General features: G+C 37.6%; 1 protein-coding gene and 1 pseudogene across 1 annotated transcript; one reads left to right on the top strand and one right to left on the bottom strand.

Annotated features, from left to right (window-relative positions):
- Positions 1-14,722: 14,722 nt before the first annotated feature.
- KIF5B (kinesin family member 5B) lies at positions 14,723-63,869 on the bottom strand. Its single transcript, XM_077152262.1, has 26 exons — positions 63,267-63,869; positions 55,085-55,172; positions 45,964-46,037; positions 44,876-44,980; positions 44,341-44,389; positions 43,713-43,768; positions 43,535-43,622; positions 43,266-43,390; positions 37,242-37,346; positions 36,938-37,083; positions 35,929-36,077; positions 35,368-35,561; positions 34,400-34,468; positions 32,540-32,746; positions 31,119-31,262; positions 27,247-27,435; positions 26,524-26,641; positions 25,958-26,019; positions 25,753-25,862; positions 24,886-24,987; positions 23,901-23,961; positions 23,713-23,784; positions 22,869-22,973; positions 21,675-21,891; positions 21,065-21,215; positions 14,723-17,209 (listed from the first exon to the last, which is right to left on the bottom strand). The coding sequence occupies exons 1-25, from the start codon at positions 63,390-63,392 to the stop codon at positions 21,085-21,087; spliced, it is 2,892 nt and encodes a 963-aa protein (XP_077008377.1). The 5' UTR covers positions 63,393-63,869; the 3' UTR covers positions 14,723-17,209; positions 21,065-21,084.
- On the top strand, positions 63,467-92,614 carry LOC143682755 (large ribosomal subunit protein uL18 pseudogene; annotated as a pseudogene).
- Positions 92,615-136,360: the final 43,746 nt, after the last annotated feature.

Genomic DNA, 136,360 nt, shown 5'->3' with positions numbered 1-136,360 from the left:
AGGATACCTCCACTCAAGAACGGTCCATCACATCCAGCTGGGAAGGCACATTCTGGCATCTCCTGGTCCTTTGCTCCTGGATTGTGTTGCTTTCAGCTTCTAATCCCAGTGGCTTTCAGTTTGGCTCTCCAAGCATCTGCAAATGTCGGTCTCTGCGTCTGCTCTCTGTGTCGGCTCTTTAAAGGACTCTAGTAAACTAATTAAGACCTACCTTAAATGGGGGGGGTCACATCTCGATTGTAATAATCTAATCAAAAGGTCCCACCCAAACAGTGGATCTGCCCCACAAGATTGGATTATGATTAAGAGAACATTGCTTTCCTGGGGTACTTAACAGTTTCAAACCAATACACATGGTTTTCATTAAATGTATTTTGGTTTTGGAAAATATAGCTATTTTTCATAAGAATATATTAATTAACATGTAATATGTTTAGTGTTATTTTTACATGAATTGTTGTTCAAAATTTTTAGTGTTAGCTATACCCCATATAAGCAAGAGCTCTTTGAGATCCTCCATATTTTTTTAAAATTTTATTTTTATTATTTATTTATTTTGCATGGGCAGGCACCTGGAACCGCCATAATTTTTAAGAGTCCAAATGGAGGACTTGAGATAAAAAAAAGTTTGAGAACCACTGATCTAGAGTAACCCCATTTCCCTTGCCAGGGGTTGGTTTGGTAATGGTTGTGCACCCCATTTTGGTCCAGGGAGATAGGAGGGGAAATCTGCAGAGGAGCATCTGGGAAAAGTTTTTCCTTGGCCAAGAAAGAACCACAGGAAGAGATACTTTCTCTTCTCCCCTGGATACTGAGGTCTGAATGGGATGCCTGGAATAGCTGCAGCAGTTGGCTACGGCCTGAGGAGAGAGGCAATGCCAAGGACGGTACTGTTGTTTCCCAATTTTATTATAGTGATGATCTGGCAACATCTTTATGCACAATATATCTTTGCATATTTGTGTGAGTATTTTGGAAGAATAAATTCTTAGAATTGGAAATGAATTTAACGCTTTAACTGATATAGATATTGATAAGCTGTCCTCCCATAAGCTTGTACCAATATAAACTTCCATCTATATTTTAATAAGCATTTATATAAAGCTTATTGTGTGCTTACTAATCAATTGTTGCAAACTTTTTATAAATATTAACTCAGTATATATGAATGCCTATTTCTCTATATCTCAGCTGACATTTATTATTAGGAAATTGTAGGTTTACAGAAAAACCATGCAGAAAGTAAAGTACTCATATACTCCCCCCTCACACACACAGTTTTCCTTATCAACCCTTTGCATTAGTGTGGTGCCTTTGTTACAACTGATGAAACAATATTATTATAATTATACTATTTGCTATAGTCAATATTGTATATTAGAGTTTACTGTGTTATACAGTTCTATGGTTTTTAAAAATTTTTTTTCTGGTAAGATATATATAACTTAAATGTCCATCAAGTCTTTTGCCCATTTTTTAATTGGGCTGTTTGTCTTTTTGTTGTTGATGTTTTTATATATTCTGGATATTGAACTCTTATCAGAATGTAGTTTCCAAATTTTTTCTCCCATTCTGTAGTTTGCCTTTTTACTTTCATGATAAAGTCTCTTAAGGTACAAAGGTTTTAATTTTAGTGAAGTCCATTGATCTACTCTTTCTTTTGTTATTTGGGCTTTTGGTGTTGTCTAAGAAACCACTTCCTAACACAAGGTTCTGAAGATGCTTCCCTATGTTTTCTCCCAGGAGTTCTATGGTTTTGGTTCTTATGCTTGGGTCTTTGTTAGAAAACTTATTTTTTTAAATCTCTGTTCATCTGACAAGAAGAAAATTCCTAACTATTTCATGTTGCACTTTTTAAGTTTGAATATTTAAAAAAACTATCTTTAAATGATCTATTCGTGTTCTTTGCCCATTTTCGTTTTGGGTTTTCATCTTTCTCTTTTAATTTGTAAGAACTCCTTGTATATTAGGGATACTAACTCTTTAATGTGTGACAGATACAGTTTAACAACCACTTATCCATAACTCCAATATCTAAAAATCTCCGAAAAACAAATTAAAAAAAAAATTTGGTGCAAATACATTTGACAACAAGACATGACATCCTTTGACAAGAGGCTATTTATAGCCTTTATACATTCTACTTAGCTTTGCTAAAGGCAAAACTGTGTTTGATTACAAGAGTATAATATAGGATGAAAGACTCTGGAGGTGTTATTTATATTCTACATACCACCTTTTCTGAACTCTGAAAATTAAAAAAAAAAAAAAAACTTTCCCCAAGGGTTTTGGGTAAGAGATTGTGGAAATTAATGTGTGTAATTTTGTCTCTTTTGGTTCACTTTTGGACATGTTGAATTTCAGGTGCCTGTGGAACCTTCAAACAGATATGGCCAACAGGCAGTGGGAGATATGAATTGGAAACTTCTGTGGCAAGTTAGGATTGAAATGCAGATTTTGGATTTATCAGCATATAGATGATCATTAAATTAAAATCATGAGCGTATACATCAGAAAGCATGCACTGCCAGAAAGCAACTGGGACATCAATGTTTCAGGGATGGATAAAGGAGCCCATGAAGAGAGAAGTGAGCATGAAGGTATGGAGTAAGGAGGAGAAAGCATGAATCAGAAGTTCTGTGCTGTGACCAGTGACTGCAGCCATGGAAGACACAGTGGAGTTTGAGGCTGCAAGTTTCTCAACGGAGCTACTGTCAGATACAATCAGCCTGAACTTAGTCTTATGAGTGTGTGTGGGTGTGTGGGTGTGTGGGTGGAGGAGAAGAGTGGTTTGTGATGCTTGGCTCTGGGTCCAGGCTCAGGAATCTGGACTTCAATATTCTTTAATTACTGTGTATCTTCCCATCAACCCTCCTGAGGTTGGGTCTCCAGGCTATCTCTCCTGCAAGTTTTGTTTCAGGGTCTGGGGCAATTTCCCTGCCCTGTCTGATCTCTGCTAAGACAAAACCTATAGCAACTTCCCCAGACCTTAAAATGAACTGGCTACTACAAATGGTGCATTGAAGAATTACAGAATGCTGGGCAAGATGTGACCAGAGAGAGGTCTTGACTTCTTCCTTTTTATTCCTTCAGAGGCCTTGCCGGGGCCCCTTATAGGAGCATTTGGAAAGGACTTTACAGTAACCAGCCATTTTCAAAGAGGAGAGTAACCAAAAGATCTTGGTTCTACCTCTAACGGGATGATGGCAAAAATTTATATTTGGTCTTTTGTCTAATGGGAGGAAAATCCACTTTTCATTTTCATTTGAATGTCCTCAACCTTAACATGTGCGCCTTTTGTTCATTCCAATTCGCCTACATCTGCAGAATACAAAAAGTCCATTTTCAAAGCAATGTGGAGGGGGACTGTGCACAATTCTAGTTATTGTATAGGAAAGCTGTATGCCTAACTTTTTATTCAGTGAGAAAATAATATATCCAAGATATATGTGGGTGTTTTCTGTAGCTCGTACTGATGATGTCTTGTTTATCTTCAAGAAACATACAATGGGCATTTATTTGGGACGCTTAGATTTATTTATTCTACTGTATTATTCATTTTAAACAGCTTTTAACTGATAAATGGGTGGAAAAAGTTAATTTCTTGAATATTTTAAATGGTTGCTATTGGCTCTCATTTTATCTACATTGAAAGCATCTGAAAGTTTAGAATGTTAACATTATTCTCAGGAGTTAATGTGAATTGAAGAACATTAAACAGTTATTTGGATAGATCATTATACATACAAATGGGGAAGGATATTAGCACTTCCAGTCCTGAATTAATTTCTGCATACATTTTCTTTCTTAAAAAAAAAAAACACTTTGTGGAAGAGTACATTTCAATAACTAGTTATTTCAGTTTGAGGGACCTTACTGATTTGTTTTCATATCAAATTAGTACTTACGAAGGCTTAAATAAAAAAGAAAGCAACAGCAGATTTTGAAAAGATGCTACACCTATAACTCTAGAGAAAAAACTACTTGGCATCACAGAATTATAGAGCAACAATGGAGCTGAGAGTCACCTTGAGGTTTTCAAATAACAATTCACTGTTCTACAAATGAACAAGTTGATGTCTAGGTTAGGAAAGATCCAGAGCCAGAGTCAAGGGTGACAAAATACCAATTGAGACTTGAAGTCAAACAAGCATGTCATCTCCTTTCTATTCTTCAAAAGAAACCATTTTTATCTCCAAATGTGTTATTTCTTTTTTTTTTTTTTTTTTTTTTTTTTTTTTAAAGGAAAGACAGAGAGAAGGAAGGAAGGATAGAAGGAAGGAAGGAAGGAAGAAAGGGAAACATTTTTAAACATTTTCTTGTTTTATTGTATTCTGTTTCTCCGTTTTTGTTACATGGGCTGGGGCCGGGAATCGAACCGAGGTCCTCCGGCATAGCAGGCAAGCACTTTGCCCGCTGAGCCACCGCGGCCCGCCCCAAATGTGTTATTTCTTGATTATTTTTGTTTAGGCATTATCAATTGTCTTATCACTATGAGAGATGAGAATTGGATTCTCTTTCATCACCATCTCACATACACACACGCACCAACCTCTCTTCCTCCTAAAGCTGTGCCATAATTTAATTGTCAACAATCCATGTTTACATTACTCTACTTATAAAATAGCAATCACAAATGGATATGTAATATATTATGATTACTTTTCCTTTCTTGCTCATCTTATGATTCTTTTCTGAGTAATTTTCTTTTTCTCTCTTAATATTTTATATAACAATTCAACTCTGGACTTTTCTCCAATTGTATAAATCTCTCAAAATGTTCAAACACATCAATTACACCGTCTATTTTATCTTGGAAACATGTCGCCCATAGCCTTCTCACCAGCTCCGATCTGGACTGGTTGTTCTTTGTCATCTTAGGGATGCCTTTTTTTGTTGGTCCTGGAACCACATCTTTCTCTTTCTTGGTTTCAATCCTTCATTTCATTGAAAAGTAGCTTCCTAAAAAAGGGTATGTTTTATTTTATTCTCCTTATCCTTATACTAAACAAGGTTGGAGACCATTTTCCCTCAGAATTTTGAAGGTATTACTCCAAAATTTTCTAATTCTCAATGTTGTTTGATGCTTCCTAATTAATGGTACTTTGTATGAAATGCTTTATATTTTTAATTTTTAAATTTTAAGGTCTTCTTCACATTGAAATTTCCAAACAATGTACCTTAGTGTGGGTCTATTTTTATCTACTATGCTAGGTATTGGAAACTGGTGGCTTTTAGTTCAAATTTCTTGAATCATTTCATTAATGCTTTCTTTTCTTAGCTCTGTTTCCTCTGCTCTTTTTATGGAATGCTTATTATTCAGTTCTTTTTGTTTTAATCCTCTAAATTTCTCTTCCTTCTTATTTTCCATCTTTTTGTCTTTTTGTCCTACTTTGTGGGAGATTTCATCAACTTCATCACCTAATCCTTCTGTTGGGCTTTCCATTTCTATTTTCTTTTTCAAGTTATTTTGGTTTGTTTTTTTTTTTGAATATTCTTTTTTTTATAGACTCTTGTTTTATTTCATGGAGACAAAACAGTTCTACTATTTCTGTGAGGATATTAATGGAGGTTCTTAAGAAGTGTTTTCTTCTACTTTCATAGTCCTAATTTCCTACATATTATTTTGTTGTTCGATTCTGTCTTACATATTCAAGGTTTTCCTCAAACATCTGGTGGTCCCTGTGTCTGTACATATTTAAGAAGAGGACCCAAAGCGGATTGGAAACATTGGTTCATGTGAGTAGGATTGGTTGACTGAAGGATTTGTGAAACTGCTGCTTCCTTAAAGACTCCCATTATCAGCTGTCAAATTTTTCAGAGAAGAATCTTCTAATTTCCTGGCTAGAGAGCATAAGCCTGGCTCTCAGCATCGTGGAAGCCAAGTAGGAGAAAAGGGCTGAAGTTTTTAATATTCTAAACATAGACTCTCATATTGACTGAGGCTGTTATCAGTCAAGGTCTAAAGGGATTAGCCCTAAATGGGTTCAGAGAATTTTAAAGACTACTCTAGGTCTAAGGGAAGAACAACTTTGGAAGGAGATCCCTTCCCCAAATCTCATTGGTTGAGTGATTCCCATCCACTGGATGACAGAGAACTTTGCTGATTGCCCCTACATGAGTTGGTCCAAAGTCACCAGGCAAGCAGGGAACATCCCTCTAGAATACAGCTGGGCTGAGGCTGGAACACCCCTCCATGTGCAGGTGGGCAGGAAGTTGTGGCAGGAACTGGAGAGGAAATGCTTCTCTAGGACATAGTTGAACTAGTGCTGGAGGGTTAAGGCCCAGAGAAGTCAGGATTTTGGAAGCCCATTTGCTGGCCACTGGAGTGATTAACAACAGGACCAGGGCTGCAAGTTCACTGAAGGGCTATGTACTCTGGATCACAGCTGGGACTGAGCACCACTGGCTTTCCCCCAAAACATGCGACTGACAGTCTGATGGCAACAACAAGAAGAAGCAAGCAGAAGCGCATCAGACTAAGAACATAACCCTTTCCTCTTGTACTGACAAAGCTAACCTGCTTGTTGCGAAGGAGAAATGCTTAGAGGGCTCATCTCCATTATCACAGAGTAGGTGATGAAGGGTAAAGTTGGAAATGAGAGGCAATAAATCAATAACTGATAAACCTTTGTTTTTAGTATGGTGTTTTCAGTCCTCAAACCCTCTGTTTTACTTTTTCCAAAGATTAAACATAGTCTGTACTGGAATATTGGAGAGATAATGCCAAATTGTATAGAATTGGAAAGCATATCTAGGGGTCAAACTGATTCTATAGACTTACAACTGATCCTACTTCAGCCCACTTCAACTCCTACTTCCAGAGATTCCAGGTGTCACATTCACGAACATTTGGGGGTTCTGTGAGGGCATACTGGGTTGCTTCTTGATATTCCTCATTGGTGGCTTAGGATTTTGGTTTCTGAGGTCTGCTAAGTCAGCATTCATTTGCTTCCCAGTTTCAAAAACGTTATTGCTATTGTCTCCTTGTCTTTCTGGCTTTATGCTTTTTAAAGAAAATAAACCCTTTATTTTGGAATAATTTTAGATTTACAGAAAGTTGCAAAGTAATACAGAGAATTCCCTTATACCATTTACCCAGTTTCTTTTAACATTAACAACTGACATCACCATGACATCTTTGTCAAAACTAAGAAATTAACATTGGTATATTAATATTAAATAAACTACATGCTTTACAGTTTTTCCACTAATATTTTTTTGTTGTCTCAGGATCCAGACCAGGATAGCATATTGCATTTAGTCATCATGCCCCCTAAATCTCCTCTGATTCGTGACAGTTTTTCAATCTTTCCTTGTTTTTCATGACCTTGATACTTTTGAAGAATACAGCCTCAATATTTTGTAAACTGTCTGTGCCAGTCTGAGTCTGTGGTGGACCCCAGAAAAGCCATGCCCTTTGATCCTCATTCAATATTGCTGGGTGGGAGCATTTTGATTGCTTCCATGAAGATGTGACCCACCCAATTGTGGGTGGTAGCTTTTGATTAGATGACTTCTATGGAGGTGTGTCTCCACCCACTGAAGGTGGAGTTGTTTGCTGGAATCCTTTAAAAGAGGAAAAATTTTGGAGAGAGCCCCTTTTGGTAGAGCCACATGAAAGCCAGCAGATGCTGCCATGTTCACCACGTGCCCTTCCAGCTGAGAGAGAAACGTTGAACGTCGTCGGCCTTCTTGAATCAAGGTATCTTTCCCCGGATGCCTTAAATTGGACATTTCTATAGACTTGTTTTAATTGGGACATTTTCTCGGCCTTAAACGGTAATCTAGCAACTTATTAAATTCCCCTTGTTAAAAGCCATTCCATTTCTGATATATTGCATTCTGGCAGCTAGCAAACTAGAACACTGTCCCTCAGTTTGGTTCGTATGTCTCTCTCATGATTAACTGGGTTTTGGGGAAGAATAACACAGTGGTGATGTGCCCTTTCCATCACATCTTATCAGGGGTACATGATGGCCTCCTGACATCATTGGTGATGCTAACCTCAATTGCTTGGTGAAGGCAAAAAGTTCAGTGGTGGCTCTCTTCTGTAAGCCAGGGCTGACAGTATGCAAGTAGGTTACAAAATAAGCTTTGCTAATAGCAGTGGGGATGACGGAATCTGTCCCCCTGTGCCCAAACAATAAAGGCCAGGTGGTGGTACTTAAATACTGGAAGACAAGTGGACACAATCATCATAATGCATGGCAGTGATGGAGTGGCCAAGGAGGACCTGATCCACAGAGTTATGGAGATGGCTAATAAAAGACAGCATGACTAGAGGCAAAATAGATGGGAAACCAACAGGGTGCCACTCAACTGTTCCATCAGAATATTAAGAATGGAAGACCAAGGGGCCTGAGGACAATTGCTCTAATAAAATAGCCGCTGAATCCTTGCCCAGTTAACTGAGCCAGTTTTCCAACCCAGACTATGTTTAATGAAGTGGTTGGGTCCTCAGGAGAAAGGGGGAGGAAACTCCTTTCTGCCAGGTTTTTTACAACCCCATAGCAAATTCCCCCAGTCCTGCCCCTGAAAGGAATTATCACCACTCACTCAAATAATGATATATTGGAGAAAGAATACCCCAAAATTTTGAGGGCTGTTGGACACAGGGTCTAAGTTGACACTGAGACCCAGAGATCTGAAGCATCATAAAAGGAGTATGGGAATAAACAGAGTCCTGGCCAAGGTGTAAATGTTCATATAATTTGTTAAGTACTCACAGTAAAACCCCATCTGCTTTGTGAGCCTACTTGGTGGCCATTTCCCCATCTCCATATGTATAACTAGAATTGACATAGTTAATTGTTGACATGATCTTCACGTTGCATCTTTAGCCTGTGGGATAAGGGTTATCATATAAGAAAGGCCAACTAGAAGCCTCAGAAACTGCTATGCTCTTCCTCTCTACCCTTGCCAGCCAAAATAGTAAATAATGTGTTCTTTTCAGATTATAAAAGAGGATCAGAAACAGTTTGCATAGGCATGTGGCAGGCAACATATGTACATTTACTATTTTGTTCCAGGGCAGTGTCAACTCTCCCACCATATATGGTGATATAGTCTGAAGCAATCTAGGCCATCTGGTCACCCCACAGAATATCACAGTGATGCTGTCAAGCTTATTGAGCTAGATGAGCCAGTAGTGGCATGCTGGGTGTCCTGATAAGATGCACGTGCTTGAGTATAGAAAATGAATCTTGTGAGGATTCAGAGGCCTGCCATATCAGTAAAATTTCAGGAGTCCAGAAGACAGGGTATGGCAAAATACCCCTCCAAAGTAAAAGACAGATGTTTGCACCTTGTACCTCCTGCTGTGGAGAAGGAAACACAATGCCTGGTAGGACTCTGAGTTCTGGGGGCAGGCAGCATATACCATAGTTTGGAATAATGCTTCAGCCCATATACTACTCAATGCAAAAGGCTGCCAATTTTAAGTGGGGTTGAGAGCAGGAAAGGACTCTACAAGTAAGTGTAGGCTGAGGTGCAAACAGCCCTGTCACTTGGGTCATATGACCTGAAGACCCTTTGGTATTAGAGGGGCTAGTGGTGGGAAAAGATGCCAAGCATGGCTTACAAAAGCTCCATTGGCAGATCACAATGTAAGTCTCTGAGGTACTGGATCAAGTCATGACATCTGCAGAAGAGAATTATTATGTCTCTTGAAAATGACTCCTGGGGTGATACCAGGACCTGATACAGATGGAGCCCTTAACCGTGGAACATGATGTGACCATACACTTATAACTGCTGGATATAAGTATATGGAGCTGGGTTTTGTCAAACCCATATAAAAGCAGGTAGCTCAGACCCCCATGTCATCATCACTATTGCAACAGTTCTTTTCTGTCAGCTCACAGTATGTTCGTGCAAGGGATCCTTGGTGAGGAGTTGGTAGAAGAAAACACCTGAGATTGTCTTATGGCTGAGTCGAATCAGATGGTGCAGCTCAAGAGCCGTCTCACAGTATATGCACTACAGCCTCACTCGAGGGTACCCTTGAAAAAACAGTGGCAATGGAAAACCCTCCATAGTGCAGAACTTTAGGCAGTACTCCTGGTCACCCTCTTCCACTCTGCCTGAAGAAAAGCTTAGACTATATGTATATTCATGGGCAGTGGCAAATGACATGGCTGGCGGTTTAATGACTTGAAAGAATGTTTGGAAGATTGGGAACAAGCAGGTCTTGGGTAGAGGTATGTGGATGAGTATGGGCATGGAAATGGGCACATAGCGACACAGGGTGGAGATCTTTGTATTGTTTTCCCTACCAGACAGTACCCACCATGGAAGACAAATTCAATCAAATAGAATTTAATCAGCTATTGACCTCAGCTAGCTTGTCATTGGACACTGCAGGTTGGAGCAATGGGCCATGGTAGGGAGAAGCTATTATTCATGGTGCCAGAGCGCTCACTTACCAATGCAGATCCAATTACGGCTGCTGCTGCTGGCACCAAATGTCCAACCTGCCAACCAGAAAGATCAATGCCGAATTCAAAATGGCTTCATTCCCTGAAGACCCCACCAGAAATCTGATGGTAAGTTGACTACATTGGACTTTCTATCTTCTAAGGACAGATATTTGTTCTAACAGAGCAAAATGTGGGTCTGCCTTTACTTTCCCGTTTGTAGAGCCTCAGGCAGCAGTACCATATTGGGGTTAAAGAGTGTTTGATCTATGAGGATGAGAGTCACATAACATTGCTTAGACTACTTTATAGCAAAGGAGATATGGGAGCATTCCACAACCAAGGGATGCAATGATCAAATCACAAACCTTACCTTACCTAATGTTCAGAGATGCTGGCCTGATAGCAGTGGAATGTGCAGATGGTGCAGCTCAAGAGCCGTCTCACAGGCAAAAGCCTACAAGAAGGCACTACCTCCTGGGACACAGTATATATTGTATCAGTTCTTTGTCCCCCAAAGGAACAATATTTGCATCCAGGACCAAAGACCCACTGGGGGACTTTGTTCTTCACTGCCCTACAACTTTAGGCTCTGCAGGGTCAGAAGTTCTAGGTCTTTTTCAAAGGGACAGTTTTGCCAGGGAGAAGAGCAAGAGCAAAATTTCACTGTAACCTACAACTGCTATGTGGGGACTCTAAGCAACTTGTGTCTACAGACTAGGAGGCAGAGAGGAATTCGTCTGGACTGGGTTAATTGACCTGGATCTTCAAGAAGACATAGGGCTGCTCAGTGGGGAGACACCAAGATGGGCTGTTTAAGTGCTTCTTAGTGTTCCTTTGCCCAGCTGTGACAGTAAAAGGACAAATGCAGGACCCCCAGCCTATGAGTCTGGTGACCATGGGTTCAGATGCATCAAGGATGAGGATCTCTATCATGCCAAGTAGGCAAATGGAGAATGAAGGAGGGAAGGGAGTATCGGTTGTGGCTCTGAGACCAGCTGCTGTAACAAGGGTTATTGTTCATCCTACCGACTCTCCTTATTTCCCCCAGTGAGAGGCCCGCTGGCACCTAGGATGGCTGCTCCCTGATAAGTTGATTTAAGTGGTAGAGCTGGGATATTCTATCCAGAACCCTTTCCAGGGAAAGTGCCATTTCCCTGAGCAAGTTCAGGGTTTGCCTAAACTGTGTAACATTCCAAGGGTATGCCTTTCCAGAAACAGACTGCATCAGAGCTCAGCTATCCCAGCTCCTGTGGGACAGCTCTGACACACTGCCAGAGCTCCCCAGAATGCTGGCCCAGGCTTTGTCAAGCCTGCATTTACAGTTAAGTTTCTCCCTTTGTCCAGTCCTGCTTCCGCATCCTCCTTTCCATAGGTATTGATCCATAGTCAATACGCTGCCCTGTAAACTTAGCCTTAGCACTCCTTCTAAGAACCTAACTATCATCACACTGGAAGGATAAACCTAAACTAATAATAGTGCTGACTTGGGAGAGAGGTAAAGGAATCAGAATGGGAAGTGGAAGTCAAATGAAACTATAATATTTGAATTAAATAAAAGAAAACATAGACTAGAAGTGTATATGCCATTTATTCTGAGTCTTGGGAAATATGATGAGCACTTTTAAATTTCCAAAAACTTTTATTAAAAATAAGCTAGACATTCTACAAGTGATCACTTCTTAAAACGTACCGCATGGTCCTCGTACAAAGAGATGTCAAATTCTGTTGGCTGCAGTTCTATAATTCTACAACTGTTTTGGATTCAGACAAAACCTAATAATTTGGATTCTTCATATTATTACCTAGTTGCCTCAAGTGGTAGGAGCCCCCTTGAAAAAGTTCTCTTTACACAAAGAACGGGTTTATCAAACTCTGACCACATCTAACAGTAACAATGTAGTAATCTCCATCCCCTACGCTGCTTTGCCTACCTGTAGGTGTATAAATCTTCATTAGTTTCTTCACTTGATAAACTCTTTTACTTCTCTCTGAAACCCATTCCTCAGCCTAGTTGTGAATCTTTTTTCTGTTTAGCTTGGGAAGCTCCCACTTCTGTTTCATTTAAACTTTAACAGGAGAGGAAAACATGATTTGGAGCCTCAGAGCACACTTCAAGTTAATAATCAAATAAAAAAACAAGAACTCAGGGGGAAAACTAGACAACTGACTAGTTATTATTGGAAGATGGTGGTGAAGCAATTCATTACTTTAACTTGCAAATAAAGGGAAATAAGCATTTCCCCCTGCCTTTCCTATACAAACTGCACCACTGGGTAAGCAAACAGTAGATGAGGGGAGGTTTCTTACACAGTAACTGCAGCTAACAGACGAATGACAGAATTAGAATATCACCATTCTGTAACCACTAATAAACTAAAGGGTATAGGCATTGACCAACAATTGGTGCTAACAACCCAGTAAGAGATAACCAGATTTTATGTGTCATCTGGTGGAAGAATTCCACCTATGAAGAGTCTCCTACTCCCAACAAATAAAAATTCTGAATCTGATCAAGTCTGTGGACCCAAAACAAAATTAACAGGAAATATAAAGGACAGAGAGAAAGATAATAAACAGTATTGCAAAGACGTAATCAGCAAATATGGGAAACTATAAAGGACAAAGAACCTTTTTTCCCCCCAATAACTGCAAGAAAAAGAGAAAGTAACAGACGGTGAATTTATTGCAAGGTATGAACTTTAAATGGATCCTGATTCCAATAAAATTATTTACAAAAATTGAAAATGTGAATATATTAATTATTCATTTTTAGGTATAATAGTTTTTGTTGGGTGTGGAGTCACATGTAGAAATAAAGTATTTATGAGTAAATGTGTATGTCTGTCCAGGGGTGAAGTCTCCCTGGTGGTGTGGAGATGACTCCCAGGGATGAGTCTGGTCCTGGCATGGTGGGATCAACAATGCCATCCTGACCAAAAGGAGGAAAGAAGTGTAACAAATAAGGTACCAGTGGCTAAGAGAGTTCAAATAGTTGAGCGGCTACTCTGGAGGTTGCTCTTATGCAAACTTCAGTTAGACATTGCTATCATAACTTGCCAAACCCCAACCAAAACCATTCCAGCCAATCCTTAAGAACACCTAGGGCCATATGTCAAATTCTACAAAGGTTCCATGTACTAGGGTAACTTTCCAGACACCTACAATGTCCAGATGGGTTCCTGGACCAGGTAGATCCTGAAACCTAGATGGGCCAGCCTCTCCAGAACATCAGCTAGTTCCATCTTCCTACCCCTTATTATTGACAGGCCTTCCAACATGAAAAAGCTACAATGGGCATAGTCCAAATACCCCTAAAGAGTGGAAGAAAAATCAAAGGTGATGGTGGAGTTATACAGAGAAGGTAGGGATTAACAGATGAATACAGCTGCTGAATCATTATCTCTTTTAGTCTCCATTACCTTAGCACAGCTAGAAGTAAAAATCTAAAAGTGTGGAATTTAACCCATACCAAACTCTGAAATGTTATTTTTCCCAAAAAAGAAAAAAAAATGATGATAATATATATATATATATATATATATATATATATATATATATATATTCCTTCTAGCCTCCAATGTTCTGGAACAGCTAGAAGGAAAAATCTGAGATGATGGTATTGTAGCCCGGGACAGATTCTGGGATCTGTCCCTTAACTACTTGTTGAAGAGTGCTTTGAAAACTATTGCTTTTTTCTTTCTTTGTTCTGAATATATGTTATTATCAATTTTAAAAAAAAGCGTATGTCTAGGGGAGTGGGGACACAGATGAAACAAGATTAGACATGAGTTGATAACTGTTAAAAGTGAGTGGTACATATTTGGACCTTCATTAGTTATTGTCCACGTACATATGATTAAATTTTTCCATAATAAACAATTTTTAAAAACATGTACCCCAAAAAAGCCAATCACCACTTGAATTTAGGAAAGTCTCTCTCTTAAGTTTTTCTCCAGCTAGACATGGATGAATGCTGAGGAAGTATTTGAAAAACAAACTTTAACGCTATTCTTATACTGGCCAATAAAACAATAAGGATCAGAAAATAGAAAACAGAACAATGGAGTCCCTATTAAAGTAAAATAATAAAAGTGAGACTGGTAATTCATTTCTAGCATTTAAATCTTCAGCGTACATATTTAATAGCTACTGTCGAAGAGGCCACAATACATTAGGAAGGAAAATATATATGAATATAATAATAACCTAAAATAGTTACTACTCGAGTTGTCAAGATGGAAAGCCACTTAGTCATATAAAATCAACCTCTCACTATTTCACTAAATAAGTTAAGGAAGTCATTGTATTTCAAAAAAATTTTCCTCTTTATTTAAACATAAAACACATTTACAGCATGCAGGTTAATTTAAAATTATATGGCGTCTTCCCCAAACCAATTATTTCTGAATGTATCTTATAGCACTGAAAATAAACCAACATATTCCACAGGTAGACTCAGACTTTTCTCTGTCATCTTATGTCAAATTGAGGGTTACACACAGTAGTTAGTATTCTTAAGTTAGGCAAATAATTTAATTGATCACCATGAATAAATATTACTTTTATTTCACTGAGTTTCTCTTCTGAGCCATGTGTCAATTCCATTCAAAGGAATGTAAATATATCCAGTCCAAAAAAAAGGACACTGCAACTTGAACTGAGTGTCAGTGTTCTACAGGAAGAGATTTTCATTTACAAGAGTACATGGTCTGTTTAATGACCTATCATAGTTAAAAGAAAGAGTAGTTCCACTGAAAACAAATTCATGAAATTCCTGATACATTCGGTAAAAGGTCTGAAATTATAAATAGAAAAGAAACACTAAGACTAAAAAAAAAAATTGTATATTCTGAACCATGCTAGTTACAAATTGTTTCTGTCACAGCACCAATACCCATGATACATTACTTATAGGAATGAAACTGCCATATTCAGACAAGAAAAAAAGAAATTCTGCTTCATGTATGAATGTTGTCAAAGAAGCAAGATTTACATTTGATAACAAAATACAAATGTTTATGTGAATGCAACCAAATGTTTCCCCATTTAGAGAACTATCATCATAAACAGGCTATAGCATTTTTAATTTTTTTAAACAGTTAACTGTATAACTTGTTTCTCGCTGCACCAAGGTTTCATCTCAATTTTTGGAGTGTTTCTTTTTATCAGTCCTAAGGCAACACAAACATTTTAAAGGTTGCAGACTACAACAGCAAGAATCTTTGACTGTTAAAAAAATAAATAAATTTATCTTTTAAATCAAAATGATTATAAAAGTGGAAATTACAATAGTTAAGGAAATAGAAAAATAAGCCAATTATGATCTGAGTCTTCTGACTATGGCTCCAAATTTAATACAAATATCTGTGTATAAAACTTTTTCAAAAAGTTAATTCTACCAACCATACCCTAACATAGAACTTCCCAAGTTTTTCTACTAAATACCTTAGATCCCCATTTTCTCCTAATTTCTGCTAAAATAATAAGTCCCCTCCCCCCATGAAGCAGATATTGAAATCTCTTTTTCCTATTACTTTTATAACTTCCTAAAATAAACCAATGATTTAGTTTAATAATCTGAGGAAGAAGTGACAAAAATAGGTACACACTTAATATTAATTACAAAACTATGGGCTATAGCTAACAAAATAATTTATTTAATGGGGATTATTAGTGACTTGCAAACAATTCATTATTTTGAGGCTAAACAAAAAATAAATTATAGTGTATGACTTAGTGTAGCAGTTTAAAAACACCTCAGAGATTTCAGACCAAAATTTACCTACATATTTTTAAATTCACCATATATCTGTCCTGTTTCTTCACATTTTTTCCCAATTTCCATAAGCTATAAATTTAGATCAACCAATACAATACTAATAAGAAATTACATTTCTCTAATACCTTAATTCATTTCCCTATATTAAAGATAACAAATTACTACCTGTCCAATTCTTATACTAGCTATCAGGCGCACCAGAATGAAGCAGGTATTTTCATTCCATCAAGCTATGTTGAGTATAGAATCAGGAAGAAGAGACTAGATCCTTTCTCAAACTCTTTCTTAGATTTGCTTTTGATATGTAAAGCATTTCTATTCAAAATAACTCAGCATCAGTCACTTCAATAAAGTTTAAGTAGCCTTGTTCAGTCTCAAATGCCTTATTTTAAGATTTCAGTGCTCAAACAGTAGTTTTCAGAAGCAAATTTCAGTGACAGTACAAATAATTTTAGCCCTGAAATCATTTCAAGGGATTTAAAAATACAGTACTGACCTGATGTATTTTGTGGGCATGTAGTGTTCTATATAAGTGGCAAACTTTAAGACATTTAATCTAAATGTTTCACCCCTAAAATAAGGAAGACATTTTAATAAGAAAAGAAAAAGAAGAAGCAATAGCAGCTAGTTAATTTAAACTGAGATTAAAATCTAAACACACACAAAAATAATACAAAAACAGAAAACACAATCCTATAAGGTACAGTTAGCTTGGCACAGTGAAGACTAAATTTAAGACACGAAGGACAAACTGTGTAATAAATAGGGCCACAGTTGTAAACTGTCATTTTTTCCCCCTCCTAAGACGCCAAAATTGCACTCTAGTTGTGTTGGGAAGCAGCAGAGTTTTACAGGAAGAGTGGGTAGGAAACAGCTGTACAGGCCAAGTATAATTTATACATTAAAAAAAGTTGTAATTCTACAATCCCCAACGGGTAGAGATTAGTCACTGAATGACTGACTCTGCTCGATACTACGCCCGCTTCAAACTTCAATTCTTTTTCACCACCTGAAAACGGGAGAACACATAGAAGACATTTTTATTTATTAAAAATCTTGTGCTTAGTTAAGATGATAATGCAGAAGTATGAAACAAGTAAATAAAGCAAACCAAAAGTTTAAAAACATTTTGGCCAGTAGCTTGACCAGTTTCCCCCATATTAAAAAGAGGTCAACACTGATTTTCTCCTTTTTTATTTACCTCTTACACAGGGCTGTTTTATGAGCAGTACAATGTTTTTAAAATTAAACAAACAAACAAAAACATCAGTCATTCACTTGCTTTTATTCTGTCCAAGAGCTACTGGTGAAGTGATGTGTAAATAAACTATTTTTGTCTTAAAAAAGGGGTATTACTCATAGGTCATTACTACAGCGATGCAGATATTTGTAAGAATTTTCTACATGATATTTTGAGAACATTCACAGTTTGACAGCTGAACAAATGGTATCTAAGAATTTAAGAACATTGCTATTTAAAGAAAAAAAAAGATGATTACTAAAATATAATCCAATCGAGTATCAACATCATTCTTAAGTCAAGGACCACTAACAATGTTACACATACAGTACTTGTAAAATAGGAGGGGGAAAAAAAAGGAGTACAGAAATAGGGATAAACAATGAAGAGGTGCATGTGGTAAGAAAAGTGATGGTGAAATAAACAATTTCAGCAAAAGCTACCTGGAAGTATCCTTATATTAGACTGTCTACTTACCTTTGCTTTTGGAGAAACCCACCCTGATCAAAGTACTATGCACCCAGCAATGTAAAAATCAACTAAAGGTGTGTCACATCCATCCCCAAAATAAAACAGTGTTTTGACAGTAGGGAAAGATTCAACTATATACTGAACTTGGATTGTGGACACTGAGTCAAAGAAAGGGAAGATTCTTTTGGGCCTGCACTATACCTCTGATTACACTCTGGGTAAATCCCTGTTTGCAACAAGTAGGAATCTTCTGGATATAGATATTGGAAATATTTCCTCTTTTAACATTAGTGATGGATCCCATTATCTTCACACTTACCAAAATTTTTAGGTACTGAGCCACTATGCCCCTTCTTTTTTTCCTTCAAGTCCAAGTAATAATAGTGTTAAAGGCTCCCTGAGAATTTGTCCTGTTATGAATTCAAGCATCCCATTCTCCAGCATAACATAGGTAGACCAGTAAACCCAAGATGATGAAAATCATTTACTGATAATTACTTTGTGCTCCAACTTATAGTTTTTCCTGACTGGTACACATACTATACGAGTAATAAGGAATATTGTATGGTCACAAATACACAAATTAGATAATATGAATTGTATTTAAAAAAATTAAGTGTTATCATAGTAAAAAAAAGCATTTTGAATGTTTTTCTTAATGTTTAAAAAGTAATTTAAAATTTCTCCAAGTATTTAATTTTCAATAACATATCACTTTAAATGGATAATATACTCTTATTAAGTCATAGCTTAAGACTGACATTAAGAGTTATAAAAAAATGAACTACTATCCTTCGGACTACTAATGAAACAAGTGTGTTAAACAATTATATTATCATTACAAGTATTGAAAACCTAGTTAAGCAAAGTTAGCTTCTTCCTCATGTGCTACTAAAACAACCAATATCACACTGGCTTCAGAGTTCTACCTTATAACTAAAATTTAACTATGTTTTACAAAGGCCACAGCCTACCTTCTCTGCAAATGAGATATGAATTTAAAGTTTATATATGAATTTTAATGTGAAAATATCCCCAAAGGAACAACTTATACTTATAATCTCATAGTTGGATAAACTCCTAGCTCAGCTCCCACTTCCAAAAAGGTAGAAAAGGGCAGCCTGCATCTACTGAATATCTACTCTATGCTATGTAAAGACATCTTAACTACTTCCATTTTACTAAGAAAGGGGGCTCAGAAAAGTTGTTCAAAGAGAAAAAAAGGCACCTATAATTGTATTTTATGTATGCCTATGGATGTGACACAATATAAAGCACATATAATCTACAATGTTGTCTTCTCAAAAAATGCTTAGTCTAAATCTAATTGGTGCTTTTAATTTACTTTCCAATTTACAGGAAATGTAAAGGATGGGGGGAGACAATTAAACACAGAAGGACTCACACATAGCCAGGTGACATGCTCAATAAGTGGCCTATTTGCTTCAGTAAGTCAATGTTATTAAAAGTGGGGAGAGGGTACTTTACACATTAAAAGAAATTTAAAGGATATAATCAAATGCTAACAGTGGTTCTGGATTCTATCCTGATTGAAACAGAAGGAAAGGACTTTTTTTTAAAAAAGCAACTAGAAGAAACCTGAATATTGCTTGGTATTAGATAATACTAGGAAAATATGTTAATTTTGTTAGTTGCAATTTGTTAGGCTGTTTGAGGTTACACAGAAAAATGTTATGTTTTAAAGATATATTAGATACTTAAGCTATGAATTCAAATTTATTTTTATGGTGAATTTTAATGGAATCAAAATGAAAAAGAAATTGTTAAAAAAAAGCAATTTGCTCAAGTCCATTGAAATAGAAAAATCACAACTCAAACTTAGATGGAACTTCAAAATCATGTTCTTTTCAAATCATATACTGTGTGGATAAAAATTATATTCTTATCAGAAATCTGAATTCTCTAAAATGGTGAATTCTCTACTCAAACTGAGAAACAATATTACACCAATATCAAAGAAAAAAAGAAGCAAGATTAAAACAGACTGGTTTGGGTGGGGTGATGGTGGCTCAGCGGCAGAATTCTCCCCTGCCATGCCAGAGACCCAGGTTCGATTCCTGGGGCCTGCCCAGGCGGAAAAAAAAAAGACTGGCTTTACTATTTGTCAGAAACAGTTACAGTAAACTATCTCATGACTGTTTAGTACTTTTTAAGTTTCAAAAGCAACTGAAAATCCTGGAATTTCCTAAAGAGTTAAAATCTGAGTTTCTGTCATTGATGAACTATTAGGCAGGTATTAAAACTAATCAATCATGTAATAAAAGAAAATGTTCAGAACATATAGCTAAGTTAAAAAAAGGGAGCTACAAAGTAGTATATATAACAGAATAAAGTATGTTACTAGAATATTTATTAACAGTTTAAACATTTTAATCTAAGAGTTATATAAAGAAAGCTCTAGAATGCTACATATGATATATGTGGTTTCTCTATTCTTTTACTTTGTGATATTCTTTATGCCCTTACTTGAACAGATTATTACTTGTATAATAAAAATTATTACCTGTATAATAAAAAAAATAAATGAATAAATAAGAACTCATGAATGTATTTAGATGAACCACTACCAACAGCTAAATGGAAAAAGGGTACAGAGAATTATCTCATAAAAAAATGGAGACATAAATGGTACAATAAATATAAGAAAAACATTAATAAATCAACCAGAAGCCACTTTTGGCCTACTAAATGAGAATGTTTCAAAACTGCCAACACTCAAAACTAGCAAGGATGCGACATCTATAACTAACAGGCAGTTCAGTGCAATCTTTCAGGAAAGTAACATGGCATTTTGCATCAAGAGCCTTAAAAATGTCCATAGCATTTTGTAATTCCACATCTGGGAATCTTCTGGAAAAAAGCTAAAAGGTGAGGAGGTATGGTATATTCATTAGGTAACATACGAAAAGCTATTAAAATTGATCTATATGTTAGGTTAAAAACAATAAGGACACAAAATTGAATACAGAGTATGATATGAACATGAAGAAATCATGCCAAGTAGTACTTTTACAATCACATGCATAAAAGAAAACTGTGACACTAATATGAAAATTCAAAATATTGTTGAACAACCGATAACACAAATTTTCCATGTATAGCTATGAGTCAAAAGCCAAATATACTACAAACCTGTGGCCATGTGTAAATGCTTACACCTGTTTGGCTCCTCCACCTCGTACTGCCACAGGCTGGCTGTTCTGAACAAATGCACCTCCTCCACGAATTGCACTTGGATGAGTTGGAGAGGCTGCTGGATGTTGTCCAGGACGAATAGGTTTAGCTAATATAAAACAAAAACTGAATTTAGAATAAACCTTAGTACATGACTGGCATGCCTTTTTTAAGGTCTCTTTTCTTTGTTCACAACAAATTCCTGTGCTTTTGTTTACATTCTTTTTTTCCAGGAACTATGTAATCCATAGTCCCTTGTAAATCTTGTTTCTGTACCAACGATTACTCTAAAGCATGACATAATGCTGATGACTTATTTTCTTGCAATTCTTCCTTGGCTTTAGTAACACTGAACTCTATAGTTCCTCCTATCTCTGGCCATTCTTGCTTGATTATCTAGTTCTTATTTATTTAACTTCCTGTCCTACAAATGTAGTTATTCTTCAATTTCTCTTTTGTAAATTACTAAAATAGACTAGTACCACCATGCCAACACATTATGAATGGATAAGATTATGTTTCCAACTAAATGAAAACATTCTTTAAGGTTTCAAGGTATTCTCCTAACCAATTTGTGCTGAATGTCCTCTTCTGGCCATATTCTTTGACCTGACTGCTTCCTTTATGCGATCTACTTCTTGCTGATAGCGTTTGCGATCACGAGAAGCATTTTCTTTGGCTTCTTTCAGTGCTGACTCCAATGCTTTTACTCTCTCAGCTGTAGCTCTAAGTCGCTTTTCCAACTTAGGCAGTTCACAGCGAAGATCTGCATTATCACGTACCAACTAAAGGTATATAAAGAAAACAATGATTCTAGTTTTAAAAGAAATTGGACAAAGTAAAAATATTTCAAATTTCTCTTTAGAAGAGAAGTAAAACTATATTTTGTAGTAAGATTTTCTCATTTATTTAATTTAGGTAGTGACATAATAATTGGGAGGGCAATAGATTGTTCTTTCCCCCTACTATGGGAAGACAATAAGTTTCAGTTAGGTCTAGGTCTCTTCAGTAAGATACTAATCTAGTGGAAATGAATATTCTTTTTGAAATATAAGACTACAAGTAAACATAAACTTAGCAAACTCCTTAATAAGTGTTGAAAATAAAAGGCTAAAATTTCCTACTGCACACATCAGGTTTAGAGTAACAGACATAAAACAACTGAGTGCGTTAAGAAATTTTAAAAACAATAATCTCAATCATCTATCAAGCTGTAATAAAAAATAAGCAAAAACATAATAAAATTATTATTATTATTATTATTTTGGGTGCATGGTCTGGGAATTGAACCCGGGTCTCTTGCATGGAAGGCAAGCATTCTACCACTGAACCACCTGTGCACCCTAACATTACTTTTTAAAAAGAAACTGCCTCATTTTATTATTTATTTCACAATCTGAGACATTAAATGGAAACAGATTAAAAAATACGAATTTTCTAATTATAAAGATCTGCTTGCCAGACATTTAAAAATTACCATGAATAAATTAAGAAACAGGCAGGGCTGAAGTCTTCCAGAAGAAATAAGAATTCATGTTCTCATTGGCCTCTTTTGCTAACAGCATTGTTAAAAAAAATTTATTAACTCTCCTAAAAACTGTTAGCAGTTTCTTTATATAATTGTTCTATAAAATAATGGAAGTAAGGCTCAGGATATGAAAACTCCTTGGGCTTTGAAAGACTGAAGACTAAAATAACTTGCCACTCTCAATTTTGGATTCTTACAATGGTGAAGCTATCACAAAACATGCTCTTTAATTACCTGTTTGTGCACTTTAGTGAGCTGTTCAAGATTATTTTCGAGAAAGGAGATTTTTTGCTTTTGAGCAGCACTTCCTCCAGTGTCATCAGAATCGATCTCGGCACTCTGAGAAAAGAAGATCTGATGAATTCTATGAAAAAACTTATAGATTAAAAAAATTCTATGCTTAAGTATACCACTTATTATGACAGTATAAAACTACTTCATTTATGAATAGAGAATTACGGAGTAAGCACCATTTACACAAACAACTTATCTCAGTATTGTCATATTACCTTTTTTTTATTTCAGGAATTTATTTTATCTAACATTACTATAACTGCCTAGTTTTTTTTTTAAACCTTTTTCTGTTGTAAAATACAACATATATATACAAAGAAAAGACAGAAAAAAAAAAGCAATTTTTGAAGTACACTTCAACAAGCAGCTTAAAAACCTAAATGTAAGAGCCAGTACCACAAAACTTCTAAAAGAAAATGTAGGGAAACTTCTTCAAGATCTAGTAATAGTAGGTAGCTTCTTAACCTTTACACCCAAAGCACAAGCTGTAAAAGAAAAAATAGACAAATGGGAACTCCTTAAGATCAAGAGCTTCTGTGCCTCAAAGGATTTTGTTAAAAAGATGAAGAGGCAGCCAATTCAATGGGAGAAAATATTTGGAAACCACACAGTGGATAAAGGTTTGATATCTTGTGTACATAAAGAAATTACACAGCTCAACAACAAAAGAACAAATAATCCAATTATAAAACGGGCAGAGGAAATGAATAGGCACTTTTCTAAAGAGCAAATACAGATGGCTAAAAAGCACGTGAGGAGCTGCTCATCTTCATTGTTGTATTACCTTTTTAACCCTGGTGGCCAGGTCCTGAACAAAAAGCTTCCGTAGGTTGTGCAAAGTTTGAAGTTCTTTTGCCTTGAATTAAGAACAGTAAAATTTTTGGAATTCAGACTCTACATTTAGAATAAGCAGGAGGAAAAAAGAAACTATAAAATGGTTCCCAAGTCTATTTATTTTTAAGATTTTCTTACCACTGTCTCTTCCAAACCCTTTAAGTCTTGTCTTGCTTGTTCTCGTCTATCTTGCATAACCCTAAACAGTGGAAGAATATAAATATATACTCCAAGTTTAATTCCAAAAAATTCTAGTTTTATTTAGAACAAAAGATGAATCATATATTTTTAACCTGAAAGGATCAATTATTATATTAAAAGAAAAAAATTAACACCTCTCAGCAACGGAAAAGGTGGGGAAAAAAGGGGCAGAATTCAAAGAATAAGGAATTATTGGAGCTATTCTCTTTTGTATTTTAAAATATGCCACTCTGGTAATTATTCAAAAATGTTTGAATTAACTGGGAACTATAGAGATTATAAATTTTTAAAGGCAAAACCATCTTATTTCACATTAAAATTATTCTAAACAAAGTATGGCTGATGTGGATTCAGTAGAATCTTTATCAAATCAAATAAACTCTGATATAATATGATCTCTAATAACAAGCCTTTTCACTTGCCAGTTATCTCTCACAAATTCAAGAGCTGTGAAAAATTATAATCATGAGTTCTCTACCTGGTTAGATTATAGAAAATGGAGCATTAATTATACTTAGTAACTTAGAAAAAATAAATAGTAAAACCTCATTTCAATGGTAAAACAATCATGCTCTTCACACAGGTCAGATTTTACAAAAATTCAAAAAATCTGAATTATTTAATGTCATCTTTTAGGTACATTTTCAAGATGGATCTTAAAGTAACACGGAAACCGCAAAAAAGGTGATAAAAAGGAATCTGAATGTTGACCACGACTGAAATATAAGACTTTTTTTCATAAAAGTACAAGGACATAATGCAAGTTTTTAGATATAAATCAAACAAACTCAGAGAGCTTAAGAAAAAAAACTCTTTAGCCCACAAAAGTGAAAAATGTATCCACTGGACACATTCAAAAGAAAAGCCTGCAATCCTCTAATTTAGTTTTTAGTTTTAAACTTTAATTAAACCATTTGCTTACGTGAGTTCATGTAGCTTCCTGCTCTTTTCCTGATCTGTAGTTTTCAGCTTTTCATGTTCTACTCTCAGACGTTCCTGTTCTAACATCATTTTCTGGTTTTGGCTGACAAAATTAAAAACATAATAGAGTATCAATGTCACACTTTTCTGAATGCTGTCATTAAACTTTTTCTTAACTTCCATAAATCTCCCTTTCTAACAGCCAAGGCCTCCTATTATCCTGTCCCCATGGAGGAGAAGGGGATACGGCTACAATATTTTTTCATCTTTTGCCTTGAAAACATGAGTTGATTCTTTTCTATACCTTTTACCTCTCAGAATAATACCTCTAATTCCATTAGGTATTAACAGTAAGAACTATGTCCCAACCTTTGTCATTACATTGTTTTGTTTTGTTACTTTCCTCTGGTTCCTACTCAAATACTGACTTCTGAGTTCTATAAATTCTATGCTCTGTGTATAGGGTTATAGAAGTAGGGAAAATATCTTAGATAAACTAACTTTTATTCAAATAAGTTTTTTCTCAATTAAGAACCTTTTAAAAAGGAAGTTGAGGAAATGATTTGGAGAAGATTATGGTCACTATTTACCATAGGCTTAAATTGATTTTTTTTCCCATTTTGTTTCCTTCCCTACTGCATATTTAGATCAAAAGAGCAAGAAACGTTTCAAGATTTTCACCTTCAAAGGTATACTCATAAATGAGAAAATTCCACATTTTCTACATCAAAAATTCTAATTTCAATGTAACATGTGGATTTCTAATAAGGACATGCCTATTCCCTCCTATCCAAATACTCCATTTTTTTCTAAACTAGTTTCCTAATATCTCAGTTTAAGAGCAAGAGGAAAATAAAACAGTACTTACTCTTGAAGATCAGTAATAAGTTTTTCCTTAGCTTCGACCTCATCTCTCAGACTGCTAATTTGTTTCTGATGAGTTTCCCTGTGGCTTTGGATCTGCTGTTCAACAGCTTGCTAAAATTATTGAGGAAAAAATGTTATAATCAGCGGAATAAAAATTAATATTGTTGCATTAAAGCCTTTAAAATGCAATATAACATCAAACTTGCCTTAACTTCATTTGCTGTCTGAACCTTATTTAAGTGCTCCTTTTCCATTTCATGGACTTTCTCTGTTTGAGTAGGGAGAGCAAACAGAAAACAGGTAATAAGCTACAAGATTCTCATATAAACCAAGGAGTGAATGCGTTTTATAAGGGCTCTGCTCCTTAGCAGGACTTAACTTTAAATTATCCATATGCCATGTAGTAAATCTTGCCTCCAAGTTTAATTAGTTACACCTTTTTTGTGGGATGTTATGAATTCTTCTATTTAGTTTGCATAATCCCAGAACAAAATGGGTTAGGGCATGGTAGAGAAATGCAATAGCTTTCCAAGTCCCCTATGTCAATATTTATATATAAACAATTCATAACTTAAGTTCTTTGGTTGGTTATTTCCATATTCAAACACAATTTTCAAAAATATATTTCATAACTACATTAAAATGTATAAACTGTTTACTAGTCAAAGTTATCCATATTCCTACTATCCTCTATCAGTGTGAATATGAACTTATCATAACAATACTAAAGAATTACTATAGAAATAATTCATAAGTAAGTGGAAACTCATACCTTGTGCTCGAAGCTGGACTAGTTCTTCATTTAGAGAATCAACAGATTCCTCCAGCTGTCTTTTCTTTTGTTCAACATTTTGTAGGTATTCAGTCAATGACTTGATTTTGGCTTCATGCTTTGGAAAAAATAACAGTGATATGGAGTTCACGAATATATTTCAGTTAATATTTGAAAGCAAGTTTTATCAATATTATCTAAATACATGATAAATTTAATGAAGAAATTTAAACTTAAATTTAATCTTGTCTTCAAGGGAGCAAGATTTACAATGCTAAAGGATTTAATCTATAAAAAGGTGATCTGTATAGCTTATAACATTTGCAACTAAGGCACTGAAAGCTGAAATATGAGATAATATTCTTACAGTTATCTCCATCTAATGTTAGCCCCTTCCCTCCTTTGCCAATCCCTAACTCGGTGAATGGTCTCAGCCAGAAACTTGATTCCTTGCAATTTTATTAACCCTACAATTTTTGTCCATTATTCTTCATCAGTCATATAATTTAAAAAGTAAATATGTGTTGTTAACAGACCTATATTAACAAATCTAACCTAGTTAAGTCATTTATGTTGTAATACTGCAGCTAGACTAGAAAAACCACCAGACTAAATTAACCTTTTCATTTTGTTATCCAAAATAATTTACTTTTCTGAAAATTTCACAATAAATACAATTTATAGTGCCTATTAAATAAATGAAGAAACTTTGGTAACACGTACTTGAGAGATACGAAGCTGGCATGCTGCTAACTCTTTTTCATTTTCTTCCATTTTTTTGTTGCTTTCAGTCTGTGTGCTTTCTAATTGTTTGCAGCGTTTTACCATTGTTTTCACTTCAGATTTCATTTTGCTAATATAGAGCCGTGCAACCGTGAACTCTTCATCTATCATGCCAGTTCCTTCAGGCTGCTGTGATAAAAAATGAAAAAAAATTAAAGCCAAAAACATTCAGTGTGTTTTTCTAATTAGGACTCAAAAATATTCCAAAACAATAAAATATTTTATTACTCAATATTTATAGGAAGTCTGAAATTGAAAAGGCAAACAGCTCAAGTTTTGCCTTAGCTTCTAATTCTTTAAAATAACAATGTTAATACATGTCTATAAATAAAAAAAAAATGAATGCATATAAAAAAAAGATGCTTTTCTTGTTCTGATTTTTGGATTTCCTCTTCACAGGACTTCCTCAGTAAAATTCTGTTTAACTGTGTTTAAAACTTAATAAAACAAAACAAAACAACAAAACCTTAATAATAATAAAAGGATGTTTAGGTAATAGGGAAAGATGTATTCCTTAACTTCATAAAATTCCAGTACAAAATTCAGTGTTGAAAACTAAGTGGAGTTTAGGAAAGAAGAAATAAAACGGTCTTTGTTTGCAGGTGACATAATTGTCTATGTATAAAACCCAAAGATGTGACCAAAAAACTCTCTTGGAATTAATAAACTTATAGCAAGGTTGCAGGATACAAAGTTAATATATAAAAAAAGTCAATGGCTTTTCTATACACTGGCTATGAACAACTGGAATGTGAAATTAAAACACAATTACCATTTAACATTATCACCCCCCAAAAAGGATATTTAATTGTAAACGTAACAAAATACACACAAGATCTATCAGAAAAACTAAAGAACTCTGATAAAAGAAGAGGATATCTAAATAAACAGAGAGATAGTCAATGTTCATGGATATGAAGATTCAAGGTTAAGACGTTAGTCTTTCCCAAATTGTTCTATAGAACACAATTCTAATCAAAATCGCAGCAAACTACTTCGTGGGTATCAACAAACTGATTATAAAGTTTATACGGAAAGACAAAAAGGCACAGAATAGCCAACACAATATGCAAGAAAAACAAAGCTGAAGGACTTATATTCCCCAACATTAAGGCTTACTATAAAACCATATTATTCAACAGAGTATTGGCAAAAGAACAAACAGATCAATGGAACAAAGTAGAAAACTCAAGAAAAAGACCCACACAAATACAGTTAACTAATCAATGAAAAAGAGCAAAGGAAATTTAATACAGAAAATACATTCTTTTCAACAAATAGTGCTGGAACAACTGTGCAATCACATGCAAAAATACAACTGTAGAAACATACCTTATACCTCTCACAAAATTTACTCAAAATGGATCATAGACCAAGATATAAAACTCTAATAAAACCTGTAGAAGCAAACAATGAGAAAACCTAGTGCTCTTGGAGCCAATGATGAGTTTTTACATACAAGACTTAAAGAGTAATCTGTAAAAGAAAAAATTAGTAAGCTGGATTTTATTAAAACTAAAAACTTCTGGTCTGCTAAAGATACTGCTAAGAGAATGAAAAGACAGGCTACAGACTGGGGGAAAAACATTTACAAAACACATATCCGATAAAGGACTTGAATTCAAAACACACGAAGAACTCTTAAAACTCAACAATTAAAACCCAAACAACCCAATAAAAAAAAAATAGGACAAAAATCTGATCAAACACCCCATCAAAAGATACAGATGGGAAATAAGTGTAAATAAAGATAGTTCACATCATATGTCATTAGGGAATTACAAATTACGGCAATATACCATTACACATCTATTAGAATGGCTAAAAAAAAAAAAACTGCCAATAACAAATGCTGACAAAGTTGTGTAGTAACAGGGGCTCATTTATTTCTGGTAGGAATACAAAATGATACAGCCACTTTGAAAGACTGTTGGGCAGTTTCTTACAAAGCTAAACATAGGTTTACCATAATACAATTCAAAAATTGCATTCCTAGATGTTTACCTAAATGAGTTGAAAACTTAGGTCTATACAAAAACTTGCAAACAAATGTGTACAGCAGCTTTATTTGTAACTGCCAAAAACTAGAAGTAACCAAGAAGTCCCTCAATACGTGAATGAATAAAGAAATTGTGGGACATTCATTCAATAGAGTATTACTCAGCAATAAAAACAAATGAGTTATCAAGCCATAAAAAGACAGGGAGGAACTTTCAATACACACTAAGTGAAAGAAGGCAACCAGAAAAGGCTACATATATATGACTCCAACTATATAACATTCTGGAAAGTAATTGTTTGGGGGGTGAGGGTAGGAGTGGGGAAAGGAAGAACAGGTGAATTACAGGGTTTGTGACAGCTGAGGGACTATTCTATATGATACTTTAATGGTGGATACATGGCATTATGCATTTGTCAAATGCTATCTAGTTGTAATATGCAAATCATGAACCCTTCTGTAAAAAAAATAAAACATTAAGTGGAACTCATCAATGCTTATTGATATTGTTGGAAAAGAATTAGACAGCAACAATGAAAATACTAAGGATCCATAGATTCTTTTATGCCACTGCTGACTTTACCATTAAATATAAGCCTTTCCCACTCTTTCATCTCTATGCTTTTCACTTAAATTATGATTGTTTGAATATGAAACGAAAAGATCTAAACGAAAGATCTAAAGAGAAACTGCAAATCTACAAAGGAAATCTTCAACAATGCCTTTCTCGTGGTTCAGTGATACAAAGTAAAATCTGTTTCTTTTTATCCCAGAACATTCCCACATATCTCTACATCTCACATTACTTTACCATAAAAAAGATATGGCAGAAGGTCCAGAATGATGATGAAGAGATCCCAAGTCAAGTCCACCCAGTATTTAACAACACTTTTCCTTTGTTTTAATGAGATGAGTTAACATTAAGAAATGACACAATATATGAAGAAGGGTCATAAGAATCCTTGCTTCCACCAATGGACAGCACTTCTAAATAACACCATGGAAGAAAGCATGCTTTGTATTGAAAACTTGTTTTATTTCCAACTAATTGTTAAACAAGGCTTCTTTGCAGGCTTTCACTATAAACCCGAGTATGTCAGTCATTTTTGTTACTATAATTAGGATTTAATAAAAAAAGAAAAGTCCAAATAAATACCTACTGCAACATACAAATCTTTCACATTATGTGCAGGTTTTTTGTTGTTACAGATGTTTTTTAGTTTACTTTTTATAGTCCAAGTTTTTAAAACTACTATCAGGTCACTGAAACTTTTACTGCCAGCTTCGTGATAATATATCTATTAGTATCTTTAAATAAAGATTACTAGAGAAGAAAAAACGCATAGTTGAACAAGTACGGCAAAATTATGATAACTGGTAACTCTAGGGTTCATTATATTTCCTCTATATATGTGTTTGAAATTTTCATACTATATTTTTTTATGCTCATCTTTTATTCTTTATTAAGCAACCATAAGCCAATTTATTTATGAATTGTTTTATCCCCTAAGTCATCTTCACTGTTGTTCCAATCACCTACTTACATGTATAGTAATTTATTAACATAAGCTCTAAATGTAAAATCTTTAAGTAGTAGAGGGAAGAACCAGACCAATAAATGCTACTTAATGGATACATCTCCTTGGGCCCCCCTTCCTCTCCCCTTGTTTCTTCATCTATCTAAAATGGAGTTAATACCATCTACTGCACATGGCTGTTGAAAAAAAGGTATGAAAAAACTTTGGGAAAAAGAAATAGTAAAAGTATGAGTTGTCTACAGATAATTATATTTAAAATTTGCTATTACGCTTACCTTTACATCATTATTTCCTACAGCAATTCCTATTTCTGCCAGGTCTTTCAGTAAAGATGCCATCATCTCAGCTGCTCGTTTTTTCTGGTGGTTGGTCATTTCCTTAAGTTTCTGAAGTTCAGCATCTATACTTGCTAAAGTTGCCTAACAGAACCAAAAACAAAAGGCACAGTTAAACCTATTAAATGAAAATAGAACTTAAGTACTTATTCAAAGGTATTTCAAGTTTTCTACCTAGATTCGGGAGCCACATATTTTCTGCTTTCATTGTGTTGAACTATCTACTAGATTCTGGGCTAGCTCACAGCTCAAACCTGTAGACCTACTATGCTGTAAAGTAGCTATATTATATTCTATTAAGAGCAGGTTGTGTTAATGTTTCTACAATAAATATTTAAATTAACCAGACATTTTCTCTAATAAGTGAACAGCAATATTGCAAGCATATAAAAATATGCTGAACCCTAGGGTTTATATATTCTATTGCCAATTTAGTGTTGACAGATTTCAGCTTCTCATCTTGGACACAAATATAACTATCTTGAAGACTGCAATAGGAGACCATGGAATGCTGTTCATAGAGTTGTAAGAAAATTCCAAGCAGTAATTAGTTTTGCTAATAATGCAACTACTAAGAGTTATAAAGGTATCTTGAGCTTTAGAGTTTAAATTTTAACTAAATGTGAAGATTAGCAAGAGAGAATTAACTCAGTAGGGGCAAGAAACCTTTTAAAAATGCTATTTCATAGTATTATCTTAACACAGATGAATATGAATAGGAAATAAGTGGGAAACAATGATCATGAGTCCAACTGCAGCTGATGACTAGCCCTAACCCTAAAGCTATAACAGGTAAAAATCACCACCAATGAGGAATCACAAAGATCCTCCTACATCATGCTAGCTAGGCACTGTTCCAGGTGTTGGAAATAAAATGGTGAATCAAACATAAATTACATATCCTTACAACTACTCCAAAAAGTTGGATTAAATATTTTCTTTATTTTTTATATGCATTTTTTTTTTTTTTTTGGTATGGGCAGGCTCTGGCAATCGAACCCGGGTCTCCAGCATGGCAGGTGAGAACTCTGCCACTAAGCCACCGTTGCCCATTCTATATGCATATTTTTTAATATGTAGTTTGAACAATCATCAAATAGTTCTCTCCAGGTACTAGCAGCTAACTTTTCATTTTATATTAGGAATCGCAAACATCTTTTAACATAGTATTTTAATTACATGCTAATAAATCGTTAGGAACTAAAAAGATAACCTACTTCTTCCATCGCTAAGCTTTATAGGAGGAAATGAAGTTGAAACCTAAGTCTCTTAAGAAGTGATGCTATTAGTTTTGGATTTACATAGAAATAAGCAATTTAAACAACTGTTCAAAGTATAAAGAAAACAAAACTATATCTTACTGATTTCTGATTCAGTTCATCACTAAGCAATTCAAATTCCTTGGTTTTGTCTTCAACTTCCTGAGACTTCTGATCATAATTGACAGCAAGTTCTTCTAAGGCCTGTAAAACTTCCTTTACTTCTTCTTTAGAGGCATCGTTTTCTGCCTGAAGGCGATTTAGCTCAGCTTGCATATTATCTTGATCTCTTCTGGTAGATGCTAGAAGCTACATAAAGAATAAAATATCTATGTTCACCAAAGTATACAAAGCCTATTTACTTCACCATTTGCTAAGCACAAAGGGAATGAAACAGGGGTGCTATGAAGTGGAGCAACATTCATTTACTCAGTAGTTTTCCTGCATGTCTACTATATGCAGGCACTGTGCTAGACACTGTGGGAGACAGGAAGGAAATTAAATTAGACTTTGCCTTTGAGAAGCCTAGTAGAAAAGAGGTTAGGTATGTAAATAACCATAATAGAAGACAGAATATGAGATCCATAGGAGAGAAATAAGACTCAATGGATAAAATGCTTGGTAGTATAGGAAAGGGGAGTATCTCTGGAGCGGGGATACTCATGTAGAAGAAGGTGGTCAGGATGGGTAGATTTGAGCCATGTCTATTTATGTATTAGAAAGAATACAGCATTCCAAATCCACTACAGTGTATACAAAAACAAGAAAGTAGTAGATGTTTAGAAGAGTTGCTTAGTTTTTTAGAGTAGAGGCCAGGGATGCTAAATGCACAGGAAAGAAGAACCTCCATAATGAGGACTTACCCAACCCAAAATGGCACTCATATCCCACAAGAAAAAACGCACTAGTTAAAATAAGTATAAGGATGATGTGAACAGGATTAATTTGATGAGTCTGGGATGTGTGGTAAATAACATTCTTACTGCAGTTGTATAATCTTTGTCAAACAAAACAAAAACAACAACAAAAAAAACTTAAGTGAAGAATCATTTTCCAATAATCCCCCAGCTATGCAAATTGAGATAAAATGACAGACCAAACTAAGTAAAAGGAAGAAAAGAAAATGAGGAAGAAATGTGACAGTAAAGATGGCAAAAATGAACAGACTGGATGTGGGTAGAAATGGTAAGGAAATGATTTTGTTCATGTGACATTCTCACTCTTCCAAGTCATACTCAAGTTATACAATTATTAAAGATAAAGTCAATTGGATCAAAAACCAATAATCACTTTAGACCTTATCTTTGTTCATGAGTGAGAATGAAAAACTGTGTTTTTTACATTTCTTCCCTCATTTCCATGTATAAATGAAAAAGGAGTTTCCAGCTCACTGTTATACATAAGCCCTCCCCACTGGATCAATAAGAATTATTTTGGGGAGATTAAGGTGCTAAACAGCATTTTTCTTCAAAATGAGGAAAAGAAAAGACAGAGTAGAAAGTAGTTATATTTTGAAGAATACTAAGAAAAGGTTTCTTCTCCCCTCCAGTTACATGGAACTCAAACTAAAAAACAAACTTAAGAGGACATCAATCTTTGCTTAAATCCATATAAAGTATTGATCATATCCACAAAGAAGCATATACATATTCAAGAAATTTTAAAATATACTCCAGTATATTTTGAGTTCATAGATTTCATCTTTTTTTCTATAAAAGTTTATTCTTAAATGTACAGTAGATCTCAAGACAAAATTTTATTCCAGCAATAGGTAGAAAAAGATATTACAGGAAGGATTCCAGATGTTTTAAATAGGAATGGAATCAAGGGTCACTATGGCCTTAAGCAAAAGGAAGAGTTTACTTTTTTGGCCAGATGATTTCTTCGTATTTTTACGTATTTAAATTCTGATGACAAACTGTAAAGCTTTTATTGAAGCAACATGAAAGGTATTCAACTTGCCTCTTCTTGATCCAACATTTGTGTCTTCAGTTTCTCTACCAATTGGCTTTGTTGATTAATTTCTTCATCCTAGAATTTGAAAGAATCAGGTTGAAAAATAAAATAGATCATAACTAGGTTTTAGTTATTTTCCAATACAAACTGTGTAATTAGACAAGATAGAGTATGAATCAAATGAGAACCAACAAAGTCTCGTTTATGTAAATGAATATTTTTCTAAAAGATTTACCCCTCAAATCAAAACCATTTCTCCAAATTCAACATAGCTATTTTAATCTCTTTTCTTTAGAAAATGTTGAAACAGGAGTTTCTTCCAATATCAATAAACGGAGTTTATGTTTATTATGCAACAAGAAAAAAAGACATTTATGAAAGCCCCTCATTAATCACTTTAAATGCTAAAAAATAACTAACATGTATAAAGCCATTATTAAAAAATAATGGCCACATAGCCACCTCTGCTTAAACAAAACAAAGACTGGAATTGTTATTTTCTTTACTGTTCTTGTCCTTGCCTTCCTTTTTATTCAGTTCGTAATTTGATACTTTTCACAGTACTGACATTTCTGATATAAGCAAAGCAGGAAGACATTATTTTCACTCTACTCTGTTCTTTCCATAGAATCTCTTGTATCATCTTTTACTAGGTTCCGAAGACCCCTGATTCTAACAGGTCATTTCATTAAGGCTCTCCAATGACCCAATGCCACATTTCTTCTAGAAAGTTATCTTAGCTTAAAAAAGAAGGTGGGGGGAGGGGTAGGGGAGAAACATACAACCCACACAGTTTCTGCACAGAAGTAAACTTGATGGAACTGTGATATTATATTTTCTGCGAGTGTTAAAAGTTTAACAGAAACCAAGGAAGATGTAGATACATCACAAGGACCCACAATATTGAAATCAGAAAATAAAAATATCTATGTCAATAATATTCTAAAACAAAATAAGGCATGGGTAATACCTACCTTGTCATCAAGTTGTTTATACAATTTAGCAATTTCTTCTTCACACTTTCTTCTTTCTGCATCAGTAAAGTTTCCAGTAACTCCAATCGTGGCTGTCGGTTTATCATTGGTAATAGTGATATCCTTATCCACTGTGAAAGCTTCCAAATTGGCTTTCTCTTTGTCAAACTGTTCATCAAGAGGCACTGTCTCCCCTAAAATAAGAAAACAGAATGGTTAACAAAAGTCCACATGTCTAAAACTGATTTCATCTTCAATTTTTGTTCCTCTTACCAGCTTTCTCATCTGTTTAACTCATCAGATTTGAAAACTTTGAACTATCTTTGACTCTCCACCACATCCTCTAAATCTAGTCACCAAATCTCTTGCCATTTTTTATTGAATACAACATAATTTAGGCTCCTTGCCATCTCATGACTTCTATAGCTTCCTATAGAAGTTGGCCTCTTGTGTCTCCAATGCTTATTATCAGAGGTCAACATCAAAATTTAATGTAAAATATTGTATTAGGTTTTATTTGATCACCCCCAAATTCCTGAAAACAAAATCTTAAGTTATTACCATTACGCCACCGGTTGAGTTCATTTTCAAGCCACTGAATGGTGTTCCGTAGGGTCTTATTTTTTTCTTTTTCTCTTTCGTACTTCTTTTTCCACTGTTCTGCAGTTAACTCTACATTGACACAAACTGTGTTCTTAATTGTTTTGGCCCTAATGGAAGTAATTGAAAAAAAAAAAAAAGAGAAGGATGGGACAAAACATCTTTCTTCTTGATTGACATCGATATTTCTATGTAGAGTGTATATATAGTTAACTATTCTTGTCCAGTTATCGTTTAGACTAAATACTGAAAGCTATATAATCAGTATAATGCTTATTCACAACCCAAATAAATTTGAGTCAGCTCCAGAATCTGTGAATGGTTAAAGAATATCAACAACCTATTAAGAATTTTATTAAGAATAAAATTTTATTAAGAATAAAAACCAAAAGCCTGTATTTTTCCAAATCATCTGCAAGACTGAATTAAGAAATTGTCACTGAAAGTCAAAAATAAAGTCATTATTATTATTATTATTATTTTTTTTTACATGGGCAGGCACTGGGAATCGAACCCGGGTCCTCGGGCATGGCAGGCAAGCACTCTTACCTGCTGAGCCACCATGGCCTGCCCTAAAGTCATTATTATTAATTTTTCTAAGCTAACCATCTCACATAAATTGATTGAACCTATCATATATGTCAATAGCCTTAACAGGATTATTTATCTGGCTTATATTTTATTATTTGATTCAAATGCTATTTTCTTTAGTGGTAAATTAAAGCTTCTCACATGAATTTGATTAAAGTAACATTTGACTTTAATATGTATTAAAAATTAATTCAATCCTAAACAATCTAAAAATAAGGTCTTCCTTGAATTATGTCTTTCAGTTAAAAAGCAGTGTGGCTGGCACACTAACAACATACACTAATTTAAACAATATCTATTCGACATTTTCCTAGATTTAATGAAATAAACATAAGGCCTGTTTTCTGTTTAGGATTTGCATTTTTTTAAAACAACAGACCTTTGACCAAATAGGAGTGTAGATTTTGTTTCAGACTCATTGTATGATGATGGAGAGCAGCAAATTACGATAGTGGTTCTACAGTTGCCACCTAATGAATCTTGAAGGATTCGTGTCATTTTACTATCTCTATAGGGAACGTATGTCTACACAGAGAAAAAAGAAAAAAAGAGAAAGAAAAAAGATTAATTATCCAAACACAATTAATCTTTCTCTCACACATGTCCATCCATACACACACATATACCTATATTTAAATAATCCCTCTGAAAATAACAGGTGAGTAGAAGACATGCATACTCACACTACCCTCAGCCAAAGCAGAAATGACATTTCCAAGAGCAGAAAGTGACTTGTTGATGTTCTTAGCTTCATCCAGCACAGCACCTTCAGCTCCAGTTTTACTAACCTATATATAAGTCAAAAGAATGATAAAATTGTATGTTTAAAATAATTTCCTTTATATATTTTTTAAAAAGTTCAGAGGTCAACAACAACCAGGGAAAAAAGAAAAAGGTGAACTACTTCACGGTATTATTTCCAAAAATTGTTTTAAGGTATCACTATTTCTTGAGTAGTACTCTGTTGAAAACTTTGGTCAATCAACTAGTTACATAAGAAGGTGGTTAAGAAGACATTAAATTTTTAGTTTGAGCTCCTGAAAATAATCAATTTATCAGTAAATTTTTCATTCATAAATCTATTAGGTTTATTTTGATACATTAAGTAAAGAGGAACCTTTTAAAATTTGCCAAAGCATAGTATAGTTGATGCTATAACTCAAAAACAGACACTAAGTTAAAAAATATAAATAAACTTGGTTCATTAAAAAATGTGAAATATCTAAGTATGTTTTAGACAGGTTACAATAAGTTTGCAACACTGGCTGAAGAAATGGTTTCTTAGAATTCACAATAATAGAGAAAGACTTTGAAAGATACATATAAGACCTGTGAGTGGAAGGGAAAACGTACGTCATTCTAATCAGAAGAGCACTTACAAAATAGTGAAAATGACCACGTGTCAGTATTTAAAAAAAAAAAGAACTTATTTTGATATAAACTAGAAACAGATTGCATAGGACTGTAATAATGAAATAATCATCCAAAGGGAAAAACAATACAACCAAATGAGAAATGACTAATGGATAGTTGCCAATTTTTAATAGGAACCCATTGTCAATATGGATGAAATAGATATAAAAATTCAGGAAGGGAAACCTAATAAAATTCCCAACACTGGACATATACTGAACAATTTCTCAATAAAAAGCATATCTTAACTTCTAGGAGGAAGGCTGAATATGACAGGTTGAGTTCACCTCTACTTCAAGGAACAGCTAGAGAAGAGATAGAAAAATGACTGGGAAAGCAATTCCAGGGTATAAGTGACCTGAGGGGGTCTTTTACACCACATAGGGAAGCCCTGGTTGCAAAAGCTGAGGAAATGAAACACAGACAGAGAACAGATGACCATTCAGCTAGGGCAAAGAGCCTAATGTATGCCTTTCCAAATGGAGGCCCAGAGCCCTCAGGAATGCAGGGTGGGAGATGCAGAATAGAAAGCAAGCGAAGCAGTGCTCCTTGAACCTTCTACACCTAAGCACGCCACCCCTGTCCGGTGACCAGAAACACTCCCCATCCCAGGAATCTGAACCCTGCCCCTGCCCCACCCACCATGCTCCAAGCACTCCTGCCTTGACCCCACACACTCACGCATCCCTTTCCCACCAATTCACTCTACGGGCACTGGCACCCGCTCACTCCAGCCTGACCTACCTCTCCTATGCAAGCGCATACTCTTGCCCCACCCCTCCAAGGACCCTCGCCCAGCGCCTCATCCCCTAACACCAGTTCCCTGGCACGTGCAGGTGCTCACCTGAGCATCCAGGCTACTGGTACTTACCTATGCATCCAGGACACACCTGACCCCAGCCCATGGCATCGCACAAGCCATCCATTCTGAGCTCTTCACACGTGTACATCAGCGTCTGGTGCCCCCAGACCTATGCACACGCACACCCAGGTCCTGCATGTCCCAGCACCCACGCATCCGCACCTGCTCCCCTAGCCCCACATGAGTGCACCCTTCCCTGTCCCACAACTCTAGGCAAGAGCTCACCCATGCATCCAGGTCACACCTACCCCCAGCCCAGTCAGGTATATCTGCCCCTCGACACCTGCACATGTGCACACCCACATCCTGCCCACCTAGGCACCTACGCATCAGTGCACTGACCCCCTGACCTCTGCACCATGCCCCACGCATGTGTACACCCTTACCCCACATCCTGGCAAAAGTGCCCGAGCTCACGTGTGCATCTGTGCAACCTAGGCCCCACCCTACAAAACCCACAACCTGAACTCTGCCCCTGCACACACGTGCATCCCCATCCTGGTCAATTCTGTAACCCCAACTCTCACACAAGATGAACTCACACACCACCTTCCTTGGGCCCTGCCCTCTGTGCCACAAACCCCACACCCTGATATATATAACCCCCACACTTGATGCGCCCATCCACACCCCATAGCTCTCCTATCCGCCTCCCACTGCTTCCTACCTCTGTGTCCCCCATGCCACACCCTGCTTCTGTGTTCCGAGGTCTACCCAAGCTGCATCCTGTTCCACATGGTCCCTGCACTGCCCCATACCCAGCATTACCAGGCACAAGTGTAGCGCCCCTGACCTATGACACAACCTGTCACTGAACTATTGTGCCCCACCCTACGCCCCATGTCCTGCTCCACACCCATCCCACAAATACAAAGTTTTAGACTACCGAAGGAAATCAATTTCCAAAGCAACCCTATCAAGATATTTCCACGGCTTGAAGACAACAAAAAATCACAAAGCATAGGAAGATGAAGACAGATGCAGACCAGCCCAATGACCAAATGAAAACATCAGAGGAGACACAGTCTTTGGAATAACTAATCAAAGATGTTCATTTAACTCTACTAAATAAAATAAATGGGATGGCTAATAACATAAAGGAAATCAAGGAAACACTAGAAGAGCATAAAGAGGAATTTGAAAGAATGAATGGAAAAACTAGCAGGTATCACAGAGATTAAAGATGATGTAATAATCTTTATCCAGCATATAAAAAATATACTGGAGACATACAACAGGAAATTTGAAGAGGCAAAAAGGTCTGATAGCTTGTACACATAAAGAAATCATACAACTCAACAACAAAACAAACAACCCAATTATAAAATGGGCTAAAGATATGAATAGGCATAAGCAAATACAGATGGCTGAAAAGCACATGAAGAGATGCTTATTTTCATAAGCTATAAGGGAAATGCAGATCAAGACTACCACACACCTATAAGAATAGCTGCTATTAAACAAACAGGAAACTACATATGTTGGAGAGTATGCAGAGAAATTGGGACACTTATACACTGGTGGTTGGAATGTATAATGGTATGGTTGCTACGGGAGACAGTTTGGTGGTTCCTTAGGAAACTAAATATCCAGTTGCCCTATAACCTGGCAATACCACTACTTGGTACCCAGAAGAGCTGAAAGCAGTGACACAAACAGACATTTGCACATTATTCACAATTGCCAAAGATGGAAACAATACAAGTGCCCATCAGCAGATGAGTGGTATATACATGAATCAAATTTTATGCAGCCGTAAGATGAAATAATGTCCCAACACACATGACAAGACAGATGAGCCTTGAGGACATAATGCTGAGTGAAATAAGCCAGACACAAAAGTACAGATAGCATGGTTCCACTTTTATGACTATGGTAAAAGTAAAATCAGAAGCTTATAATGCAGAATGTAAGGGACGTACAGATACACAGAAGCTAATGAGGTTGAACTTAAATGTAAGGGAATAGACAGAAGTGAAGGCAGTTCACTAGAGGTTCTATAACTAATATTACCACACTGAAATGAACAAAATTAAAAGGGGTTATATAGACTCATGCATCTCACTAACACTGCAAATACAAGAAGTTCTTGCACAAACTACTACAAAGGTATCAATCTTGTACAAGGAGTGTGTAAATTCAGTGTATAGTGGGGAAAACTGCTACTGAATGCTATGGGCTATGTTTAATAGTAAAACATTAACAGTACCACGGTAATAACAGGGGTAAATAATGGAAAGAGAGACAAGAGTTAAGGGGAGGTGTGGATTTTCTATTTGGTGAGGGTGTGTTTATTGGTTATTTTTCTCTTGGGAATAATGAAATTGTCTAAAAGTGAGAGTGTTGATGGACTGTTGACTTTTGACATTATACATGCTGTCCACTGGACAGAGGTGGCTGAAGGAAACACTGACTGAGAAGTAGAATGGTTAACAATGGTGTATACATATGATCGAATATTGTGCTGCTTCATTCCTGCTACAAAGAGGAATGAAGTTGTGAGGCATGCAATGTGGTAAATGAACCGGTGAGGCAAAATAAGCCAGAAACAAAAGAGCAAATACTGTATGGTCTCATTCAGAAAATATTCATAAGAAAATAGGAGCCTAGATTGTAAACTCTTATAGCAATCACATTTAGTCCTGAGCAGTAATTGTTATTTTTGGATTCTGAGGGGCTGTTATATCTATATATATAACCTGGTATTTAGAGACAAGAACGAAGCTGATCAGGTTGGGATTTAAGGTAATTCAGAATACAGGGGTAAAGAAGACATTGGCTGTATTTTAGAATTTTACCTACTCTATGAGACCAAAGAAAGGGTTTATTTTGCCAGAACTGAAATTTTTGGTAGCACATAATCTAATTTAACCTGTCTGGACAGATTATTTAAACAACAGAGCCCAGGATAAGAATGAGTGCCTGTAATCTTGTATAGCTTAATGTAATGCCTGGATACATCCCAGAGTATATTAAGCAGATAATCAAAAGGTATTGGCAAAGTCTTTTGAGGGATGGGAAAAAAAAATATGGAACTATTAAACTATACCACTGGGGAAACCCCTGATACTGTGTCACACATTACGGACACTCAAATTAAAGGCCAAACTCTTGATCTTGAGGCTTGCTCATGTAAAGCTTCTGTATGTAGCAGAGAAGTTTAGCCTACCTATAGGTATGCCTAAGAGTTACTTCTGGAGGACCTCTTTTGTTGCTCAGAATTGGCCTCTCTCTCTCTAAGCCCAAATGTGCAAGTGAATCATCCCTCTCCCTTTTTTGTGGGACACGACATTCAGGGATGAATGTCACCCTGCCAATGTGGGATATGACTCTCTGGGATGAGGCTGACCCTGGCTGGCACTGTGGGATTGACAATGCCATTCTGACCAAAAGTGGTAAAAGAAGTGTAACAAGTAAGTATCAGTGGCTGAGTGTGTTCAAGTAGAGTTGAGAGCTATTCCTGAGGCTACTCTTATGCAAGCTTCAGTTAAACATTGCTACCCACCATAGTTTGCCAAACCTCAACAAAAACCGTTCCTTCCAACCCTAAAAGAACACCTAGAGCATTATATGAAATTCTACAAAGGTTTCATGCACTAGGGTTACTTTCCAGAAACCTATAATCTCCAGATGGGTCCTTGGACCAGGTAAGTCCTGAAATGCAGAGGGGCCAGCCTCTCCAGAACATCAACTAATTTCATCTCTCTATCCCATATTATCAACAGTCCCTTCCAATTGAAAAAGTTAGAACGGGAATAGCCCAAATACCCCTAAAAGAGTAAGAGAAGACCAAAGGAGATGCTGAAGTAATGTGGAGAAGGTAGTGTTAACAAATGAATGAGTATGATTGCTGAATTGTTACACTGATAGTTCTTTTAAGTCTCCAGTGTCTCGGAGCAGCTAGAAGTAAAAACCTAAAATTGTAGAACTGTAACCTATACCAAACTCTGAAATCTGTTCTAAAGCTAACTATTGTGGTATGCATTGAAATTTATTGTTTTGTATATGTTATTTTTCATAAAAAAGAAAAAAAAAAGTCGGTCGTAATGATAAATGCCCAGCTATATGATGAAACTGTGAACCACTGATTGTACACTTCGGATGACTATATAGTATGTGAATATATAATATATACCTATAAAATTGCATTAAAACAATTTTTAAAAGAAAAGCACATTTTAAGTCAAAAGTAACATCTATTTGTTGAACTGGACAATGGCCCAAATGGTTATTATATAATAATCTGGAAAAGATATTCAGATTATTATTTAATCATAAAGCACTGGCATCAATGGTTGTAATTCTCAAGTTACCCAAATCCAATTTGATAATTTTCTCAAGATTAAGTACATTAGTGCAGTAAGTACAAATTGAAGCGAATGTTTATGAAAATGCTTAGATATCTACCAATATATATATAGAAAGATTTTACCTTTTCACTACCAGCTAAATCAACCAGATACAGTTTTCCACTCAGTTTTTGTTCCGTTTGCGTGTTTTCTTGTTTTACATTAATAAGAAATATACTGTGACTTCTAGAGCTATGTTCATTCATATCTGCAATGAAATTACATAAACACTATAAACAAATATGACTCCCCCTTACTATTAATTTCTCTAAAGCATTATTTTACATACGACAAATGTAATAATTAATGGTATAAGGATATTTTAGGATTGTTTCATAAATAGTCTACTTACTTGTAACTGCTACATGTCTGTTGGATTTTCCTTCATCTATAGTATCCATAACTTCATCTGGACTACATACAAAACGCTCTGTGCACCCCTGTAAAACAATTTTTTAAAAAACAAGTCAACATCCTTAAAAAGTTATAGGACTCGTCTCAACAATCATTCTCTATTATTTTATAAGTACCTTTACATAGGGAACTCGGTTTTTGTCTTCATGAACTGAAAGGTTGGTCTTTGAAACTGAAAAAGAAAAATAACCCTCTTAAAGTATTACCAACATTAAACTGGCTAGGAAAAAATTTAATTGATTGTTTCCTTCTCTAAATAGCCTAATGAAAACAGGTATTTAAAAAAACATTTTTAAAAATATGAAAATATCACTAAAAGCAAGAACCTGTGGAAATACATTTATATAGAAATCAATAAATAGAGTAATATAGATTTTTAGATCTAGTTCAACCTCTAACATCCACATTTTGTAAATAAGAACATTAGCAATTGTGGTTTAATGGTTTGCCCAAGAAAAATGCATTATGACAGCTAACTGAAGACTAGGACTCAGGATTCAGGTTCTCTAACTTCTGGTCCAATGCTTCATTATTACTTAAGAAGTACTCATAAATATGTGATTTAAACAAGTTATTTTACATTAAAAAGCATTCACTAAAACTTTAAATGGATTTAAAAAAAAATCAGTTTACTATAAATTGAAGTTAATTTCATAAAGATTCTTACACACCTGTCTCATATTTACAACTAAAAAAAGTGATGTGTCACTCAAAAATTCACCAAAGAGCAAGAAGTTAACTTACCATCTAACAGGTCCCGTATTTTATCCAAATATATCTCAAAATATGAAACCTAAAGGGCAAAGCAATAAAAAAGGAAAAAAGATAATTATAAGATGATTTATTTATTTCTTCAGATATTTATTGAGATTTGAGTGCTAGGCACTGCCTAGGCTAGCTAGGATGACAGAGTTAGCCACAAATGAGCCGTAGCTCACATTCTAATGGGAAGAGATAAATTAGCTAAACTGCCTAAATAACTAAAATTAAAAGCAATTTCCTTCATCTAAAAATGAGTCAGACTATTTATAGTAGTAGGAAAGCAAGGCAAACTCTCTTATTTTATAAACAAGGAGGTTAAGGACAAGAGATTGAGGTAAATTGTTTAACGTCATGTACTGGTAAATAAACAAGAACCTAGGTTTATTAACCCTAATGATCTTTCCACCATTTAGCCCACAAAAATGATTTTAAAAATTAAGAAATCAGCATTTATTATTTTTTTAATAGAATTTTTAAAGGTGTAAATTAAAATCTAACTTTTCCCCAAGAAATTTACCTTAATGTGAAATTCTAAATTTTCATCCATGGAGTAAATATAATTGAAAATATCTTGGACTATTCTTGGAATAATTCCCATGCCTTCTGGATCATGAAGTTTACCCTAAACAGAAGACAAACCACACTTCTTAAACAAATTATGAAATACAAATTAAACTTTCAATCTACAATTCACAGACATCTACTAGAGTACAGGATCTCTGTTAGTTTTGGCGGAAATGACAATACAATACTTACAAAACCCCAACCCAATGATTTCTGTATATTGGTACATTACACATAATACTGTATCCAACCACACGGCGTATCCAACTAACTCAGCTTTTTATTTAATCAGATATCCATGCTCATAAATGAACACATTCTCGGAAAAAGTTTCAGTTTTTTCTATATAAATCTGTAATTTTCCTTCTACTAGTCAAATTCACACAGATGCTAGCAATGTCCCTGTTTTTCTGTCTTTATGAAAGCAAGCAGAAGTGACACTAAAATAAGTGGTCATTTACTTCAAGTAGCACACAAAGTAAAAAAAGTAGGTGCTCTTTTACAGTGGAAGAAGATCACAGACTGTTTTCTCAAAGCTAGAGCACTTCAACATCCATAATTAATAGCACTGATAATGTGTGAGTTTTCTTAACAGAGAAGAGTGTTGGGTACTGGGGGATGGGAGAGGGAAGAAAAAGGAGAGGAGAAGAAAAATTAATCATATTGAATTGAACCAACAACATATAAGCATTGAAAATTTCCTATATTATAGAACAAAAGAAAATCTGTTTAATTAAATCTAAAACTGGAAAAATGAAACTTTTTAGAAAGCTAAATCTCCTGTTAGCTCCACATAACCATATTTTGTGGTTATGCTAACTGATAAAACAAAGCTTTATATAATTTCACATATAGGTATCTCTCACTATTCAAACTCAGGAATCGATTAGATTCCAACAGTAATGTTACATTATTAATATTTGGATGAAAGAAAGCAATAAAGAGTAAATAAAAATGCTTAAGCATGATAAAATAATTTCACAATTAATGAATGCACTGTCTCTACTGAACTATACCCAAGTACTGATTAAAAAATGTTACCTCCATTGTATGTGTCTTTCCAGAGGATGTTTGCCCATATGCAAATATTGTTCCATTGTATCCCTCAAGTACATCTAATAGAAAATAAGTAAAATATTTTATACTTCAGGGGATATTTTCCTTAAGCAAGATTCATAAGCAATAACATCAAAGTTGAGTATATAAAAGATTCATAAAGATATTAAAGGCAATAAGAGAATACATTTACTAGAAATCTTAGTGATGATAAAGCAATTTTCTCTCAAGCTCAATTAGTTTCTAGGGTCAATAGGAGACACATTTTAAAATTATAATCATTGCTTATAATTTTCTCATGTCAGTACACACCTCAAATGTCAGTATATCTACATTCCAAATCTCTACGTGGCCAAAAGAATAAATGCTCTACCAATTTACATACAGATTTGAATAAATTTTTACAAACAGATTGTAAAAATTCATTGGTGGACAATTAGTAGCTAGAACTCATATCTTCTTTACTACACTCCCCCAAAATAACATGCCAAGTCCTAACTCAAAATCAAAGTATCTGAAAGTTCCTGTGAACTTACAAATATATATTTTCTAGCCCTTTGCTTACTTCAAGATCCAATGTTAACATTTAACTGTATTTCTTTACTAGGTAAAACGGAAAAATGAGAAAACATAAGAGAACAAGAAGGCACCCTTTTGATTTCCAGTTTTCAGAGACTTCTCTCTTGTTTGTGGTTAAGGAGAAAGGCACTATGAAGTTATTCTAGGAGTCTAAAGTAAAACAGAAGCCGTTTGAAATAGAAGATAGTAAGCAAGTCAATTATTGTTTTATTGATAAAAAAAGACAAATGTGGTTCCATTTGCAAATATGATCTTCAAAGATCTTATTTAGATGAAATAAAATTCAGTCAGGGTAGGTCTTAATTCATATGACAGGAATCATTACATGCAGAGGAAATTTGGACATGGTCAATCAGAAGAAGCCAGGATAAGGGAGATCTCCATGTGACTGATGTAGAGATGCACCAAGGAACCATGAGGACTGTGGCAAGCCAGCACTAGAACTCCACAGAGTCCAAGGAAGATCATGGACAATGGACACCTTGGTTTTTACTTCCAGCCTCCAAAACCACAAAAAACAATAAATTCCTGTTGTTTAAGCCAGCCCACTGTGTAATAACTGTCATACAAACTAAGACAGACTCCAAACATGTGAAACTTCTCTTCAAAATAACTTAAATTTTTAGAAGAGATGCAAAATCATTTTATGAATCACATTTGGAGATAGATGGGCCCTGCAGCACTTCTGTCAACAATTCTGAAACAGTCACCTAGGGAAAAAAGCACTAAACCCCTTCCAATTAACTTCCTTTATAAATTATCTTTCTCGATGTTCATGCCACTCCCCTGCTTAACAGATCTTTTAATCACTCACATCAAAATTAAGCATAACATCCAAATTTTTGTAAGACTTTTAATAGGTCCACAGATGATGTGGTGTAATTACCCAACAACTAACATAATAGGTACTCAACAAATATTTGTAGATGAATGAATGGGTGACTGTTCCAAGATCACGTTAGTAGCATGTACACAACACAGACATATATATATATATAAATATATATACACAAACACATGACACAGCACATTTGTGTCATGAAATTATAATGATATATGAGGGGGTCCTAGAAAAAATATTTATTTGGGAATTCAAGCATAGTAAAATAGAATTTTAAATAATTACAGAGATTGTAGAATAATCTCTGGGTGCAGGAGAAACAACGGTTGATTGGTGATTCCTAAATATATCATGTATCAATAAAGTTATTAACATTTTTGCCAGTTAGAAACATAATCACTTCTCCTCTACCTTCAAATCCACACCTGATTTTACTTTCTATAGCAATCTACCCCACAACATTTTATTATAAAAAATTTTAAACATACAGAAACGTTGAATGAATTTTACAGTGAACAGTGCTATACTACCACCTACATTCAACCATTAGCATTTTATCATTTTATGGTTTTCTTTAATCATCCATCTATCCATCCTTCTTTATTTTAAGTGCGGATCTTTTTAAAAATACAAATACTTATCTGTTTGAAAATCATAGAAGGCATATAAACAGACAAAAATCAGCCTTTTTTTACTTCTCTTGTTTACTTTTTCGGCTCCATCTCCCATTATCCTTTCCCTCAAACCCTGTATTTTATTTGGGTGAACAATATGAAATTGCTGTCTTTGTTGGAGAAAATGGTGAAATTTGACAATTTCATATTGGCTCACCTAACGGTCATATCGTATTATACACCCCCATTCCCACTCTTTTCCTCTGGACATTGGTAGCCCCTAAGTGTCATCTCCCTGCCAGGAGGATACCCCCTCCCTTCTCCTTCCTACTCTGCATCCTTTAAAACTTGTTCAGGCTTTGCTTCTTCCATAATCCCACCACCCAAATAAATCCAGTAGGATTCCCATACTGTGTTCTTCTAGCATCTGAAGTTAATCAAACGCTTCTCCCTGTGTATTATAACTGACAATTTAGTTGTCTTGCCTTCCTCATCAACCTGTGAACTCCTTGTGATTAGGACTGTGTTTAACTCTTAGCAATGACTGGAACTCCGTAGGAACTCAAATGTTTGGTGAACGATCACTAATACACTATACTGTACTTTTATCATAGCATCTTTCTAAAGCCCCTTCCTCTTTTAAAATATATTCTTGTGAGAAACAGATGGAAGGAAACAAGAATGGACAAATATTATTTCTTTCATGCTTTATAAACAGGAAAAATATATTTAGTGAGACAATAATGCATCACCTTCGAAAAGTCACAATCTCTCTGAAATTCCATTTTCTCTACAGTAAAACGTTTGCTTATGAAGGCTGGAGAATTAAAGTAATTATGTAAAATTATTGTGGACATTTGAGAGTTTATAACAGGCAGCCTTAAAGCATTTTTCATGAGTAAATATATTAAATACTCATAAAACACTATACAGCAGGTACTATTTCGATTCCAGATGAAGAAACCGAGACACAGAGGAGTTAAGTAATCTATACCTTCACAGCTGGTAAGTGATGGAGCTCTCTTCCATTCATGTTAAATTTTTATTGTAATACATATAATATAAAATCTCATCTTTTAGCCATTTTCAAGTATAAAATTCAGTGGTGATTATTACATTCCCAGTGTTGTGCTACTATCACTACCATCCATTACCAAAACTCTTCTATCACTCTAAACAGAAACTCTGTACCAATTAAGCATTAACTCCCCATTTCCTACCCCCACCCCACTCCCACCCCCTTGTAACCTGTATTCTAATTTCCAAAGCTATGAACTTGCATATTCTAATTATTTCATGTAAGTGAGTATTTGTCCTTGTGTTTGGCTTGACTCATTTTGCTCACTACGACATCATCAAGGTTAATCCATGTTGGCACATGTATCAGAACATCACTCCCTTTTACAGTTGAATAAAATTTTGTTGCATGTATGCACCATGTTTTGTTCATTCATTCATCTGTTGATGGACACAGGTTGCTTTCACCTTTTGGCTACTGTGAATCTTGCTGCTATGAATATCAGTGTGCAAATACATGTCTGATTCCCTGCTTTCAATACTTCTGTGTATATACTTGTGGGATTGCCAGGTCAAACAGTAACTCTTTATTCACTTTCTAAGGAACTGTCAAACCATTTTACATTCCCGCCAATAATGTACAAGTGCCCCTACTTCACCACAATCCTTCTTGACAGTTATTTTGGTTTTTTTTAATAACAGCCATTCTAGTGGATGTGACATGGTATCTCATGGTGGTTTTGCATTTCCCTAGTGACTAATGATGTTGAGCATCTTTTCACATGCCTTCTGACCATTTTCTTTCTTTTTTTTTTTTTAAATACTTATTGTGAAATATAACATACAAAAAAGCGATAAATTTCAAAGTACATTTCAGCAAACAGTTTTAGAACAAATTTTAAAGTATGGTATGGATTAAGTTTCACAATTTCAGGTGTTTCTTTCTAGCTGCTCTAAGACTCTGGAGACTAAAAAGAAGTGCCTTTTTTTAAAAAAAATTCATTGATAAAACCAAACAACATACAAACACGAACATTCTTAACATATGAACATTCCATGCTTGGTGTGCAGTCAGTGGCTCACAATATGATCACATAGTTGTATATTCATCACCATGATCATTTCTCAGAACATTTGCATCATTCCAGAAAAAGATAAAACTCATACATGCCATAACCCTTACCACTTCCTCTCATTAATCACTAGTATTTCCCTCTACCCAATTTATTTTAACATTTTTTCCTCCAATTATTTATTCATTTTTAATCCATATTTTTTACTCATCTGTTCATACCGTAGATAAAAGGAACATCCAACACAAGGTTTTCATGATCACACAGTCACTTTGCAAAGTTTTATCACTAAAACTTGATGAACTCTGACCATTTTCATATTTTCTTTGGAGAAATTTTCATTTAAATCTTTCGCCTATTGTTTTAGTTTGCTAAAGCTGCTGGAATACAATATACCGGAAATAGAATGCTTTTAAAAAGGGAATTTATTAAGTTGCAAGTTTACGGTTCTAAGGCCATGAAAATGTCCAAATTAGGACACCAACAAGAGGTTGCCTTCATTCAAGAAAGGCTGATGCTGTGCAGAAAACCTCTGCCAGCTGGGAAGACACACGGTGATATTTGCTAGCTTTCTCTTCCAGCCCCTTCAGCAGCTTCCCTGGGGGCATTTTCTTTCATTTCCAAAGTTCTCTGTGTGGGCTCTCAAGCTTTTTCCAAAATGGTTCCCTCTTAAAGGACCCTTGTAAGCAACCCCACATTGAATGGGTGGCGACACATCTCCATGAAACAATAAAAAAGATCCTACCCAGTAATACTGAATGAGGATTAAAGAACATGGCTTTTCTGGGGTACACAACAGTTTCAAACCGGCACACCCATTTTTTAATTGAGTTGTCTTTTTGTTGTTGACTTGTAGGAGTCCTAATATATTCTGAATATTAAACCCCTAACACATAAATATGGTTTCCAAATATTTTTTCCCAATCTGTAGGTTGTTTTTCAAATTTCTTGATAATGTCCATTGATGCGCAAAAGTTTTAAATTTTGACAAGCCCAATTTATCTATTTTTCCTTCTGTTACTTATACTTTTGATACAAATTCTAAAAACCCACAGGCTAATAAATGGTCTTGGAGATATTCCCCTATGATTTCTTCTAGTTTTGTAGTTTCAGTTTTTATATTTAGGTCTTAGAACCATTTTGAGTTCATTTTTGATATGTGTGAAGTACATACAAGTCAGAGTTATGCTCATAGCCATTACATTCTCAAGGAATACAGGATTTAAATATATGACGAGTTACATCTGGAAAAATCAAAAGTGGATACACAGTGTGGACCATCTGGGTCATGAAGCCATGTTGGGAAATTGGGGCATCAATGAAGATGCCTGGCATTCAATAAAGGACACGCATTTATTACAGTGGAAACAAATTTACAGAAATCATCCAGATTCCAAATTCAGAAGAGAATACAAGTGGATAAACTTTGTTCAAATCTATCTAACGAATCTATAAAAAGGGAAAGATATTAGCCATATACATTAATAAAATTATATACTTGAAAAAAATTGATTAAGCAATGCAACCACCGTGGACCATCAAGGGCCCAGAGAGTACCTGCTTTCAAGGTCATTTGTGGCAGGCTGCTCATGCAAATCCCCTCCTCAGAAGAAATCCCAGAGAACCTATCATGTGGCTCAGCCTTGTCTGACTACCAATCATTCCCAATCATGTTGTGCAGGTTTGAAACTGTCCTGTACCTCCAAAAAGCCTTGTTCTTTAATCCTGGATGGGATCTTTTTGATTGTTTCCATGGAGATGTGACCCACCCAACTGTGTGGTGGTACCTTTTAATTAGATGGTTTCCATGGAGATTCATATCTACCCATTCAAGGTGGGGTAGCTTACTGGAGTCCTTTAAGGGGTAACAGTTTTAGAAAAAGTTTCAGTGTTGACAGAACCCACAGAACTTTGGAGATGCAGAAGGAAAATGCCTTGGGGGAAACCTTATGAAATGAGAGAAAGCTAGTAATATCACCATGTGCCTTCCCAGCTGAGAGAGGTGTCTAGAAGCCAGAGACCCCAGCAGACACCAGCCACATGCCTTTCCAGCTGACAGAGGTGTTCCAGATGGTATCAGCCTTTTCTGAGTGAAGGTAACCTCTTACTGGTGCCTTAATTTGTACATTTTCAGCTTTAAAATTGTAAACTTGAAACTTAATAAATTCCTTTAAAAAAATCTGTTCCATTTCTTCTATATTGCATTCCAGCAGCTTTAACAAATTAAAACACATCTTCTTCATCTGATCTGTCTACCCAATGGCTGTCCAATGTCTAATTTGCTATGTATTTAAGTTGTTTCCTGTCCCCACACCTTACCAGGCACCCACCCCCTACTCTACCTTTTTTCTCTCCCCTTAAATCTATGTACTATTGATTGGTAATGCCATCATCACAACCACATCCTTGATTAGACTCTTTTACCCCTCAAGACAACTCCTACTAACTACTACATATAGGCTCCTCCAATGTAGTAGAAAGTATTTGGGTGTAGGTAAAAAGGACAAAGTAATAGCCAGGTGATGCTTTCCTAATATAAATTACAGAGCTAGCATAGAAGCAATAGAAAGAAATCTTCTAACAACAGCTCAAAGTCTAATTTTGCTAAAATTAGAATATCTTTATCTTTGTAGAGTGGTAAGAATTTAGGATACGAGTTTGTTCCCAGTGACAATTATGACTGATTAAGCAAAGAAAATAATTTCCTCTCTCAGATGACAGAGGAAACAAATTAATTGGCAACAACCTTGTGCAGTTTTTAGAAGACCGGGCTAAGGACCATGGTCCATCAAGCATTTTATAAATGATTTAGAACAATAATTTTCACATTTCAATGTCCTTGACACCACAGTAATTATCAAATACACTGGCAGCCAATTTAGGAGGTCCCTAGTAAGATAAATATAAAAACAAAACTCAAAATTCATCAAAAGATAAAATAATAGAAACAAAATTTATACTAGAAGACTTGCATTAATAACTCAAATGTCCAATTACAGAATGGGTTTTAAAGTTGGCTGCAGCAGATGTGAAAAAGATCTATAAATTTAAGTTGCTCATGAGTTCATCAATCAATAATTTTATAAGCTAATGCATTCTTAGGCTGTACTGACAACCAAAAGATAGAGATAATCACATTTCATAATGAACAGATTTGGGAAACTACTCAAAGCTTACAACCTAAGAAAACCCTGCCTGCTGCTCTTTGTGGCAGACATTTACGGAATAACAAGTTCATTGATTCTGTAATGATTTCGGTGTTTAGTTTGCTCTCTTACCAATCCCATTGCTGTTGGAATTCTTGGTGGTTTGAGTGTTCATATAGTAGATGATCTCACAAAAACTCCCTTGCTTCTTAGAACCTCAACCACATTTTTCCCTGATCTTGTTTTTTACTCCTTTCAGATGCCAATTTCCACAGGCATACCCTAGATCTTTCCATTACTGACTACACACTGCATCCATAATCCAATTTCAAATATCTACATCTTATTATTCCTTCTAGGACCCTGAGTCCAACAAACCTTTGACCTCACTGACATATAAACCACTAACCCTATCTATCAGCTTTTTTTCACTGTTCCTCAACTCCTTCATGTCCTCTTTCTCTTCACCACCTTAGATTCCATGGTCTACTATTATCATTCCTCTAACCTCATGTTCAATTGTCTTGCCCTTCTCTTTTTTCATCCACCTGGCAAAACTTCAATCTGGTTAAATCCAACTATTTCAGCAGCTCGCCTCAAGCCGGTCCTTAAGTGCTGCCTGGCAATGTTACCACATTTCTTCAGTGCACTCATTTCTTTATTCCTAGATGAATCAGTCAGTACCTTTTCCTCAGACCTCCTACCCCATGCTCACTCTATGTGATGATTTTGTTCCCTGTATCATGGATAAAATGAAATTAATATGAAGAGAATGTCCACATTTTCCCTCTGTCACGTCAATAAGCCTACTTCTATCAATAAATTCTGCTTTCTCTCCTGTTACTATAATTGTCTGGGTTTCCACCTAATCTCAACTGCTTCATTTTCTTAATGAATTCCAGCCCCTCTCCCCTGGTGAATGCTACAGCAAGAGAGATTTTTTGCCTCAATCTAAGAACCTTTTTTTAACAATTAGAGCTGTCATAAGAATGGAAAAAATCATATCACAAACAAAATTTTGACTATTTAACTGTAAGATTCCATTGTTAAACAGGATTTCTGTTTTAAATGAAATTATGTCCAAACACTCACTTTATACCCTCTCAGTTCTATGGTTTCAAAAAAAGTAAAATTGAAAAATATTCTGGTATAGGTTAATAGTACTAACTCTAACGCGCGCACTTTTCTTACCCTTGGCAATCCCTATTAGATTCTCTGGAATTTCTCCACTGACCACGAGATAAGTCTATCAGAAGGAATAACAGTGGAATACAGGAATGATAAAGACTGCCATTTTCTATTATTTTTCAGAAGCTTTTCTAGTCATTTTTTTTTCATTCTCATGCTGTTTTAATTTTTCTAGAATTGCTATTTCAGAAACTCTTCTGGGAATATCTAACAGAAATGTTATTTCCCAAGCATAAATTTGTAACATTATATAATTTCATTATTTTTCCAAGAGAGTATCACGTTATTGCAGTACCATTTGTCGAATTTTTTTTTTTGGGGGGGGTGGGGACAGACATGCATGGGCTGGGAACTGAACCCGGATCTCCTGCATGGCAGGTGAGAATTCTACAACTGACCTACCCTTGTACTCCATAATTCATATAATTTTAACATCCTTTAATAAACACTGTATATGATTAGATCATGGATTTTGAGCAACCACATATATATTAATTTTTTGACCTTTTAAAATTATTCTTACTATAACAAACTTTCATCTGCAATTAACTTAGAAGGGGCATTAAAATGAAAACAAGAAAGTTAGGTAAATTGGTAAATGTCACAAAATGTTGCTAAATTGTTAAGACAACAGTTAAATATGTTTACCTTTAACAATCTTCTTTGCACAGTCATTATACACTTGCTCTTGAGATGTGTTTGACTGGAACACCCGATCAAATGCATAAGGCTTGGACTAAAAAACAAAAACAAAAGTATTTCAACTATACAAAATAAAGATGAATAGACATTTCAGATCTCTTTTAAAGATGCTATCATATATTTAACCTGCAATATAGGATACTTATTGTGTAGCACTTCAAGTCATTGGCTCTTTGAGTAGAAAGGACCTTAGGAGTCACTAAGTATAAACGCCATAAAATATGAACCCCATAAAAACAAGAATGTCTGTTTTGGTCTTTGTTGTATTTCCAGAGCTTAGTATAGTAATTAGTACGGTAGCCACTCAAATGTTGCTGGGTGAATACAGACTGACAGGTATTGACATTTTCAATACCAATATCATTTTGCAAATAAGAAAACTAAAATCTGAAAAGGTACAAAAGTACAAACCCAGATCTCTGAACTCCAAGTCCATAATTCCTTCGTATTTGTCACTTTTCACTTTACTGTAACAGCTTTTCAATCATTTGTTCATCTAACAAATATTTACCGAATGCCTACTATGTGTCAGACACTATGCTAGAATGGTACAAAAAGACTTACTCTATCTTAGCGGAGTCACATTAGACAAATAATTAAGTGACTAGTATGAAGTTGAAAGAGCAAGATAAAGAACATGCCATGACCCTATTACTGGGTTACAGAAATAGGCAGAGGCAAGATGACAAACACTCACATACTTTGTGGTTAAGAAGGGTAAGTAATGGAGTGACAGGAGTTTGCTTTTTCCAAGATCACTGAAATACAATGGAGAAAATGAGCAAAGAGGGGTACTAATTAATAACCTAGTATAGAAGAGGTGAAGGTACTTAAAGATTGAGGAAAGTTACTAACTTCCAGAAGTATTTGATCGATTTATAGAGATTTGATGACAAGATTTGTAAGATAGAAAAATGTTAAGTGATACCTCTCAGGTTCCCAGCATGCACAATATCATTCCAAGAGGAATAAGGCTGAGGAAAGAAAGAATAAGAGCTCACATTTAGATATGCTGAATTTGAGGTGCTTGTAAAATATCCAAATATAGGTAACTGACTGGATATATACGACTAAAATTAAGAGAAGTATGAACTAAAGATAAATATAGGTGTTAACTTATAAATGACTGCAGTAATGAGGGTAAATGAGATGACCTAGGGTAGGGAAATGAAGTGAGAAGGGTTAAGACTGAGGATGCCAATATTTAGAGGACAGGGAGAAATGACTCAGCAATGTAGATGAACAGTTCTTATATTTTTGGATTCAGCAGCCCTTTATGCTCTTAAAATTATTCAAGACCCCAACAAGCTTGCTTATGAGTTAAACCTACTTGTATTTATTTATTATATTAAATAAAAAAAGAGAATTTTTCAAAATATTTAAATGGAAAAACATAAATCACTACATCTTAATATAAATAATATTTTTATGAAAGATAACTGTTTTCAAAACCAAAAAAATTAGTGAGAAGGGTAGAATTGTTTTACTTTCTATGAATCTCTTTCAAGTTCTTCTTAAGAGAAGTAGCAGGATTCTCCTATTTGCACCTGCAATCAATCTGCTGTAATGTTGTTTTGAAGGAAGTATGAGAAGTATGGCCTCACCCAGACCGTAGATGGAAAAGGGAATATTTAAACAGCCTTTTCAGAGAATTATAGGCATTTTTCTTTGATACTACACCTAAACCTGACAAGTGGTGGGTTCTCAAAGATAGCTGCAATGTAGAATTTGAAATCATTACCAGTTAACTTCTTGCATTTTGTTACATTAAAATTCATTGCTCTATCTTGCATATTGAATGGATCATGTATTAGTCATTTGGAAACTAATTAATTCAACGAATTATGCAGATTTTCGAAACGCTGACACACTTCATTGTGTGTGTGTATGTATGTATATTCACATTCATTTAATATCTGCACAGATCTCATTAATCTTTAAATACTGGCAAGCTGCTGAGCTCACAGTAGCAGACACAAGTTTTCTAAAATTCTCAATTTCCCTTTAAAGCTGAAATTTCACCACTAGCAACAAATAATGATGTTATTTTCCTTGAAGTAATAACTTTTTTTGTTTTTGAGAAAATGAATGCTAAATACCCAAGTCTGAATAACTATAGAATGTCTATCAGTCATCTTTCAAGTAAAAATGGTACCCACAAAAAAAACAGCTAGTTTAGCTTGCAAACCAAACAATGAAACAACAGCATGAGTGTTTTCCTCAAGACAACCTCTGTATTTTGATATGTAGAAGGGCTTTATATGTACTTCTCATTTCATCACACAGAATATTAAAAAGAAGTATATTAGAGGGTCATGTACAATTTCATAAATAATTTTTAATTGCTTCATTAAGGACATTAATTCATGAAGGTACCAATACTTTTACCTATCATTGCTTCTGCACCATTACTGCAAATGTCAACATAGTGGAAAAAGCAAATAATATCTAGGTGTTATTTTTAATGCTTTTGACCTTGTGGATCTCCTGAAAGGATCCTAGGGACTCCACAGACCACAATTTGGGAACCAATGATGTAATACGAGGAGTCAGAGGGAGAGGATGAAAATCACAGTATAGTATCCAAGCAAACCAAGGGAAGAATTTCAAGGAAGGAGTAATTGTGTCAAATATTGTTATATAAAGTCAAGACAAAACGGAAAAGTATCCAATGGGAAAGGTTAGATTAGGATGGGTTGGAAAAAGAATGGAAGATGACCAGAGAATCTTGGCTGTAGATCTATGAAAGACTTTTTAAAAGATGGGTAAGATCTGAGTAAAACGCTGGAACGGTGTAGTAAATCCAGAACATGAGAAAATTTGAAGATGAAGGAAAGGCTAATACCGAGTAAAGGAATGTCAAAGGAAAACTCCCACTATTCTAACAGGAAGAGAATAGTGCAAATGCAGGTATGTTTCTTGACGTGGAAGTGGGAATTTCATTAAAAAGTCTTCAATTTTCTCTGTGAACTAAAAGCAAGACTATTGGTATGATTGTCTCCCAAAATGCTCAGCTACTCAGGTACAATAAAAGAATAGGTGAGTAGGGGTTCCAGGTATTTGCAAACAAGCATGTTCTCTAGTTTCCTCTTAAAAAAATAAGAAAACTAGGTCCAAAATACAAAACAATCATGACCCCAGAAAAAAACCCGTCTTATTTCTTAGAAACCATACCCTACAACCTATGCTTGGAATAACAGTAATAACGAAGCAGATACTCCTAAAAAGCTATCAAAAGTCATTTCCAACTCCCTTGCCACTTCCCCTAAATAGGCTGGAAAGCCAAATGTCTGCCTGCCTACTCTCCCAGCAAATAGTGGTTACGTGACCCAGTTCTGAATAGTATGAAGTTAAGTGGTGGTCTGCTGGGAAGTCTCAGGGAAAGATTTCGGTTTTCTATAAAAGTGACCATCTCAGATGAATATCACTTCTCCTTTATGAAAGCAATGTCTGGAACTGTAGCAACCATCTTGCAAACAAGATGCTGCTGTTGAAAAGTTAACAGTTAAGGATAACAGAGCATTGACAGAGTCAGGGTCCTTAAATAGTAGCAGTTAAGGGCCTATCTCCAAACTTTTCGCTCTGTGAGAAAAATAACCCTTTATTTAATTAAGACACGATTAGTTGTTTCTTTTCCCCTCTGCAGCTAAAAGCATTCCTGACCTATATACTAAGACGACCTCACTTTGGTGTCAATAAAAAATAGGCGTCAGCGTTTGATTATTCTTTAGCTGTGACATATATAAAAGTTCTTTAGCTAAGATGCTACTGATTCATTAACATCGACTTTCACATGCTTGGCTGAAAAAGGAGAATTTACTATGTAACTGGTTTTTACAAGATATATTCCTGGTAAGCTAATTCTGAAACAAAAGTCAATTAAAATAACAATCAAGACCCAGAGATAGCCCATGCTAATACTATTTCCTTCCATTCTTTTTTCTATGCAAATGGAAAATTGCCTGCTTTTATTTATCCAACAAACATTTTTTAGTGCTTACAAAGTAACAGACGTTGTGCTAGGCATAGGAAAAAAACAAGATGAGGAAGACAACTTTAGAAATACTGTACATATTGTAGGATATACATACTGCAGGATTCAAAGAATAAGAGAATAAGGCTGAGCAGTCTTGAACACTAAATTAAGATGTTGCATACTGGGATTTAAATATAGGTAGGTGATCAAATAATGTTAACTGAATTGAAGTAGAGATAATCTCTAAACTTAAAAAAACTCATAACCTGGTAAAGAATTAAAAGAATATTGCTGCTGTTCAAAACACAGATTTAATAACAGATGTATAAAAACAGCATGAAAGAAAAAGTTAATGATTAATTCTTTTACTTTTAAGAAACAAATGTACTAGAAAATAGGCAAAAGTATGAAATAGCCATTCTCTCTCCAAAATAAGTCAAATAGCAAAATGTATTAAAATAAACACTTAAAGAAATACAAAGAATAACAATATTGAGCTATTTCCTGTCTCAATTTACACATAGATAAAAATAAGTTCTTCTAAAGCCATTTTGAAAGAGAGTCAATTGATAATAGTAAAGCCTGCTTCAAAGTACTTTTTGAAGTGATGCTAGTGTCACCTCATAGCAAATAAGAACTACTACTACAACCTTATGAAAAGAATATTTACTGGCAACTATTGAAAGGTGAGATGCAAACAAAAATTAACTGAGCTGGGACTAAGTGATTTATGTAGAAAATGCTACTGTCAAATAAAAAATTAGTAAGTACTTAGCATTAAACTGACAAAACAATCTTCTTAGATTTAATTCTAAAATTAAATTATAATTATAATTTTATTAAGTAAAGCTAATGCTCTGATTAGAGTTCTAGCCATAAAGTTACTGACTTTTTTTTTTCTGGTATTTTCAGCAGCCTTACATTCCTGGGATGAAAAGCAAAACTTGTGAAACTAAATTATTCCTAATGGTCTACAATTAAGACCTTCTCAACTCATCATCTTTTCAATAAAACAAAGGAAAACTCAGTATCTGGACAGCTATGTTAAAGAAGCTTGATTCTTAGATCTGAAATATGTCTTCTGTGGCCTTTATTTCTATTTAGCTCTGAAGATACTCAAAGTTCCAGATTTTCATTCTACAAACTCCACATCATAAGATGCCCTCACATTTGACTTGGGTTTCAAAGGGACAGAAATAGGAATAATTGTATTACATGAGCTGTGATCATACCTTAGATTTCTTAAATGAAGTGATTCCTGTTTGAGTGCAAACGGATTCTATTTGTATCATTTAAAGGTTTTTTTAAAATAAACTTTTACTTATTTCATTCAATATGTTACATTTACAGCACTTCACCAAGCCCTTAATAACAATTAAATTTGTACAAAAGGTTACAGAGCACAAAGAAACACTTCATAGAGACTTGCCTGCCATGGGGTCATATTAAAGTCGCTGACATATGAATAACAGAAAAACGTTTTAACAGCAAAGTATTAGAAAATGAACCTTGAAGAAAATCTTAAAAATTCTTAAAAACTATTTTCTACATCAGCAGTTTATGCTTTTAAATGAGCAACAGCATAAACTATACTTATTCTTCAAATTTACTTAACTGGAGCATTGTATAGAAAATGTTTTAAAACCATGTTTAAAATAATTTAGTTTTAGATGTTGCATTGCAGCAATTCCCTCCTAAACTACATATTTTGAATTAGGATCAGGATCCAGTAGGTTTAACAAAACAAACCTGGAGAGGATTTTTGTTTAGAGATTTTTTAATTTCACCCTTCCCAGCTACCGTTATAATTCCAAACAAGCTTTTTTTAAAAAATAAAACAGTTCATTTAATAAAGTGAACAAAAATATGAGGCCTTGAATTAATGTACTTACTATATGCAAGAAATTAATTCTCGAAAATAATGAACTATGTTGCCTCACATTTTTCAAGGCTAGTCACTCAGTTGTATTTTTGCTTATACTATGTTGCTGTTCTTTTTTTTTTTAACCAGACTAAAATGCCTACCAGTTTATCTTAAGGTCAACTGTTATTAATTGATTCACAACTCAATCACCTATCCATTATTTCCAATATTATCATTTAAATTTATTAACATTTCCAAGGAGGTTACAACTTAACTTATTCCAAAGGAAACTACTTAGAATAGACATATGCTTCCCGTGGTAATTATTTGTTTCTTTTAGCTCTTTCCTCATTTTATATGTCATATTTGGGCTGCAGTAGAAGGTTGACTTCCAACCTATCCTTAATACAATTTATGAATTTTAAATTTTAGCATTCTAGCAAAAGAGTATTAGCAATGCTTACAGATACTGCATACTCAAAAAACCTGGAGAAATAAGACATTCTTAATACAAGCTTTAAAGGAAAATAGCTTTGATGTGTCAAACACTGTTGAAACTGGGAAATCACAAAAACTCTGAGAAACTAGACGCCTGATGTATGCCAACTAACAACCCAGGCCCTGCAAGCTTCCTCTGATTCCATGCAAAGAAGACAATTCTAAAGGAAAAGATGACTGATTTCTTTTGTACTTAACTTCTTGTCTTCCCAATGATGTCATTAATAGCAAGAGTTTTTCTTGTGGACTTGTTAACAAAGAAACAGCCTGACAGTCTTCACACAGTAAGAGTTGGCAGTTGTGTTAGTGATCTAATGACTTGTTTGCCAAAAGCCTACCAAGAGCAACGTGGAGCTAATGCGTGCATTTTCTAGAGCTGAATTTTGGGAGCCTTCACATAAAACCTCAAAGGAGTTATATGCTAATACTTACAATCATCAATATCCCATCTCCTGTGGCTTCTTTGCCCTCATTTCCAAATTAAGCTACCCAAACAACATAGTAAATACAGATGCCATTAGGGAAAAAAATCAACATGTTAAAAATTGGTACCACGAAAGCCACGCAGAAAAAAGTTCTGCCACATGCTATTACCAAGAAAGAAGAATCTTATTTTTGGCCACAGTTCACTATTCTGTATGCAGTATCTTACTATGCACGTTAACCTCCTTGAACTGGGAATGTTATTTTCAGAGACCTTTTGGTTATGAAAGACACACTTCTGGTAGGGATATGCCTTCCTCTAGAATTCTGACTAGCATTGTTTTCACGTCCTATGGGATTATACCATATTACATTTTCAGAAGCATAAAAATCAGGTATCAAAAAACAACCACCTCACATTCTGCTCCCCTTGACAATGATAAACCAATTCTAGTTAAGTTATGCTTTACCCTACAAAGGGACACTAGGTCAGCATCGTTGGGATTATCTAAATGAATTTTCTTCACCACGGATTCTAACTGTTAAGTATGACTCTAATACCAAGAATGAGAAATCTAGTTCACTGGTCAATTTCTATCTTTTTCAAAAGTTTGCTTCTTATAATTCTTTCTGATATACACCAAATAGTAAAGCTCTTTCCTAGATAATTATATCATAAAACCCAGTAAGGGGGAGATTTTGGATCCTTCTGGGCACTTATTTGACCGATCTGACTATTCTTTTTAGGTCTCGATTCGCCATTTGCTTTTGTTAATAAGAAAAGTCACTCATAACTCCAAAGGCTGGTGAGTGAACATCTGAGGTACAAGCATATTTGAATTATTTTGCTAATTTTTCTCCTCCCGAGACAGAAACAATACGGTTGAACATGCAGTTATATATTTCTATAAAACAAAGCCATCTCCTCTATTTAAGTTACAGTAGGGCTGGCCTCATAGTTCAATATTGCTAGCTGAACTACTTTCTCCTAAGTATTTTATGAATGGGGGTTGTCCAAAACAACAAGCACCACCAACAGTAACTACACACACACACCTAAACAAACGCAACTATGCACTAAACTTGCTCCCCGGATGGTTCCTCCAGCGCCCCGGGTGGGGGAGTGTCCCAGCCTGAGTCTAGGCACCTCCCATCACCGGGCACCGAAGACCAGGGTGGGGACGATTCAGAAAAACCCAGGCAGCTGCGCAGTCTTCCTATCAACGGTTATCTGAACCGGCAAACCCAAGTGGGGAGGGCTGGGACACCACTACTCCCTTCTCAACTCTGCACCTCGCCATTGCCCTGAACTCCCCGACCAGCCAGGTCCGATGACCAGGGACGGGCGGGAGGGGGGAACCACTCACCGCCATCATGACCGTGTCTTCTCCCTGAAACTTGGCGACGTACTTATCGCCGCGGTTCACTTCAGACTCGTTGAGAGGTCTGAAGCGACACATCACTTTGATGTTGCACTCGGCCGGGTCCGCCATCTTCCTCGCCGCCGGGTCTGGAGGCCGGGAGCCACTCCCCGCTGCTTAGTCTTGGAGAAAGCAAGCACGAGCTGATGAGGTTCTGGTCTCCGGGGAGCGCCAGCGAGCCCGGGTCGCGGGGGTACGGAGATTCCGCAGACGCCGCGCCGCGCGTCCCCGGGCGGGGCAGCCGGGGAGCGGAGACTGGAAGCGCCGGCGCCGGCAGCCGTCGGCCTGAGGCTCACTTCCGATCCATCATGGCAGCCATGGCGGCGGCACTCGGCAGAGCGTCCCGCAGCTCCCCAACTTCTCCCTTGTCGGCCGGGGCAGACTGCGGGACCTCCGGGAATTCTGAAGACCCAGAATGCCGCCCCCTCCTTCCTCCTCGAGAAAGAGCCCGCCGGGTTGACCTGTCTGCCCTCCCGGTAGTGCGCTCGCCGGCTTGCGGGAGACCGCCTGATCCGACAGTCTCCAGGGCGCAGGCGCAGGCGCGGCGACCGGGCGGCGGGGAGCTGAGGGGAGCTAGGGGGTGCGGCGGCCAGCGGGGGAGGGCAGCTCAGGGCGGGGCGGGGACGGCGCAGGCGCAGGCGCGGCGGGGCCGAGGCACTCGGGCGACCAATCAGCCGGCACCTCCCGCGACCGTTCCTCGGTGAGGAGCTGCAAATTCAAGTTTCTCGGAATGCTACCTTGAAAGACCGCGTTTGGATACTCCCCGCCGCCTGCCACTGATATTCCCCAGCGCTTTCTTTTCTTTGTCGGGGGTTGGGAGTTGTTTAAACAGTTCGTGTAGTATGTTTTAATAAAATGCTATATTCCTAAAAGGAAGCGCTTGCTTTAGTTTTGTTCTGGAGGAGAAATTGATTCCTAGCCCAACTTTTTTAGAACGGCTGCTCAGACAAAGGAAGAGGATTTGGATGAAGAGTGGAACATGGCTTTCTCTTTAAGAGGTTGCTCCTTCCTGACAGTCGGCTGGGGAGACCAGAATAAAAAAGGAAAAAGAAATTCCCTCTAGGGAAGCGAGAAAGAAAGTTGCTGAAGAAATACGGAACACTAGGGTGAGGTGTGTGAGGCCATCGGTGAATCGGAGGGTTCCACTTCGCTGATAATAAATTTTAAGACATTATCAATCCCAACATCTGAGAAACGACTGAGCTGGAGTTAGCAGAAAGATGTTCTTAAAAGGCTCAGGTAAACGTGTGTATTGCAAGTCTGAGGAGCACCCCGCCACGGTTGATTTCGCTTCCTCTTTTTGGAAGGATGTCATAGAGGATATATAGCTTCATGTGTAAATGACTGAGGCTCTGGGGAAGGAGAACTGAAAAGACAGTTAGGAACTCTTTTTCGGTCTCCAGTTTTTGTTTGTAAAATGAAGGCTTGGAATGAAAACCTCCAGTGTGCCTTCCTGGCCCAATCATCCTAGTACCACCGAAGATTAACCCACAGCCCCAAAAGATTCAGGTTTTTGAACTCGTTGCAATGAGGAAAAACTCACACCTGGGAGGAACCCTAGGGCATCTCACCAAACAAAGGAAAAGATGGAGTTATCACGGGATTAGGGAGATGTATGGAGTTTATGTAAAATTTAGATGAAACACTGTTTTGAGAAGCACAAAGCGCAGCACACCTGTGTGAGTCAAGGGGTCAGTACCGGGACTGGACCGGCTGTGTGAGTCAAGGGGTCAGTACCGGGACTGGACCGGCTGTGTGAGTCAAGGGGTCAGTACCGGGACTGGACCGCCAAGTGGACCCAGGGTCCTGTTCCTTTAGAAATTATAAAGGTGAGAGACATGGAATGTAGTCTTCAGAGACCCCTTCTCCAAAGCTCTGCACCTGGCTTGGAATTTGAGGCTTCTTTTCTATGTCTTCAGTCCTCCAGGTGACACTGGGATGTTTCATTCTTAATGCTATAATCTCTAACAGCAATTTCTGATAGTCTGATTTTAGAGATCAAAGTTTCTCAGTAAGAAAGCAAAAGTCACTCAAAGAATGGGATCATTGTGACTCTTTACAGATGCAACATGTCCTTGGGAGAAATACTATTTCTTGTTAACTTTGCAGCTGGCTTTATGTGTATTTGTTAGTCCAGTCTGGTGAATGACAGATTTTTACTCCAGGGATGACAGTGCTTTCCTTCCCTAAGACTAATTTTTCATCTGCATTTTCCAACTTCATCTACTCTCTGGATCCTATTAATGGTCCCCATCTTCTAACAACTTTGATTTCTCCCTTTTCTCAACCTCTCTAAAGGGGTGTGTGTGGGGGGGGGGGGAGAAAACAAATATGTTTATTCTCCCCGTCTGTAAAACAACAACAAAATCTAACACTTTTGGTGTCTGTTGTTTTTAATCTTTTTTGCTGCCATTAAGTAGGTGAAGTTTATTAGAAGGGACCGTGTTCACCTGGACAGCCGCTCCTTCATCTAAAGGAGGCAGTGGGGACTCAACTTCCTCCATGGGCAAGATAGGCTAACACTGTCAAGTCTTCCTATTTTCAAGAAAAGCCATAACCCAGATTTTGTGAAAACTCCCAGTTCTTAAATAAATTGCCCATTTATTTAAAAATAATTTAAATAATGTGTACGCTAGGTAAAACATTCCTGCAGGCTGTAGATGTCAGATGGGCCACCAACTTTCAGCCACACTGCAGCAGAATTTCTTGAAGGCTTTGTCCTCTGCCCACTGCTCTTCTCTATGAGCTCACTTCAACAGTTGTCAAATCTGTGTCAATCCCAGCTTTTCACTTGTGTGACATTTCCATCTCCAGTTGCCTAGAGGCCACCTTGTTTAGAATGCTCTATCATAATCTCAAAATTAACTCTGCAGAAATAAAATTAATTATCCTCTGCTCCCTGCCAATATTTAATTCAACTATTCAGCTTTCCAGTTGTGATGATGAGTATCATCATCTTCCATACTCCCAGGCTAGAAAAGTTATAATCACCTCTTAACTCTGTTTCCTTCATGCCCTACAATCCAGAAAAGAAGCACAGTCACCCATATCTGAAGTTCCTCAACTTTTACTCCATCCTTCCCCTTTATAACCAGTTCAGAAGATATGAGGAATGATTGATTTAGAGTAGTGATTTTTAGACACCACTCCATGGATCCCTAGAGATTCCAAAGAAGTGAGTTAGGAGACTTCCTGGTTGTGGGAAGGGAAAGGAATGGTGAAAGGGCCAAGGAATGAAGTTCTAAGAACCTCTGCTCCTCATGGTATTGACCAACTTCTGTTGCCTTTCAAATCTTGACACTTCCTTCCCCTTTCCCAACAGATTCTGGAAGCTCAGGCTTTATGAAAACAAAAGCCAAAAAGGGAAGTGTCTGCAAGAGCCTTCTGTTTTCAGTCCTGAAACAGATACTTTTCAGCAAGGAAAAACAAAGATCTTGAGTGTCATCACTGAACCAGGGCAGAGAAAAACACTATGTGAAAAGCACAGATACAAAAATTATTCTGTCGTGCTAATAAAGAATAGCGGTACTAGGCAAAAACAGCTTTAAGAAATATTTTGTTAGGGGACCAAAAGATTGATAAAAAACTGGTTAATCCCAGTTTTCTTCCAAGTATAAAAAATGTTTTCATTATTCAGCCTTAGCAGTGGAACAGTAGATTTCTTTAAGAGTCCATTGAGACTCATTAATATAACTTTTCCTGGTGAAGATGTGAGTGGTACTTTCACCTGCACACAGTTAGAATATTAAATATCTGCTGTGGAAGAATCTCCAAAGATGATCCTCCAATGAACCAGGCCTACATGAATTCACAACTTTGTGTAGTCCCTCTCCTTTAATCTGGACCGGCCCTGTGATTCAGTAAATGTGGCCAAAGCGTGATATCTCATGACATCTGACAGTAGGTGAGAAGAAGCTTCAGAGCTTCTGCCTTGGTCTCTTCAAACAGTCTTTCTGGGAACTCTGAACTGCCATGTAACAAAAACAACTTCCCTGAGAACATCATGCTGGAGAGGCCATATGTAGTCATTCCAGTCAACAGAGCCAGCAGACCACAGCCTTACAGCCATCCCCACCTAGGTGCCAGGCATGGGAATGAAGCCATCTTGAACTGTCCAGACCAGCACATCCACGAGTTGAATACCACTGAGTAATCTCAGTTTATACCCCTTGAAGCAAATTCCTTACCCATTAAAATCCTGAGATATAATTAAAAAGTTAGTGCCTTAAGCTGCTCAGTTTTGAATAACTTGTTACATAGCAGTAAATAACTGAAATAATACCTTCCAATTTGGAATCCTGGAAATAATTCTATAAAATGTTACTTATGTATCATAGATATACTTAGATTGGACTATATTTTGTATTAATTTTAAATTAAGTAGTTGAAGGGAACCTAAGAACATAACCACTGTTTGTATCATTGTTAATATAAGAAAATTTCTTTTATAATTTCAGATGAAGTGACTTATTAAAAAATGGGCTTTCCCCAGTCTTGGGGTTTGTTCATATGAAACTTAACCCCACAGGGGTCAAGCCTACATAAAATTAGGCCTAAGAGTCACCCCTAGGAGAACCTCTTTTGTTGCTCAGATGTGGCCTCTCTCTCCAGCCAACACAGCAAGTAAACTCACCACCCTCCCCCTGTCTACGTGGGACATGACTCCCACAGGTGTGGCTCTTCCTGGCAACGTGGGACAGAAATCCCAGAATGAGCTGAGATTCAGCATCAAGGGATTAAGAAAAACCCTAGAATGAGCTGAAACTTTGCATCAACCTAGAAAAAGAAATAAAAAAGAAAAAGAAAAAAACTCATACATAATACATACCATACCCCATACCCCTCCCTCTCATTGACCACCAATATTTCCATCTACCCAATAAATTTTAGCCTCTGCTTCCCCTATTTTTTTCTATACCCCTTACCACTCCCTTTCATTGCTCACTAGCATTTCAATCTACTAAATTTATTTTAACATTTGTTACCCCATTATTTATTTATTTTTAATCCATATGTTTTACTCATCTGTCCATACTGTAGATAAAAGAAGTATCAGACGCAAGATTTTCACAATCACACAGTCACATTGTGAAAGCTATATCATTATCTAGTCATCTTCAGGAAACGACATTGCCCAGCTTGTACCACTTTTTGTTTCTTCCGGAGTTAATAATTGCCTCACTTTTTCATCATTTTATCCCAAATCTGCATTGGAAGTATAAGGCTAGTCTTGATACAGTTGAACACATCAGGTTGCCCATCGGTTTTTCCCTTGGAAACACCCCCCTTTATGGTCTCTGTTCTTCTGCTCTAAATTGGACTGGTTGCTTCCTGGCACTGATGCATAGTTGTCATCCTGGAGGTTCCACTCACCATTATCTTTCATATCCTCTTTACCTCTCTTGTTGGTTGACTTCCTTTTCTCCTTCATTTTAAAGAATATTATTCATTTAATAAATATTTATGAAGTGCTTGTATGTATCATGTATTGTTTTAGGCACAGGGAATTCACCAGTGAACAAAATGTCCTGCCATATGGAGGTTACATTCCAGAGAAAATACATGAAAGATAAATTTTTTTGAAATCTTACATATATAAAATATCTTTAACTTCAAACTTGATTGATAGTTGGGCTGGGTACAGAAATCTAGGTTAATAATCACTTTCTCTCTGAAATTTGAAGCCATTTCTCTATGATCTTCTTCTAACTCCTGTTTTTAGTGATGAGAAGTCTGATTCCTTCTGAGGCCTAATATTTGTATGCGATCTGCATTTTCTCCCAGGCAGCTATTAGTATCTTCTTTTAAATCTATACTTCTCTGCTTTGTTTTCTATTTTCCATCTCTTTTTTGTTTTTGTTACCCTTTTTGGGAGAATCCCTCAACTTTATTTCTAACTTTTCTGTTGGTTATTTCCTTTAGGAATATATATATATATAGCCTCCCACCCTCCCACTCACAAGAAATCTTCTCTGAATGGATGCTTTTAATGAAATTTTGGTCTTGTTTCATAAAGCAATGTCTTCTCCTACGTTTTGTTTTTAGTTTTTTTCTGCTTTCTAAATTGTCACTGTGGTTGTTTTGATCTTTGTCATGCAGTTTAGAGGATCTCCTCAAGTGTGTGGTGGGCCTGAGTGTTCTAAAATGTTTGAGTGAGAAACTACACTTGTTGGAAGTTCTGTGCATGTGGGTAAGGTTTGCGGAGTGATGGGTTTCACTACTGGGTGACTGGCAGGACCTAGCCATTCCATTAGGGAAATTCTAAATGTTATTTTGGGCTGCTGATTACTTTCCCCAGAGAGGAATTCTCCAATTTCTTGCCAAGTGAACTTAAGCTTGGCTTGTGTACCAGACTTTTCTTTGAGGTGGGTGGGGTTGGTAGATCTCAGCCTTCCACTGGTAAACTTTTGTGTCTCTTTTTTCAGGAAGGCGACTCACTTCTATTCTCAGCTGTGGCTGGTTTCCCTGAGTTTACTTAGTCTATATATGGTTCAACGTGTGCAGAAAGTAAGCTTCCTTCCTTCTGTTGTGCTGGAGGAGGGGGGCAATCTTCTGGTTGGTGGGAATTATTAATTATTTCTATTTGCAGCCCTACCTGTACTTCTGCCTCCAGAGTAACTAGTTTTTATAATTCCTAAGGCTTTCTGGGGTGCTCCTTAGTGAATTGCCTTGCTTCTTGTTGACTTTCTGCCCTCCAAGCTTGGATTTCTATATTCTCCACACTACTTAGGGAGTTAACACATTTCCAACATTTTGCTGAAATCCTGTTTGTTGATAGATCTTCTTTCAAGTTTTTTTTTTTTTAACCCTTGTAGCTTTAGGCCTTTTATAATTCTTTCTGTCATTTTAGTGGGGCTTCAGGGAGGTTTGAAGATAAATGTGAATATTCAACTTGCCATATTTAATTGGCAACATTTCACCTCTTGGTCTCTAGAAGTTTCATCACCTGAAGAATATAATGGGTTCCTTGAGGGCAGTGACAGTGACTCATTTTCATTCTCTCCAATAATGTTTAACCCAGTGCTCAGGATCATAAATGCTAATAAATCCTTCCTAATGATTGAAATTAGAATTCAATGAGAGCCTATTAGTTAATTAAGAGGTGGTAGAATACAAATGTAAATAACTTTCCTTTGAGGAGGTCCTGGTCTATTGAGGGAGTTAGGTTCTATAAAAGCAATACCATGAGAGCACAGAGGATGGATATTTTGGGGAATCTTCTTGATACTTTACAGTTGACATCAGGTTGACAGTTAAGACCTTTCACAGAATCTGCTTCTTTTATGGAGAACATGGGGCTGTTTCAACTGTGTTTTGCCCAGGAATAGCAGTTCCCCTCATGTCTTCAGTGTACAAGATTTCATTCTTATTCAGAAAATTACCCAGTATTAACAGTTACTTATTGTAGGGTAGAATGCACATAATTGAGAAAGTAGAAACTAAAGAGTTCTCCTTTTTCCTCATGCATTTACCAAGATTTTATAAGCTTGCTATTTAAAAAACAACAACAAAGAACAGACCCATATAATGTCTTTTTTTAATTCAATAGACATATATACTGCCAAGTCTGTACATCTAGAATTAAGCAGACTGATCCACAGGAAAACCAAGAGGAATTTCATCGCAGCCAATTCACTCACTGAAACCAAAAGAGAGCAGTAATCTACGATAACATTTAAAAAATCATCTTTAATCCAACTCAAGAATCTGCCCTGTGTTCTAGGTTGGGTTTGATGGGTGAGGGTAAGGGGTGAGGGTTATTGGGGGTGGAGTCTCTAAAGCAGAGATTTGCTTGCAGGCGACTAATTGGGGAGTGCTCTCCAAAATCACCACCTCAAAGGGAGTGAGGGAAACAGTATTAAGCAGAGGTTGAACTGCGAAGCAGATGTAATAGAGGTCTCTTAGGTGAGGCAGCTCCCCTCCGTGGAGGGCAATTCCCAGGGAAGGATTCAGCTGTGAGCCACTATCAGACTTGGTTGTGAATTGGAGACTTGGGAACGGGTTGGCACCTCACAGCATCCACTGCACCAATGTTCCAGGGCATTTAGGAAATCTTTATGTTGTTTATTTTTGCAAAAACTTGCTTTTCAGTGTAGTAAGTCTGTGTTCTTCCATCAACTGCTCTTGTCTTTATCAAAAACAAAAACCAGTTGGCTTACTAGCTTAATTCAAAGGCAGGCAACCTGAAACTTATCTTTATTGAACACCTCCCCAGAGTTTAGGTACTTTCAGCTTTTCTAACTGATAGGCACCATAAACTTCTAAGTATGCTCCTTAATAATGTTAAACCTTGGGAGACTTGAATCTTGATGTGACACAGCTGCCCACCTCCCTTTCAGTTCTATCCATTACAGTCATACCACAAGATTAGTAGTCTAGACAAATCCTATTCAGAAAGGTAATGGAATTTTCTGTCTTATTTTGGAGGCTCTGAATTGTGATAATTATCTAGAGTGTAGTCTGGCATTTTATCATAGGCATCTTAGTTATAGACAGAACTGAAAAAGGAGTCTCTTTATATCACGAAGACAAAGTTTCAGCCATCGTAATCCTTATCATGTTGTAACATGTCTATTTGCGCCAGGTCTTCTTCAGGAATGTACTACCTTGATTAGGACAACTGCAACCTCACCCCTCGGTTTCAGCTGTACAGATGCTCAAAGTAGTAATTAAGTGATTTACTATGGCAAAGATGTATATACACAATCTTTATAAGGGGTTGTAGACTTTTTCAAGGTCCCAGAACTGTAAATATTTCATTTATGGGTGGTAATGGAATAGCGCTGGCAGTAAAACAGTGCTGTAAAAGCTTACTTGTGAGATGAAACTACTAGGCATCAAAACCTTTTCTTCACAACATTAAAATGGATGTGATTGTTCAATGTTTCTAAAAGTGATTTTTACTCAGCACATTTGCAGTTGCTCAAGAGATTAAACAGCTGACTTTACTACTGATGGATGAGAAAGCCACTAGATGGAAAATGTGTCATTCCATTCAGATCAACAGTATAAAGAAAGATTTTAGGTAGAAGGAATCTTTGTTACTAGACATTTCTTTTACTGGGAAAATTTCATCTTTTTCGATTTATTCTAAAGGTTATTTGGGTTTACATATTAAAATATAGGGAAGAATTACTATGTTGCATATTTAACCTATCAAAGCAAAGACAAAATGGGCTTTTAGTTTTTTCTTTTCTTTTTGTGGGAGTTCTACGTTTTTCTTATTAGTTGTCTATATAATACCTAGCTTAAATTAATGGAATATTTGCCAAGTTTCCATTTCATCCTATATTATAAAGGCCTAGAACAACTTTATTTGAATTAATCCCTTTGACTTTTAAGATTTAATGGACTTAAAAGAATGTTAGAGCATGCTGAAATTTAAATACTAAGGTTTATGATAAAATGCAACAAGATACACTTTGATTTAGCAAGTCAAAATGGAAGCACTAAGTACAGTATAACTTAAATGAAGATTTTTAATTTTGTCATCAGCAAGCTGAGAATGAGCACAGCTTATCAAAATCAAAGTACAATGTGTGTGTTTTGACTACAAATTCTTCAAATCAATATGCAAAAGTGATTCAAAGTATCATTTGCCAAATTTGACTCACTGTGAAATAACTTTCTTTTTCAGGGCTATAACAAAAATACTTAGTTCCATATTCGATTATGGCTAAGCTCAAAGTAGAATTCTTTGCTATCTCTTTACATATATATATATATATATATATATGTATATACATACATACACACACACGCACACATATATCATATACATACACACACACACACATATATACATGTACACACATATAAATATGAATATAAAACATAAACTTGAAATCAATGATTTGTTTCTATATTAAGACTTCCCCCCCAAATCCTGCTCCTCTTCCCACTTGTTATAGCCTTAGGAAGAGCAAACAGTCATTAATTCTGTCTCTGCAAGTCTTCCCAGGAGCTCTGTCAGCCACTGAATGAAATCTAGGACAACCCTGTAGCTCATGAAAACTCATGACTAAGTTTGCTTGTTTGCAGCCAGGAGTCAGTGTGACAGTTGCTTTTGCTCAGTTGACAAGGAACAGGAAAGAGGGTGGGCTCAGGACTCAGTTACTGGCCTTTCCCTCCAACATGTAGTAGTACAGATCTCAGGAATTCCACAACCCGTAAGTGCATCTTACAGGTCTAAGGTCTTCATTCATATATTCTTCATTCAACAAACACTCAGTGAGCACCGAGTAAGCACCAGGCCCCTGGGGTTATAGTAGGTAAAGCAAATAGACCCAGATCCTGCTGTTGTGAAACTTAATTTAGTGGAAAATGCTAGAATGTAGGGCTAATTGGGGTGGGAATTTAACTTAAATGGACAGCCAACTTTCACAGCACCATTTATTAAAATATTCACCATTTCTCACTGTTTAAGAGTCTTCTGTCATACACCAAGATCTTGTGTATTCATGGATATGTTTCTGGTCTCTCTAATCTGTTCTATTGATCTATTGGTGTATTCCTTCACCATGAAAATTTTTGTAGCAAAGTTGAAAGAATTTTTCAGCGAACATCTGTATACTTACCACCTAGATTCTGTAATGAACATTTCTTTGTACTTGATCAGGAATCTGTCAGTCTGTTCATTAATCTATCCATCATTGAATGATTTTCTTTTTTTTTGGCATATTTCCAATTACTACAGACATTGGCATACTTTTCCATAAATACTATACTACATTAAACAAATTAATATGAATTATAGTAAGTTTATTGTTTCATTCTTATCACCACTGAATTTGTCAATTATATTATTTCAGGAATTTTTATATTTAAAGTAATTTCCTATTGAGAATATTAAAAATGAAGAAAAAAAGACCTGGTCCTCAAAGATTTGCTTAATGGAGATACATGGAGCTTCTGCTCCACTCAAGCCTGGGCTCTCCATTCATTCTAGACCAATTGGAGGAAAGGAAGCTTAGGTAACTTTAACCTAATTACTTTGGTTCTGGGATCTTTAAAACTATGAGCAATTTATAATTTCAGAGTCTCAGCTTTATATTGCCAGAAGAGGAGGCTTAATTTTGTCTCTGAGAGTAGACTGTTCACTTGTTCCCCTGTTTTTTTGAAAAACATGTTAATGAACTTTTCAGTAAGAAAAGATGCTATTTTAGAATAAAAAGATTTAAAAAGTAAAAGAGGAGCTGTGCTATTTTGGCATAATATTTTAAATGTTTGTCTTCGTTGTGGGAATTACATCCCTGCAAGTCATGATTTCTTTGGGATAATGATTCTTATATATGCTTTAGCTCTTTTCCGTCCTTGAAAATTTTTATTATTCTTGCTGATGTATAATGTGTATCTGTGTGTTCTTATTTATAAGATCAAAGTCCCAGGCACACAGTTAGTACTCAATAAAAGTTAATTCTTGTTATTAATAACAAAAATACCTGCCTTTCATCAGCCATGCAAGATGGAGGTTCAGACCATTCATATTCAGAAATAAAGGAAAGTGAGATTTTACAAGGTAGAGAATCAGGCATATTCGAGTTACAAACTCAGAAGAACGTTACTGACTTCTCCTCTAATTATCGTGGCTATTTTATTCCCCAGAGAAATGAATGCTAACTAGTGGGAAATACTTGGTTAGGGATTCCTGCTTGAAAGTTAGGTACATGGGCAAAGGAAAGCATTGAGAGGTCAAGAGCATACAGAGAATCAGAAGGGATTGTGGGAAGAGCATGGAAAGACTCAGGTTTGCACCTCTCCCAGCATCCACTCTCTCTTCTTTCCTTGCTTGGCTTCTTTTTCCTCTCCCTCAAAACTTCTCCTCAGTAGAGGATTTTATAACTCGGTCACAATAAGGTACAATTACAAACTGATTAACAACTTGAAATAGTAGTTCTCAGGGATATTTTCATTTTAAATGGGATTCACTGACGCAGATTGGACCTTCACTGTCCAACCTCAGGTTGAGTATCAACTCTCTAGTCATAATCCAGTTTTCAGGGAACTTGATTGTATCTCTCAAGACATCACACCATCCAATAGACTGATAATATCATGTTGATTGGATCTGGTGAGCAAGAAGTAGTAACAACTGTAGACTTACTGGTAAGGCATGTCAAGTGGGTGATAAATCCAACAAAAATGAGTGTCCTTCCACCTCAGTGAAATTTCTAAGTGTCCAGTGGTACAGGGCATGTTGTTATATCCCTTCTAAGATAAAGTTTAAAGTGTGGCATCTGGCCCCTCTTACAACCCAAAAAGAGGCGCAATACCTAGTTGACCTTTTTAGAAGACAACATATTCCTCATTTGGGCATTCTTCTCTGACCCATTTACTGAGTGTCCCAAAAAGCTGCTAGTTTTGAGTGGGGACCAGAACAAAAGGAGGCTGTGCAACAGGTGCAGACTGCTGTGCAAGCTGCTCTGCCATATGGGTCATATGATCCAGATCCAATGGTGCTAGAGGTGTCAGTGGCAAAAAGAGATGCTATCTGGAGCCTTTGGCAGGCCCCTATAGGAGAGTCACAGCACAGACCCTTAGGATTTTGGAGCAAAGCCCTGCCATCCTCTGCAGATAACTACTTGCCTTTTGAGAAATAGCTTTTAGCCTGCTACTGGGCCTTAGTAGAGACCACATGCTTAAGCATGGACCACCAAGTTACCACGAGAACTGAGCTGCCTGTCATGAATTGGGTGTTGTCTGACCTGCCCAGCCATAAAGTTTGGCATGCACAGCAGCAGTCCATCATAAAATGGAAGTGGTATATATAAGATAGGGCTCGAGCAGGCCCTGGAGGCACAAGGCTGTTACATGAAGAAGTGACCTAAATGTCCATGGCCCCCACTCCTGCTACATTACCTTCTCTGTCCCATCCCATAGCTATGGCCTGTGGTGGTGAGGGTGGTTCTTTATGATCGGTTGACTGAGGAAGAGAAAACCCAGGCTTGGTTTACAGATGGTTCTGCACAATTTTTTGTGTAAGATACCACCTGAAAGTGGACAGCTGCAGTAATGCAGCTCTTTTCTGGGATGTCCCTGAGGATAGTGGCAAAGGGACATCCTCGCAGTGGGCAGAACTTTGGGCAGTGTACCTGGCTGTTCATTTTATCTGGAAGGAGAAATGCCAGAGATACATTTATATACTGATTCATGGACTGTGGCCAATGGTTTGGCTGTATGTTCAGCACTTGGAAGGAACATGATTGAAAAATTGGTGACAAAGAAGTCTCAGGAGAGGTATGTGGATGGACATTTCTTAGTGGGCAAAAAACATGGGGATATTTGTGTCCCATGTGAATGCTCCCCAAAGGGTGACTTCAGCAGAGGAAAATGTTAATGATCAGTAGATAAGGTGACCCATTCTGTGAGTATCAATTGGCCTCTTTCCCTAGCCATTCCTGTAGTTGCTCAATGTGCTCATGAATGAGGTGAACATGGTGGTAGTGATGGAGGTTTTACATGGGCTTGGCAAGATGGAATTCCACTTACCAAGGCTGGTTGAACTGGCTACAGCCACTGCTGAATGCTCAATATGCCAGCAACAGAAACCAACATTCAGTCCCCGATATGACACTATTCCCTGAGGTGATCAACCTGCTACCTGGTGGCAGGTTGATTAAATTGTACTACTTCTGTCATGGAAGGGGCAGCTTTTTATTCTAACTGGAATAGACTCATATTCCAGATATGGATTTGCTTTTCCTACATGCAGTGCAAAACTACCGTCTGTGGACTTACAGAACGCCTTATCCACCATCATGGTATTCTACCCAGCATTGCTTCTGATCAAGGAACCCATTTCATGGCAAATGAAGTGTGGGAGTGGGCACAGGCTCATGAAATTCTAGTCTTACCATGTTCCCCATCATCCTGAAGCTGTTGGTTTGGTAGAATGGTGGAATGGCCTTTTGAAGACTCAATTATAGTCCTTACTGAGTGGCAATACCTTGCAGGTCTGTGGCAATGGTCTCCACAAGGTTACATATGCTCTAAATCAGTATCTGCTGTATGATGCTGTTTACCTCAAATAAGGATTCTTGGATCCAGGAATCAAGGGGTGGAAATGGGATTGGTACCACTCACTATTACCCCTAGTGAACTACTAGAAAAATTTTTGCTTCCTGTCCCTGCAACCTTAAGCTCTGCTTGTCTATAGGTCTTAGTTCCAGAAGGAGGAATGCTTCTACCAGGAGACATGGCAATGATTTCATTGAACTGGAAGTTAAGACTGCTACCTGGTCACTTTGGGCTTCTTGTGCCTCTGACCAACAAGCAAAGAAATGTATTACTTTATTGGCTGGGGTGAATGATCCTGATTAACAAGGGGAAATAGAATTGCTACTACACGATAGGGGTTAAAAAGAGATTGCCTGGAGTAAAGGAGATCACCTAGGTGTTTCCTAGTACTACCTTGCTCTGTGACTAAAGTCAATAGAAAATTGCAACAACCCCATCAAGGCAGGACTAATAACCCAGAAACTTTATGAATGAAGGTTTGTGTCACCCCACCAGGAAAAAGAACCATGGCTAACTGAGGTGCTTGCTGTGAGTAATGGGACTATAGAATGGTTAGTGGATGAAGTAGTTATAAATATGAGCTACAACCATAGAATATAGAAATGAGAACTGTAATGTTTATGAATATTTTCCTTGTTTTGTTATGAGTGTGTTTATATATATACATAAAGCAAATGCCTTTGTTTTCTTCTGTATCATCCCCTTGTATATGACATAAGTTGTATGAACTTCATGTCACAGTATTTAAGTTATGGGATATCAAGTTTTAGAGTGAATATTACCCAAGGACTCATATCCTCCTCTGAGGAAAGCTGTGTAGGACACAAGACAGTTGAGTATTGCTGGGCAAAAATAAGACTGCTGTTGTTTTTATTTAGATATTAAGTGTGATTTAAGGAGATGTATATGGGTGTCAAATTGATGATAGGTGGACTGTATCAACTTGACCAAGTTATGGTGTCCAATGGTTGATCAAGCAAGCACTGGCCTGAATGTTTCTGTGAGGATATTTCATGGACTTAACATCTGCTCCACTTTGAGAGATGCCTTCATTTTATCTGATTCTAACAAATAAGACTAGTCAAGGCCAGCAAATCAAGAAATACTTGTAGGAAAAATAACTCACAGTGCTAGACACTATGGGGGAGACAGAAGCATGAAATCTATGACCTTAAGTTATCAGGTGTTTTTAAGAACAAACCATTAACTATGTTGACTTGGGTGTGTTTTCGTTTTCTTCTCCCTGTATGTGGGTGTGAGGTGTGGCACGATCTGGAAGCTGATGTACAATTCGCTATTAATCTCTGAGATTTGTAGTCTATAAACTTTAAGATGGAAGACTACTGTAGTGGCTTGGAGTTTTGTACCCCAGAAAAACATGCTCTTAATCCAGTCTTCAGGGTGTGAACCCATTGAAAAATAGGATCTTTTGATGAGATACTTTAGTTAAGGCATGGCCCAATTAAATCAGGATGGATCTTAATCCTGTAACTGGAATCCTTATAGAGAAGGCACAGGGAAAGAAGCCATGGGACGCAAGATGTTGGAAGTCAGTGGAACCTGGAGGAGCAAGGGGAAGACTCTGCCATGTGCCTTGCCATGTGACAAAGAAGCCAAAGAACCCCAAAGATTGCTGGCCAGCCAGAAGATAACGATCTGGGGAGGAAGGAATCCTTCTGGCCTTTGAAACCATGGGTCAATAAATTCTTATTGTTAAACCAACCGACTGTATAATATTTGTTTTAGCAGACAGGAAGCTAAAACAACTGCCAATAACTAATCCTATGACATTTTATTTGATTGACACATAGCATGATACAAACAAATTTTATAATCATGGAGGATCTTAAAACCTGAAAATTTATGGAATGAATTCTAACAGGAAAAGAAGGGTTCTGATACCTGAATCAGCCAATTTGTTCATGTTCTCAGCCTTCAGACAATTGCTTTAACTTCTCTGAGCATCAATTTCTCCCCTATAAGGCAGGGATAATAATATCTCCTTCTCAGGAATTGTGGAAAAATTAAATGAGACAACGGATGTGACTGCTTAGTAAATGATAGCTATTTTAATCGCCATTTTTCTCCAGTGTTCTTTGAAATAATCTATTCATCTCTAATTCTACTCACCAGGTTTTGTTCAGACTCTGGCCTCTTCTATTTTTTTGGCATGGGCAGGCACGAGGAATCGAACCTGGGTTTCTGGCATGGTAGGTGAGAACTCTGCCACTAAGCCACCACTGCCCGCCCCTCTGGCCTCTTCTTGCCTGGACTTCACAGTCTCCTCCTTGCTGATCTCATCCCCAAACCATTCTCTGTACTGCTTCTAAAATGCTTTTCCACAACCACTCACACAACAGCTCAAGAGGCTTTCAATATTTCCTATTATTTTCTTCTATTATTAAGGTATTATTTACACAGAATAAAATTCACTCCTTTTAAAAGCGTTTGATGAATTTTGGTGATTTTATACAATCATTTAACCGCCACCACAATCATGCTGTAGACAATAATCACCCCCACCCCTACCCTGCCCCTTGGCGGTTGATCCCCTCTCCACCTCCTGTGGTGGACAATAACTGATCTGCTTTCTTTCACTAGAGTTTTCTGGAATTCCATATAACTGCTTCCAATGAATTTTTAAAATAGTATTAGATATACTGAAAAATTTCAAAGCTAGCACAGAGAACTTCCATGTACTCCATACCCAGTTCCCCCTATTATTAGCATCATGGTAGACTTGCTACACACTGTCAATTAATAAACTAATATTGATTTATTATTATTAGCTAACATCCACACTTTATTCAGATTTCCTTAGTTTTTACATGGTGTCCTTTTTCTGGTTCAGGTTCCCATCTAGGATACCACATTACATTTAGCAGTCATGTCTCCTTAGGCTCCTCTTGCTGTGACAGTTTCACAGACTTTCCTTTTTTTGATGACCTTGACAGTTCTTAGTACTTGTTATTTTCACATGTGTTTCATTTTTTGCTGTAGTCTACAAAGCCTTCTAAAAGTCCTTATCCTCCCTGATGACTCATATTTTCCCTCCACCTCTGGACACAGCTCCACAGTCCTCACCCCTCTTTTCCAGCCCCACACTTAGCAGCATTTCCACCGTCCTAGAAACCAACAAAGATGATGTGGAGGAAAAACACGTTTCTTCTTCTGCCCATCACCAGTCAACTGTGGATAGTCAGGATTCACCAAGAAATGGGTTTATAGATCTCTTGGTAAGAAGAGGAACTTCTGGGCGTAGTGCTGCCATTTTCCTTGTCTGACTAGCCATGAAAATTTAACTATTGATTCTGCCTCCCTAGCAAAGAGAGTCTAGGGTGGTGTGAAAAGGAGAAAGAAGGGAAGGCCTAGAGCACTGTCCAGGGGGATGATCCCATGCTGGGTGACCAGAGCCAGATATAGTCATGAGGACACCTCTTTACAGCCACATGGACCCCAGTAGCTCTGGGGTTCCACATTTCATTGTGAGATGTCATCAAAGCAGGCAGGGAGGGACAGGCTCTCAGTTCTCCTTCTGACCCATCCCTTGGTGCTTCTTCAGATTTTATCTCAGGACAGCTATTCTAGGTGCCTTGTGGGAATTCCATCCCTGCCAAGCAACTGGCCTCTTTGATGGCTCCAGGTTCATGTTAGGCAGAAAGCTTTTTGCTTTACTTCACTGGTCCTTCAGTCATAAGCACAAGCCCTGATCTACTTCTCTTGTATTGACTTATATAAGCATGTTTATCTGTACACATATGCAAAATATATGTGCCTCTAAACTTTGTTAGTATAGTGGTGCCTACAATTAAGTTTTTGTGTTATTAGTTAAAATTAATCTCAATGAGCAAATATTCTTAAAGACACATTATGCATGAGGAAGAGAGAGGAGTCTTTAAATGTAAATTTTGGGATTTAGTTACCCAGAAGAATAATTAAAAGAAATAATTTGGCAGGGGTGGGGGGTCGTTTGTTGTGGGGCAAGTATGAAGATTTGGATTTTAGACATGTTGAGAAGAAGGTGTCATGGGACTTCCAAGCCAGTATAGTGTTGGCCTAAAGTGATCATCCAGAACTGGAGATAAAATCTGGGGAAATAGATTCTACTGGCAGCATGATAGAAGAGAAAGAACACATGGAGAGAAGACCAGAAGGTTGCATAAAGAAGTGTACCAAGAATTGGAGTTACTAGTACTGTCTGTCTTTCCAGGATCTGCCTGAGAATCAAGGACTATATCTAAATATATTAGGACATTCAAGGTACTATAATAGCCAGAACCGGGGGAAACACTTAATATCAGAGCACTCTGCATTTAAGGAGTATTTCTGGAATCTCGTTTACTTTACTAATTTAAAGAATGAATGATATAACATCTCCACTAGGGTCATGTTAATTCTCCCCTCCTCAGGGATTAAGATGTAAGTATTAATTACAGAAAAAGTAATCTAAGATTTCAGTGAAAATTGAGAGATTTCTTTTGAAGATACAATTAACTGCTGTGATGGTTAGTTTCATGTGTTAACTTGGCTAGGTTATGTAACTGAGCTCTAACAAACATATTTACTGAATCATTATTTAAATGCTTTCTAACTTTCGGATACATTGTGATATAGTCAGAAGCAATTATCTGTAACTGTTGTAACTCACTGAACTGTAACCCAGAAGATTTGTCTCTTTGATGATGTTATATTTTTTAACTGTGTAATCTTCACCATGTAACTGGACAGTAACAAGATAATTCATGACTGAACCAGCATGTATCCCTTTATCTTGTTTTGCAACCCTGAAGTCTGATACTCTCTGTGTAGCCCCTCACTGTTTATTAATGAAATAACATGAGTCTGCCCAGAACTGACAAGCCAGTTCCAGTCAGGTTGGCCTGCACCTGACATGCACAATAGCCTAAACCTTAAACTTCAAGTGAGCTAAGCATGTAATCAATCTGTGCATACTCAGAGATCAGACTTGGTATTTTTAGCTAACGTCCACACTTTATTCAGGTCTCCAACCTCATCATCTAAATCTGCCTTCCTATGTTTATACTATAAAACACTGAAAGTTTCTCCAATTTAGGGAGACCGATTTGAGGAATTGTCCTCCTGTCTTCATGAGGCTGGACTTTGCTAAATAAATTTTTTCCCTTCTCAAAATTCTGGTGTCCATAAGTAAATGGAACCTTGAATTGGGCATGAGATTTTGTTGGTTTGTCCAGGTTAGTATGATGCCCTGATAAATCCCAGAGTGATTTGAACAGTGAATAAAGAAGTATTTGCAAAGTCCCCTTGGGGGAATGGGGAGAAAGGGGGAAAAATTCAACTTCCCCATTTGGAGAATTCCTGATATTCTCGCAGGCAGTGGGGACAACCAAATCAATAGGCTGAGCCCTCAATCTTGGGGTTTGCCCCTATGAATTTATCTCTGCAGAGGATCAGCTAAGCCTACTTAAAATTAACCTACTGAAAGTTACCCCCAGAGAACCTCTTTTGTTGCTCAGATGTGGCCTCTCTCTCTCTCAGCCAACAGGGCAAGCAAACGCACCGCCCTGCCCCACTCTATGTGGGACGTGACCCCCAGGGATGTAAACCTCCCTGGCAACATGGGACAGAAAACCTAGAATGAGCTGGGACTTGGCATCAAGGGATTGAGAAAACCTTCTTGATCAAAAGGGGGAAGAGAGAAATGAGACAAAATCAAGTGTCAATGGCTGAGAGATTTCAAACAGAGTTGAGAGGTTATCCTGGAGGTTATTGTTACGCATTATATAGATATCTGCTTTTTAGTTTATGGTGTATTAGAGTGGCTAGAGGGAGGTACCCAAAACTGTAGAGCTGTGTTCCAGTAGCCATGTTTCTTGAAGATAATTGTATAAATGATATAGCTTTTGCAATGTGACTCTGTGATCGTGAAATCCTTGTGTCTGATGCTCCATTTATCTATGGTATGGACAAATGAGTAAAAAATATGGATAGGAAATAAACAAATAATAAGGAGAACGAAGGTTAAAATAAATTGAGTAGATTGAAATAATAGTGATCAATGAAAGGGAGGGATTAAAGGTATGGCATGTATGAGTTTTTTCTTTTTTCTTTCTTTTGCTGGAGAGATGCAAATATTCAAAAAATTGATCATGATGATGAATACACAACTATATGATGATATTGATTGTAACCATGTCAAAAATATTTGTATGTCAAGAATGTTTATATGTTTGTTTGTTGTTTACAATAAAAATATTTTTTAAAAATCCTGGTGTCATTTAATTGACGCTGGTGGTCTTTGAGCAAGGACTCACTTTTGAGTGGCAACAGTTATAATATCCAGTTGTTCAGTCAAGCAAGCACTGGCCTGACTGTTACTGTGAGGATAGTTCATCAGGAAGTTGATTGTATCTATGACTGATTACATCTACAGTCAACTAAGGAGATTGCCTTCAATAGTGAGAGAAATCTCATCCAATCAGTTAGTTGAAGGCCTTAAAAGGGGAATGATGATCTCAGCAGTTAGAAGAAAGAATTTCCATCTTTGCTTCAGCCTGCCAGCTTTTTCTGAGGAATTCATTGAGACCTTCATCAGAGTCCCCAGGTTGTGTCCTGCCCTACGGAATTTGGACTTGTCCATCTCCATAGTTATATGAGCCAATTCTGGTATAACTCTCATAATAATAACATGATATATTTACATTATAAATATGAATAAATAAATATATATATTTTTATATTGTCAGTTCTGTTTCCCTAATACAATTTTAAAGTCTAGGGATTTCTCATGGTAATTTTCTATGGAGATCCTGATTATCATATAAGTAGGAAGAATTATATGGAAAACCTAAACTCTCTTTTAAAATAATAAGATCTATTGTATTAGACTATAAGATCTACAAAATAGATTAAATGGTTAATCTATAGATAAATGGAGAAACCCTTTGTCTTAGAAGTAACTTGGAAAGACTATTCACACAAATCCATTTGAGGTCCTTTCAGTGTGATTGATAATCATCTATTGTTAAAGGGAAGAATCAACATACTTTTTGCATTATTGTATAGCTTTGTATCTGTGCATGTTTCTGAGCTGACATCTCACAGGAACTGAGTGACCATGGTATTCTATGCATGCTAGTTTGAAGTTATCCCCTCCATCTCCTGGGCAAATTTTACTTTTCCTCACTTTCTTCTGCATGTTAAAGCTGTCCCTGATAACATTTTAAGTCTTTAAGAGTTGTTGAATCTCATGCAGAGAAACTTGGTGGCCAGTTATGTGCAGGAATTTCTGTGTATACTGGGTATCTACCATATGCTTAGCTTGAACCAAAGAAAATACAAAAAAGTGAGAAAGCCAGCTGTTGGGCGTGGGGGACAGGAAGAGTGTGGAAATGAGTAGGTCTACAACTCTCCATACTTTGGCCAAGCCACTCAAGTAGATCGGTTGGCTTGAGCAGAGGGTCATTCCAGGTTGGTGGAGCAACATAAATCCAGAAACGGAGAAACCTCTGTATGTGTATGATATGGCAGTGTATTAGTTAGGGTTCTCTAGAGAAACAGAATCAACAGGGAACACTTGCAAATATAAAATTTATGAAAGTGTCTCACGTGACCGTAGGAACGCAGAGTCCAAAATCCACAGGGCAGGCTGCGAAGCTGATGACTCCAATGGATGGCCTGGATGAACTCCACAGGAGAGGCTCACCAGCCAAAGCAGGAATGGAACCTGTCTCCTCCGAGTCCTCCTTAAAAGGCTTCCCATGATTGCATTTAGCATCACTAATTGCAGAAGACACTCCCCTTTGGCTGATTACAAATGGAATCAGCTGTGGATGTAGCTGACGTGATCATGACCTAATCCTATGAAATGTCCTCATTGCAACAGACAGGCCGGTTGACACCTGTCCCTAACCATGACAGGCAGCATAGGGAGGTGGTTGGAAGAGCTGTGAGAGTCCTGGACTGACAGTGGAGGATATTAGAAAATAAAAGTTGACAAACGGCACGGAGTTAAATAAGGGAAGCAAATGTGAACTAGTTACTTCTCCAAACCCTAATACTGAAGGGGGAATTGAAAGGGGAAGAGCAAGGAGAGGAGAAAGATTAAGAGGAACCATCAGAGTAATTTTTAACAGAAATAGTTTTCCAATATCAAACATGTTGGACTGTTCTATTACTAATCAAGGCAACCAACATGGAAACTTTATCATATACTTCTATCTTAGTTTGTCAGGCCTGCTATAGCAAATGTCACAAGCTGGTTGGCTCAAAAAACAGGGATATTTTGGTCACTTCCTGTTTTGGAGACTAGAAGTCCAAAATCAAGTTGTCAGCAGCATCATACTTTCAGAAGCTGTTCTGGTGTTGGCTTGCTGGTACCTGGCAATCCATAGCTCAATTCTGCCTCCATCACATGGCCATCTCTCTCCTTTTATCTCCTCCTCCCTGGTTTAAATTTCTTCTGCCTATAAGGACTCCAGTCGCACTGGATTATGGCCCACCCTCATTGAATGGGCACCTCTTAACTAATAACATCGTCAAAGATCCTATTTACAAATGTATTTGCATCCATAGGGCCAGAGATTAGGCCTTGAACATGTCTTAGTGGGGGAGCATGATTCAATCCATAACACTATCCATATCTGTTTTCTCATTCTGGTGCAAAAACTGAGCTCTGTCTTGGTAGCCCCGAGAATGCATCTCATAGATTTCCACCTGCAGGGAGTGCAACTGGACAAGGGCCCAGGGCTGTGCGCTGAAGGCCGTGGCTCCAGTCAGTCATTGAGCATGGCAGGGACAAGAAGCAGACCTGTTCCTAGGGGTCAGTTTGGGTCCGAGGACTCACACAACTTACTGAACTTTCCTTGGACTACACTGTAGTTTAGGATACTTCCAACCAACATTCTCTCCTCTCTCCAATACTCAGCTGGACACTTGGATGTTGGTTGATAGCTCTCCCAGATAGATTTCCTCAGTCCTCTCCCTACCTCTCTCACACAGTCATTTTCCCTAATAAAATCCTTACACATTTAATCCCTCCTTGGCCTCTGCTGCTGAGGGGATCTGGACTAATGCATTTCCCAATGACACATTACTTCTATTCTCTTAGTTTTCCATGGGTCTATGTCAGCCCATTGGAAGAGATGACAAAATGTGAAGATAAATGATTTCAGACATCTGGAAGAATTTTACTCTAATCATGAGAGAATCAAAGCAAGCATTTCCTTTAGAAAACACTATACAAATATAAAAACAAAGAGACAGACGTCTGGGTGCTTGGGAATTTCAATAATCCATTTTTTTCCACACACTTTTTTCCCCCCAAACTTTGTTGATATCAAAATTACCTGTAATGTTTTTTGTTATCCAGATACTTAGTTCCTATGCCCACCTCCAGACCTACCGAAACAATCTCCAGAGATGAAGCCTAGGCATATATATCTTTAAAGAATTTTTTTCACAATTCTAAATTGTGAGATCACTGAGCACAACTGCCTGAATTGTTCCAGAAGCTGTGTTCCTAGGAGTAACAACTGAAAAGTGTCTGACTAGTTTTCCCTCTTTCTGTTGCAGCTTTGCCTTCCTTACATCTGTTACCTGATTCTTTGCAACCGGGAATTTTGAAGACTGCTGGGGTTACAGAAATGCTTGGCTTTTCATGATTCATTTGTCCTGGACAGTTGTGTATAAATCTAATTATCTGAAATGAAAAGGTAAATAAGGATGAAGAATCACAACCTTATTTAACTATGACATCAGGTGTGTGGGGTTTTGTATCAGCTTTTCCTAAAGTGAGGCAAATTGCATGTATTTCCAATTAAATCATCCACGTCACTAGTATTTTATCTTGAACAAGTCACTTTCCAGAGACACAGTAAGTCTGAGGTCTAGAAATTGGCCCACCTTGCATATGCGTTCCATAAAATTGCCACACTTTAGGGTGTACTACCTGACAAAAGTAGAGCAGAGCAGAAACAGTTTCTGTGCTGACTGCTAGATCTGGGTGGATAAACAGCAAAGCTTCCACAACAAAGGCTGTCCTTGTGTTGAAGAAATGGGAAAAAATCTCCAGTTCTAATTCAGTGAAAGTGAGGTGACAACTTTCCACCCATCTTTACTTCTGACTTGAGAAAATTCACATTTTGCACAACAAATTCCTACAGGCAAATGCTTTTGGGTTGCTCAAATATAGTTCATAGCTCCTTTTGTAAACTGTGGGCTTTCAATAATTTGGTCTTTCAACAACGGATACAATTCTCAGCGTATTTGTAAGTTTCTTCTTAAAAGTAATTCATAATAGCTTAGCCTCTTTTGGTAGAGCATCTGTGAAAGTATTACCGCCAGAGCAAGTTTTCTTAAGCAAATCTCTGGTTGTGACATGCTTGCAATGGTTAGGTTCTGGTATCAGCTTAGCCAAATGATTATGCCCAGTTGTCTAATCAGACAAGCACTGGCCTGACTGTTGGTGCAAGGCTATTTTGTGGCTGATTGATAAATCAGAGGGTTGGTGTATTAAATCATCAGTCAATTTATTGCATTTGTGACTGATTACATCTGCAATCAACTAAGGTGTGTCTCTCACAATGAGATAATCCAATCAGTTGAAGGCTTTTAAGGATGAAGAGAGACTTTTCACTGCTTCTTCAGCCAGCGAGCCTCTCCTATGGGGTTCATCCAGACCCTTCACTGGAGCCACCAGCTTCACAGGCTGCCCTACAGATTTTTCGACTCTTCATTCCCACGGTTGTGTGAGACACCTTATAAATCTCATCTTTACAGATCTTTCCTGTTGGTTCTGTTTCTCTAGAGAACCCTGACTAACACAACCCTCACACATCTCTGTGAGGATCATATGGTAGCCCATGACAAACTGTGGGATCTGTCCTGTAAACACTTGTTGAAGAATGCTTTGAAAACTATTGCTTTCTTATTTCTTTGCTTTGTATATATGTTATACTATACAATAAAAAATGTAAAAAAAAGCTTAGCTACAACCCTAAGAAAAAGCTGTCATGACTACAGCACTCTGCAGTTTTAAGATGATTCTACTTGGTGATAACAAGAACAATAACAAAAAAACAAAACATCTCTTTGGTTCCTTGTTGTCTCAGATCAAGCACAAATGGTATTTTATGTTCTCTGAGCTATATTCCTAACCACGTTTACAAATTTTCCTCCGTTAGCTTGCCTACATATCCCCCATCTGACCTGCTTTCTATTTCCAATGTTCCATGGCTTACCACCTCTGAGCTCCTGTGTCTTCCATATGGATTACCCTCTCCCAACATTTCTCTCCACTGATTCTTCAAGCACAAGATTTATAACCCCCATAGCCATTTGTACCTCTCTGTGGCACTTCATTGCAATATGTCTCATTAATGTAAACTTAGTTGTCACATCCATTTATATTAAACTGAGAATTCCTTGAGAGCAGGAACTGTTTTTTAGCCATCCTTTAGGGTGCTGGGACCAGCACAGGGCCCTCAATTGGTTTAAATTTAATAACTTCACACAAAGCCTCCAAACAGTTACAGAAGAATCAACAAATACCTTCAGACCTTTTATTTAAGAAAAGTATTAGTTCTTAAACAGTATCTGGTTATTGAAGGTGACCAATATGTTTATCATTAGGGTACATGGGTACAAAACCAAAGGAAAATCAGGAGATGGGGATACAAAGATGAAAAGACATGATGACTACTCTCAAGGACCTAATAGTGTCATCAAGGATCTAGGCAAGTATATCAGTGAATTCAGTAGCATCACAGGAGTGATGATAGATAGATGCACGAAGAGTTTTGGAAATACACTTGGTGCTTTAATTCTACCACCTGGGCAGCTAATTCTTCCCAGAGGAAAAATAAGAAGTCAGCCAGATAAAGAAGTGGAGAAGGGCATAATAAGGACAGGAAGTAGCATGCAAAAGCATGGTGTCATGAAACGACACAACACATGAGGGAGTGAGGGTCACATGTCATGTAAGGCCAGAGATGCGGCTATAGAACCAGAAAGGGGCCAGGTCACGAAGACCTTGTGAATGAGTTTAGGTTACTCTGAAAGCTGTAGGAAACCTTTAGAGGATTTTAAGTAGGAATGTGAACACTGGTGGTGCTGCAAATGTTTTCTCATATGTACACATATTTTTTGAAGGTATAGCACAAGCCAAAAAAGCCCACACAGTCAGCTGAATAGGCTGTGACTTAATTTTCTGAAAAATTTATTAAAACAGTCTCACAAAAATATAAGAAAATATCATCTATTAACATATATTTAATAGTCTAACGTCATTAAAATAACTTAAGGCTAATTGCAATGTAGTTGTTTAACTTGACCAATTGTTAAAATGGTTTTCAATTGTAAAACTCTGCCCTTGGAGATAGGACTATAAGATGCAAAAGTTTTTCAATATGATTTGGATCAACTAACCTTTCCTTTTGGACTATGACCATCTTTCTGATAAAAAAGAGTATCTTTTCTTTCCAGTACAATTATAAAGTTGCTTTATTATGAAATATTTCAGCATAGAAAAATGTACAGTGAATAATATAGTGACACATATTCACCTGTAAGCCGAGTTTAGGTAATATATTTGGTACAAGGGAAGCCTTCTGTGTACCTCTCCCCATTCCATTTCCACCTCCCTCATCAAGTACTGTCTTCAATCCAAGCTATTCCTGCCACATGTTACCCCTTCCAACTGTTGATTAGATTCTCTAAGTCCAGGAGGATTTGGACATTTGTATTTTAATGTTCAGATTATTAAACTCATATATCTTATAAAATAGTTTTGAAACAAAATTTTCTTGAGCACTTAAAATAGTGAATTTAGGAGCTAAGATTGAAATTTCTAGAATAAAGTATAGGAAAAATCTTCAGAACCTTATATTAGGCAACGGATTTTTAGACTTTATACTGAAAGTATGAGCAGCAAAAGAAAAAATAGGTAGGGTAGACTTCATCAAAATTAAAAATTTTTGTGCACAAAAAGGACATTACCAAGAAAGTGAAAAGACAACCTATAGAATGGGAAAAAATATTTGGAAACTATCTATCTGACAAGGGTTTAATATCCAGAATATATAAAGAACTCCTACAACAAAACAAGTAAAAGACAAATGACCCAATTTAAAAATGGGCAAAGAACTTGAACAGACATTTCAAAGAAGATATACAAATAACTAATAAGCACATGAAAAGATGCCCAACATCTTTAGTTATTAGGGAAATGCAAATTAAAACTGCAATGAGATTTTACTCACACCCACCAGAATGTCTATGACTAAATAAATAGATAAGATAACAAATGTTGGCAAGGTTGAGGAGAGAGATGGGAACACAAGTACATTGTCGGTGGGAATGCAAAATGGTGCAGCTATTGTGGAAAACAGTTTGGTGTTTCCTCAAAAAGTTGAAAATAAAATTAGGTTGACCCAGCAACCTTGTTTCTGGGTTTATACCCAGAAAGAAATGAAAACAAGGTATATACCCAAAAGAAATGAAGGCAAGGACTCAAACAAATACCTGTACATTAATGTTCATAGCAGCATTATTCACAATAGCCAAAAGCTGGAAGCAACCCAAATGCCCATCAGGACATGAATGGATAAACAAAATGTGGTATATACATGTGATGAAATATTATTCAGCTATAAAAGGAATGAAATTCTGATTGTGTGACCACATGGATGAACCTTGAAGACAGCATGTCAAGTGAAATAAGTCAGACACAAAATGATAGATGTTGCATGATACCACTTATATGAAATAATGAGAATAAGCAAATTGTACAGTATAGATGATGGGATTGGGGAAGGGGGGGTGAGGAGTTAATCCCCCATCAGGTGTCGGGTTTGTCTTTGCAGTGATGGAAAAGTTTTGGAAGTGAGTGGTGGTGGGGTAGCATAAAATTATGAATGTGATTAATTCCACTGAGTTATATGGGGGAGTGTTGAGATGGGAAATGTTATGTTATACATATATATGTATGTGTGTTTCGGTTTGCTAAGGCTGCTGAAATGCAATATACCAAAAATGGATTGGCTTTTACAAAAGGTATTTATTAGGTTATAAATTTATAGTTCTAAGGCTGTGAAAATGTCCAAATTAAGGCAGCAATAAGAGGATACCTTCACTCAAGAAAGGCTGATCATGTTGGGGGTTTCTCTGCCACATGGGAATGCACATGGCAATGTCTGTTGTCCTTCTCTCTCTCGGCTTCTGATTTCAGGTGGCTCTCTCAGCTTCTGCATCTCCCGGGGCACCCTCCTTCTGCATGTCCAAGTGTCTGTGTCTCTTGATTTCATCTCTTTGCCCTCTTTATTGGATATGAGCTCTACTTTTTCTGCCTTTTATTCTCTTCATACAGGGCTCCAGTAAAAGGATTAAAACCTACCTTGAATGGGCAAGGTCATATCTCCAGCTAATCAAAAGGTCCTACCCACATGGATGGGTCACATCTCCATGGTAACAACTATTCAGAAGGTCCCACCTCTTCTCCCCCTATAGTGCTCTGGAGCCTGCAGGTCTGTGGTGAGCCGCAGATGCTGGCCCAGGTTTGTTCAAGTTGTCAAGAATAAGGCCTATTTCAAGATATACCAAGTGAATTTTAGAAGAAAATGGGAAGGTAAAACTGATCACTTTGCTTGGAAATGCTTGGTAATCCAGGATAAAAATAAATACAACACACCCAAATACAGGATGATAGTTCATATAACTAACAGAGATGTCATTTGTTAGACTGCTTATACCTGTATAGAAGGGGATATGATAGTCTGACCAGTTTATGCTCACGAATTTCCAAAGTATGTATGAAAGTTGGCCTGTCAAATTATGCTGTAGTGTACTGTATTGGCCTGCTGCTGGCCCACAGGCTTCTCAGTAGATTTAGCGTGGACAAGATCTATGAAGGCAAGTGGAGGTAACAGGAGATGAATACAATGTAGAAAGTATTGATGATCAACCTGGTGCCTTTACCTATTTGGATGCAGGGCTTGCCAGAACTACCACTGGAAATAAAGTTTTGGGGCTCTGCAGGGAGCTGTGGATGGAGGCCTCACAGAAAGCAAGGAATTCAATGCAGACGTAGATTGGAAGCCCATCATGGGTCAGAACGATACAGACTATATGTGTTACCTAATGGAGGAAGGTGAAGAGGCTTACAAGAAACAATTCTCTCAGTACATAAAGAACAACATAACTTCAGATATGATGCAGGAGATGTACAGAAAGCCCATGCTGCTATATGAGAGAATCCAGTCTATGAGAAAAAGGCTAAGAAAGAAGTTAAAAAGAAGAGGTAGAACCATCCCAAAATGTCTCTTGTCCAAAAGAAAGATCAGGTAGATCAGAAGAAAGCAAATTTCCTCAGAGCTCAGAAGTGGGCTGCTGAAAGCTAAACCAAACTGCAGTTTTCTAAGATTTTTCAGAGAAAGAATAAATTTACCAACCTGAAAAAAAAAAAGGTCCCACCCAACAATTGGCCTGCCCCCACAAGATTGAATTAGAAGAACATGGCTTTTCTGGGGTACATAAAAGTTCCAAACCAGCACAATATGTTTCCACAATTTTTAAAATATCAAATTTAATTAATTGCACTTTTTAAAACAATGTAAATTGTAATTACAAACATATATACTATTAGGCTGATATTTTAAAAATATTTCAAATATTTTTAAACAGTTCAAAAACATGCACAAATGATTACAAAATGTATTATTATACTTAAAATATTTCTGAGATATCAATACACTGGGCTTACTTTATCTCTTCATTATTTCTTACCTTTTTAAATACCTTTTTCTAAGGTACTTTTATACTAAAAATAACCTATTCTTATATGGTATCTTCCTAGGGTTTCAATTATATTAATTGGATACTTTCCCAGGATTGCAGTAATCTTAGCAGACCCAAAATAAGAACACTTCCCACATCAACCAAAGTTATAAGATGTGAGCTACCAACTAATCTCTTCATCAGAGCCCTGGACTTGAGGGCTTTTCAAGATGATTCAACCTGACTCATGGGGCCACAGACTGAGTTTTCTGCTTATAGTTAAGCTCTATTTATTAGCTCAGTAGGACTTGTTAAGATCACTTTAGTATGTGTGTAGTTTTTTCAACTTGGTACCTTTTCTCAAATGGTTTACCTTTTAAAATCCTGCTTGGCTATTGACAGACAATGTGTTTCTGCTTTGATGATGTATTGTGCTGGGGTGTCACCATTATTAACACCTTCTTATTCTCTTTGTTGGTATTTCATCAAAACTAGTAGAACCATTAAGAGGTTTACTTACCTAGGAGATGCATAGTTAGCTTTCCTTTTTAGGACATTTGGCTCATTAATCTTCTGTTGAACCCTTGTTTTACATTATATGTGATCACCTGTAGTGGTTAAAATGGTGAATTCCTTCCTTCCATGTTGTTATGTATGGCCTCTGGGGACAGTCAACCCTTCCTATCCTTTGTGTAGTCTCTATGATTCCTGGAACATTTTCACATTATCTTGTATTCACCATTCCTACTCATACAGAAAGAAACAAGTATATATACATATTTAATACATGGGAATATACTCAAAGGAAGAAAGAAAATACCGCCCCCTCACATATACACACTCATTTATTAAGATCAATACAAAATTAAACATATCTTCTTATGGTTTTTCTTCTTTTGTACCACAATTACTTTTGTATACTTTGTGGAATATCATAAACTCATTGTCTTTCATACATGCACTTTTTTCTATTTAACTACATTAAAAATAACATTCATTATTTGCTAAGGTTCTATTTCATGGTAGAAGACCATATAAGCAACTTCCTTTGCCCTTTAGCCCTGATTCTGGCATCCATGAAGGCATTTTTGCTTTTTGGCAAGCCGTGATGTTCCCGAACCATTCTGATTTTTCTTGTCTTAAGACATGGAATCAGTTGCTTCAAGGAGTCTTTCTCCTTTAGGCATTAGACATCAAAATTGTGATGAGTAAATGGGCTGCCATTACTGGGAACTGAATTTGATGGTGATTAAACTAGAAAATACCTATCTTTTTAAAGCTAAAAATTCATGCCAATTTTTCTACTTTAAAATATCATATTACTATATCTGACTTTTCCTATAGTGGAGAGTTTCATCATTAAGTAGTTGAGGATAAAACATTCCTTGGCTTATAACAGGAAGGAAAATCTCATTCTAATGGCTAAAAATTCAATTCACTTTCAGGAGACATTAGCTTCCCCAAAATGATGTATTTTGAATTATTATTCTATTTAATTAAAGCAATAAATAACGAGCATTCTGAACACATTAGCAGGAGGACCCATGCTCCTCTCAGGCTGAAGATCATATCCCAAAACACAAATGCTGTCAGAGTTGCAATAACCATGATTGTTTGGTTGTTTAGTGACCCCGGGAGCAGAATCAATGAAAATTTTAACTTGCTCAAAGATTTTACAGAGGATTCTCCATTCTCATTGGAGGCGTAGTGTCATAATGATTTTGAATTTCTTAATCATCCTAAAGGCTGAATGCTCTGAGTAATTTATTTGTCTCCTTCATAACTTATTAAAAATGGAACTCTTCTATTTTTAGAGCAAGTATTATACTCATATTGGGGTTTCTTGGGCAATCTCCAACTATTCAGGCCAAGCAACTTATCTGGGGGATCAAAGTTGCATTCTGAAGTCCTGCATCTCTGTAAGGTGACCAGAGTGGGAGCTCTGCTCAGCTTGCCAACACACTTCTATATATATATATATATGAAATAGAAGTTTAGAGGTGAAAACCATTAGTTTTGTTCTGGGATGGTTCAGTAGTGGCTGATTGTGTGTGTGTTATGTATGTGGAAGGAGAAAGAGGAGAGAGACATAGAGTAAGGAGAAAACTGATGGAGTAAAAGGACTCTAGACCCACTTCCAGACCGGCCCTTCCTAGGTCTTGCACCCCAGATACGGCCTTGGGTTGAGCCATTTGACTACTTTGAAACAGACTTAAAAACCCAAGGCTGGAGTGGAACTCTCACCAGGGCTCTCAGTGGCCTTCCTCCCGACTTTACTGTGTGTGGGCTCAGGCAGCTGCTCTCATTAGGACTGCATCTTTCTGGGTAGAGTGCTGCAGCTTACCCATGAAGGTTTCTGTGTGTTTGAAGTCTTTAGGTGGTGTGCCAGTTTGAAACTGTTGTGTACCCCAGAAAAGACATGTTCTTTAATCCTGATTTAATATTGCAGGGTGCGATCTTTTTGACTAAGTTGTTTCACAGAGCTGTGACCCACCCAATTTTAGGTGAGACCTTTTTTTTTTTAAAAAAAATACTTTATTGAAAAATATTCACACACATACAGTCCATACATGGAGCGTACCCTAGGAAAGTCATGGTTTAATCCTGATCTATTTTGTGGAGGCAGCCATTTATTTTAATCTCTATTCAGCACTGTAGGTTGGAAACTTGATTAGATTATTTCCACAGAGATGTGACATACCCAATTGTAGGTTTTAACCTTTGTTTAGAGGGAGATGGGACTCCACCCATTCCAGGTGGGTCTTGATTAGTTTACTGGAATCCTTTAAAAGAAGAAACATTTTGGAAAAACCTTTAGAGCCTCACAGCCAGAGACCTTTGGAGACGAAGAAGGAAAATGCCCCCGGGGGGAGTTTCATAAAGCAAGCAGCTGGGAGAGAAAGCTAACAGACTTTGCCATGTACCCTTCCAGCTGAGAGAGAAACCCTGAACTTCATCGACCTTTCTTGAGTGTAGGTAACCTCTTGTTGGTGCATTTAATTTGGACATTTTCATAGCCTTGCCTTAATTTGTACATTTTCATGGCCTTAGAACTGTAGACTTGCAACTCAATAAATTCCCCTTTTTAAAAGCCGTGCTGTTTCCGGTATATCATGTTCCAGAAGCATGTAAGCTAGAACACAAGGTATATAATCAATGGCTCACAATATCATCGCATGGTTGTGTGTTTAGCACCATGATCACTGGTAGGACATTTGCCTCACTCCAGAAGGGTGGGAACTTTTGATTAGGTAGTTTCCATGGAGATGTATCTCCGCCCATTTAAGGTGGATTTTCATCAACTTAATGGAACCCTTTAACGGGGAACCATTTTGTAAAAAGCTTCAGAGCTAACATAGAGACATCTGGAGATGCAGAAAGAAAATGCCATGAGGGAAGCCATTTGAAATGAGAAGCTGGGAGAGAAAGCTAGCAGACATCCTCACGTGCCTTCCTAGTTTACAGAGAAACTCTAAATGTCATTGGCCCTTTCCTGAGTTAAGGCATTTTTCAATGGACGCCTTAATTTGGACATTTTTATGGCCCTGAACTGTAAACTTGCAACTGAACACCCTTTATAAAAGCCAACCCATTTCTGGTATATTGCATTCCAGCAGCATTAGCAAACTAAAACAGGTGGCAACTAGGAAAGCTATTATTTCTGATATCAAAAACGCCATGTTTAGTGATCATAAATAAGAACCAGCATTTAATTCTTTGGTATCTCCAGACTGTGACCTTCTCGTTCTTTCATTTACTCATCCACTAGCTAATTTACTCAGCAAATATTTGTCAAGATCTTTATGTGCACATATCAGTAGGCAAAAAGCTGAGGACTTAACATGAGCACAATGTATTCTATACATAGATGACTATAGGTACTATATATTGTGACAGACACCTAATCTAGGGACAAGTTTTGAAAATAGCACTCACTGACAGTGGAGTTAATTAGAACAAAATATAAAGTGCTTAAGATCACCCATCCACAGAAGTTACTCAGCCTGAGAGACATCTTTGAAAATAGATTGCTTGATGAATAGGAACGAGTCTTCCCCAAAATATTAACTGTAACTGTAACTACATTTTGTGACTTGGGAAAATATAATATGAGGTTGTGTCATAATGATAGAACATTCATCCCTGGGAAGAAAGCTGAAAAAAAAAATCCTCCAGAAGGAAATATCTTCAGAAAGAAGACTAATCATATTGGCATAGCATTTTAGTATACAGAGTCGCTCTTTGGACATTCTTTCTTTCAACATTCATAATTGCCCCCATAAAATCAGTATCATTATCAGTCCTGTTTTATCAAGAAGAAATGGAGTCTGGGAGGCTAAATGACTTTCCCAGGTCACACTGCCAGTGATGTGACTTCAGGATGGGCTTACTTTCCTCTGCCCGATAGCTACGAACATAGACCTGTAGAAAACCCACGCACAAACTAAATAGAACACAGACTTTCAGCAATAACCAATTTCCCTCACTGATTCTAGGCTTACTGAGTCATTTTTTGATCAATAATTTGGACTCTTGAGATCGGCAAAACACCATAAGATAATCATTGCACGTAGGGCTGCCTCCATGGATGTGCAACCCGCGTCATCATACAGTGCCCCATGCTCTTGGTTTAATGTTTCACCATCACTTTCTTAGAGTTCTTAAATTTTGAAAAAGGGGCCCTGCATTTTCATTTTGCACTCATCCCCACACATTATGTCCTAGCTGTACAAATGACAGCTATCAGCCATTTGATCGGACGTGACTCTCTGGGTAATGAATTAGTTAGTGTGGGAGTTTGAAGGTCATTCGGGATTTGGAAAAGATGACAGAACAGAAGCAGAGCATATTGTTGTGGGGGAGAAGACTGGGGAAATGCAGCATGGTGGGGGACATAAGACATTTTCTCAAGAGTAATGTCATTCTGCAGACTTGCTTCATTTGGTTCATTCCAGAATCTCAGTGATGAAAGAGTTAACACAGCAGGTCTGGTTGCTTACTCCTTGTCTCCAAGGGAACCACAATTGCCCCTTGGCCAACCCCTGGGAATGTGGTCCCTGGGGTATTCTTTCTTTGGTGATCGATGATATTGTTATATACACTTGGAGTAATGGAGCATGCATACTGTACCGGATTGTCAGGTGGTTTTGCACAAGAGTGATGATGCACACCTGGCTTCATCGTTGGGGTCCTGAGTGCCTGTTGCCATGGTTGCACAGCAGATAGCCCTGAGACCCTGAGACTCAAAAGGGCTTCCCTGGGCAGAGACACTGCAAATACATCCCAGAGAGATCTGCCGGGGGAAAACACTCCTCTTTGGATTTGAATGAGGAACACATCCACATTGAAGCCTGTGCTAGACCTCTCTGGACTCTACCAATGTGTATCTATTTCCCACAGCTTTTGTCCTATATCTCTTGCTGTAATAAATCTTAGCCACAAGTATAATCTGATATTCAGTCTTTTGAGTCCTTATGGTGAATCACAGAACAAAACAGTCTTACCCTAATTGTATACTGTTTTCTGCTTTTTTCATAATCAGAATCCCATGTGTTTTTGTGGAACATCCATCAATTTCAATTAATAATACTAAAAATCGGGCAGGCCGCGGTGGCTCAGCAGGCAGGAATGCTTGCCTGCAATGCCAGAGGACCCGGTTTCGATTCCCAGTGCCTGCCCATGTTAAAAAATAATAATAATACTAAAAATCATTAATGAAAATACCATACAATATTTATTGATAATGATAAATTTCAGCCCCAGTAGAGTCTTTCCCTTAAACTTCTTTCTAAATTTTGAACATTGTTCCTCTGTCTCTGATGGTTTTGGAGAGTCCAGTTGGATTGCATATAATTTTAAAAGACTTAAAAAACCTGTATGATCCAGATGCCATTTGACCATTTGGAGAGTATCTTTCATTCTGGAGACACATGTGCTTGCTAAAATAGACTTGGAACGACTTACAGAGCACATGCCTTTGGGTCCTCTTGGATTGATTACTGCCATTCTTTCTTCTCCAACATTCCAGAGATACTGATTCATAGATTACAAGTGTTTCAAAAGTCTACCACAAATATCCCTGCCAACTCTAGTTCAATTTAATATCTTTGTAAAAACTTGACCTTTAAAGAGGTCGTAGATTCACTTTATCACCCATTTTGTTGAAAAAAAAAAAAAACTAGAGGCAGATTTCCTTTTTATAGCAATTGTCTGCACATTTAGCTTTATGCTGTTGCTTATGGCTTACACAGTTCAAAATTTTAATAATATAGTTTGCAAATTTAGAAAATGTCAGGAAAACTCTTATTTTCAAAGTCTTCAAAGTTAAGTTTGTTTACTTTACCTCTCCATGACCACAACAAACGCTCTCTGTATATACTATGTACATGGTTCACCACTTAAAAATCTTTCATTGAGTAGCAAAATATAGTTATATGTATCCTTTGCTTTGTAGAATATCTATATTATGATCATTTGATTATCAGTGCAAGTTTCTGTGAACTAAATATAATCTTTATACTGTCATCACAACCGAAGTTTATATAGGACTTTTATGCTGTTATGTACTCCAGAAAAGCCATGCTTTTTTATACAATCTTGTGGGGGCTGACTTATCGTGGGTGGGGTCTTTTGACTAGGTTGTTTTAATGGAGATGTGACCCTGCCCATTCAAGGTGGGTCTTAATTAGTTTACTAGAGACCTTAAAGGAACCAACTCAGAATGCAGAGAGGTGAAACCACGATACAGCCACTTGGAGATGCAGAAGGAAAGTGCCCTAGCAGAAGCCAGAAAGACCCACAGGTGCTGAGAGAGCCATTTGAAACCAGACCCCCAGAGAGAAGGACAGCAGACATCACCATGTGCCTTCCCATGTGAAAGAGAAAACCTGGACATTATCAGCTTTTCTTGAGAGAAGGTATCCTCTTGTTGGTGCTTTAATTTGGTCATTTGCATGGTCTTAGAACTGTAACTTGTGACTTAATAAATCCCCTTTATAAAAGCCAATCCATTTCTGGTATATTGTATTCCAGCAGCATTAGCAAACCAAAACAATTTTCATTAACTCATTTGGTCTTTCAATAACTCTAGTCAGGGATCCTGAGAGGTGAGGTGAATTGTCCCTGTCATGCTATCATGAAGCTGAAGTTCATCTTGTCCCTTCAAGGTTCTCCATTTCCTTCTGAATCAAGTTTAAACTCCTCTGCTGTGGTTTTTAATGTTCTCCATAGTCTGTTTCCACCCTAAGTACTCAGCCTCATTTATTACCACTCCCCTACATGGGTACTTACATCTTAATTGTGCTTAAAACAATGCTGAATACATAGTAAATGTTCAGTATATGCCCACATTGATTTTTAAAAAAATTTTAACTTTTCTTTATTGTATAGTATAACATACATACAAAGTAAAGAAATAAAAAAGCAATTGCTTTCAAAGAACTCTTCAACAACTAGTTAGTTACATGACAGTTCACAGAGTTCATCATGGGCTACCGCTACCATACAATCCTCTCATATTTTTCCTTTTAGCTGCTCCAGAATATAAGAGGCCAGAGGCTTAAATATTTTTTTATCGTCACAATTGACTTTTTCCCTTTTTTTTTGTGAAAAAATAACATATATACAAAAAAGCTATAAATTTCAAAGCACAGCACCACAATTAATTGTAGAACATCTTACAGAATTTGACATGGGTTACAATTCCACAATTTTAGGTTTTTACTTCCAGTTGCTCTAAAATACTGGAGACTAAAAGAGATATCAATTTAATGATTCAACAGTCACATTCATTTGTTAAATCCTATTTTCTCTGTATAACTCCACCTGATTGATTTGCTTTTAAAGTTAAAAGGAAATATATTCCCATGGGCTAACAATAAGATGAAACCTCGATGCTATTTTAAAAATATTTATTAAGACAATTGGGAAAAGTTGAACTTTGACTATATATTTGATAGTAAAAGACTATTATGAATTTTTTGGTGTGATAGTGGTATTGTGTTTATGTTTTAAAATAATGTTTAAGATATGTGTTGAACTCTTTGTTGATGAATCATGTGATGTCTGGAATTTGCTTCAAAATAATTGTTGGAGTGGATGAGAGCATAGATGAAACATCACTGATAATTCTTGAAGTTGGGTGATGAGTGCATGGAAGCTAATTATATTATTCTTTCTATTTTTGTTTATCACTGGAATTTTTCATTTAAAAAGTTTTAAAATTTCAGAAAATATTAAAACCTGTAAACAAGCAAAATCTTGTGACTGAAAAGAGGCTGTAATTGTTACCAAGCCAATGGCATATAGCAGAGAATGGGGTGCTGGGCTGGAAAGACTTTGGGACTTTGGGGAACTTTCAGAACTTACTTGACTCTAGAAGCTCCTTTTCCTAAGTAATTCTTCTTGTTCCTTCCTATATCTTTTTGTAGGCCTTTCTTATGATTCAATGTAACCAATTATGAGATGGAATGGAGCTGGCCTGACACATCAGTGGATACTTAAGTGGTGGATCAGAAAGGCCATTTCACCTAGAAACATCTTTCTTTTGCTCTGTTATCCATGCCTTGAGTTTCCTTAAAATAAAGCAAAGGGCAACAATTAATGCCTTGCCTTCTATAAAAAGTACACACACATACACATGTACAATCACACTCATGGTAGAATGTGCTTTTCTACTTTGGGGCACAAATATAATTTTGATGCATTTGGATAATTGATTGACTAAACACTTACATGCTCTTTGTTTTAATTTGTTAATATTTCCAGAAGTGCAATATACCAGAAATGGGTTGAATTTTACAAAGGGAATTTAAGTTACAAGTTTTCAGTTCTAAGGCTATAAAAATGTCCAAACTAAGGCATCCAGGGAAAGATACCTTGATTTAAGAAAGGCTAATGGTTCTGGAACACCTCTGCCAGCTGGGAAGGCACATGGCTAGTGTCTGCTGGTCCTTTGGCTTCTGGTTTCAAACAGCTTCCCCAGGGATGTTTTCTTTCTGCATCTGCAAATGTCTGTCTGTGTTGGCTCTGAAGCTTTTTCCAAAATGGTTGCCTCTTAAAGGACTTCAGTAAGTGACCCACCTTGAATGGGTGGAGATACATCTCCATGGAAACTACCTTATCAAAAAGATCTCACCCAACAGTATTGAATCAGAATTTAAGAACAAACTTTTCTGGGGTACACAACATTTTCAAACCAGCACACTCTTCTTCCAAGCAGACCATTAACATCTTTTTAAGAACTCCCCCGTCTAAGTGTTCACAATCTCTGACTTATTTAAAGTACCTAGCACGACCCATCCCCCTCCGCTTCCATGTCAGGTAGAGGGGGAATTAGAGACTCAACACTGCTCCCCACCCCACTGCTGATTGCTTCTTACCAAAGAGTGTCATGGCTAAAGATTGACCAACTACAGTTTGGTAGAAAAATGGTTGTTCACCATTGTTATGAATGACCCCATTGGTCCAGACTCTGTCCAAGTCTTACTACTCTTCTTAATGAACACTATTCTCCTCAGTCATTGCTCCCCAAAACACACTCACTGTTCCAACATGACTAGGTCTGAAGTTGCTTGAATAGAACCACATTGCTGGGTCACATATTGCTTTCCTATAATTCTCATGTGCAGAGCTTGGGTTTCTAACCTTATGTCCTCCTCTAGTTTATTTTCTTGCTCTTCCCCACTCCTGGGTTCTTCTTGGGGCTCACCTTGGTCTACTGGGATCAGCCTCATTAATTTTGACCTTCAGAGAGGAGTGAATCAATTATCAGGTCATTCTAAACGCAAGAAAACTTCCAGGCTTTTGAATTGATCGACTGCCTCCTCCCAAACTGTACATATCACTGTCAGTGGCAAGGAGGTAGGATCAGCTTTGATAACTAAAAGAAAAGATCCCCTTACTCTCTTCCTCAGGACCAAGAGTTCCCATCTAACCTTATCACTTCAAAACTAATTTGGCCACTGAAATGACACTTAATAGAGCAAAGAGCATCTGCTTCAGGGTGAATTTCTGCTCTCTCTATACAGAGGGTATCTGAAGCTTCACTGAAGAAAACAACAACCAAACTCACTCTGTAGATATGAAGGATATGCCACATCATCCTAGCTGGGGAGTGGGTTTACAGATTATTTTAATTTTGCTTCTCTGTATTTTCTAACTTTTCTTTAATGAGCATTTGTTTATCATGTAAGACAAAAAGACACTATAAAAGAGATTAGAAACAAATAAATAAAAGACACAAACCCTTCTGGCTCACAGCAGGCCCAATGAGGCACCAAGGCAGATTTTGAGCAGAATTGAGCATCTGTCATCTCGGAAGGCAGCAAAGGCAAATTCATCTCCGTTACCATATCTCTCCTAAATCTTTCTCCTTTTTGCAATAATTCTAGTGAAAATAGTAACTGCTAATGATTGCTATAGGGAAGATAATTTGGGAACAATGGGGATTTTGGGGAGCCATTCAAATCTAGTTTAATTCAGCTTATGTTTATTTGATTTTTCTACAGGCCAACCATGATGGAAGGTACAGTGGAAGATGCAAAACAAAAGAATAAGACACAGTTCCTGCCCTCAAAGAGCACACAGTATACTAGGTGACTTGAGACAGTACACAAAGGACTATTCTATGAGGTAGTTTGGGACTCCCGGCACGAAGAGAGGCTGCTGTGCTTGGAGGATCACTGGGGCATGTACTGTGTGTGGGGGAGCAGGGGATATTAGGGGGGAGCTTAATAGAGAAGCATTTCAAATGGAGATGGTCAGGCCATCTCCATTGTAGGCAGCTGACTTCATTTATAGACCCGATAAGTATTTATTAACAAAGATAACCCCATGTTCATATGATATCTGGTCTCTTTTAGACAATAATTCTCTCTGAAATACTTTTTTTTAAATTAAAAATTGTTTTTAAACACAACAACATACAAACATGAACATTCTTACCATGTGCTCTTTCCATTCTTGGTATATAATCAATAACTCACAATATCATCACTTAGTTGTATATTCATCATCATGATAATTTCTTAGAACATTTGCATCAATTCAGAAAAAGAAATAAAAAGAAAAGAGAAAAAAATTCATACATACCATACCCCTTAATCCTCCCTTTCATTGATCACTAGTATTGTAATCTACTAAATTTAACATTTGTTCCCCCTATTATTTATTTATTTTTAATCCATATGTTTTACTCATCTGTCCATAAGGTGGATAAAAGGAGCGTCAAACACAAGGTTTTCACAATCACACAGTCACATTCTGAAAGCTGTATCATTATACAATCATCTTCAAGAAACATGGCTACTGGAATACAGCTCTACAGTTTCAGGCATTTTCCTCCAGCCTCTCCATTATACCTTAACTAAAAAGGTGCTATCTATATAATGCATAAGAATAACCTCCAGGATAACACCTCAACTCTGAAATCTCTCAGCCATTGACGCTTTATTTTGTCTCATTTCTCTTTTCCCCCTTTTGATTGAGAAGGTTTTCTCAATCCCTTGATGCTGAGTCCCAGCTCATTCTAGAATTTCTGTCCCACGTTGCCAGGAAGGTCCACACCCTTGGGAGTCATGTGCCACGTAGAAAGGGGGAGGGCGGTGAGTTTGCTTGTAGTATTGGCTGAGAGAGAGGCCACACCTGAGGAACAAAAGAGGTTCTCTGGGGCTGACTCTTACGCCTAATTTTAATTAGGCTTAGCCTATCCTTTGTGGGGATAAGTTTCATACGAACAACCCCCAAGATTGAGGGCTTGGCCTATTGCTTTGGTTGTCCACACTGCTTGTGAGAATATCTCTCCGAAATATTTTTAATTATTTTGATTTAAACTCTGTGAAATAAGCACTGCAACACAAAAGTCCTTTTGCTTGCTTTATCTAGGCCTAGGGTGGATTTTTTTCTCATTAAATAATAAACAGTATTAAGAAGCTTGGTCTTTCACACATTCACTGATGTAGCTTTCTTAGATAGGTCTTAAAAGGAAGATAAGAGGATTCCAGAAATACAGTGTAGTACTCTCCGGCTATGCTTGGTAAGCAAATGTCTCCATAAAACTTCTTGTCTATATAAATAATTTAATATAAAATCCATATAGAAAACAAATCTGCTTGCTAATGGTGAAAGAGAATGCAAAGTCAAGCTAATAATGGTGTCAAAGTTCATATTCTGAAGAGAAATCTGGATTGCTTCTTACCCCAATCAAAAATAAAACGGAATAAAAATCCAATAAACTTCCTTACACAGCTTTACACATGGAATCATTATCAAGTCAAGTTTTCAGGTTCCATCTGTTAAAAAACAGAGTCTTACTTTGCCTTTTTCAATGAATTTTTTCTATTTAAATCTAGTATTTGTGCTGTTCAATTCAATCCCATCTCCTTTGAGAGAATGAAGGTTCAAAATTTGTTATCAAGTGGAAACTACCCACTTTTTGTTCTTTTCAGAATAGCAGAGGACTGTGTGATTCAGCCAAACTAACCAAGATAATAAATAAATAAATAAATAAACTCCACCAAATTAAAACATAAAAATCTAAGTGTTCCTTCTCTGTGGTTTTGTTTATACTGGCATGAGTTAATATCTACAAAGGGCAATATTGTTGAAAGCACTGTCTTTGAGATAAAGAGCAATTTAACTTGAGTTGTTAGACACAAAGACAAATCAGGGCGTAAAGGCACTGGGCAATGGTTGCCAGGAGCAAGGAGGGGCCGTTTGCTTGGACTACAGAGGTCCGGCCTCCTTAGGCCACCAGCACAGCCATGGGGGAAAGGGAGTCCTTTTGGCAGTGGCTTTGGGTGGGGCAACTTTGTACCATCTTGGGTACCGTGTGACTGTAGCTCCGAGTGGAAGGCACCACACCCCCAGTAGTCCTTGGCAGGGAAAGATGCCCCTTCCCCTGTAAGGGGAGAGAATATCTGGTGTGTTCTTTGTTCATTAATCTTTAAAGCCTTTTGGAACAATGTCTTACCTTGTTGGAGGCTGGCCCCTGGGTAGGAAGGTATGAAAGGTCACTTGGAAAGAAGAGAACAGACTACAACATTAACTGTTTGGAGTGACACAGAAGCATGGATGATGAGAGGAGATTTTGAAGGTGAAGACTGGAGGTGGATCATCTGACTTTATTGATTCTTACTAGAAATCCCCTCAAGACATCACAGAAAATAAATTTCAAAGGAAGAACTCTGGCAAGGGAGAAAAGTATTCTCCTATATCCTACTCTTTAAAGTTGGACAAAGAGGGAGTGGCTTCTGGTCAACCTGAACTCAAAGGATATCTTGAAGTTGATAGTAGTCCAGTACAGGACTTTGAAGGTTAATATTTGAAGCTTAGACATTTAACATGAATGAGGACATAGAAAAAAAGTGCAAAAACATTATTTTATCTTCCTTATTTGTTTTTTTTTTTGCCTCTTATTTATCTAGAAAGATGGATTTGCATGCTATAATTGTTGCCTCCTTGTTTGATTTAAAATAATGTTATAGGCAGGGAATCTAAAGTTCTCTGTGGCAAACCCTAGACATAGTATTTGCTGGAATAATTTGTGTGAAGTTCCTAGGGTCACCCTGTAACCAAGAAATTAGGATTTAAGGGATGATTATGGTTGCTTAATCATTGTATAGATATTCCATTTGCTTTTGATACATTGGAGAGGACAGAGGGAAATAACGGCAATCTTTGAGCTGTAATACAGCTATCTTGATCTCTGATAATGATTGTACGGCCTTTATCTTCTGCCTTTGTAATTCTAAAAACCTCGTGACTGACCCTCACTTGTACCATTTTATTTGGGTTTTTCGACTTTGGAGTCTTGTATTCACTGAAGACAGTCCCTAATGTTTATTAATGAAGGGTCTTGGGTCAGCCCAGAACTAACCCACTCCAAGTCCAAAGTTATCTTGATAACTGAAGCTGGATCAAATCAAAATGGGCCTATCTCACATGCACAGTAGTTTAAACTTTAACCTATAAGTCACCTATAGCTCGTTATAATGCTAAAAATCACGCCCATCATCATATTAAGGCTGTCATTTTCTTATATTTTATGTTCTGTGACTAAGTACGTAATCAATCTGCGCTAGCGCAATAATCAGATCAACTCGAATTACATTATCTTGGACCATTGTGCTTATTATCCTAAAACCTGCCCTCTTAATACTGTAAAACTATAAGAATTACTGCAGTTTCAGGAGACAGATTTTTGGGCCAATAGGCCATCTGATCTGCTTCACGCCTAGCAATAAACTTTTTCTCTTTTTGAAACTTGGGCACAGGGCATAAAATCCACCACCTTTGTCTGGTAACAACCCTCTTGAAGCTCTTGACCTACTGGGTCAGACGTTCTTTGATTCAATTTGGTATGTACATATGAAGCCCTTACTAGGAGCAAGGCTGGTTGTTCCCAGCACTGTGGAGGGGAATTTAGAACATTGACACCACCTTTAGCAGTGTAAACAAAGTGCTGGGAGCATATAAAGAAAGGAGGGATCAATTTGGGGAGGAAGAATTGGGCAAGATTGGGCCCTCAGGGATGAATAAGATTTTAGGAGGTGGGAGTAGGGACAAGAGCTTCTCAGGCAGAAGACCAGAAGCGTGGGGATTACTTCAGGGTTTGGTCAGAAGTTAGGTCATTTCCAGGGGGTTCAGAGAGTGCGGGAAGGGTCACCACCTAGTCCGCTGCAGAGATTTTAGTGTCAGTACTTAATGCCTTCCCCTGATATCTCAAGTCTTTGGGGCAAAGTACAGAGTTGTTTCAACTCTGATGGGGGCCTCTGTGCTAGTCAGCAGTAACCCTACCCAGTCAGGTTTCAGGACAGGTCAGGGGGAGAAGGAAGCAGACGTGCCAGGAGCAGCTGGGGATCTACTGACAGTTTTTGAGAGGATTCAGCCCTTGCTAAGACCCAGCCTTATTTCCTTCCTTGGACTCTTTAAGACATTTTAGTATATTCTAATACCCTTAAATAATTTCCCTTTTCTAGCTAAGATAGTTTAAATTGGGGACATATCATCACTCCAACAGTAAGAATCCTGACTAATCTAGTACTGTTACTTTCTCTCAAAGCAACAATTAAATGAGTGTGGCACCTTTTTATTTCTTTTTTTTGGCTCTTTGATCACTTTCTCAAATATCTTAAACTGGCTAGGGATTCACAATTGTTACTCAAAGCCTCGGGGCATTGTAGCACCAAAGGAGCACCACTCTCAGAAGAGTGGGTAGCACTTAGGGAGAGCGCTTAGATTTGGAGTGCACAAAGAGACCGGAAGGCTTTCTGAAAGCTTTGCTTGTACTGCCAGAATTTGTGCTATGTGCTGGGATTCTGACAAGTAATATTTAGTTAAGAACTATCCTGTCTTCTAAACTACTTTACATTACCCTTTCTCCCCTGCCCTACTAACACCTCACCCCACCCCTCAGCAAAAGCTGTTTCTCAAGAACACTTGAGACAAAAGCCTATTCACCAATATAGTAGACAGAGCAGAAATCTGAGCTTTTGCCTGAGTAAAGAAAATACTTGTTTCAGTGAATTTTTAACATTTCAAAACTTTTTTTATTGCCATGTAGACACAATCCTATTGGTGTCCCTTACTTCTCAAACTTGAGGAATTTTAGGAACCAACAAGTTCTGGGATATGCTCATCTTTCCGTCACTGTCCATGTCAGCATCCGTCATTTTTGGCTTGAAAACAGCAGTCCAGCATCTCAGATTCTTTCTTAGATTCCGCTTATTTCAAAATAGATTTTGTTTATTCTCTCAGGTTTCATTATTTATCAAGGCCACACTCATATGTCTTATTTCTCAGTTTCTGTATTTCCCTAGACCTTAATTGTTTATCTGGTTTATTTCCTGTCTTCTTCTCTCACCACAACAATATGCTTTTGTGAATAGGCTTTGTTAAGAATGCAGCTCAAAGTGCAAAGGTGCAACTCCAAATGGTGCTATGAAATACCACCATAGGCTTAACCCATCTTTTCCCACCAGGCAGGATCCTTACTTAGAATGCCCAAACATCACCCAACACTTCCGCTGAAAGCCAGTTAATTGAAATGAAAAGAACTTGCAGCCTCATATGACCCAGAAGCCTTTGGCTGAGATCCTGCTGATACAGCTCTGCCTGATTCAGGGACAATCACCAGGTCCCTGCCTTACTCCTGAGTTTGTACTCCTTATATGCACTTCTCTATTTTCTTAACAGAAGATGTGCAGCCGAGGGTGTTGTCATTTGTGGTACAAATACCATTGAAGAGCAGAGCTAGCCTTTCCATCCCCAATGCTTATACGATACAACTTTAATTAAAGGCTCTTTTGAGGAGCTGTCACCTTTGGGGCTTGTCTGCTCAGACTGCCTATGCCTACTTGAGTGATCATTGCAAAATAGACACATAGCAAAAGACAGTTCAACCCCTCTCCAGGCTCTCACTGTATGGGCCTGGTTTGTTACCATCCCTTCCCACCACCAACCTTGCTTCATGAATCCTCAGTGAAGTTTTTTCTTCTCCTTCCCTTCATCAACCACTCTAGCTTTTCTATTGATTGGCAAGTGATTTTCAAGCACTTGTGTTCCTTAGATGCTTATTATTTCATATATGCAGAGTTGTCTTCAGAGACACATTCTAAATTGCTTGTGGGAAGGAATACTATATATTTTCTTTATGTCCTTATATCATGTTTTGCATAATGTTAGGTACATTTGATGATCAGTTAAGGGGATACATCTTCCCAGGAGAAGAAAATAGGGATAGACAAAGGAAAAAAGAAAAACTTTCTAATAGCTAAAAAGCAGAAATAGCTAGAAAGGGAAACTGGGAAAGGTGGGAGGCAACAATAAAAGATAAGAAAAGAGAAAAATACTCCTTTATTCTTTGGACCACTAGCACTCTCTCTCATCTGAAAGTTTATCTTGAATCTCTTAAGTGCTATGTTCAAGGTGCATATATTTTATAGTCCATTGCCAAAGGCATTTAATATTTAAACCCATTTTAATTTCAGTATGAATGTTTATTGGAAGAGTCTCTCTTTTACTATTCACTATGGCACGAAATTCAATTTTATCCCATCATTCTTTTTAACACATACACCTCTTGGTAGTATAATATTTATCTCAGTCTTGTAACACTTTTAATAAAAACAGTGAGATGGTTGAGATGAGAGTAAGGGCTGTTGTGTTTCTTTTTTTTTTATTAATGAAATGTACTAAAACTGACTGGGATAATGAATGCACAACTATGTGATGATACTATGAACCACTGATTGTATACCTTAGATGGATTATATGGCATGTGAATATATCTTAATGAAATTGCTTTAAAATATGAGGCTAGAGGAAGTGCTTCCTACTACCATGAAATAAAAGGATAAAAGGTATACATTAAAATTCTAATTGTTATTAAATTCCATTTCATATTCTTTCTTGCCACAGGGATTTCTCATAATAATATAATAGCTCTTTACCTTGTACCTATATATAAAATGTTGCCAATTACGGCTCCAAAAATCTACAAGCTAAAAATGCAAGGTGTCACTTCTAAAATCAGTACATTAACTTGGAGACAATTGAAATCACATGCAATATCAAAAACAAATAAGAGCATTGATGGATTTCTCAGCAAGATAGAGTAGAAAGCAGGGCTGGTTTTCTCGTCATGTCAATTCTAAAGCACCAGACCCTGGCATCTATTTAGAATCCAGTTTTGTGCTCTGGATCAGAGTCAGCTATTTGTCACTGATACAAGGATAAGGCTCATCACCATTTATCCAGTATGTTTGATAAATCCACTGAATCCAAGAAAAGAGTGACAGAAATCTAAGATTATTTGGAACAACCTGGAAGAAATCTAAAGATGTGGATTTAACTTTAACCTGAGAAAACTTGCGCAAAGACCCCAAGTTATTTTATCATTTTTTTCTCATAAAAAATGATAACTTTATAGTTATGTAAAGACCTTTTCACCTATTTAAGCTCATTCAACTTTCCCTTTTACATTTAAAAAATATCTATCTCTATGAAACCAAAGCCATGCACTGAAAACATGAAAGGAAAACAACTAAGAAGTGAAAATTATGGAGCTGAGGTTACCACTGAATTAATGTCAATTATATACCTTCTATTTTTTTCTTTACCAAGACAGACAATAAACAGTGGTTCTAGCCCTACGTTCAGGAGGTGAGGGAAGGATCCTTGTCAGCAGCTCTACCAGGAAGTTTGTCTTTAAACAGGAAGATTATTTTGCTGACATTTACAGACATCAGAGCATATGCTTTGTGGGTGTGTAGGTCATCTGAGCAGGTGTATATGTACTTTTCTGCTCAGTTTTCATTGTTATCTAAGGTATAATCTGTGGTCTTGAACATAGTTTTGTCTCTAACAAGGATCTCATTCATGACTTCGACTTCCTGGGCATAATGGTCTAGAGATGGTCCGATATGGTAGCCACCAGCCACAGGTGGTTATTTACCCTTAAACAAAATTAAGCAAAATTAAAATTTCAGCTCCCACTAGCCACATTTCAAGTGCTCAACAGTTTCATCTGGCTAGTGGCTCCTGTACCGGGTTGTGCTGCCACAGAACATTTCCATCACTGCAGGATGTTCTATGACAGCACTAGCTAGATTTTGGTTCTGCAGTGGCATTACCTGGGAGCTTGTCAGAAATGCTGAATCTCAGCTTCCCTCTTCCCTGGATCTTCAAGTCAGAATCTGTGTTTCACTAAAATCTTCAGGTCATCTGTGTACTATTAACGTTCGAGAAGCACTCGTCTAGGCTATCAAGAGAATCCACCCCTGAGCTCAGAAGATGCGAACTGCATCCAGGTTGAACTCAGCAGACACAAGAATATGTCTTTACTAGCACTTCTTAAAAAACAAGAAGATGAGGTTATGTCCAACCATAATTTAACAATCATCATCTGTTCAATTATTGGTGCTGGTCCATGCCTTCCTCCCGACTTGCTCATAAAAAAGCTAAGCCTTTATCCAGCCCTTACCCTGAGTCATCCATTGTCTGGGTGCTTCAACCCTATTCTATTATTAACCCTTTACAATGAGGATTTTGAGATGCAAAGAATGGAAGCAAGCTAAGGTTGCAAGGGTAGAGCTGAGGTTCCAATACAGCGCCAACACAGCCTGGGCTCTTAACCAATGTACCATGGAGAGGCCACGTAAAAGGATCTCTCACACATCTCTGGCACTTCTTGGGAAACTAGACTTCAGGTGATTTCTTTCTAGGTGGTCTGAGCTACAGGTTATCTTGTTTGTTCCAAAGCAAATTCACATTGTATAGTGTGGAAAGGATTATTTGTTGTGTGCTCCTTCTGGTTCTACTGACCTCCCGAAGAGGCTCTACAGTTGAGATTTGTTGGCTTCTTTGAGGGGAAAGCCTGGCACAGCAACCATATTTCCTTCTTATTGGTCTCATTCAGCTTGTTCTATTGCTCAACTCTCTTCCCAAATCCCCAGGAAAGCGATGGGAAGAACTGCAGTTAAATGCATGCCAAAATTGTAATGCAACCTGTCCAGCCAGGGGAATGCAGGTTCCGCCTAGAACAGCAACAAAAGAATCAGCTGTTTCCTGCCCAGCCTAAGTGGCTAAGGGTGAGTCATCACTTTCCCCACCTCAGTTTAGGCGTGGGTCCTCTATCCTTTGCAAAATGCTTCTGCTTCCAAAGGTTGGCCTGTTAAGGCAGGAGAGCCAGCCATTTCAGCGTCTCCTTTGAATCTCATGAATTACAAATGACTGCACTTAAAGTGCTCACTAGCTAACCAGAATGAACTCTGCTGCCCTTTGGCAGACACCGGAGTACCTGTGTGCATTAAGTCCAGCGTGGGGCAGCCTGCCTCTCAGGTGAGGTAAAGAGGCAGCTGTGGTCTGCATCAGCTGTTTGTTTTTATTCTACTTGCAGGTCTGAGGTATCTGTGACACATTGCTCACACCCAACCCTACACACCACCAGAAACCACTCTGAATTCCCCCTCTCCAGTACTCTGTTTTGCTTGTTTTAAATAGTAGATGCTAAGGTTTAGAAAGGCAGAGATTTGTCCCTGTAACCTTATGGGTGTCCAACAGAGGGTTCTGCATGCAGTAAGTGCTTAATAGATGCTTCTTCAGAGAAGAAAGACAAATGAATGGGGATTCCAGTTATTAATATTACTATGCAAGAACTAATAAGAACAATACGATACTTTGTAGCTTTTTGAGATCTTTCTCCGATAAACCCCGAATACTTTATAAAGTTTCAGGTAATAAATTCACCCACTAATCCTATTTGACAACTGGGAAGGTTGAAGTTGACTAAGGTTGTGCTCTAGCTAACACTGAATCCTGTACAGTAAAATTTAGTCTTCCTTTGCTTGTATCTTGGAGCTTTATTCTCTAGGAAAAACAGAGATCCAAGATGAAAAAGGGTATCTGGCCAGTCTCTTGGGCCAGCTGATGTAAACCTACCAGGAAATTCCTCATCTGAGGATGATGTGAGACAAGAAAATTGCATCAGAATTTTGCAATTCACAGCAGAATTTTTCAGGGGGCAGAAGCAAAGCCAAGGGGCCAGACCTCTGCAGCCTACATGAACTTGTGATTTCCTCCAGGAACCTGGAAAGAAAGAAGGACTGGGAAATGGGGGTGGAATAAATAAACAAGAGTAAGGAGCCACCCTAGGATGGGCAATGCCAGGGCTGAGCCCCAACCATGCTCATCTTTGTCTGGAGGCAGCTCAAGAGCACCAGTGAGCGGATCCCAACAAGAGAACTTATTTTAAATATTTGCCAGTAACTTCACGCTCTTGGAAATGGAGAGGAAATATTTTAGGGAGGAGACAATTACATCATGCAGGCTTTCTGCTCTCCTTCCAAACCTGAGTTGGGTTGCACCCTTTATTGTTATCCGGCAGCCTGTAAACACCCACGTTTAGCATTTTCCTCCAAGCCAATAAGATGGAATAAATGGATTTCTTTATGTCCAGATAAGATGCTGATCCTTAAGTGGCTTCATTAAAGTTCCAGCACTTTTGAGAGTCATTGTTTTTAATGGGCCCCCATGTGGAGATGATTTTCTGGAAATCCTCCTGGAGTAAGTTCTTGGCACCCCACTCTTGAGCAAGAGTGTCATCAGCAGAAGGAGCTACACTAAACGTCCATGACAGGGACAACAGGGGACTTTCCAATGCAGAAGTCTAGTATTTGAATGATGGCTTATTGATAACTTGGAATTTTAGTTTTATTTTTAATTTTACTTATTAAAAATAGTCAGGCATGTGGGAGACCTGAGTTTTATTCCCAGACCATGCACCTCCCCCTCCTAAAAAAGTAGTCCGAGTTTAAATTATGGTGGCAATAATAATAGTAACAATTGTACATAGCACTTTACATTTTCAAATCTGGGATGAAGGAGGCAAAGCACTGAACTTAAATCACAAGTCCAGAGTTTAAATTCTGGATCTAGTACTTACTAGTTGTATGGCCTTGAGCAACATACTTTATTCTCTGAGCTTTGGTTTCTTTATCTGTAAAATAAAGATAGTCATAAAATTTATCTCAAAGAATCGTTGTGAGAATTGTGTGAGATCGCAAGCAAAAAGTTAGGCTATTAGTAACTACTTAATGAGTGACTAAGTGACACTGTATCAGTAATACTTGATGAATGACTGAGTGACACTGTAACATAATTAGTCACATGTTCAACTGGAATTGATGGAACATGTCCTATTCATCTTCGTATCCTTGGCACCTAGCAAGGGCCCAGCCCATAATGGGTACTGAATCTATGTTGTTGAATAAATGAATGAATGAGCCATGTAATCCATGGACCTCTAGGCTGTCCAGCTTGTTACATCTGAAAGAGAAGCTAGAGACCTAGAGAGTTGAAATGACTTGGTGACGTTCACTCATTTGGATGGTGACAGAGCTGGGTATTTGGATGGTGACAGAGCTGGGGTAAGCTGGAGGTCTTTTGGCTCTGCCCTGATCACTTCCTGCTGGACCGGAGTAGACAAGTGAACAGTTGTGGGCCTTGATATTGTGGAATTTGCTCTTCTGCTTTGGGCATCATCCTAGCCAGGATGAATTGTCATCTTCCAAAGCCTTTTGTGGGAGGCAGAATCTTGACCCCACGCTCTTCAGTCCCTGATATTTTACTCATGAATATGTTAACATTATGTGGCAAAAAGGACTTGACAAATGTAATTAAGGTTACTAATCAGTTGGCCTTAAAACAAAGAGATTACCCAAGTTTATCTAGCTTTAATATAATCACAGGGGTCCTGAAAAGCAGAAGAGATGCAGCAGAAGAGGAAGGCTGAGAGGGATTTGATCCATTGTTGCTGCCTTTGAAAATGGAGAGGACCAGGAGTCAAAGAATGCAGAAGGCCTCTAGAAGCTGAGAATGATCCCTGGCTGCAGTCAGCAGAGCCCCAGGAATAGTCCTACAACTGTATGAGAAGGAACCAGATTCTGTCACTGACCTAAATGAGTCTGGAAGCAAATTCTACCCCCAGTCCTCCAAACTAGAGTCTAGGCTGACATCTTCATTTCAGCCTTGTGAGAAGGCTACCTGGACTTCTGTTCTGCAGAAACTCTAACATAATAAATTGGTGGTGTTGTAAGACACTAAACTTGTGGCAAATTGTTCTGGCAACAATAGAAACTAATACACAATTCAATAGTCCAGCCTGAAAATCCGTCCTGCGTCCTCTTCCTCACCATCCCATCACTACTACACTCAGGTTTGACAAACACGCCCTTATCAATTTCCCTTAGAAAAATACTGATTATAAGCCAAGTCCAGACATTCCGGAGTAAAGCTCAAAGTTCATTTGAAGGTGCTGAGTTGGGAGGCCACTGGGAACATGTTTCTGATCCCTGGGTGTTTAGTGACAACATCATTCTCCGTTCTGTTTGTCCATGAGGAGTCCACCCCCAACCAAATCTAATTTTGGGAAAGTATCTTATATCAGATGAATATGCCTCAGTGAGAATTTTTGTCAGTCGAGGGTGTCTGCATCTTAAACCAGTGTTAGAACAAAAGATGCTGCCTCCTGTTAAAGTAAAGTTGGGAATCCCTGAGCAGTGGGAGTTATATGCAGTTCAGTGTGAGCTCCTGCTGGCGACAGTGGGGAGGGGGCAGATGTGGGCTTTGAAGTCAGATCTCTCTCCAGATCCTGGCTTTGCTACACCCTACTTTGTGACTTGGGGGTAAATTATAATTTCTGAGCATGTTTGTTCTCACCTATAACAAACTTGTTCTCAGGGTTCCCATAAGATCGAACATGTCTATATATGGAAGGTACCTGGCACGTAGTAGATGCTTAGCTAATATCATTGAACCTTTCCCTTCCTGAACTCTGTCCTGGTGCCAAGCAAGCCTTCTATGTCTATCTAAGGCCATCTACAGATGCTCATCCAAAAGCTAACTGCAGGGCTAAAGAAGAAAAGTTTGCATGCAAAATTGCATTAAAAGGACAGCTTTGCTCTAATAATACATATAATCCACATAAACTGGGGATTGGTCACTTACTCTAATAATAGCAGAAAACATTTAAAAAGAGGCTATTATATAACAAGGATGGTTCTAAGTGCTTCACATGCATTAACTCCTCTAAGCCCCATGGCAGCCCTAGAAGGAGGCCTAGCTCTTATCATTGGAATATCATCTTATATTCCATAAGGCCTAGCTCTTATCATTGGAATATCATCTTATATTCCATTTCGAATATGGAAATGGAGGCAATAAATGGCCAAACAACTGGCTGGGACATGGCAGTAATTTCGTTGAACAAGATAATTTGGCCCAGAGTCTACACCATTAACTGCCTCCCCATGGCGCTCACTACATGCTGAGCTCTGACCCAGCCTCTTCTCTCATTTCATCCTCACAGCAAACCTCCAAAGTGGGAATTCCTATAATCCTTCCCATGTCACTGCTCAGCCAGCAGCTGTCAAGCAGCAGAGCCCCTCTCTGAGAACAATGAGTTAAGATGGTGTTTAAGGTTATTAAAAACTTTTTGAATCTCCATATTGCTATATTTAATATTGATGAGTTGCAGAACTCTCATTCTAGACAGGGTGAACATCGCAGCACTGATATGATCTCTAGTCTAGAATTTTCCCACAGGGGAGAAGCATAATCCGAGCCCCAGGAAGGAGCTGCTTTTCCAGCCTGCCCTCTAGGCTCCCTTCTCAGCATGTAGGGTGCTCAGCACTGAAACAAGACCCAGGCGGAGGTTTGTCCTACTCCTCTGATGCAGCTTTGTGTTTTTTTTTGGTGACAAATGAATCAAGTTTCCATTGAAAACACTGATGCCAAAAGGGAGAGGAAAAAAAAAGCGACCCTGCATCACTTTGGAGGACGACTCTTTGTCTTAATTCTGGAGCCAGGAATGGAAAGTTGGCAGCGCAGCCTGAAAAATGAGAATGCACCAAGCAGCTGCTTGCAGAGGAGATAAAAACCACAAAACGGGGAGCAACTCGCTTATTTCAACGGCGGAGAGGGGGTAAGAGGCAAGGATCAGGCCTGAATCTAGGTCTCAGCCCGGAGTAGGGTCAGATTGCCTAATCATGATGTCACCCAGAGCCGTTCCCACGGCTCTGGCCCACTTTTGAAATTACTTAGCAATAGGTGCGGAAGCCAAATTTGAAATAAACTGCTCTGACTCAGACTGTTAATCTCTGTTTTGACAACCAACAGCAAATCATTGGAACTTTAACTTATATTTGTTATGAAAATATCACAACATATTGAAAAGATCCCCTTAATTTCTGCCCCACCCTCCAATACACACACACACACACATGCACACGTACCAAGAAATTTCCAGTTGTGTTCAGACAAGAAAGCAAATTCACTTCCATGTGGGGAAAAGAGCTGGAATTCCTCTTCAACAGAAGCCTTGAGGGAGAAGTTAAGAATGCAGCCTCTGCAGTCAAACCTTGTTTGCACACAGGTCCTACACCCAAGTGTCCTCATTTGTAAGTGGCAATTCTTTGTATTATCCACTTCATTGGGTGATTGTGGGGATCCAAGAGATGGAAAGTTCTAGCGTGGTGGCCCTTAGTTACACAACAAATATGGGCAACTTGTATTTATGCTTGTATTTGTAAATGCATAGTATCACAGAAAGAAAAAAAAAACAAAAATGAAGAGGGAGTCATTGATTCTTCTGGTTATTATTTCTTGTGGGTGTGGTGGGTGTGAAAAGTGAAGACCTGCCCACCTGGGAGCTTCGAGGAAGGTAGTAGAACTCTTCTAGGGAGTTACTTTTTTATGCAATTTTATCGAGATATATATTCACATACCATATACTCATTCTAAGTGTACAATCAATGGTTCAAGGTATCATATAGCTGCGCATTCATCACAATCCATTTTTGAGCATTTTCATTACTCCAAAAAAATAAAAATAAAAATAAAAATAAAAGCCCAAAACATCCCACTTCTACCCACCCATTATTTATTCATTTATTTATGTCTTTTTTTTTTCTTACTTATCTGTCTATACCCTGGATATAGGGAGTGTCAGTCACAAAGTTTTCATAATCACATGGTCATACCTTAAAGGCTATGTACTTATATGATCATCTCAAGAATCAAAGCTATTGGATTTCAGTTCAACAGTTTCAGATATTTCCCTCTCAGCTACTCCAATATGCTGAAAACTGAAAAGGAATATCTGTATACTGCATAAGAATAACCTCCAGAATGACCTCTCGATTCTATTTGACATCTCTCAGCCACTGAAACCTTACTTTGTTTAATTTCTCTTCCCCTTTTTGGTCAAAAAGGCTTTCTCAGTTCCAGAATGCCAGGGCCAGGCTCATCTATGGGAGTCATGCTCCACATTGCCAGGGAGATTTAGACCCCCGGGAGTCATGTCCCATGTAGGGGTGAGGGCGGTGAGCTCACCTGCAGAGTTGGCTTAGAGAGAGAGGCCACATCTGAACAACAAAAGAGGTTCACTGGGGGTGACTCTTAGGCATACTCACAAGTAGGCTCAGCTTCTCCTTTGCAGAAATAAGTTTCATAAGGGCAAGCCCCAAGATTGAGGGCCTCGCTCATCAAATTGGCAGTCACCAGTGCTTGTGAGAATATCAGTTCTTCTGCAGGTGGGGAAGTGTAATAGTTTCACCTTTATCCCCAGTCCCTCAAGGTAACTTCGCAAATACTTTTTATCTTCTGCCCAGATTACTCTGGGATATAAGAGGGCATCACACCAACCTGTACAAACCAATAAGATCTCACTCCCTATTGAAGTTTCTAGGTAATTATGGTTCAAATAAACTGACCATACAAGTTAAATTAGATATTGTGCTATGGAAAATATAAATTTTGCACCAAATAAACATCTCTTCTTTTGATCTTACACAGAAGCTGAAGTTTAAAATGCAGTCAATATCATCCTTTACCCTTTAGTCTGATTCCCCTTAGTCTTCCCCGGATTAGCTTCATTCATATCTCTAATTGAAGTTTGATCATTTTTTCAGTGTTTTTAACAGTTGCCGTATGGGGTAATGCTGACTTTCATAGCTGCAGACCACAAGCTCTGAGTCTCAGGTGTCACACAAATACTCAAAGTTCCACGGAATGACCAGGTTATACACAAAGAATGCAGCGTCTCAGAATTTAGAAATAACAGTTACACTCCAGAATAGATATGATTGCTGTAAGAGCTTACAATCTAGGAACCTTTATAATAGGTTCCTATCTCAAATTCAATTCTCAGAGTTTTCATAAAATAGTTAGTTCATATTAGTGAGGCATTACAATATTTGTCTTTTATTCCTAGCTTATTTCACTCAGCATACCGTCCCCAAGTTTCATTCACCAGTTGCATGCCTCACAACTTCATTCTTTCTTGCAGCAATTCAATAGTTTGTTGTTTGTATACACTACAGATCCCCCTTCCATTCTTCAATGTACCCTTAGTCCACCTGCATCTAATGCAAATAAAGAACATTGCCACCATAAACACCAGCATGCAAATGTCCATTCTTGTTTGTGTTCTGCTATAAACATCAGTGTGCAAATGTCCATTTGTGTCCCCACTCTCAGTTCCTCCAAGTATATACCTAAATACAGGGTTGCAGGATCATATGGCAATCCCACCCCTAGCATCCTATGGAGCCACCATGCTGCCTTCAAGAGGGGCTGCACCTTTCAACTTCCCTACCAATAGCAGATAGGTGCATCTCTCTTTCCACATTTTTTTCTAGCACTTGTGTCTCTGTTCATTTTTAAACAGTTTTATTCACACATCATACTATCCAACTCAAGTAAAAAAAATCAATGATTCTCGGTATGATCACATAGCCAGGTCTTCACCACCACAATCTATTTCCATTTCTTCCTCAAAGAATTCCATACCCTTCCCCCATATCCCTGGCTTACTGACATTTAGCTTTGGAATATTGCCTTTGTTACAGCCAATGGATAGGTATTACATTATTCCTGTTAATTATGGACATATTACCATGTTACTGTTAATTATGGACCCAAGTTTGCATTGATTGAATTTTCCCCATATACCATCCCATTTTCAACACCTTATAATTTTGACATTAATTTGTTCTCCCTCATACAAAACATTCTCATTTTGTATATTTAATCACCATCATTGTCCACTCTAAGCATCGTTAAATTATACCATCCTAGTCTTTGTCTTCTATCTTCTTTCTGATGACATACATGCCCCCAGGCCTCCTCCCTCAACCATACCCACACTCAGCTTCATTCAGTGTACTTACAATACTGTGCTACCATCAGATAGTACTGTGCTATCCACTTCTGCATCTTTACAATCAGTCCTGTTGAACATTTTGTAATCCTTCAATATCGAAGGCCCAATGTCTATCCTCTTTCTATCTCCTGATAACCTGTGGTCTCAACCTGAATCTCAAAGTTCTCTCATTAATGTTAGTTCATATTAGTGAGACCATACAGTATTTTTCCTTTTGTTTCTAGCTAATTTCACTCAGTATAATGTCCACAGGTTCCATCCACATTTGTTACATGCTTCATGGCTTTATTCTATTGTACAGCTGCATATATACCACAGTTTGTTTAGCCACTCCTCTGTTGATGGACATTTGGGCTGTTTCCAGCTCTTGGCAATTGTGAATAATGCTGCTGTAAACATTGTGTGAAAACAAGTGTCTAATCATATATGTGATGTTTAGATTCTGGTGTCACCTTACCAAGTGATGATGCCCAGTTGTCTGGCCAGGCACGCAGTGGCCAGAGCATTGCTGCAAGGATATTTTGTGGCTGGTTGATATACCAGAAGGCTGATGTACTAAATCATCAGTCAGTTGATTTCATCTGTGGATGATTACATCTGTGATCAACTAAGGCATGTCTCCCCCCAATGAGATAATCTAATCAGTTGAAGGTTTTTAAGGGAGAAGAGAGCCTCTTTTGCTGCTTCTTCAGCTAGCAAGCCTCTCCTGTGGAGTTTGTCCAGACCCTTCATCGGAACTGCCAGCTTTATAGCCTGCCATATGGATTTTGGACTCTTCCATTTCCATGGTTGTGTGAGATACCTTTATAAATCTCATATTTACAGACATCTCCTCTTGGTTCTGTTTCTCTAGAGAACCCTAACACAGCTTGGTACCAGGAATAGTTCTTGAGAAACAGAATCTTAAAAATGGGTATTTACAATTAGTCTTCTACTTTGACTTGATTCAGAGGCACTAATGATTTTGTTTCCAATAATCAAGATGACACTGACAGTCCATGGGGTGAGCTGGCAAGAGAGATATGCAAAATATCACCATTTGATTCTGCTAATTGTATACATATATAAGGCAAGGCTCTGGGTGAGAGTGTTTTGAGATTGTGGAATTACGGGGTATAATAATGTTGGCTGGTTGTTGTAAGATATGCTGGATGTAGTGATGAGTGAAAGGGATGAGCTGAAGGCTTCAAATTTGCAATTTAAGTGATGTATGAATGATGCAAAAGTTTCCATGTTTGCCCTGAAAGAAAATCTTATTTCTCATGGTCACAGACTTGAGATCTCTGAAAACCAGACATACAGCCTCATTTTGTGAGTAGCAGGTTTAAAACATAAACTAAAATCTCAACCTTGCAGGGTGTCTGCTGTTAAAATAAGGGCTTTTATTTTAAAAGAATGGGATCCTGAAACATGGGATAGGGATATATGGCTTGATGATGATGGCAATGGGGAGAGGGAATCGCTGGAATCTGCTGAGCCTTTGCTAGATAGACCTGTAATGGACTGCCCTGAGGAAAGAGCTTCCCAACCTCCAGCCTGCCTTGAGGAAACAGCTTCCTGGCCCCCAGTCTCCCCAGAGGAATCTGCCATCCAACCTCCACCTAATGAGATTAACCCTTCAGTGCCTGCCTACCCTGTAATCACCTCCCCTAAAGAAACAGCCCTCATTCCTCTGTCTGGAGTGACTAATCCTGTTTCACCAATGGAATGCCCTGAGGTAATTGGCTTGAAGGACACTTCTATTTCTTTTTATGACCCACCCCCACTACCCCTCTTTTTCAAGACCTATAACTGAAGTTCCAATAGGACCCAAAAGGTCAGGTACAAAGTGTGACTCATGAGAAGGTATGCTATACTCCAAAAGAACTGCATGAGGTTCCCAATCTATATAGACAGAAATCAGGGGAATATGTGTGGGAATGGATATTAAGAGTGTGGGATAATGGTGGAAGGAATATAAAGTTGTATTAAGCTGAATTTATTGATTTGGTCTCACTAAGCAGAGCTTCTGCATTCAGTGTTGTAACTTGAGGGGTTAGAAAAAGCATTAACAGTTGTTTGAATCGTTGGCTAAAAAATGGATAAAAAGATGGCTGACATTATCTGAGGTCAAAAATGCCAGAACTGTCCTGGTATAATATAGATGAGGGGATCCAGAGCCTTTTAGAGATTGGAATGTTAGAGTGGATGTATCAAGGAAGACCTGCTCAAACATCCCAGGAATGCCCAGAGGATACATCTTTCACCAGAACCTTGAGAAATAAATTTGTGAGACTAGCTCCATCATCCTGAAAAGCTCTGTAGTCGCCCTTCTCTGTAGGACAGATATTATGTGGGAGCTGCTGTCACTGAGCTGGAATCCTGAAACACAATGAGGATGATCAGATCCAGAGTTGGCAGAAGCCATGTGGCAACAGTCAATCACCATAGACAAGGTGGGTGTGACTGCCGTAATGGACAGCAGACTCAGAGCAGCAGTCAAAATAATCTGACTCACAGAGCTTGTGGTGTTGGCTAGTTGATCATGGGGTACCTAGAAGTAAAATAGATGGGCAGTCTACTAAATTCTTGTTTGAGCTGTATAAGCAAAAAGAATTCTAGGTCATGTGAACATAAGTCTAACTTGAATTATGAAAACAGAGAGGCACGGTCCCTTAATCAATTCCTAGACTTGCGACAGTTTACTGACCCAGAAATCCTTGAATGAGGGGAGGCCGGGTAACCTTGGGGAAGACCCCTTTACACTGCCCAAAATTTACACCTTCTTCCCAGCCTTCCCCAAGGAGACCTGTGGCCTTTTACCAGGGTGACTTGTGCATTGGGAAAAAGGAAATGGTGAGATATTTCAGGGATTATTAGACACTGGTTCAGATGTGACACTAATTTCAGGAGACCCAAGACATCACTCTGGTCCACCAGAGTAGGGGTTTATGGAGGTCAGGTGAACAATGGAGTTTTAGCTCAGGTCCATCTCACAGTGGGTCCAGTTCTGTGATCATTTCCCCAGCCAGTCCCAGAATGCATAATTGGAATTGACATACTCAGCAACTGGCAGAATCCCCACATTACTTCTCTGACTAGTGGATTGAGGGCTTTTATGGTAGGAAAGTCCAAGCGGAAGCCACTAGAACTGCCCCTACCTAGCAAAATAGTGAATCAGAAGCAATACCGTATTTCTGGAGGGATTGCAGAGATTACTGCCACTTGTAAGGGCTTGAAGGATGTAGGCGTGATGATTCCCAGCAACATCCCCATTCAACTCTCCTATTTGGCCTGTGCAGAAAACAGATGGGTCTTGGAGTATGACCAACATGGACTTCCACTCATCAAGGTGACTCCAGCTGCAGCTGCTGTTGCAGATGTGATATCATTGCTGGAGCAAATCAACACATTGCCTGGTACCTGGTATGCAGCTATAGATCTGAAAAGCTCTTTTTTCTCAATAGCTGTCAGTAAGGACCACCAGAAACAGCTTGCATTTAGTTTGCAAGGCCAGCAGTCTACCTTGACTGTCCTGCCTCAGGGGTATATCAACTCTCAGACTTATGTCACAATCTTGTCTGCCAGGACCTTGATCATTTCTTCCTCCCAGAAGACATCACACTGTTCAATTATATTAATGATATTATATTGATTGGACCTAGTGAGCAAGAAGTAGCAACTACTCTAGACTTATTGGTAATGTATTTGCATGTCAGGGGATGGGAGATAAATTCAACAAAATACAGGGGACTTCTACATCAGAGAAATTTCTAAGTGTCCAGTGGTGTAGGGCATGTTGAAATATCCCTTCTGAGATGAAGGATAAGCTGTTGCATTTGGCCCCTCCTACAACCAAAAAAGAGGTACAATGGCCTTTTTGGATTTTGGAGACAATGTATTCCTCAGTTGGGTGTGCTACTATGGCCCATTTATCAAGTGACTAGAAAAGCTGCTAGATTTGAGTGGGGACCGGACAGGAGGAGGCTCTGCGACATGTCCAGGTTGCTGTGCAAGCTATTCTGCCACTTGGGCTATATGATCCAGCAGATCCAATCATGCTGGAAGTGTCAGTGGCAATATGGATACTGTCTGGAGCCTTTGGCAGGCCCCTATTGGAGAATCACAACACAGACCCTTAGGAGTTTGGAGCAAAGCTTTATCATCCACTCCTTTTGAGAAACAGCTTTTAGCCTGCTACTGGGCCTTAGTAGAGACTGAATGCTTAACCATGGGCCACCAAGTTATCATGAGATCTGAGTTGTCTATCACGAGCTGGATGTTGTCTGACCCAACAAGCCATAAAGTTGGGCATGCACAGCAGCACTCCATCATAAAATGGAAATGGTATATGAAAGATAGGCTTGAGCAAGTCCTGAAGGCACAAGTAAGTTACATGAGGAAGTGGCCCAAATGCCCATAGCCTCCACTCCTGCTACACTAACTTCTTTTTATCAGACCAGTGCTATGGCCTCTTGGGGAGTTCCTTATAGTCAATTGATGGAGGACTTTGGTCTGGTTTACAGATGGTCCCTCATGATATGCAGGGACCACCTGCAAGTGGACAGCTGCAGCACTACAACCCCTTTCTGGGATGTCCTTAAATGACAATGGTGAGGATAAATCCACTTGATGGGCAGAACTTCAAGCAATGCATCTGGTTATTCATTTTGCTTGGAAGTAGAACTGGCCATATGTGCCTTTGTATACTGACTCATGGGCTATTGCTAATGGTTTGGCTGGATGTCAGGGACTTGGAAGGAGCATGATTGGAAAATTGATGGCAAAGAGGTCTGGGGACGAGGTATGTAGATTGACTTTTCTGAGTGGTCAAAGAACATGAAGATATTTGTGTCCCATGTGAATGCTCACAAGAGGATGACTTCAGCAGAGGAAGGTTTTAATAATAAGATGACCTGTCCTATGGATATAAGTCATCCTCTTTCCTCAGCCACTCCTACCATTACTGAATGGTTCATGAACAAAGTGGGCATGGTGGTAGGGAGGGAGATTTTACATGGGCTCAACAACATGGACTTCCACTCACCAAGGCCGTCCTGACTTGTTTTTAAGGTTTGTGCCTGATCTGCCAGCAGCAGAAACCCACACTAAGTCCCCAGTATGGCACCATTTTCTAAGGTGATCAGCCTGCTTCCATCATGAAAAGGGCAGTGATTTGTTCTGACTGGAATAGGCACATACTATGGATATGGGTTTGCCTTCCCTGCATGCAATGCTTCTGCAAAAACTATGATCCATGGACTTACAGAATGCCTTATCTATCATCATGGTATCCCACACAGCATTGCTTCTGATCAAGGTATCTACTTTACAGCAAGTGGTCTTACCATGTTCCCCACCATTCAGATGCAGCTGGTTTGATAGAATGGTATAATGGCCTTTTGAGGACCAAATTACCATGCCCACTAGATGGCAATTCCTTGGAGGGCTGGGGCAGTTTTCTCCAGGGGGCTGTGAAGGCTCTGAATTGGCATCACTGGATGGTGCTGTTTCTCCCATAGCCAGGATCCATGGGTACAGGAATCAAGACGTGGTAATGGGAGAGGCACCACTCACTTTCACCCAAATCATCTACCAGGAAAATGTTTGCTTCCTGTCCCTGAAATCTTAAGCTCTGCTGGTCTATGGGTCTTAGTTCCAAAAAGAGGAGTGCTCCTACCAAGAGACACAACAATGATTCCATTGAACTGGAAGTTAAGACTGCCACCTGTCCACCTTGGGCTTCTCATGCCACTGAATCAACAGGCACAAAGGGGGACTACTGTTCTGTCTGGGGTGATTGATCCTGACTATCAACAGGAAATAGGACTGCAACTACACATTGGAGATAAAGAAGAGGTTTTCTGGAATACAGGGCATACCCTACAGTGTTTCTTAGTACTACCATGTTTTGTGATTCAAGTCAGTGGAAAACTGCAATAACCCAATCCAGGCAGAACTACCATTAGCCCAGAAACTTCAGGAATGTAGATTTGGATCACCCTACCTGGCTAAGAACCATGGGCCAGCTGAAGTGCTTGCCAAGGGTAAAGGGAATATGGAATGGGTAGTAGAAGAAGGTAGTGATAAGTATGAACTATGACCATGTGACTAGCTACAGAAATGAGGAGTGTGATTGTATAAATATTTCTTCCCTATTTGTTATGTTTATGTTTGCATTCATACAAAAGCAAATATCTTGTTTTCATCTTATTACATGACACAAGTTGTCATGTAATAATTGCTTATGTTATAATATTTAAGTCAGAGGGTATGAAATTTAAGAGTGAATGTTACCTAAGGACTTACGCTGTATTCTGGAGTGAAGCAGTGTGCTTCCAGTTGCATGCAAGACACTGAGTATTATTTGGTGAAACATATGTCTGTTATTGTGCTCTATTTGGAAATTAAGCATGTTTCAAGGTGATGTGTATACCTGTCAAGTTGACATCAGGTGGAAAGAGATGGTTAGGTTCTGGCGTCAACTTGGCCAAATGATTATGCCCAGTTGTCTGGTCAGGCAAGCACTGGCCTGACCATTGCTGCAAGAATATTTAATGGCTGGTTGATAAATCAGAAGGCTAATGTATTAAGTCATCATTTAGTTTATTGCATCTGTGGCTGATTAAGTCTGTGATCAACTAAGGCATGTCTCCTCAATCAGTTGAGGGCTTTTAAGAAACAAGAGAGACTTTTTCACTCTTTATTCAGCCTGCGAGCCTCTCCTGTGGCGTTCTCCCAGGCCATTCATTAGATCTGCCAGCTTCACAGCCTACTCTATGGATTTTGGACTCTCACATTCACACAGTTGCGTGAGACACCTTTATAAACCTCATATTTACAGATATCGCCTGTTGTTCTGTTTCTCTAGAGAACCCTGACTGATACAATGTCTTTGTCTTCAGTTCCTCTAAACATACACCTAGTAATGGTCTTGCTGTATCATATGGCAATTATATACTTAGTTTCCTGAGGAACTGCCAAACTGCCTTCCAGAGCAGTTGCATAATGTTCCTCTTTCTCCCCATTCTCTCCAGCTCATGTAGCTTTCTGCTTTTTTTTTTTTTTTTTTGTATGCTGTATGGTGGGGTTACATTTCACTAGTTTTCCATGTGCATTTCCCGGCATTGCAGCACCATTTGTTGAATTTTTGTTTGTTTGTTTGTTTGGAGAAGGATATGGACTAAGAGGTGAACCCAGGTCTCCCACATGGCAGGCAAAAATTCTACCACTGAACTACCCTTGCTCCCCCAGTTTTCTGGTTTTTTCTAGTGGCCCTACTAGTAAGTGTGAAATGATATCTCATTGTGGTTTTGTTTTGCATTTCCCTAATAGCCAGTGAGGCTTAGCATCTTTTCACATGTTATCAAACCATTTGTATATCCTCTTTGGCAAAGTCTCTGTTCATTTCTTTTGCCCCCTTTTTTTTTAACTTGGTTGTTGGTCTTTCTGTTGTTGAGTTGTAGAATTTCTTCATATATTCTGTATATTAAACTTTTCTCTGATAGGTGGTTTTCAAATATTGTCTCCCATTGTGTAGGCAGTTGTTCTAGTTTGCTAGCTGCCGGAATGCAATATACCAGAAACAGAATGCCTTTTAAAAAGGGGAATTTAATAAGTTGCTAGTTTACAGTTCTAAGGCCAAGAAAATGTCCCAGTTAAAACAAGTCTATAGAAATATCCAATCAAAGGCATCCAGGGAAAGATACCTTGGCTCAAGAAGGCCAATGAAGTTCAGAGTTTCTCTCTCAAGTGAGAAGGCACATGGCAAACACAGTCAGAGTTTCTCTTTCATCTGGAAGGGCACACGGTGAACATGGCGTCATCTGCTAGCTCCTTCTCCTGACTTCCTGTTTCATGAAGCTCCCCAGGAGGCATTTCTTTCTTCATCTCCAAATGTCGCTGGCTGGTGGACTCTGCTTCTTGTGGCTACATCATTCTGCTCTGCTCTCTCTGAATCACTTTCATTCTCCAAAATGTTTCCTTTTTTATAGGACTCCAGAAACTAATCAAGACTGACCCAAATGGGTTGGAGACATGCCTCTACCTAATCCAGTTTAACAACCACTCTTGATTAAATCACATCTCCAGGGGGGTGATCTAATTACAATTTCAAACATACAATAATGAATAAGGATTAGAAGAAATGGCTACCCTTACAAAATGGGATTAGGATTAAAACATGGCTTTCCTAGGGTACATACATCCTTTCAAACCAGCACAGCTGTCTTTTACTTTCCTGACCAAGTCCTTTGATGCAAAAAAGTGTTTAATTTTGAGGAGATCCCATTTATCTATTTCTTTTATCATTGCTTGTGCTTTGGGTGTCAGGTCTAGGAAATCACCACCTATCACAAGATTCATAAGATATTTCCCTACAATTACTTCTTAAAGTTTTATGGTCTGCAGTAGTTAGGTTCAGGTGTCAACTTTGTGAGGTAAGGGTGCCCAGTTGTTCTATTGCTGTGGATTTAAATCATCAGCACATGAATTTCTCCTATGGTGATTACATCTAGGGTCAGCCAAGGGGGGGTGCCTTCCACAATGAGTGATGTTTAATTTAGTTAGCTGGAGGCTTAAAAGAGAGAGATCAGAAGAGAGCTCAGCAGCTCAGATCCAGACATTTGGAGATGTATAAAAGAAATGCTATGGGAAAAGCTGTTGGAACCCAGAAGCCAGGAGAGAAGGCCAAGACATCTCCATGTGCCATCCCATGTGACAGAGAAACTCAGATGAAAGCCTTTTCTCTGAATAAGTGTAAATTTGTAACTAAATAAATCCCCCTATTAAATGCCAATCCATCTCAGGTTTGTTGCATTCTGGCAGCTTTAGCAAATACAACATGGTCCTAACTTTATTGTTTAGTTCTTTGAACATTTTTAGTTAATTTTTGTATAAGGTGTGAGATATGGGTCCTCTTTCATTCTTTTGTATATGGATCTCCAGTTCTCCAAACACCATTAATTGAAGAGGTTGCTCTGTCCCAGTTGAGTTGGCTTGACCACCTTATCAAAGATTAATTGTCTGTAGATGAGAAGTCTATTTCTAAACACTTACTTCAATTCCATTGGCCAGTATATCTATCTTTGTGCCAGCACTGTGCTCTTCTGACTACAGTAGCTTTATAATATGCTTTAAAGAAAGGTAGTGTGAGATCTCCCACTTCATTATTCTTTGTCATGATATTTTTAGCTATTTGTGGCACGCTGCCTTTCCAAATAAATTTGGTTATTGGTTTTTCTACTTCTTCAAAGTAAGTTGTTGAGATATTAATTGGTATTGCATTGAATCTATAAATTGATTTGAGTAGAATTGACATCTTAACTATATTTAACCTTCCAAACCATGAACATGGTATGCCTTTCCATTTATTTAGGTCATCTTTGATTTCTTTTAGCAATTTCTTGTAGTTTTCTATGTATAGGTGTTTTATGGTCTTGGTTACATTTATTCCTAAATATTTAACTGTTTTGGTTGCTATCATAAATGGGATTTTTTTTCTTGATTTCTCTTCAGATTGCTCATTACTAGTGTATAGGAACATTACTGATTTGGGGGTGTTGATATTGTACACTGCCGCTTTTCTGCATTCGTTTATTAGCTCTAGTAGCTTTGCTGTAGATATTTCAGATTTTCAGCATATATTATCATATCATCTGAAAACAGTGAAAGTTTTACTTCTCCCTTTCCAATTTGGATGCCTTTTATTTCTTTTTCTTGTCTAATTGTTCTAGCTAGAACTTCCAGCACAATGTTGAATAAAAATGGTGATGGTTGACATCCTTTTCTTGTTCTTAGTCTTAGAGGGAAAGCTTTCAGTCTTTCCCTCATTGAGTATTATGTTAGCAGTGGGTTTTTCATATATTCCCTTTATCAGGTTTAGGAAGTTCCCTTCGATTCTTATCCTTTGAAGTGTTTTCATCAAGAAAGGATGTTGAATTTTATCAAATGCCTTTTCTGCATCAATTGAGGTGATCATGTGATATTTCCACTTTGATTTATTGATGTGTTGTATTACATTAATTGATTTTCTTGTGTTGAACCAGCCTTGCACACCTGGAATGAACCCCACTTGGTCATGGTGCATAATTCTTTAAATGTGTTGCTGGATTTGATTTGCAAGTATTTTGTTGATGAGTTTTGAATTTATAATAATTCAGGAGTTTGGTCTATAATTTTCTTTTCTTGTAATATCTTTGTCTGGCTTTTGTCTTAGGGTGATGTTGGCTTCTGTTTTGGTTTGCTAGGTTGCCAGAATACATTATGCCAGAAATGGATTGGCTTTTAAAAAGGGAATTTATTGAGTTGTAAGTTTACAGTTTTGAGGCCATAAAAATGTCCAAACTAAGACATCCAGGAAAAGATACCTTGACTCAAGAAAGACCTAACTGGTAAAGCACATGGCTGGTGTTTGCTGGTCCTTTGGCTTCTCATTTCAAATAGCTTCCCTCAGGGCATTTTCTTTGCATATTCAAAAGTCTGGTCTCATGTCAGCTCAGATATTTTTTCCAAAACGGTTCCCTCTTAAAGGACTCCAGTAAACACCCCCACCTTGAATGGGTGGAGACACATCTCCATAGAAGCCACCTAATCCAAAGGTCCCACCCACGACTGGGTGGGTCACATCACCATGGAAACAATTTAATCAAAAGATCCCACCCAACAACATTGAATCTGGATTAAAGAACATGGCTTTTCTGGGATACACCAGAGTTTCAAACCAGCACAGCTTCATAGAATGAGTTAGATAGCGATCCATCCTCTTCAATGTTTTTGAAGAGTTTGAGCAGGATTGGTAAATAATTCTTTCTAGAATTCAAATGTGAAGCCATCTGGTCCTGGACTCTTCTTTTTGGGGAGCTTCTTGAGACTGATTCAATTTCTTGTGATTGATGTGTACAGGTCATCTATTTCTTCTCGAGTCAGTGTTGGTTGTTTATGCTTTTCTGTCTACTTCATCTTCATTGTTTAGTTTATTAGCATGTAGTTGCTCATAGTATCCTCTCATTACCAACCTTATTTCTGCAGTGTCAGTAGTTATATCCCATCTCCCATTTCTGATTTTATTTATTTTCATCCTTTCTCTTTTTTTTTTTTTTTTGTTGTCAAGCCTAGCTAAGTGTCCATTTTCTCAAAGAACCAGCTCCTGGTTTGTTCATTCTCTCTATTGTTTTCATGTTCTCAACTTCATTTATTTTTGCTCTAACATTCATTATTTCTTTCCTTTTGATGACTTTGGGATGAGTTTACTATTCTGTCTCTAGTTCCTCCAGGTGAACAGTTAATTCTTTGATTTTTGTTCATTCTTCTTTTTTAATATGGGCATTTAGGACAATGAATTTCCCTCTTAGCACTACCCTTAATGCATCTCATAAATTTTGATGTGTTGTGTTTTCATTTTAATTTGTCTTGAGTTATTTATTGGTTTCTCTTGTAATTTCTTCCTTGACCCACTGGTTACTTAAGAGTGTATTGTTTAGCCTCCATATATTTGTGAATTTTCCAGCCTTCCACCTATTATTGATTTCCAACTTCATTTCCTTATAATCCAAGAAAGTGTTTTATGTTATTTCAGTCTTTTTAAATGTATTGAGACTTATTTTTTGACCCAACACATTTTCTATTCTGGAGAATGATCCATGAGCATTTGAAAGAGATGTGTATCCTGCTTGTGTGAGGTAAAATGTTCTGTAAATGTCTGTTGAGTCTAATTCATTTATCATACTATTCAATATTTCTGTTCCTTATTGATCCTCTGGCTAGATGTTTTTTATGAGAGCAGTGTATTGAAGTCTCCAACCATTATTGTAGAGGTGTTTGCTTGTCCTTTCAGTGTTGTCTGTGTGTGCTTTGTGTTTTGGAGCACTCTGGCTTGGTGCATAAATATTTATGATTGTTATGTCTTCCAGCTGAATTGTTCCCTTTATTAATTCATAGTGTCCTTTGTCTCTTTTAATTGTTTTACATTTGAAGTCTAATTTGTTGGATATTAATATACTTACCCCTGCACTTTTCTGGTTGTTGTTTGCATGAAATATCTTTTCCCTACCTTTCACTTGCAACATTTTTTTTTGTCCTTAAGCCCAAAGTGAGTCTCTTGTAGATAGCTATATTAGTTAAGGTTCTCCAGGAAACAGAACCAATAGGAGATATCTTTAAATATGACCTTTATAAAAGTGTCTCACACAACCATAGGGATGGAAGAGTCCAAAATCTGTAGGGCAGACCCCAAGCTGGCACATTCAGTGAAGGTCCTCAACAAACTGCCCAGGAGAGGGTGGCTGGCTGAAGCAAATAGAGACAGGTTCTTTCTTCTGAGTTCTCTTCAAAGGCCTCCAAGTGATTAGATTAAATACCACTCACCGAATCCCTTAGCCAACTGCAGATGAAATTAGCCATGGCTGCAACCAACACGCTCATGATTTTAGTCCACAAAATGTCCTCACAGCAACAGATAGGCCACTGCTTTCTAGACCAAACAGCCGGGCACCATCACCTGGCCAAGTTGATACATGAACCTAACTATCAGAAGAGCATATAGATGGGTCCTGTTTTTAAATCCATTCAGCCTGTCTATGTCTTTCGATTGGAGAGTTTAGTCCATTAACATTTAAAAAAAATTTTTTATTAATTAAAAAAAAATTACAACAAAGAAACACAAACATTCCCAACACATAAACTCAGCAATTCACAATGTCATCACATAGTTGCATATTCATCATCATGATCATTTCCCAGAACATTTGCATCAATTCAGAAAAAGAAATAAAGAGACAACAGAAAAATAAAACAAAACAGAAAAAATTTTTTACATACCATACCCCTTACCCCTTCCTTTCATTGATCACTAGCATTTCAAACTAAATTTATTTTAACATTTGTTCCCCCTATTATTTATTTTTATTCCATATGTTCTACTCATCTGTTGACAAGGTAGACAAAAGGAGCATCAGACACAAGGTTTTCACAATCACACAGTCACACTGTGAAAGCTACATCATTATACAATCATCATCAAGAAACATGGCTACTGGAACACAGCTCTACATTTCCAGGCAGTTCCCTCCAGCCTCTCCATTACATCTTGGTTAACAAGGTGATATCTACTTAGTGGTTAGAATAACCTCCAGGATAACCTCTCGACTCTGTTTGGAATCTCTCAGCCATTGACACTTTGTTTCATTTCACTCTTCCCCCTTTTGGTCAGGAAGGTTTTCTCAATCCCTTGATGCTGGGTCTCAGCTCATTCTAGGGTTTTTCTCAATCCCTTGATGCTGAATCTCAGCTCATTCTGGGATTTCTGTCCCACAGTACCAGGAAGAGCCACACCACTGGGAGTCATGTCCCACGTAGACAGTGGGAGGGTGGTGAGTTTGCTTGCTGTGTTGGCTGGAGAGAGAGAGGCCACATCTGAGCAACAAAAAAGGTTCTCTTGGGGGTGACTCTTAGGCCTAATTTTAAGTAAACTTGACCTATCCCCTGTGGGGTTAAGTTTTATATGAACAAACCCCAAGACTGGAGGCTCAGCCTATGGCTTTGGTTGTCCGCACTGCTTGTGAGAATATCAAGAATTTAACTTGGGGAAGTTGAGATTTCCCCCTTTCTCACCATTCCCTGAAGGGGATTTTGCAAATACTTTTCCACTCACTGATCAAATCACTCTGGGATTCATCAGGGCGTCACCTGGACAAACCAACAAAATCTAATGTCCTATACAAAGTTCCATGTACTTAAGGTGCTCAACCAACTATCAACATAAGTTATATTAGGAGATGAGCTAGTCAAAGTATAAATTTGTACCAAATAAACATTTTTTGCTTTAGTCTCACACATATGGTGAAATTTTAAAATATTAATTACCATCTATTTTCAGCACCCTGCAGTAATGACATTCTTTTGTTCTTCTTCATGCAAAAACATTTTTTGAATTTGTACATTTAGTCACTATCATTATACATTCTAGGCATTCCTAGATTATACCATCTCAATCTTTAACGTCTATCTTTCTTTGTGATTTCATTTATGCCCCAGCCCTCCTCCCTCTATCATTCTCACATGCAGCTTCATTCAGTGTTTTAGCATAATTGTATTACAGTTAGGTAATATTATGCTGTCCATTTCTGAGTTTTTATATTCAGTCCTGTTGCACAATCTATATCCCTTCAGCTCCAATTATCCAATATCTTACCCTATTTCTATCTCCTGATGGACTCTGTCACCAACGAAATATTCCAAGTTTGTTCATTAATGTCAGTTCATATCAGTGAGACCATACAGTATTCGTCCTTTTGTTTCTGGCTAATTACACTCAGCATAATGTCCTTAAGGTCCATCCATGTTGTTACATACTTCATAACTTTATTTTGTCTTAAACTGCATAATATTCCATCTTATGTAAATGCCACAGTTTGTTTAGCCAACTGTCTGTTGATGGACATTTTGGCTGCTTTCATCTCTTGGTAATTGTAAATAATGCTGCTATAAACATTGGTGTGTAAATGTCCATTTGTGTCCTTGCCCTCATGTCCTTTGAGTAGAGACAGCATATAGATGGGTCCTTTTTTTAATCCATTCTGCCAGACTATGTCTTTTGATTGGAGAGTTTAATCCATTAACATTAGTGTTATTACTCCATGGGTAGTACTTTCTTCTACTATTTTGCCTTCTGGATTTTATATGTCATATCTAATTTTCCTTCTTTTTACCTTTACTCATAGTCTTCCTTTCTACACTCTTCTCCACACATCTCTCAAAACACAAAAGAGTTGGGAAAATTATAGAAGGAAGACCCATATGCTGACCACCTAGATTCAACTATTCACATCTTGCTATATTGATTTGATCCTATATATTTCAATGTATTCATCCCTCTATCCTTCCATCAAACCATCTTGCTCTTCCTCACAATTTTTTTAAATGAAGAATTTCAAATATGCAAAAAACGTTGAAAGAAAAGGACATAGAAACGCCACACACCCACGACCTAGATTCAACTGTTGCTAACTAAGGGAATTCTGATTGGAGAACTTTGAGCACAGTAATGATCTGATCTAATGTAGCTTTTTTTTTTTTCAAAAGTGACAATTTATTGAGCTCTTACTTGTTGCAAACACTTTATATTCATGATCTCATCTAATCCTCACTTACAACCTGTGAGGTAGGTATTCTGATCTCCATTCTCTAGAAGAGGAGCTTAAACCCAGGGAAGAGAAGTGAATTCTCCAAAGTCATGCTGCTCCTAAGAGACAAAACCCAGATTCAAATAAGATCTACCATAGGGTCTAAGCATTGAGCTACACCCTTTGCTGTCACTTGTAACAGCTCCCCATCTTTGCCATCACCACACCTGTCATCAACATGGAGCTTCACAACTTAGAGAGTAAGTTCGTTTGTGGGATCTGACTTTTGCAGCAACCCTGTGGAGTAGGCAAGGCAGAGATCACTAGGATTTTAAAAATGAGGAAACTGAGGCACAAATGCAAAGAAATGCACAGCCTGGGCATACCCCAAATACCCCACCCCACAAGGTGAGACCATCAGAAACTCTAAAGGAGGGATAAGCAGGAAATAACAT

The sequence above is a fragment of the Tamandua tetradactyla genome, chromosome 1 (assembly GCF_023851605.1).
Source record: "Tamandua tetradactyla isolate mTamTet1 chromosome 1, mTamTet1.pri, whole genome shotgun sequence".
NCBI lineage: Eukaryota > Metazoa > Chordata > Mammalia > Pilosa > Myrmecophagidae > Tamandua > Tamandua tetradactyla.
This window is presented reverse-complemented; position numbering and strand designations above follow the sequence as displayed.

Coding starts and splice junctions, on each gene's coding strand:
- KIF5B (XM_077152262.1), bottom strand. CDS start 63,392: ATGGCGGACCCGGCCGAGTGCAACATCAAAGTGATGTGTCGCTTCAGA. Junction 44,981..45,963: donor GAAAGACACATACAATGGAG/GTAACATTTTTT, acceptor TCTTCTGTTTAG/GGTAAACTTCATGATCCAGA. Junction 26,020..26,523: donor AGTCCAGCTTCGAGCACAAG/GTATGAGTTTCC, acceptor CTACTCAAACAG/AGAAAGTCCATGAAATGGAA.